Source organism: Notamacropus eugenii, chromosome 1, assembly GCF_028372415.1.
Source record: "Notamacropus eugenii isolate mMacEug1 chromosome 1, mMacEug1.pri_v2, whole genome shotgun sequence".
NCBI lineage: Eukaryota > Metazoa > Chordata > Mammalia > Diprotodontia > Macropodidae > Notamacropus > Notamacropus eugenii.
In genome coordinates, this window is record NC_092872.1 from 655,396,667 (window position 1) to 655,540,845 (window position 144,179).

The window sequence follows — 144,179 nt, forward strand, 5'->3', positions numbered from 1 at the left end:
ATAGACCAATAATTTCCATCTTATATCTAAAAAACAGTCAAAATAGGTACAAGATTTAGACATGAAGGTGATACCACAAGCAAATTGGGAGAACACAGGATAGTTTATCTATCAGATTTAGGGAGAAAGGAAGAATTTCTAACCAAACAGAAGATAAAGAGCATTATGAAATGCAAAATGAACAATTTTGGTTATGTTAAATTTTTTTGTACAAACAAAGTCAATTCAACTAATACTGGAAGAGAAGCAGAAAGATGGGAAACAATTTTTACAGCTAGTGTCTCTGATAAAGATCTCATTTCCAAAATATAAAGAGAAATGAGTCAAATTTGTAAGCATGCACGCCATTTCCCAGTTGATAAAGGGTGAAAGGATAGAAAGAGGCAGTCTTCAGATAAAGAAATTGAAGTTACTTATAGTCATATGAAAATGTTCTAAATCACTATTGATTAGAGAAATGCAAATTAAAACAACTCTGAGGTACCACATCACACCAATCCAATTGACTAACATGACAAAACAGAAAAGTGATAAATTTTGGAGATGATTTGTAAAATTGAAACACTAATGAATGGTTGGTGGAGTTATGAATTGATCCAAATATTTGGGAGAGTACTTTGGAACTATGCCCAAAGGGCTATAAAACTGTGCATACCCTTTGACCCACTCCTAAGTCTGTATCCCAAATATCATAAAAAGGTAAAAGGACCCACATGTCCAAAAATATTTATAGCAGCTCTTTTTGTGACAGCCAAAAATGGGAAATTAAGGGTATGGCCATCAATTGGGGAATGGCTGAACAACAAGAATCTCCTCTCTAAAATTCCTGCCAAGTGATCAACTTCCCTTCTCTTGAAGGCTTCTGGTGAAAGCAATTTTCTAAATCCTGATGCAATCAGTTCCATTTGTGGATAGCTCATATTATGAGGAAGTTTTCCCCTAGAAAAATATTAAATTTACCTTGTATTGACTACTGGCTTTTGTGTCTTAAGGAATCAAAAAGATGAGTCCAATATTTTCATTTAATTACCTTTCAAATAATTGAAGACAACTATCATGTCCCCCAGAACTCCTTTCATTGATAAAGATCCCCACTTTTTATAGCTAGTAAAAGATGTAGATGGATGGTGAATCAATATGAGTTATGGAGATAAAAAGTCAGATTGACAAAGAGAAAGGTTATAGAGAGTTGAAAAGATAATCACCAGTTTGCACTTCTGAACAATTCTAATAATAAGATTTTGTTTTTCCCTCAAACAGACCGAATATTTATCACCTCTAATTCTGCCAAATGCTCCAAGTATGTTCATTCATTTATATATACATTTAAAGGTCCTCTAGGCTGAGGAAAACAAGAATATTTTCTATTTCATGCAGTTGACCTAGTATTTCACATAAACCCTAAACTTTTTTCTCCTTCAACAAAGTATTTTAAGTTGTACAAATAAATTCTATTAAAGCTTATTTCCATAAGTATAAAAGTCAACTGTACACATTGGAAAATGCTAATGTTATCCCTAAAACGATGTTCTTGGACATGATTAAATATACTGGATAATCTCTAAACAGTCCAATGTGAAGAAGTATAGCCCTGCCTCCAGCCCCTTGATTTCTAGTAATTCAAGAAAAGCTTTCAATGGAATTTTTGGGGGTGGAGCCAAGATGGTGGAGTAGAAAGACACACATATGCAGGCTGTCCCCATATAGCCCATAAAATAACTGTAGAGAGGGATTCTCAAAATTTTGGAGCAGCAGAAGTGGAGAACAACAGAGTGGAGGAGATTTCAAGGCCAGGGAGACCTGAAAGGCCCATGGGAAAGGTCTGTTGCACCAGGCTCAGAGCAGAGCTCAGTCCAGTCTTGCCCAAGCAGTCTGCGAACAGCCCTGGGGGCAGAATATCCAGTCGTGGAATCCCGAGTCCCAGTTGCAACAAGTTCGCAGATCCCTCAACCCACAGGTGCCAAAGGTCAGTGATGTGATTTTTCAAGCTGGCCAGGAAGGGAGAAGGGCCTTCACATAGCTCTGGCATCAGGCAGCGGCCACAGAGACCACATCAGGCAGTTGGCAGCAGTTCCCACCTCAGCCTCCACAGCAGCCCGCATCCATTGTTGGATCATACAACCCCTGGGAGCACTGAGGAGCTGAATATTGACTCAGCCCTGTGTAGAGTCCCTGAGGGAGGTTATGTTTATCTCACACTTAATGGCAGGGGAACTGGAGGCCAGGTGGCTGTGGAGAGGAAACTGCTAAGATTCTGGGCACAAAAATCTCCCTCTACTCCCAGACCAGTGTACACTCTTGATTGTGCCACCTTGGAGGAACTGAGATCTTACAGATCTCCAGAGTATACCCTACTCTTGACAAAGGACTCAAAAGTCAAGTAACTGGTTGGGAAAATGTCCAAAAAAGGGGAAAAAATAAGACTATAGAAGGTTACTTTCTTAGTGAGCACATATCTTCTCCCATCCTTTTTGAATGAGGAAGAACAATGCTTACCATCAGGGAAAGACATAATAGTCAAGGCTTCTATATCCCAAACATCAAAATAAATATTCAGTGGGCTCAGGCCATGGAAGATCTCAAAAAGGATTTTGAAAATCAGGTAAGAGAGGTGGAGGAAAAACTGGGAAGAGAAATGAGAGAGATGCAAGAAAAGTATGAAAAGCAGGTCAACACCTTGCTAAAGGAGACCCAAAAAATGCTGAAGAAAATAACACCTTTAAAAATAGGCTAACTCAACTGGCAAAAGAGGTTCAAAAAGCCAATTAGAAGAATACTTTAAAAAGCAGAATTAGCCAAATGGAAAAGGACATTAAAAAGCTCACTGAAGAAAAGAGTTCTTTAAAAATTGGAATGGAACCGATGGAAGCTAATGACTTTATGAAAAACCAAGAAATCAGAAAACAACACCAAATAGATGAAAAAATGGAAGATAACGTGAAATATCTCACTGGAAAAACAACTGACCTGGAAGATAGATCCAGGAGAGACAATTTAAATATTATGGGATTACGTGAAAGCCACGATCAAAAAAAGAGCCTAGATATCATCTTTCATGAAATCATCAAGGAAAACTACCATGATATTCTAGAACCAGGGGGCAAAATAAATATTGAAAGAGTCCACCAATCACCTCCTGAAGAGATCCAAAAAGAGAAACTCCTAGGAACATTGTAGCCAAATTCCAGAGTTCCCAGGTCAAGGAGAAAATATTGCAAGCATCCAGAAAGAAACAATTCAAGTATCGTGGAAATATAATCAGGATAACACAAGATCTATCAGCTTCTACATTAAAGGACTGCAGGGCTTGGAATATGATATTCCAGAAACCAAAGGACCTAGGACTAAAACCAAGAATCACCTACCCACTAAAACTGAGTATAATACTTCAGGGGAAAAATGGTCTTTCAATGAAATAGAGGACTTTCAAACATTCTTGATGAAAAGACCAGAGCTGAAAAGGAAATTTGACTTTCAAACACAAGAATCAAGAGAAGCATGAAAAGGTAAACAGCAAAGAGAAATCATAAGGGCCTTACCAAAGTTGAACTATTTACATTCTTACATGGAAAGACAATTTTTGTAACTCTTGAAAGTTTTTTCAGTATCTGGGTAGTTGGTGGGATTACATACACACACACACACACATTCACATAGAGAGACAGACAGATAACAAAGGGTGAATTGAATAGGATGGGATCATATCTTAAAAAATGAAATTAAGCAGCGAGAGAGAAGAGAGAAATATATTGGGAAGAGAAAGGGATAAATTGAATGAGGTGAATTATCTCTCATAAAAAAGTTAAGTAAAAGACTTTTCAGTGGAGGGAAAAAGGGGGAGGTGAGAGAAAAAACATGTAGCTTACTCTCATCACATTCGACTAAAGAAAGGAATAAAATGCACTCTCATTTTGGTATGAAAACCTATCTTACAATTCGGGAAAGTGAGGCAGAAGGGGATAAGCAAGGTAGAGAGGATGATGGAAGGGAGGGCAGTGGGAGGAGGGAGCAATTAGAAGTCAACACTCTTGGGGAGGGACAGGATCAAAAGAGACAACAGAAGCCATGGGTGGGCAGGATAGAATGGAGGGAAATAGAGTTACACAACATGACTATTATGAAAGTCATTTGCAAAACTGCACAGATACGGCCTATATTGAATTGCTTGCCTTCCCAAAGGGAATGGGTGGGGAGTGAGAGATGAAGAAAAGTTGAACTCAAAGTTTTAGGAACAACTGTTGAATAGTGTTCTTGCAGCTAGGAAATAAGAAATACAGGTAACAGAGTATAGAAAGTTATCTTGCCCTATAGGACAAAAGAGAAAATGGGGATAAGGGACGGGAGGAATGTTAGAAGGGAGGGCAGATTGGTGATAGGGGCAATTAGAATGCTCTGCACTTTGGGGTGGAGGAGGGGAGAAAATTTGGAACCCAAAGTTTTGTGGAAATGAATGTTGAAAACTTAAATAAATAAATTTAAGTAAAAAAAGAATTTTTGGATGATTTATCATAACATTTAGTAATATTGACCTTCCATTCTAACACTATTTCCATTCTTCCTTCCTACATCTTCTTTTCACATAAACCTTTTTTTTCAGAGAGAGTCATCCCATTTGCATGTGTGTTTTTGGTTTTTGAACCTAAGTAAAATATTTTACCTTTTTTAGCATTAGTTTCACAGAGACTAAATTCTAAAGTCAGGATTTGATGAGGTTGAGTCAACAAGGCAGTTAGAAAAAATATACTCTATTTTACTGGACAATAACTTGGCAAAGGTGTACATTGACAGTTTCAGCTCTTTAAGTCTGTCTTTATCACACCTCTTAACATGACCTACCCATAGGAACATATTTAGGTTAGTAGCAGGAACAGACTGAGTGAGATCGAAATTCTATCAGATCTGAAGAGCCATCTGCACTACTCAGTGCTGAGCTATATAGGATTCAACACGTCATCATAAATAATGCTAAATTCATTTACCATTCTCCTAAAAAGATTATTTTATTACATTTATTCCTATATCCTCTCTGTACCTAAGGACTATACATAACTAATACTACTTGGTGTGGTCAACTAATTAGAGCCTAAGATATGAGCATACTATGTGGTGCCCAAAGCATCCCAACTAAATATATTCTTGTTTCATATCTCCCATCAGCCTAATGTGTTAAGATTTTTGAGAATCTTAAATCTGCCAACCAACTTATATTGTACTATACATTCTACTTTTCTTTGGCCTCATGTCCACTGCCATCATTAAAAAAATGTTCTTGAGCATTATGATTTGACTTGATTTTGTTTAGTAAGTTTAAGGATGAGAAAGCATATCAATCCTGGAAATAAAAGAGATGTAAATATCACAACAATATGCTAAATGAGTGAGAGATCGTTTTAAATCTTAGGAATTTTTTCAAATATATTACCTTATGGCCAAATCTTCAGTAATGTTCTCTTGCATGGCATTTGATAGTAATTGATATTGATTGATAATAACTGTGTTGAATGATCCATGACTTATCATAGCCCTGGAAATTTAATTCAGTACCAAAGATACTGCCTTTTCATGTTAGCTTTTATTGTAGTACAAATTGAATAGCTTTTTAGTTTTAGGAGATTTGTTATTGTATTAAAAAAATCCTGGATATTGAATTAGGTTCTGTTACAGTTGTGATCATGAACATTCAAATTTCCTATCCAAAAGTGTTTTCAAATCAATAAATGAGGGACTTAGATGAGATGATTTCTAAGATCCTAACTTTTAATGCGATGATTGATGGTGATGACTATGAACCTGATGATGATAACATTTATATAACATCCTATGTGTTAGGCAATACACTAAATATTTCTAACATATTATATCATTTGGCCCCCACATCATCTCTGAGTGTAGGTGCTATTATTATTGCCATTTTAGAGTTGAAATTAAAGGAAGCAGAGATTGAGTGACTTGCTTAGAAGCATACAAACAGTAAATGTTGGAGACCAGAATTCAACTCAAGACTTCATACCTGGGATCCTATCTATTGTGTGACCTAGTTGGTAAATAATTCAATGATTCTAAACTTGTTATATTCAAGTAATAAATCCAATAAAGTGACAATTTTCTTTATAATAAGATAATAAGGATCTAAGACCAAGAAGAGGCCTAAACCATCATCTCCTGGAAATCATTCATTTTACAGATGATTAACAGAGGTCTCCTGAATCTTGGAAGAATAAATTGTGCATGGGACCACTAGTACACAAAAATATCACAGCAGAGACTTACTCTAATTTCATCTAATCTAAGATTCATCAGTGAAGATGTTTGTTTCGTTTTGTTCTTAATTATTGTTAGTTTTTTTTTTGTTGTTTTTGTTGCTATTGTTGTTGCTGGTTTTGCTGAAGAAAATCACTCCCCAGATGTCTGTGTGTGGAGATGCTAGAGAACCTCTCAGAGGAACAGATGAGGTATTAGCATCTAATTCTGTATTCTGTAATGTATGCCAAAGAAGCCATTGTATTACATAGTTATTATCTGCTACTCTCCTCTGTCACTTTCATCAACAACAGAGAGACCTAACAGAGAAGGAAGGAGATCACTGCCCTTATTTTTTGTTTTTGACACTATGTTCCATAATGTCTATATTCCAGTGAAATTGACCTAATTGTCCTTCCTCAACTTTTCTGTTTTATCTTACCCCTTTATGCTTTCCATTTTTTGGAGGGGAGGGTGTGTATGTGTGTGTGTGTGTGTGTGTGTGTGTGTGTGTGTGTGTGTGTATGTGTCTGTGTCTGTGTGTCTGTGGTGCTGATACTTGGAATTCTTTTCATACTTTCATGACTTATATCCATTAACTTCCTTCAAAGTTCATATTCAGCACTTCATTTCTAACAAGATTTGCAGATTTGGGTTGACTCATATTTAAAGTCCCTTTCCAGTCTAACATTATATGATCTTAGGATAGACTTTGACTCTTCCCTACCTGGATGATGGAAATTGCTTCTCAAAAGACCTTTATCGCTTATGCAAAGAAAGTCCATTCTAAACCCTTGAGCTCTGAGTATTCTATCTTTACTCAAATTATATAGTATTTATGTTCATTTAAGTGATAAACCTTTTTAGCCCTTATGGGTTCTAAGGCAAATTTAATCTATTATTGCTCTCATAGATGAATTGGATGCCCACATTTTACTAGTGAAGCTTACCTCTCGTGGTCATAGCAGTATATCTGGTAGATCAGAAGGAATTTCTAAATGCAATTTTCTCAAATATCCACCATTATTCTTCCTCTTATGACTATCAGATCAGAAGAATTTCAGTCAGCTAGACTAAAGCTCTTTTTAGAAAGAGCTATTTCCTAAAGTGATACAGTAGTAGTAATAGGAGGAGGAAGAAGAGGAAGAAAAAGAATCATCATCAAAATAATAGTTACAGTAAGAGATAGCATTTATATAGTATTTATCATGTACCAGCCACTATGCTAAGCACTTTAGAATTCTTATCTCATTTGATGCAAAATCTTTGGGAAGCACATGCTGTTATCTCCATTTTAGAGAGAAAGAAACTGAGGCATAAAAATCTGATCTTTTCAAAATAACTACTGAAATATTTATTCCATGTATTTTATATAAATTAGTTGAGGGACTTTTTCTGGAAAGTACAATAAAAGAACTGCATTCGGCCATCAAATAGCCAATTTAGCAGGTCTCTCCGTTGTTTGCTTTTCATTTGGTATTATTTAAATGAGTAGTAGAAAAGGAGAGAGGAAACTCTTTGTAACGTTACATATGTATGTATATATACATATATATATATATATATATATATATATATATATATACACACATATATATGCATGCCTGCCTGCCTGTATGTGTGTATCTACACATGCAGTATATACACATATATAGTACATAGTTATCTCTATACACACATACATAGCATTAGGTTTGGCTGTACTTCTTTTTCATAACTGACATGTTAATATATATTATATAAAACAGTATGTTTACTAGTAATAGACCAGCTGATTAGAAATCTAATGCATGTATCACACCTTCCAGCAGTTGCTTGGGTAACTGGAAGCCTGGTAGGTACAGACATTGATATGTGCCTTCTCTGTACCTTGCTACATGGTAATGAGGAATTTCCTACTGAAATGAACTGATAGAAGAGTTACTAGGAAGGTAAAGGGTAAACTCTCTGAGTAAGCTAGGGAATTTCCTTGCCTCAATAAGCATGCTTATCCTTCCAGAGCAGCTGCAGTAGCATAGTGATGATGTGGTTCATACATTCCTGTGATATAATATGTACAAATAGGGTTTGACTTCCATTTGTAGGTTTCTTAAGAAGTTCCAGAAGGAGACTGCTCTTTTTTTCTGGTTACTGAGGGATGGGGAGGGGAAAAGCTCCCAAAGGGACCTGAGTAAAGAAATCCCTCAGAGTCTGAGCACCCTTATGATTATATGGTATTTTATAATAAAAAGAGGGATTGCGGAGAGCACCTGATCTTATTTTTCTCCTCCTTGGTTTCTACATGTTCATATTTGAGCTGACTCTACTGTTTATAGGACTGACAATATACTTTTTAAAATCATATTGATGACTCTTTTAACAATATGCCCTCTCAACTTTTTGACTTTAAGGTCCATTTTCTGCAGCAAAATTTAGCCATGCACTTTAGCCTGTCATTTCTGAACTTCACCATATCTTACATATTTAATAAGATTTATAAACATGCACATATATGGATACACAGATACAGTATTAGGTTTGGTTAGATGGATTGATCTAGATATAGTACTTAATATATATATATATACATATACATTTATATACATGTGTGTGAATCATATATGTATGTGTGTGTCTGTGTATATATATATATACGTTATATATATACATATATATATATATATATATATGCATTTTTTTAGAGAGACAGAGAGAGAAAGAGAGTCTCAAAACCACTTTCTGTCCTTGAAAAAGGATGTGATATGGTAGAAATAATATCGGTCCAAAAGACTGAACTTCTGAGATTTAACTTCCATATCATTGGGTTAGGCACTTAAATGTTCTCAGCCTCAATTTTCTCATCTATTAAACTGAGTGGGACCAAACTCCTCCTTAGATCCCTTCTTTCTCAAAGTTTATAATTCATTTCTTTCACTTTTTCTTTTTTCTTTCTTACCCTTCAGTGCCTGAAAATATCCTGATCTCTCAGTGTCTCTAACCCCTGGGACATTTTTTATTTCTATATGCCACCCTTTCCTCATGGCCTCCCATTTCAATACTATGTCAGCTTCTGCTCCAGGATGCCTTGCCTAGCTGATACTCTTTCATTCCTGAAATGTTATTACTAAGTCCTGGGCAACTTCCACTATCTGACAATTCCAGTTTTGATACAAGGCTGTAGACAGTCATTGGATAAAAGTGAGAATATGTAACGTAATGCAATACAAATGTAGGATACAATAGATCTCCTTAATCAGTTTGCTGTTTAAGCTTCCTGTATGTCTATGATCCTATTTGGTCCTAGTATACAATGCATGCTATTCACCATAGCAACTATGACCTGCTGTTTTTCCCCTTTCTCCTCTTTCTCTTAAACTCAACTGTATGATAGATGGCCTACCCTTCTAGTTTGCTGAGAAGATTCAGTTCTTCTGAAATGAACTATATTATCCTCCTTTCTCCGTATTTCAAAACTATTTAATATTATTCATATTACCCTTTTTTCCTTCTAATCATAGAATTCTCCTTTGTTCTCATAAAGCTAGTCTCTCTACCTATAACTTTGATCCTACTGGCTATGTTAAATGATATAGTATACATACAGCACATTAAAAATATAAAATAGTATTTTAGTTACCCTTTATTGTTATTATTGTTATTATTATTGGCTTCTCCAGTATGTAATCATCTCTAACTCTTCTATTATTTCCAACCCCTTTCCATTGGATCACTTTCAAATGCTAACAAATATACCGGTCTTTTTAAAATTAAAACCAACCAAACAAAAAAAGAAAACAAACCTCAAAATACAAATAATACAGACTTTTTGCATTGCCTCTTCCACCTTATAAAACTGTCACAGAACCTTATTTCTTACTCCTCACTACTAAAATCATGATTTTTTCCCACATCTAATTATTTTGTTTCTTCACTACCTACTCCCTCAGTCTCTTGCAACCGTATTAATGCACCACCACTTCTTCTCTTTCAATGAGCAAACCTAATTTTTTTTTTTCCAGTCCTGGACTTCAACTTGTGCAGCACAGTAGAAAAAGCACCTGTCATGGATCAGTAAGGTTTGTGATCAAATCCAGCCTCAGATACTTACTACTTGCGTGACCCTTGGTAATTCACTCTGTGCCTCAGATTCTTCTACTGTAAAATGGTGATAATTATGACACCTGACAGGGTTGTTGTGAAGATCAAATCGGATACCTCTCCTTTTTTCTCTCTCTTCCTCTCTCTTCATTTCTAAAATGGAGATAATATGAGGTACAACTAATTGCTAGATACAGGACAGACAGCTAGCCAAGAAGACACTCTGAGGGAGAGAAAGATGGCAGCATATACTAGACAAGTCAAACTACTAACAGCACACTCACCAACAATATTGGGGTAGAGTTGTGTGACATCATCAGGCATGCATTTTAGGAAGGCCCTGTTGACAGCTGAATGGAAGATGGACAGCAATGGGGAAAGAATTAGATCAGAGAAACCAACCAGGAGGATATAGTAATAGTCGAGGCATTAGGTGAAACAGAACTGTAGCAACTATTTCAGAAGAGACAAGGGGCTATGTTAAGATTGATGTTAGGGATAACTATGTGGCCCAGTGGATAAAGCACCAGTCTCAGAGTCAGGAAGAGCTGAATTCAAATCTGACCTCAGACATTAACTAACTATGTGATTCTGGACTAGTCATTTAATTGCTCTGCTCCCAGAAAAGATAAAATTTAAAAAAGAGTGATGTTAAGAAGTAGAACTGATAGGATCTGACAATTGGCTGAATATGGGGGTGAGAGTATGGAGTTAAAATGGATATCTAGGTTGTGAGAATGATTAAGCTAAGTATGCCTTCTACTATAATAAGTGACATAGGAAGAGAAGACACTTTGGGGAGAGGTGAAGATGAGTTCTTATTTTTTCCTAAACTTACAATTGCAATAGTTTCTCAACTATCTTCCTTCTTTGCTTCCTTCTTTCCTCTGTTGAATTCCTACATCTTCCATGAAACTTTCCACATATTCCCCCTAAATCTATTAAATACAGTGCTTGTAAAAAGCTTAGGAAATACCTATTTCGATCTTTCCATTTTATAGATAAGGAACATGAGTCCCAGATATTTTTAAGAACATATCTAAGGTCTCAAATATAGCAAGTATTGAAGACAGTATTTGAGCCAAGATATTTTGACCTTGTGCAAATCCCTGGCACATTTGTTTTGTAATAATGTACAAACAAAAGATAAAGGGCTTATCCCATCTATATGGATAAGACAAAGATACCAGATGGAACACTTAAAAGATGCAAAAGCAACATCAAGGTCAGGTTCTTGTGATTAATACACTAGGGCACCAAGGACAAGATGACTTAGGTTTGATGTCTAGTTTTCTCACTTATTCCCGGTGTGACCAAGAGCAAATTAATCTCCCTGAACCTTACTTTCCTCCTTCACAAAATGAGTCAGATGTTTGAAATTATGCCTAAAATTCCTTCTAGTACTCAATCTTATGATTCAAAGAGAGAGCAATCTATTTCCTTTAAGCCCTCAAAAAATTCCTTGCTCAATTTTAAAGGGGGAGAAAGTTATGGTAATATAGCAGTGATGTGGGTGAGTGGTATGGTCCTTCTCTTTTTCCAGTCTGATTAATAATACTCTAGCAGCCCAGTCTTTGGCAAAGGATTCTCTCTTCATACTTTTAAAAAAAATTTTAATAGGAGGCAGTTTCATAGGAGGCAATCGTTGGGTTTGCAGCTATTTACTATAGTTATTTTGTTCTTTTCTCTCTAATATTAATGAGTGCTTTGCTTTAGGAATCTCAGACCAAAATGATCCTAATGAATACTAAGTAGTAATGCCTTGTGGCTTTAAAAATAACCAAGACACTGCTGGAGCATTAAAGTAGAAAGATTAGATATAGATGCACTCTTATTTACCAGCTGCTCCTAAATTTCCTCATTCACGATGAGTTCTAGGAGTCATTTTTAACTTTTAAAAGAGAAGCATTATGGGTGATCTCCCCGAGTTATTTCACAATTACTGTTCTTTCCATTAGGATACCCTTTATTTGTATGCAAGGCAAAAGAACACTGTGATGTTTCTTGCCTCCTACCCCTCTCAAGTGAGAATGCATTTATTTAGAATTCATCCCTTCACTCATATGTTCCTTATGACTTGCTTTTTTCACTAAGTAAAAGAGACCTTTATTTCCATTCTTTGCCTCATTTCTTACCTGGATTTAATCACTGAATGGGCATTGACTCAGTCAAACTGAGACCTAGGACAGACCTTAAATTAAAAACACTAAGATCTCCTACTGCATCAGGGGCCATCTCCAGTCACACTGATTTATATCTTGCCACCAAACCCAGATGTCTCCAGAGGAGAGAGTGAGACTGATGTCTTTACACAGCCCTGACTCACTGAAATCTAATTCACTTTCAAGTCATGACATCACCTTGCTGATATCATGGTCCTTTTAGAGAATGAAGGACAAGTGACAGTAAGAAGACTACCAAGGATTCAAGACAGCAATTTATGGAAAGGAAAGAGAGCAAAGCTTGAAGAACTGTAAAACGAAAAATGATATAATATCTGAAATATATGGGCAGTTTTATAGTTTGAAAAACAATTTATTTGTATATTCTCACTAACAGTAGAAAGAACACCAAACTAGGAGGAAAGAACATGTATTCTAATCTATCTACAAAATGGTGCATGACCTTAGAAAAGCCTTCATTACTTCCCTTGTTCTGTCAATAAAACTGTTCTTCTGGTTATTATAGTTCATTGACTTCCTTCCATCACCATCTTAGAGGGTGTACAAATATTGTGTTGTTCCATAGTAGCTCCCATATCTGTCCCCTTCTTTCTATTGATCTCAAGACCACCTTTACTTTGGATCTCATCACCTTTCACCTGAATTACTGCACTAGCCACTACCTAACTGCCTCATCTGTACCCACTACAATACAACTGATAAAACTGCCAAATTCATATTTCTGAAGCACAGTTTTTACCATGTTAGTCATTGAGCACAGAGTCATCACTTCTGACTTTCAATTTCAAGAAAGAAGATAGAAGAAGGAAACTCCATTTCAGGTTGCTGAAGGAAATTACTCTCAGGAGACATGAGAGGATCACGAAGACCCATTATGTCACTCACTCCAGTTTACTGTTTTAAAAACTGGAGAGTTTCACTTTGGTTGAGATCTAGAACCATCTTTCTTGATTGAACTGAGGTATCTCACTCTTTTTTGTATTATTTGTTTTCAGAGTTTTGTAATCACTTGCATGTAACTTAGATTTTCCCCTCCCTCCCCTTTCTTTGCCCATTTCTCCCCCTCACTCCCCGAGATGGCATACAATTTTATATAGGTTTTACATAAATATTCCTATAAAATACATTTTCACCTTAGCCATGTTCCATAGAAGAATGAAAATGAATGGGAGAAATCATAAAACAAACCAAACCATGATAAAAAAAATAAAATGATCTGCTACATTCTGCAATTCAGTTCCATAGTTCTTTCTCTGGATGTGGAAGACATTTTTCCTTATGAGACCACTGGGAATTTTTTAAGTCCTTGCATTGTGATGAATTATTAAGGCTACTAGAAAAAAATCTTTGAGCACTGTGGTTGTTGCTGTGTACAAAGTTGTCCTGATTCTGCTCCTTTCACTCAACATCAGTTCATATAAGTATTTCCAGATCTCTCTGAAGTTTTCCTGTTCATCATTTATCATACAAAAATAGTATTCCATTACAGTCATATGCCACATTTTTTTCAACCTTTCCCCAATTAATGGACACCCCCTTGATTTCCCATTTTTGATCAACACAGAGACAGCCTCTATAAATATTTCTGTACATGTGAAACCCTTTCCAATTTCTACGATCTCTTGAGGATACAGTCCTAGAAGCAGTATTGCTGGGTCAAAAGGTATGCACATTTTTGTAGCCCTTTGGGCATGGCTCCAAATTACTCTTCAGAATTATTGGACCAACTCACAGCTCCACCAACAATGAATTAGTTTTTCAATTTTCGCACATGTTCTGCAACATTTATCATCTTCTTGTTTTGTCATGTTAGCCAATTTGACAGGTGTGGTGTGGTATCTCAGAGTTGTTTAAATTTGCATCTCTCTAATCAACAATGATTTAGAGCATTTTTTCATGTGACTATAGATAGCTTCAGTTTCTTCCCCTGAAAGCTGCCTGTTCATATCCTTTGACTATTTATCAACTGGAAAATGACTTGCATTCTTGAACATTTGACTCAGTTATCTATATATTTTAGAAATGAGTCTTTTATCACAGACACTACTTGCAAAAATTCTTTCCCAGTTTTCTGCTTCCCTCCTAATCTTGGTTGGATTAGATTTGTTTGTGCAAAAACTTTCCAATTAAATGTAATAAAAATTATCCATTTTGCAGTTCATGATGTTTTCTATCTCAAATTCAGACAAAAAAATCTTCCCTTTTCCATAAATCTGATAAATGCGCTATTCCTTTCTGACTAATTTGTTTATAATATCTATCTTTATACCTAGATCATGTACTCATTTAAACTTTATTATTGTGTATGGTGTCAGGCATTGGTCTATGCCCTGTTTCCACCATCCTGTTATCCAGTTTTCCCAGAAATTTTTGTCAAACAGTCAGTTCTTATCCCAGAAGCAGGGATTCTTGAGTTTATCAAAGAGTAGTTGTTATATTCATTGCCTACTGTTTCTTGAGTACCTAACCTATTTCACTGCTCTACACTTCTTGTTTTTAGCCAGTACCAAGTGGTTTTGATAATTGCTGTTTGATAATACAATTTGAGATCTGATAGAGCTAGGCCACCTTACCTGGCATTTCTTTTCATTAGTTCCTTTGATATTCTGTATCTTTTGTTCTAAAAGATGAGTTTTGATATTATTGTTTTCTAGCTCTACAAAATAAGCATCTAATAGTTTGATTTTAAAAAGTAAATTAATTTGGGTAGAATTGTCACTTTTATTATATTTGCTTGGCTCACTCACGAGCAACTGCTTTTTCCCCCACTTACTTAGATCTGACTTTATTTGTGTGAAAATTGTGTTATAATTGTATTCACATAGTCTCTGAGTTTATTTTGGCAGGTAAACTCCCACATTTTTATAGTGTCTATCATAGTTTTAAATGAGATTTCTCTAATATATAGAAATGCAGAAGATTTGTGTGGGTTTAATTTGTAACTTTCAACTTTGCCAAAGTTGTTTATTATTTCAAGTAATTTTTTACTTGATTCTCTGGGATTCTGTAAGTATATTGTCATATCATCTGCAAAGAGAGATAACTTAGTTTCTTCTTTGCCTATTCTAATTCCTTCAATTTCTTTTTCTTCTCTTATTGCTATAGTTAACATTTCTGGTACCATATTGAACAGTATTGGTAATAATGGGCATCCTTGCTTCACCCCTGATGTTATTGGAAATGCATCTAGCTTATCCCCATTGCATATAATTTTTGCTGAAGGTTTTAAGTAGATACTGCTTGTTATTTTGTGAAAAGTTCCATTTATTCCTATGTTCCCCACTGTTTTCAAGAGGAATTGGAGGTATATTTTGTCAGAGGCTTTTTCTGCATCTATTGAGATAAGACTGTGGTTTCTGTTAGTTTTGTTGCTGATATGATCAGTAATGTTAATAGTTTTCCTAGTATTGTACCAAGTCTGCATTCCCATTATAAGTCCTACATGATCATAATATATTATTCTCATGATACTCTGCTGTATTCTTTTTGCTAAAGTCTTGCTTCTAATTTTTCTATTGATATTCATCAGAGAAATTGGTCTATAGTTTTCTTTCTCTGTTTTGTCTCTTTCTGATATAGGTATCAGAATAATATTTGCCTCATAAAAAGACTTTGGGAGGACTCCTTCTTTCCAAATTTTCCCAAATAATCTTTATAATATTGGAATCAACTGTTTTTTAAATGTTTGATAGAATTCCCTTGTGAATCCATCTGGGCCTGGAGATTTTTTCCTAGGGAGTTCGTTGACGGCTTGTTCAATTTCTTGTTCTGATATGGGGTTATTGAAGTATTCAAATTCCTCTTCTGTTAATCTGGCCAATTTATATCTTTAAAAATAATCATCCATCTCCTTTAGATTGTCAAATTTCTGGGTATACAGTTGGACGAAGTAATTTCTTTCTATTGTTTTAGTTTCCTCTTCATTGGAGGTGAGTTCATCCATTTCAACTTTGAAATTGGTAATTTGATTTCATACTTCCTTTTTTAAAATCAAACTGACCACACGTGTATCAGTTTTATTGTTTTTTTTTTCATAAAATCAACTTTTATTTTCAGTATTTCTAATGGGATATTTACTTGGAGATTTTCAATTTGCTTTTTTCTAGTTTTTTCCAGGTGTATGTCCAATTCGTTGATCTGCCTATTTTATTCATATAGGTATTCAAAGATATAAAACTTTCCCTCAGAACTGCTTTTGCAGTACCCTATAAGAGTTGGTAAGTTTTCTCATTATTGTTGTTTTCTTAAATGAAGCTGTTGATTCTTTCTATAATTTGTTTTTTAACCCACTCATTCTTTAGGATTACATTGTTTAGTTCCCAATTAGCCTTTGGTTTACATTTCCATGGCCTTTGATTGCATATAAATTTCTTTGCATTTTGATCTGAGAAGGATGCATCGACTATCTCTGCCTTTCTGCACCGGATTATAAGGGTTTTTTTGCCTAATACATGGTCAGTGTTTACATATGTGCCATGTACTTCTAAGGAAAAGGTGTAATACTTTCTATCCCCATTAAATTTTCTCCAGAGAACTATCATATCTATCTTATCCAGAATTCTATTCACCTCCTTAACTTCTTTCTTGTTTATTTTGAGGTTAGATTTATCATATTCAGAGAGGTGGAGGTTGAAGTTTTCCACAAGTTTAGTTTTGCTGTCTATTTCTTCCGGTAACTCCTTTACCTTCTCCTCTAAGAATCTGGATGCTATACCACTTGGAGCACATATGTTTAGGAATGAAATTGCTTCCTTCTCTATGGTGCCTTTTAGCAGGATATACTTGCCTTTCTTATCTCTTTTGAATAGATCTATTTCCCCTTTTACATTGTCTTAGATTAAGATTGTTAACTCTGCTTTTTTTACATCAGCTGAGGCAAATATATTCTGTTCCAACCTTTTCCCTTTACCCTGTGTGTATCTCTCCTTTTCAAATATGTTTCCTGCAAACAATATATTGTTGGATTATGGTTCTTAATACATTCTGCTATCCTTCTCTGTTGGGACTGGAAGCTCAATTCCGTGTGGACAGTCTCGGGCGGGTAAAAGTGGGACTTCTAAATCTTAGAGTCTTACGAGGCCCTCCATGAACAGCGGGGGTTCGAGAAGGTCAGACTGAGCTAGCTCGGCTAGCTCGGGTATTTCCGCCTCTCCCCGGGAGATACGTGATGGGTGGAGTCTCCCTGCCCTCGAGGTTGTCCCAGATTGGAGCACACCTAGTTACCTAACAGCACGGTATTGAGATGCAAACTGTGTGGCTAAAGGTTAAGTAGGATTGAGGAAGCCTAAAAGCTCACTTAGCACGTGTGGAGCCGAAGAGAAAAGTAGGGCTCCGCTTCTTTTCTTTCCTCTCTCCCCTCCCCCTCTCTCCCCGCTTGTACTTCTACTTCCAATCCCTTAAGCTTAGCCTCCTTAGGAAATCTCCCCCTCTTCCTCCTAAGGAAGATCTCCCTGCATTTGTAACCCGGACCCTGAAATAAAGCTCAACCCCTGTTTGACTCTGGAACGTCCTTTCTCTCATACGTTTATCCGGTTTGGCCAACCGAAGACCTGGGACAGGTAAGAAAGACTCGGGTAGCCCAATACAGGCCTCTAGGCTTGGCACTTCTCCATTTTATGGAAGATTTCATCCATTCATATTCACAGCTAATATTACTATCTGTGTCTTTCCCTCCATCTCCTTTCCCCTTCTTTATGCTTTTAGTTTTCCTTTCTCCCTTCCCCTCCACAATAGAGTTTTAGTTTTTGACCACCCCCTTCCTCTGTATTCCTTCCCTTCTTTCAGCCCCTCTCCCTTTTAATGCCCTTTTCCTTTACCACTTCTTCCCTCCCTTTCAGACTCCCCTCACTTTTCTTTTCTCTTTCCCCTTCTACTGTCTATGGAGCTCATCGTATTTCTATACTTAACTGAATTTGTTATACCCTCCTTGATTCCAATTGGATGACAGCACCTCTCAAACAATCCTTTTCTCCCTACCCTCTTTCCCTCTACTGTAATATATTTTTGTGCCTCTTCCTATGATGGAATTTATGTTTTTCTGCCTCTTGCTTTTCACTTCTCCCATTACAATCCCTTGGCACCCTTAAATCACCTTTACTGTCATCATATCATTTAATTTATATCCACTTTATCTATCTTTGGATATCCATTTTACATTTCATCATAAATATACATAAATATACAATTCTCAATATTAACAAGTATTATCTTCCCTTATAAGGATGTAACTGACTTGCCCATATGGTGTAAATAGTTTTTTCCCCCTTATTTACCTTTTTATGCCTCTTTTGAGACCTGTGTTTGAAGTTCAAATTTTGTATTAAGTTTTGGCCTTTTAATTAGGAAGGTCTGGAAATTCTTTATTTCATTGAATGCTTATCACATTGCCTGAACTACTATGCTCAACTTTTCTGGGTAAACAATCTTTGGTTTTAGTCCCAGCTCCTTTCCCTTACAGAATATTACATTACAATTCCTTTGATATTTTTATGTAAAAGCTGCAAAGCTACTGTCTGTAGCTACTCAATATTTGAATTGTTTCTTTCTGGCTGACTGTAGTATTTTCTCCTTCATTTGATAGTTCTGGAATTTTGAAATGATATTCCTTGATCATTTTAGTTTGGGGTCCATTTCAGGAGGTAAAAAGTGGCTTCTTTTGATGACTGTTTTGCCCTATGATTCCAGGATTACTGGGAAATTTCACTTGATGAATTCTTTGATGATATTGTCTAGGCTCTTTTATTTAGTCATTGCTTTCTGGAAGAACAGTTATCCTTAGATTTTATTTCCTGTATCTCTTTTCCAAGTCAATTGTTTTTCCAAATTAGATGTTTTACATTTCCTTCTATCTTTTCATTCTTTAGATTCTATTTGACTAATTCTTGAAGTATCATAGATTCACTAGCTTCTACTTGCCTGATTCTATTTTTTATCAAATTGTTTTCTTCAGTTAACTTTTGCATCTCCTATTCCATCTGTGCAGTTCTTCCATTTAAGGAGTTATTTTCACCAGATAGGTTTTGCATTTTCTTTTCCATTTGTCCAATTTTTCTTTTTAAAGAGCTATTCTCTTTAGTGAATTATTTTTTCATATTTTTTAAATTCATTGGTGAGTTTTTCTTCTATTTCTCTAGTTTTGATTTTAAAATCCTTCCAGAGCTCTTCCAAGGTGGCTCTTTGTTCTTCAGTTGAAATAAATAAATAGAAAAGCAGGGGTAGCAATCCTGATATCAGGCAAACCAAAAGCAAAAATAGAATTGATTGAAAGAGATAAGAAAGGAAGCTACATTTGCTAAAAGGTATCATAGACAACAAAGCAATATGCACACTAAACACATACACAAAAGTGGTGTAGCATCTAAATTCTTAGAGGAGAAGTTAAGTGAGTTACAGGAAGAAATAGACAGCAAATCTATTCTAGTGAGAGACATCAAATTCCTACCTTTCATAATTAGATAAATTAATAATAAAAAAAACAAAAACTAAATTAAGGAGGTGAGTATAATTTTAGAAAATTTAGAAATGGTAGACCTCAGGAAAAAGCTGAAGGACAAAGAAAGAATCAGGCCTTTTTCTCAGTAGTAGGCAAAAGTTGATCCTGAATTAATGCACAAATATCTGCTAATCCAATGCAGAAAGCAGAAATATTAAATACATCCTTTTCAGATTATGATGCAATAAAAAAAAAGATGTAATAAAAGGCCATGGAAAGTTAGACTGGAACTTAATAATTAATTAGATTAAATATTCTAATTCTTATGAGTGGGCCAAATAATAAAATGTAGAAATAATCATTAATTTCATCAAAGAGAACTACAATAATGCAAATTCTTATGAGATACAGTCAAAGTTGTTCTTCAGGAAATTTTATATCTCCAAATGTTTATATGAATAAAATAGAGAAAGAAGAAATTAATGAATTGGTCATGTAATTGAAAAAGTTAGAAAAAGAAACAAATTAAATATTCCCATTAAAAGACCAAATTGAAATTCTAAAAATCAAAGGAGAGATTCATAAAAGTGCATGTAGGAAAACTATTTAAATAAAAAATATTAAGAAATATTGAAATTAAAAATATAAAATAGATAAATCTTTTACTAATTTGATTAAAAAAAGGAGAAAGCTGAATTAACAATATCAAAAATATGAAGATGAAATCACCACCAATGTAGCAGAAACTGAAATAATAATAATGTGTCACTTTACACAACTCTATGTCAAAAATTCTGACAATTTTAGTGAAATGGATGAATATTTGCAAACATACAGATTGCCCAGATTAAGGGAAAAGTAAGTAAAATATGTAAATAACTTCATTTCAAAAAAAATAAATAAATTGAATAAGTCATCGAGGAACTCAAAAAGACAAAATCTCCAGGGCCAGATGAACTTACTAGTGAATGCCACAAAAAATTTAAATACCAATTAATTCCAATACTGAAATAAACTATTTGGAAAAATAAGCAATGAATGAATCCTATCAAATTATTTTTGTGATACAAATGTGGTGATGATGTCTAAAGCAAAAAGAATCAAAACAGGGAAAGAAAATTATAGAGCAATTTCCCTAATGAGTGTTGATGCAAAATGCTTAAATAACATATCAACAAAGACATTACACCAACTTATCACAAGAATAATACTGTATAACCATGTAGGATTTATCCCAAGAAGGCAGAGTTTATTCAATATTAGAAAAAATTCAGTATAATTGACAACATCATCAACAAAGCTAATAGAAACCATATTTATCTCAATTAATGCAAAAAAACCATTTTGTTAAACTATAACACCCATTCCTATTAAAACACTAGAGGGTATAAGAATATGGAAAATTTTCTTTAAAATGATAAGAAACTCAATCTAAAACCATCACCAAACATTTTTTATAATGGGAATAAGTCAGAAATTTCCACAATAAGAGCAGGGGTAAACCATGGATGTCCATTATCACTACTGCTATTCAATATTGTCTTAGAAATGTGAGCCCTTACTCAACACACAGTACTCAATGAATATAGTATTCTACTCTTTGATAAACCCAAGGACCCCAACTTCTGGGTTAAGAACTCATTGTTTGAGAAATATTCTTGGAAAAACTGGATAACAGTGTGGTAGAAACAAATCATAGACCAATGCCTGACGCCGTACATAAGAATAAATTCCAAATGGATACACGATGTAGTTATAGAGACTGATAGTGTAAACAAATTAGGGGAGCAAGGAATAGTGCATTTGTCATATTTATGGAAAAACTCTTTTTAACAAACAAAAGATAGAGACCATGATAAAGTGCAAAATGGATCATTCTGATTACATTAAACTGAAAAGTTTTGCACAAGCGAACCCAATGCAACCAAGATTAGGAGGAAGCAGAAAACTGGGGAAGAATATTGCATGTAGTGTGTGTGATAAAGGTTTCATTTCTAAAATATATGGAAAACTGAGTCAAATAGACAAGAATGCCAGTCATTCCCCAATTGATAAATGGTCAAAGAATATGAACAGGCAATTTTCAGAGGAAGAAATTAAAACTATCTATAGACATATGAAAAAATGCTCTAAATCACTATTGATTAGAGAGATGAAAAGCAAAACAACTCTGAAGTACCATGTCACACCTATCATATTGGCTAAAATGACAAAATAGGAAGATGATAAATGTTGGAGAAGTTGTAGGAGAATTGGAACACTAATTCATTGTTGGTGGAGCTGCGAGCTGATCCAACCATTCTGGAGAGCTATTTGGAACTATGCTTAAATGGCTATAAAAATGTGAATACCATTTGACAAAGCAATATCACTTCTGGGACTGTATCCCAAAGAGATATTAAAAATAGGAAAGGTTCCACATGTACAAAAATATTTATAGCAACTCTCTTTGTGGTGGCCAAAAATTGGAAAACAAGAGGACACCCAACAATTGGCGAATGACTGAAGAAATTGTGGCATACGAATGTAATGGAATACTATTTTGGTATAAGAAATGATGAACAGGAAAACTTCAGAGAAGTCTGAAAAGACTTATATGAACTGAAGGTGAGTGAAAGCAGTAGAATCAGGAGAACTCTGTACACAGCAAAAAACACAATGTGCAAGGAATTTTTCTGGTAGACTTAGTAATTCATAGCAATGCAAGGACTTAAAAAATTCCCAGTGGACTCTTGAGGCAAAACGTCTTCCACATCCAGAGAAAGAACTATGGAATTGAGTCTCAAAATGAAAGAGACCATTTTCTTTGTATTATTGTTTTGTTTTATTTTGTTTTATGTTTTCTCTCGCTCATTATAGTTCTATGTAACATGACTAAAGTGAAATTTTATTTAATAGGAATGTATGTGTAGAGCCTATATAAGATTTTATGCTGTCTCAGGGAGGGAGTGGGGAGGAAGGGGGAGGAAGGAGAAAAAATCTAAGATATATGGAAGTGATTGTAGAACATTGAAAACAAATACAGTAATTTAAGAATTAAAAAAGAAAAAAAAAGAGAAAAATAGAAATGTTAGCCCTAGCAGTAAGAGAAGAAAAAGAAATTGAATAAATTAGAATAGGCAATGAGGAAAGAAAACTATTGTTCTTTGAGGATGATATGATGGTATAATTTGAGAATCCTATGGAATTAAACACAAAACTACCTAAAATAATTAATAACTTTAGCAAAGTTGCAGGCTAGGAGAGGATTCTGGAAAGATGGTGGAGTAGGTCAGAATACTCCAAGCTCTCAATAATTTCCCTTAAGAAAGACATAAAATAACTCCTCAGGTGAACAAAGTGCAGGAGTTTGTGTCCCTATAAGAATAGGGGCACAAAAGATGTCCTCCTTGGAAAATCCAAGAAAATCCAAAGGAAAATCCCAAGACAAAGTTTGGTCCCAGTGAAGAGTAAACATCTCCAGGCTATTGCCTGCTTAAACAAGAAGCAGCAAGCACTGGGGCTACTTGGGTTGGGAGACTGCATAGACCCCAGTCACAGAAATTTTATCACTGGGACAGTGAGGAGAATTGGGCATGAGAGACAGGGAAGATAAGGGAACCTTTGCTGACAAGTAACCCCAGAACCAGCTGCGCTGTGGAGAGTGGTGGGGGTGAGAATGAACTAGCACACACTCAGTGAGTGCAAAAGCAGTGATGCAGCTACACTACTGGGCACTTACAGGAGCTGGAGGTCTTGATTTGTGTTCAAGGTGAGAGATGAGAATTGAAGAGTATCTGAGGTTAGAGGCATGATCCCCCTTAACCCAGAACTAGAAGTGATTATGAAACCTAAACTATTTAAAATTGAATAAACAAAGGAAAAAGAATCCAACTATTGAGAAGTACTATGGCAATAGAGCAGACTGAAGTTCATCTTTAGTGGAGGATATTGAAGCCAAGAAAATGTCTTCTACCCCAAAGCCCAGTGTCAGATGGTCACCTGCCCAAAAAGAATTTATAGAAGATCTTTAAGGATACTTTAAAAATGAAATGAGAGAGTTGGAAGAAAAATGATAAAAATAAGAACAATCCAAGAAAAAAACAAGATTATGAAAAGTAAGTAAACTAATTAGAAAAGGAGATCCAGAATTATAAGAAAAAAATGACACCTTGAAAATTGCAATTTGTCAAGAGGAAGCCAGTGAAGTTATAAGGGACCAAGAAATAATTAAGCAAAATGTAAAGAATGAAAAAAATAGAAGAGAAAGTGAAACATCTTGTAGGAAAAAAACTAATATCGAGAACAGTTCAGGAAAAGAAAACATAAGAGTAATCAGACATGAAAGCTATGATTAAAAAAGAATCCTGGTACAATAATACAATAAATAATTAAAGAAAAGTATATTGATGTATTAGAACAAAGGGGAAAAGTAGAAATAGAAAAATTCTTGGATCATTACTTGAAAGGAGTTCCTATGAGGAAAACTTAAAGAAATATTATAGCTGCATTTTGATATCCTCAGCTCAAGGATAAAATATCAAGAGAAACAAGAAAAAAAAATTTAAATTTTGATGGAGCCACAATTAGTATCACACAAGACCTAGCAATGGAGACACAGAAGTACTACAGGTGTTGGAACACTATATATCAAAAAGCAAAAGAACTGGGCTTCTGGCTGAAAATATCATACCTAGCAAAGCTTAGCATAATTTGGAATGAAAAAGGGGTCTTTTAATCAACTCTCACACTTTTATGATTCAGTTAAAAAAAATTGAACTTAATAAAAGATTTGACTTACAAGTATCAAGGAAAACACAAGGTAGATACCAAAGACTAGTTACAAGGGATTCAATAAGGACAGATTGTATACCTTTTATGTATGCAAAATATGAAACATGTCTAATATTGTCATTATCAATGAGGTAGTTTGTAAGAAAAATTGGGATAGACCTGAGTATGATATGACTTTCAAATGTAAAGTCTAAGAACATCTAAGAACAATTAAAAAGAGTGATCATCTTATACAAATGAAGTACTGGAGGAAAAATCAACACAGAAGGATTAGATGGGGTGGGGGCCTGACAGTGAGTTCTTTCAGTGGGAATGGGTTCAATCTATATCCATATCTATATCTACATGTAGATATCTGTATCTATCTATATCTATATCTATCTATCTATCTATCTATCTATCTATCTATCTATCTATCTATCTATCTGTCTGTCTGTCTGTCTGTCTGTCTGTCTGTCTGTCTATCTATCTATCTATCTATGTATATATATACATATATATATATATACATATATATATATATGTAGTTATTGCTGGACTGATAGTAAGTTCTTCAGTTTAGAAGGGCTACAAGCCAACACCAAAGTGCAGGGACTGTTGATGTTTTCCATTTGCAGATGATTGTGAACTCCATGCAGCCTCTGAAGCTGAGATGCAACTAAGTATGGATCAGTTCTCTGCTGCCTGTGCTAATTTGACCAAATAATTAACACAAAGAAAACACAATTGTTCCATCAACCACCACCACCCCATCCATAAGTAGAGCGATCTGTTACAACAAATGGAGGAGGTTTGAATGCTGTGGATAAGTTCACTTACCTTAGTAGTGTACTTTCCAGGGATGTACACATTGTCAATGAGGTGGACACATGCATTGCCAGAGCTTGCTCGGTGTTTGGGAGATTCCAAAAAAAATTTGCTTGACGAGAAGTATTAGATTGACTACCAAATTGAAGGTCTACACAGCCTTTGTGCTGATCTCACTGTTGTATGCCTGTAAAACATGGACAGTCTACCAGTGCCATGCCAGGAAACTGAATTGCTTCCATTTGAATTGCCTAAGGAAGATTCTGAAGATCATTTTGCAGGATAAGGTTCCAGACACTGAAGTCCTTGCTCAAGCTGAACTGCCAAGCATTCAAACTGTGCTTCAGAGAGCACAACTCTGATAGGCTGGCCATGTTGTTTGAATGCAAAATGTATGCTTGCTAAAAAGATTATTTTACAGAGAACTCGCATGGGGCAGGCAATTATATGATGATCAGAAGAAGTGATATAAGGACAGTCTCAAGTTCTCTCTCAAAAATTTAAATTTGACTGTGTGACATGGAAGACACTGGCACAGGACTGCTCAGCATGGTGGGCACATATCTGAACAGGTACTGTGCTCTTTGAACAAAGTAGAATTGAGACAGCAAAAAGGAAAAGTAGAATGCGCAAATTTGGAGTAATCATCCCAAATATTCACATGGATTGTCTGTGCCCAATATGTGGTAGAGCATTCCAAGTTCATATTGGTCCAAGCAGCCACTATTGGACACATTGAAGCTTCATTTTATCATGGCAATGTCATTTTGAGAATGAAGCACAACAAGCAAATATATATATATATATATGCATATATATATATACACATATATACGTATATATGTGTATATATATACATACACACACTTTTATATATGTATATATATGTATGTATATATAAGTATATATACATGTATGTATGTATGTACATATATAGGTATATACATGTATGTATATATGTACACACAGCCATATATATAAAATACATATGTATGTATAAAATTTTTCTAAATTCAGAAGAAATAAAATAGTAAGCAGATAAGGAGGGGGAGAGAATGACTAAGGGATATTTAGGAGGGAGGATAAGGAAATAGATTAAAAGGGGGGCATAGAAGGCTATTGAGATTAATGAAAATGAAAAAAGTAAGGAAAGGATGTTTGGGAACATAAGGGAGCGATCTTTACAGGGGAGGATGAGGGAATAAGTCAAATTGTGTTATAGAAGGACATTTAGATTTTGGTGAATGAGAGGATATAGGAAGGATCCTTGGAGGGAGGGTAGGCTAAATAATAGGAAGGCAAAGTGGTAGGTAGAATATAAATGAGAGGAGTCACAAGGGATAGCTAATAAGAGACATGCACAAATATAAAAACAAAGGTCAGTTGTTGAATTTGTTAGGGAAAGCATATGTGTAGGTATGTATTCATGTGTGTATATGTACATGTGTAAGCACATATCTGCCTATACGTTACTACTGACTTTCTGAAAGGAAGGGAGGAAGGTGGAAAAAAAGAAGAAAGTAAAAAATGCAAAACAGAGAATAAAAGAAAACTTACAAGGTAGCAAAGAAATGAAGGGCATCTCTCAACACCACATGTAATATTTATCATACAAGCTTTCTTGAAATCCTATTTTATTGCTATGTGTTTTGAATCCTCTCTTATTATGTTCTATGATATTTGCATTTACTCTGTTTAAGTTTCAATATTTAAGTTTACAGTATGCTTGCTTTTTTTTTTTCTTTTCTCTATTCAGTATTGGAGTTCTGGTGTTTGAGTCCAAAATTAAAAAAAAAAATAGTTGCAGAATAGAAAATAAACCAACTTAAATTATTGGCATTTCCATATGTTGCTAACAAAGCCCAGTAGCAAAAAATAGAAAGGGAAATTCCATTAAAAAATTGTAGACAATATAAAATATTTGGGAGTCTACCTGGCAAGACAAACTCAGGAACAATATGAATACAATTACAGAACACTTTTCACACATTAAGTCAAATCTAAATAATTAAAAAAATATCAATTGCACTTGGGTAAGCCAAACTAATGTAATAAAAATGAAAATTCTAACTAAATTAATTTACTTATCCTTTATCATGTTAATCAAACTACCAAAAAATTACTTGACAGAGATAGAAAAAATATGAACAAATTTATCTAAAGATCAAAAGGTCAAGCTGTACTAGACCTAAAACTATTTTATAAAGCAGTAATCATCAAAACTGCTTGGTACTGGCTAAGAAAAAGAGCGGTGGATCAGTGGAATAGCTTATATACATGAGACACAGTACTAAATGACGCTAGTAATCCACTATTTGACAAACTCAAAGAATGAAACTTCTGGGATAAGAATTCACTATCTGACAAAAACTCATGAGAAAACTGAAAAAAAATATTATAGCAGAAACTAGGCATAGACGAACATTTCACACACTATACTAAGATATGATTGAAATGGGTGAATGATTTAGACATAACGGATGATGTTATAAGCAAATTAGGAGAGCAAAGAATTGTCTGTCAGATGTGTGGAGAAGGGAAGCATTTATGATGAAATAAGAGACAGAAATCCTTATGAAATTAAAAATGTTTTGCACAAAGCCAATGCAACCAAGATTCAAAGGAAAGCAGAAAGGTGTGAAAAAAGTTTACAGAGTCTCTGATAAAAGCATTTCTAAAATATATAGAGAACTGAGTGAAATTTATAATACAAGTCATTCCTCAATTGATAAAAAGTCAAAGGATATAAACAGGCAGTTTTCAGATGGAAAAATCAAAGCTATCTATAGGCACATGAGAAAGTGCTCTGGACAACCCATAGAAGGGCTACAGGGAAGTAACTCACGGCGAATTCTGCACCCAGAGGCCACGGAGTATTGGAGCGAGGGAGATTTCTGTTCCGGAGAGACCTGCAGACCTCTCGCGGGGGGTCCTTCGCGCAGCAGACTGGGCGCCGGGACTGGGAGCTGAGGGCAGCCCTGCCATGGACACGGCACCGAGAGGAAAAGATCCGAGCAGGCTTCAGGGACGGGATCTCCAGCGGCCACACGGGTCCCTCCACCCACAGAGGGACCTGCAAACCTCTCGCAAAAGGTCCATCACTGCAGACGCGGAGCCCAGCCCAGACCTGCTGCGGCCGCGACACCGAGAGATACAGATCCGAGCAGGCTTCAGGGACAGGATCTCCAGCGGCTGCACAAGTCCCTCCACCCACAGGTGATGGGGGTCAGTGAGAGAGTCTCTTTGGCGGGTCGAGAGGGGAGTGGGGTGCCCCCATAACTCAGCCCCCCAGCCACCGGGAGGTAGAAGCTGAGAGGCGGCTGCAGACCAGGGCTCCCCAAGTGGGCAGGAGCCTGGATCCATTGTGGAAGGTCTGTGCATAAACCCCCTGAGGGAACTGAGACTGAGAGGTGGCCCTGCCCTGACCTGACCACTTGAACTTAATCTCACACTGAATAGCAGCCCTGCCCCCACCCAAAACCCTGAGGCTGGAAGCAGCATTTGAATCTCAGACCCCAAATGCTGGCTGGGAGGACCAGGAGGCGAGGTGGGTGTGAGGAGAATATTCAGAGGTCAAGTCACTGGCTGGGCAAATGACCAGAAAAGGGAAAAGAAATAAGACTATTGAAGGCTACTTTCTTGGAGAACAGACATTTCCTCTCTTCCTTTCTGATGAGGAAAACAATGCTTACCATCAGGCAAAGACACAGAAATCAAGGCTTCTGTGTCCCAGCCCACTCAACAGGCTCAGGCCATGGAAGAGCTCAAAAAGAATTTTGAAAATCAAGTTAGAGAGGTAGAGGAAAAGCTGGGAAGAGAAGTGAGAGACATGAAGTCAAAGCATGAACAGCAGATCAGCTCCCTGCTAAAGGAGACCCAAAAATATGTTGAAGAAATTAACACCTTGAAAACTAGCCTAACTCAATTGGCAAAAGAGGTTCAAAAAGCCAATGAGGAGAAGAATGCTTTCAAAAGCAGAATTAGCCAAATGGAAAAGGAGATTCAAAAGCTCACTGAAGAAAATAGTTCTTTCAAAATTAGAATGGCACAGATGGAGGGTAATGACTTTATGCAACACCAAGAAATCACAGAACAAAGACAGAAGAATGGAAAAATGGAAGATAATGTGAAATATCTCATTGGAAAAACAACAGACCTGGAAAATAGATCCAGGAGAGACAATTTAAAAATCATGGGACTACCTGAAAGCCATGATCAAAAGAAGAGCCTAGATATCATCTTTCATGAAATTATCAAGGAAAACTGCCCTGAGATTCTAGAACCAGAGGGCAAAATAAATATTCAAGGAATCCACAGAACACCACCTGAAAGAGATCCAAAAAGAGAAACTCCTAGGAACATTGTGGCTAAATTCCAGAGCTCCCAGGTCAAGGAGAAAATATTGCAAGCAGCTAGAAAGAAACAATTCAAGTATTGTGGAAATACAATCAGGATAACACAAGATCTAGCAGCTTCGGGGGCGGAGCCAAGATGGCGGAGTGAAAGCAACGACTCACCTAAGCTCCTGGAAAAACTCCTCTGGATATATCTGGGGGGAGAGTCTGACCAGACTTTGGAGGTGTAGAATCCAGTGGGAGACGGACTTTGACAGATTCGGAGCCCAGGCTGAACTGGAAGGTCCATGGGAGGGATCTGTTCCGCGGGGGTAAGACCCCGGCGCACAGCGCAGCGCGGTCAGCGCGGCAGGGCGGAGGCAACCCGAGGGGCCCGAGAGTGGCGGGCGAGACCAGCGGAGCAGGAGATAAGCCAGGCAGAGCCAACGATATCAGCGCAACAGCCTTTGAAATCTTCAGCCTAAAGACGGGACTTCAGTGGGTCACTACTTGAACATCCAGGAGCTGGGATGACGGAGTGATCAGTAAGTGCTCTCCCCTCCCCCCCGATGACCGTGAGGGAACCATAAAATTCTTCCCCAGATTGATCCTGGATCAGTGGGAGCAGCAGAAGGGGGCGGGTGGTCTCATAACACCAGAGGCTGGAGAGGTGGCAAAGGGGGATTCTTCCTACCGTGGTGGAGGCTATCTGGAGGGACAGACGACCCAGGGTAGAGAAAAATTCACACTGAGACCCAAGCAAGCCGCAGCCCGGGAGACGAGCCCCAGGAGGGGCGGGAACACGCATTAGCCTCTAGGCGTGCCCCAGCCCTCCAGGGGAAAAGGGAAGACAATAGGGAAGCTGGGATCACCATCCCCCGGACCTTGCCTTTGCCTCAGGCCAGCTGAGGAGATATCCTGAGACCAGACCACACCTCCCACACACCTATCAAGCTAAACCCAGGGTTGATCTGGGAAACAACAACAACAAAAAAAAGCCTGCTTTTAGCCTAGACAAACATCAACTCAACTTAAAAGATCTGTATCTTCTGACTGAAAGAACCAAAAGCTACAACACTCAGCCAACATCATGAATCGGAAAAAGCAGACGAAAAGTGAAAAAACCATAGAATCTTTCTATGGGGATAAGGACCAAAACACAAACACCAAAGAGGTCAGAGCTGAGACTGTACTTCCATCTGAAACCTCAGATGGGACTATGAATTTCTTGCAAGCACAACTAGATTACCTGGAACGTCTGAAGAAGGTTATAAAAGAAAAACTGGCCAATGATTTTAAAACCATAAAAAAAGAATTCACTGATGAGAACATCAATCTGAAAAAGAAAATTGAAGAAATGGAAAAGGAAGTTCAAAAATTAACTGGAGAGAATAATTCCCTAAAAGGAAGAGTTAATCAAACGGAAAAGGAAACTCAAAACCTAATAGGGAAAATTGGTCGAATGGAAAAATAAGTACAAAAATTAAATGGAGAAAATAGCTCCTTAAAGGGAAAAACTGGCCAGATGGAAAAGGAGATGCGAAAGCTAACTGAAGAAAACAATACGATCAAGATTAGAATTGGGCAAGTAGAAACTAATGACTCAATGAGGCAACAAGAATCAGTCAAACAAAATCTAAAGAATGAAAAGATAGAAGAAAATCTAAAATATTTAATTGGAAAAACAACTGACCAGGAAAATAGATCCAGGAGAGAAAATCTAAGAATTATTGGCCTGCCAGAAACCCATGATGAAGAAAAGAGTCTGGACAATATCTTCCAGGAAATCATCAAGGAAAACTGCCCAGAAGTACTAGACTCAGAGGGCAAAATAGTCATCGAAAGAATCCACCGTTCCCCACCGGAAAGGGATCCCAAACTCAAAACCCCAAGAAATATAGTTGCCAAATTCCAGAGCTATCAAGTGAAGGAGAAAATACTACAAGCAGCCAGAAAGAAACAATTTAAATATCAAGGTCACACAGTCAGGATCACACAGGACCTTGCAGCTTCTACATTAAAAGATCGAAAGAATTGGAACCCAATATTCCGTAAGGCAAAGGAGTTGGGACTCCAACCGAGGATCAACTACCCAGCAAAGTTCAGCATAGCATTTCAGGCAAGGAGAAAGTCATTCAACGAAATAAGGGATTTCCAGAGCTTCCTGACCAAAACACCAGAACACAATAGACAATTTGATCTTCAAATGCAGGTCTCCAGAGAATCATAAAAAGGTAAACAGAGGGGAAAAAACAAAAAAAAAAACTTGCAACTCAATTAGGGCAATCTGTTTACCTCCCTGTAAGGGAAGATGATACCTGTTAATCTTGAGAACTGTGCAGCTATTATGATAAAAGGGATATATGTAGAGGGAACGGGCATAAAGTAAATGATGTCATGGCAAAAATATGATTTAAGTATGAGAAGGGAATGTAATAGGAGGTGTGGAAAGGGGGAAGCAGAAAATGGCAAATTATATCACAGGAAGAAGTACAAAACCATAGTAGAGGGAAGGAGGGGAGGGAGATGAGCATTGTTTGAGAGGTACTCTCATCTGATTTGTTCAAAGGAGGGAACAATAACCTTAAGCAGATAATCTTAACTAGCTCTATAGGTAGTAGGAGGGGAAGGGGGAAGAAAGGGGAGGGTGGCTAAAAGGGAGGAAAGAAGCAATAAGAGTAAAGGGGACTAAAAGGGAGGGGGGCTAAAAGAAGGAGGGGAAGGCTGCAGGAGGAGGGGGAGAAAAGTGAATACTATTGAGGAGGGGAAGGGAGACGGGAGAGTTAAAAGCACAAATGGTGGGAAAGAGGGTGGAGGGAAATACACAGATTGTAATCATAACTGTGAATGTGAATGGGATGAACTCTCCCATAAAACGGAGACGGACAGCAGAATGGATTAAAAGCCATAATCCAACAATATGCTACTTACAAGAAACACATTTGAAACGGGAGGATACACATAGGATAAAGGTCAAAGGATGGAGCAGAATATATTGTGCTTCAGCTCATGTAAGAAAGGCAGGAGTAGCAATCCTAATCTCAGACAAAGCAAAAGCAGAAATAGATCTAATCAAAAGGGATAAGGATGGAAACTATATCCTACTAAAAGGCACCATAGACAATGAAGCAATATCATTACTAAACATGTATGCTCCAAGTGGTATAGCATCCAGATTCTTAGAGGAGAGGTTGGGGGACTTGAAGGAAGAAATTGATAGCAAAACTATACTAGTGGGGGACCTCAACCTCCCCCTCTCTGAACTCGATAAATCCAACCTTAAAATAAACAAGAAAGAGGTTAAGGAGGTAAATAAAACTCTGGATAAGGTAGATATGATAGATCTTTGGAGAAAATTAAATGGGAATAGAAAGGAATATACCTTTTTCTCAGCGGTACATGGAACATTTACAAAAATTGACCATGTACTAGGACATAAAAATCTCACAATCCAGTGCAGAAAGGTAGAGATAATCAATGCATCCTTTTCAGATCATAATGCATTAAAAATTACATGTAATAAAAGGCCATGGAAAGAGAAACCAAAAATCAATTGGAAACTAAATAATCTAATTCTAAAGAAGGATTGGGTTAAAGAAGAAATCATAGAAACAATCAACAACTTCATTCAAGAGAATGACAATAGTGAGACAACGTACCAAAACTTATGGGACACTGCAAAAGCAGTTATTAGGGGAAGTTTTATATCTCTGAATGCTTACATAAATAAAATAGAGAAAGAGGAGATCAATGACTTAGGCTTGCAGTTGAAAAAGCTAGAAAAAGAACAAATTGAAAATCCCCAAGTAAATACCAAATTAGAAATACTGAAAACCAAAGGAGAGATTAATAAAATAGAAATAAAGAAAACTATTGAATTAATAAATAAAACCAATAGTTGGTTTTATGAAAAAACTAATAAAATTGATAAACCTTTGGTCAATCTGATTAAAAAAAAGAAAGAAGAAAATCAAATTACTAACATTAAAAATGAAAGGGGTGAACTCACCTCCAATGAGGAGGAAATTAAAACAATAATTAGAAACTACTTTGCCCAACTTTATGCCCACAAATTCGACAATCTAAACGAGATGGATGAATATTTTAAAAAATACAAATTGCCCAGATTAACAGAAGAGGAAGTTGAATACTTAAACAACCCCATCTGAGAAAAAGAAATTGAACAAACCATCAATGAACTCCCTAGGAAAAAATCTCCAGGGCCAGATGGATTCACAAGTGAATTCTATCAAACATTTAAAGAACAGTTAATTCCAATACTACATACACTATTCTTGAAAATTGGGGAAGAAGGAGTCCTCCCAAATTCTTTCTATGATACAAATATGGTTTTGATACCCAAACCAGGAAGAGACAAAACAGAGAAAGAAAATTATAGACCAATTTCCCTAATGAATATAGATGCAAAAATTTTAAATAAGATTTTAGCAAAACGAATACAGCATCTTATCACGAGATTAATACATTATGATCAGGTAGGATTCATACCAGGACTACAGGGCTGGTTCAATATTAGGAAAACTATTAGCATTATCGACCACATCAACAACAAAGCTAACAAAAACCACATGATTATCTCAATAGATGCAGAAAAAGCTTTTGACAAAATACAACATCCATTCCTAATAAAAACATTGGAGAACGTAGGAATAAAGGGAACTTTCCATAAAATAATAAGCAGTATCTATCTAAAACCTTCAGCAAGCATTATATGCAATGGGGATAAGCTAGATGCATTCCCAATAAGATCAGGGGTGAAACAAGGTTGTCCATTATCACCACTATTATTCAATATGGTACTAGAAATGTTAGCTGTAGCAATAAGACAAGATAAAGATATTCAAGGAATTAGAATAGCCAAAGAAGAAACTAAGTTATCACTCTTTGCAGATGATATGATGATTTACCTAGAAAATCCCAGAGATTCAAGTAAAAAATTACTTGAATTAATAAACAACTTTGGCAAAGTTGCAGGGTACAAAATAAACCCACACAAATCCTCTGCATTCCTATATATTAGCAACAAAGTTCAACAGCAAGAGATAGAAAGAGAAATCCCATTTAAAGTTAGGGTAGACAGTATAAAATACTTAGGAGTCTACCTGCCAAAACAAACCCAGGGACTATATGAACACAATTACAAGACACTTTTTGCACAAATAAACTCAGATTTAAGTAAGTGGAAAAACATTAGTTGCTCATGGGTAGGCCGTGCTAATATAATAAAAATGACAATTCTACCCAAAGTAATATACTTATTTAGTGCCATACCAATTAAACTATCAGACAATTACTTTCTAGAGCTGGATAAAATAATATCAAAATTCATTTGGAAAAACAAAAGGTCCAGAATATCAAAGGGACTAATGAAAAGAAATGCTTGGGAAGGTGGCCTAGCGCTACCAGACCTTAAACTGTACTATAAAGCAGCAATTATCAAAACCACTTGGTATTGGCTAAGAAACAGAGAGGTAGACAAGTGGAATAGACTTGGCACTCAAGATGCAGTAGGCAAGGAATATAGCAACCTTCTGTTTGATAAACCCAAGGACCCCAGCTTCTGGGATAAGAACCCATTGTTTGATAAAAATTGCTGGGAAAACTGGATAACAGTGTGGTGGAAATTAGGCATAGACCCATACCTGACCCCGTACACAAGAATAAAGTCCAAATGGGTACATGATTTAGGTATAAAGATTGATACCATGAATAAACTGGAGAAGCAAGGAATAGTGTATTAATCAGATCTATGGAGAAGGGAAGAATTCTTTACTAAAGGAGAGATAGAATGCATTATGAAATGCAAAATGGATAACTTTGAGTACATTAAACTGAGAAGTTTTTGCACAACCAAACCCAATGCAACCAAAATCCGGAGGGATGTAGTAAATTGGGAAAAATTTTTACAGCTAAGCTCGGGGATAAAGGCCTCATTTCTAGAATATATAGAGAACTGACCCAAATGTATAATCATACAAGTCATTCCCCAATTGATAAATGGTCAAAGGATATGAACAGGCAATTTTCAGAGGAAGAAATTAAAGCTATCTATAATCATATGAAAAAATGCTCTAAATCACTATTGGTTAGAGAGATGCAAATCAAAACAACTCTGAGGTACCACATCACACCTATAAGATTGGCAAACATGACAGAACAAGAAAATGATAAATGCTGGAGAGGATGTGGGAGAGTTGGAACACTAATTCATTGTTGGTGGAGCTGTGAGCGCATCCAACCATTCTGGAGAGCAATTTGGAACTATGCCCAAAGGGCTACAAAAATGTGCATACCCTTTGACCCAGCAATATCCCTACTAGGACTATATCCCCAAGAGATCATAAAAATGGGAAAGGGTCCCACATGTACAAAAATATTTATAGCAGCACTCTATGTAGTTGCCAAAAACTGGAAGTCAAGGGGATGTCCATCAATTGGGGAATGGCTGAATAAATTATGGTATATGAATGTAATGGAGTACTATTGTGCCATAAGAAATGAGGAACAAGAAGACTTCAGAGAGACCTGGAAGGACTTATATGACCTGATGCTGAGTGAAAGGAGCAGAACCAGGAGAACTTTATGCACAGCAACAACCACAGTGTGTGAGTGTTTTTTCTGGTAGTCTTAGATTTTTGTAATAACACAAGAACTTCTGAAAAAAAAAAAATCCCAATGGTGGACCTCAAGGCAAAATGCCTTCCACACTCAGAGAGAGAAATATGGAAGTCACTCACATAATGTAGCAGATCATGTTTGTTTATGTGTATCTGTTTGTGTATCATGTTCTGATTTGTTATACGGATTCTTTCATTTATCTTAGTCTGACTACATAGCATGACTATAGTGAAAATATACTCAATAGGAAAGTATATGTAGAATCTATACAGAATTGTATGCAGTCGTGGGGAGGGAGGGAGGTAGTGGGGGGTGGGTGGGGAGGGATAAAATCGCAATTGTATGGCAGTGATTGTTAAACATTAAAAAAAAAAAATAAAAAAAAAAAATAAGATCTAGCAGCTTCTACATTAATGGATCGAAGTGCATGGAATAAGATATTCCAGAAGTCAAAGGAACTAGGACTAAAACCAAGAATCACCTACCCAGCAAAACTGAGTATAATACTTCAGGGGAAAAATTGGTCTTTCAATGAAATAGAGGATTTTCAAATATTCTTGATAAAAAGACCAGAGCTGAAAAGAAAATTTGACTTTCTAACACAAGAATGAAGAGAACCATGAAAAGGTGAACAGCAAAGAGAAGTCATAAGGGACTTACTAAAGCTGAACTGTTTACATTCCTACCTGGAAAGACAATATTTGTAACTCTTGAAATATTTCAGTATCTGGGTACTGGGTGGGATTACACACACACACATGCACACACGCACACATACATAGAGACAGAGTGCACAGAGTGAATTGAAGAGGATGGGATCATATCTTAAAAAAAAATGAAATCAAGCAGTGAGAGAGAAATATATTGGGGGGAGAAAGGGAGAAATGGAATGGGGCAAATTATCTCTCATAAAAGGGGCAAGCAAAAGACTCATTAGTGGGGGGATAATGAGGGGAGGTGAGAGAAAAACATGAAGTCTACTCTCATCACATTCCACTAAAGGAAAGAATAAAATGCACACTAAAGGAAAGAATAAAATGCACACTCACTTTGGTAGGAAAACCTATCTCACAATACAGGAAAGTGGGGGATAAGGGAACAAGCAGGGTGGGGGGGATGATAGAAGAGAGGGCATGGGGAGGAGAGTGCAATTCAAGGTCTACACTCATGGGGAGGGATAGGATCAAAAGAGAATAGAAGTAATGGGGGACAGGATAGGATGGAGGGAAATATAGTTAGTCTTATACAACACAACTATTATGGAAGTCATTTGCAAAACTACACAGATTTGGCCTATATTGAATTGCTTGCCTTCCAAAGGGAAGGGGTGGAGAGGGAGGGAGGTAAAGAAGTTGGAACTCAAAGTGATAGGATCAACTGTCGAGTATTGTTCTTGCCACTAGGAAATAAGAAATACAGGTAAAGGGGTATAGAAAGCTATGTGGCCCTACAGGACAAAAGAGAAGATGGAGACAAGGGCAGAGAGGGATGATAGAACAGAGAGCAGATTGGTCATAGGGGCAATTAGAATGCTTGGTGTTTGGGGGAGGAGGGGATAAAAGGGGAGAAAATTTGTAACCCAAAATTTTGTGAAAATGAATGTTAAAAGTTAAATAAATAAATTTAATTATAAAAAAACGTGCCCTGAATCCCTTTTGATTAGAGCAATGCAAAGTAAATCCTCTTTGAGGTACCACCTCAACCCTGTCTAAGTGACTAGTATAATAAAAAGGATAATGCTAAATGTTGGAGAAGATGGGGGGAAGTTGAAACATTAATGCATTGTTGGTGGAGTTGTGACCTGATTCAATCATCCTGGAGAGGATCTTGGAACTAACTATACCCAAAGGACTATCAAACAATACATAAACTTTGATCTAGCAATGCCCGCTACTAGGTCAGTATCCCAAAGAAATCATAAGAAGGACCTTCATGTACAAAAATATTTATAACAGCTCTTTTCCTGGTGGTGAAGAATTGGAAATTGAGAGAATGCCCATCAATTGTGGAATGGTTGAACATGTTGTGGCTTATGAATATAATGAAATACTGTTGTACTATGAAATGATGAGCAAATAGATTTCAGATGGAAAGACTTGTATGAAAAGATGCTGAATGAAGTGAACAGATCTAAAAGAATATCGTACACAGTAATAACAACATGTGCAATGACCAAAACTATCTTACATATAATTGGAAAAATAAAATACTGTTAAGGAGAAAAATGCAAAAAAAAACGTTCTATACTCTAACCAGTTTAGCTCTCTAGCCTCTGATAATTATTTAGTCTTTTGATATCAACTGTAATTAAGCTTTAGTTAATCTTAATTTTCACATCTTTAAAGTCTCTTGGACATTGTGTTATAGATCAAGCATTTGTTTTTCTTTTTGGTAGGTGTTCTTATTCTGTAAAATATTCTGTTAGGAAACTTCAGATTATCTCATATTTATCTGTGAGGTAATTTTTCCTACTTTTTTATCTCTGAAACTTCCTGTACAGGGATTCTCCATTGAGATATTATTAAATAATCCTGACTTCTGCATCATATAATTTCTGACAATTACCTTCAGTTCCTCAAAAGTGAAATGAACAATTCTTGGAAATCCTTTATTTTTCAAAGTAAAATTCTTGAATATTTGCATAGCATACTGATGGAAAAACATGTCAACTTGCCTGAGAAGTAGCAGAAAGCTATTAAAAGAAAGGTCACTTAGATTTCTGTTAATTCCCAAATTAGGAATATTGTCTTGCACTGTGGCCACTATGTGTTCTTCTGAGAATATAGTCATGTAAAAATGACAGAAAAGTCAACATCTACAAAATAAAGTTAAATTTAAAAAATTTAAATTATTAGTGCCTTTAAAATTATTTTTAGTTATTATTTTTTAATATTTAGTTATTATTTTTAAAATTAAGTCAAAATGAATTGTAAAAAAGAATTTAAAATTCATTTTCCTTTCAACGAGATTCCTCACGAGTGTTTTTAACATCTTACAGTAGCATTTGTTTCTTTTGGTGTGATTATAAATGCTTATGGATCATCTGTTGAAGTAATGTTTATTAGTACCAATAATAGCTGTTACTTATGTTTTAAAATTTATATAACACTTTGCATAAAACTTCCCAATTTATAGTTCCATTAGACCATTGGAGTAGATGATATTATCATCTCCAGTTTTTTATGTCAGAAAACAAAAGTTACAATAGCTTAAGTTACCAATTCACAGTCACACTACTAGTAAGTGGCAGAAGTAGATAGATATTAATTTCAGGGCTTCCTTTGTTGGGGATGGAAGCTCAATTCCATGTGGACAGTCTCGGGCGGGTAAAGGTGGGAACTTCTAAATCTTAGAGTTCTCATGAGGCCCCCCAGAAAACAGCAGGGAATCGAGGAGTGAGACCGAGCTATCTCGTGTATTTCCGCCTCTTCCCGTGAGAAACGTGATGGGAGGAGCATCCCCGCCCTTGAGACTGTCCCGGATCTGGGCACACCTATTGTTATCTAACAGGCACGGTATTCAGGTGCAAACTACACGGCCGGAGAGCTTAATTAGGGTCAGGAAAGCCTGAAGGCGCTCTTAGCACGGAGGGGCCCTGACAGGACAGAAGGCTCCGTTTTTCCTCTCTTCACTCTCCCCTCCCCCTCTCTCCCCACTTACACTTCTGCTTCCAATCTCTTACCATAAGATCTTGCCTCCTTGGGAGATTTCTCTCTCCCTCCTAAGGAAGAGCTCCCCCTGCACATGTAACCAGGACCCTGAATAAAGCCTAACCCTTGCTCGACTCCAGAAAGTCTCTTCTCTCATACGTTTATCTGGTTTGGCCAACCGAAGACCTGGGACAGGTAAGGTAAGACTCGGGTAGCCCTCAGGCCTCTAGGCCTGGCATTCCTTAATCCAAGTTCCATTTTATATCTCCTGGGCCACATGACAATATTTACTTTTATAACTTAACATGCATGACAATATTACCTTATCTGTTGATATTTGTACATTTTATCCATCAATAATATCATCTACCTTTCTGTTTTTGAGCTCTGAGGCTATTTGGACGCAGAACCAAGATAAATTAGTACGTGACTGCATTATGATGTATAAGAGATTTTTAAGAATCGACAATAATAGACCAGAATCTGATTAACTGAAATTAAATATTTAATTAGCTTCATCATGATTGTGAATCATTTTCCTCCTCTTGCTAGAAATGTTGAGTAAATCGGTTGTAGACTGCTGTATACTTTCTCAATGCACTTCCTTTGTTGCTATGTTTCCTTTGAAAGCTTTTCATTTTTATATGGGAGGGTACAGTCTGGAATTTTAGAAACAATCCATGGTACAGAAGACAAACAAAAGATAACAACAAAACTGAAAAAAAGAGGAAAAATGTGTCCATGTAATTCAAAGAAACAAAAAATCAATATTTCTGAAAAACACTTTTTGGAATGATCTGACTGTTGACTGACTTCAGGAAAGGTTAATGAAAGAGTGTGCAAGTATACTTTTTATAGTCAATCAAAGAAATTTCTACAATTATCTAGTTCAAAAAAATAGAATTGTTTCATTCTGTATTGTAATCTGTATTCTGAATGTTTTACCTTTCTTTCTATCAGGAGTTGAGTAGAGAGTTTTATTATTAGTTCTCTGGAATCATGATTGATCATTATGTTGATAAATGTCCCTAATTCTTCCAAAGATATTTATATTTATCACATTGTCATCATTGTATAAATTGTTCAACTGGTTTATAGACTTAACTCTGTATTAGTTCATGCAAGTTTTCATTGGTTTCTCTGAAACTGTTCCCTTTATCATTTCTTATAACCTAATATGAACCTTTCACATTTATATACCATAACTTATTCAGAAATATCCCAGTTTATAGGCACTCCCTCAAATTCCCTTTTTTTGCCACTTCAAATAGAGCTATACATATTTATGTGTATCCTTGTATTTGTTTTGCTTAGGACTATTCCCTCCCTTAATCTTATCTCAGTCTAATTCTCCCTCCCACCCCCTTTTTTCTTTTCCCTCCCTTTTCTTTGTTGAGTGAAATATATTTCTTTTACCAGCTTCAGTGAGTGTGTATGTGGGGGTGGGGTGGGGGAGTGGAGGGAGGTGTAGTGTGAGTATGTGTATTCTTCCTTCTTTTGACCAGTTCAGATGAGAGCGAGATTTTTGACAGCTTCTGCCTCTGTGTTTCTTCTTATTTGTATAGATTTCTTTTTGTACACTCCAATTTTATGAGATAAATTTCCCTAATCTTTCTTTCCCTCATCACCAACCCCTGTGCATTACTCTTCCCTTCTCTTTCTGCTCTTCTACTAAAATAGCCACAATATAACAGAACCACTCTCCAGGTGTTGTTTAATGAAATTCCTTCTATGACCCCTGATGATGATAGGGACCAGAGGACACACATATGTTATCTCTCTGTATTTGAACAGAAGGAGTTTATTTCTGTTTGATATTTAATTATTTTTCATACATGTGTACCTTTCTGTGTTTCTCTCTCTAATTAGTTCTGTTCTTTTCAAACAATATTTGAAAGTTTTCTATTCCATTAAAATTCCATTTTTCCCTTTGCAAAATTACACTGGTTTACTGGGTAAATTATTTTTGACTGCAAGCCTATATTTAGTACCTTCTGGAATACTGTTTTGTGTCATGTCTCCTTAGTACTTAAATTCTCTCTCTCTCTCTCTCTCTTTCTCTCTCTCTCTCTCTCTCTCTCTCTCTCTCTCTCTCTCTCTGTCTCTCTCTCTCTCTCACTCACACACACACACATAGATGCGCACATACACACACACACATACACACACACACACTTCACTTCACTTGGAAGCTCTATATTTTGGTTATGATGTTCTCCAAAATTTTAATTTGAGGGTTTCTTTGAGTAGTGGACCAATACATTATTTCTATCCCTACTTTGTCCCCTCATTAAAGAAAAAAAGCACTGAGTTTTATTTTAGGATTTTTTAATATAGGTTGTTTATCCTAGTTGTTTTAGTCATTGCATTCAGATAGTTGAATGATTATTCATTTTTCCTGAGTGCACACTCCCCATGTTGACCTTGAAAAACTCACAGAATATTGCCCCACTAAAAATCCTTGAATAGACAGGCCAACAGAAGGGATATATTAATCTGTTAGCTCAGGAGGCTAAGGAGATCAGCAGGAAGGGTCCTTGATGCTGTGGCAAAAGGGAACCAGTGCAAACTCAACAGACTAGCAGGAAATTCTGAGAACTGGGGAGTGGAGCCAGTAAGCACCAATACCAGGACCCTAGCACAGCCAGGGAAATTGGGCAGACACCAGCACAGCAGGGGATCCACCAGCTGCCAAGCCTTCAAGTGCTCTAGGGCAGCCCTGGGGAGGAGGAGATCTCCTGTAGTCAGACTACCCCTCACCTACACCTCATGCCATGAGCTTAAGTGTAACCACAGGGAAACTCAGACTTCACCTGGTCTTGCCCTTAGCACATGTCAGCTAGCTTAGCACCAGATAAGCTCCAGCATTATATACCTTCAAGTTGAAAGAACCAGAGGCCACAGAACACAAAGCCAGCAAGCAGGACTATAGCTCCCAGGAAAAGAATCTTGGGACAGAGCCCCCTATGCCCCAGATGCAGAGTTCCACCTGAAAATTCCGGAAGAAGGCAATCACCATGAACAAGAAGTAAATTAGAAAATCAAAAATCATAGAATCTTATTATGGGGATAGGGAAGAATAAAATATGAATTCAGAAGCAGATAGCAGTGACAGTGTACTCAGATCTGAAATCTCAAAAGGGAAGATGAATTGATCTGAAGCCCAAAGAGCATTCTTGGAAAAGCTCAAGGATTTTAAAAGCCAAATTAGAGAGGTAGAAGAAAAATTGACCAATGATTTTAAAAATGCAACTGAAAAAATTTAAAAAAAAGTATTCTCTAAAGTGTATTCATTTTTCTCTCTTAGATCTGTTTTCTATGGAAATTTATTTTTGTTTGTTGTTTGACATATGTGTGTGTGTGTGTGTGTGTGTGTCTATATATATATATAATTACATTACCTTATCTACTTGTTTGTATTTTCATCCCTTTGACTATTTTAAAAGTTTCTTTTTGCTTTCTCGAGCCCTTGTCTTCTATTTTGATCATTCTAATTGTCAAGGAGTGACAAGGATTTGCACCTCACCTGCAAAACAATTCCTTTTCAAATTCCATGGCTTTCATTTGTTTTCTATTTTGTTCCTATAGCACCTTCACTTTATTTATAAACACACTTTAACTGAAAAAAAAAATCAAAACTCTGTTAAAAAAAGGATTGATACTCATAATGGAAAGAGGTGATTTAATGGATATAGCAATCAACTTGGATTCAGGAATTCCTAAATTTAAATCCTGGCTCAGGCACTTTGTTATTATTTGTCCTTCCTTGCGAAGGAGGATCAGTAACATCACTGGTGATATATTGACTACCACTTAACTGGAATTAAGTGAGGCAGATTTGTACAAAGTCATCAACCTCAATCTCTCTTCCAGAGTCATTGAAATCCAGGGCTAGACAAAAGTCAAGATCACTGATAATGGTTCAAGATGCAATGGATGACTTTGGTGTCTTTAATATTTGACCAAGCTCTGAGTTTTCCTCAGCAAATGCTTCACCTGCTTTCCTGGCTGTTGCAATAAATTGTTTTTATTTACCCATTCCACCAAAGGAAGCATTTACATGATTTTGATAGACATCCTCCTAATACACATTTGGGTTTGAGGCCTGTTGGTTACCCTAAACCTGGTTTAGCTCTAAGGCTGAGATGGTATTACCAAGATGTGGCCACTACACATGCTACAGCTTCTTGGATCCACAGGTGAGAATTGGGTGAAAGGTGGACAACAAAGAGGGATGAACAACTCTGAAAACGCTTGACAAGCCCTCACACTAGAAGTGCTGGTCCCCCATAAACACCCCATACACATCTTCAGGCACCTTACTGAATGTGTGACAAAAACAAGGCACTTAGCTTCTGCCTGCAAAAGTTAATTACCTTATCTCTAAATTGCAACTAATAATAGTACCTGCCTAAGAGGTTTTTATGAAAGCCAAATGAGAATACACACCATTTCAAAATTTGAAGACATACAAATGCAAGCTACTATTATTATTTTTAGGTGGCAAAGTTGATGAGTGAAAAACTGGAATCAAGAAGACCTGAATTCAAATTCCACTTCATATACTTAGCAGCTATTTGATCTTACACAAATCACTTAACATTTGTTTTCATCAGTTTCTTCTTCTGCAAAATAACAATAATAATATCACTTGTAGCTCAGGTTTGTTGCAAGGATTAAATTAAATGATATTTGTCATCTACTTTACAAGTTGTGAAATGCTTTATAAATGATAGATTACTATTATTACAGCTGCAGCTGTTACTACACTATTGCTATGACTACTACTACTCTTACTCCTACCACTACAATACACACTGGGACTTACCCCGTACTAATGTAATCATAATTCTACAAAATATAATGCAGGTTGCCACAAAAGATCTTGCTGATACTCTGGAAATCTGATTAACTTCAGGGCTTCATTTTAAGTTGGTAATAATTATTGCTTTATTTATGATATTCAGGAAATTAAAAACAAAGTGTTTCCCCTACCCAGTTAGTAAAAAAGTGGCCACTGATAACTATAAGCAGAGTAAGTCCAGTATTATTTTGAACTTTTCTCAAAATTTGACCATGGCTGACTTCATTTTAGGCCCAGATTACTTTTATTTAGGCTTTTAGGAGTTATGATAATTTTCATTCCAATGTTAGTCAATTGTAACCACTCCCTGCTGGTGAGCAAATTAAGCAGGAGTAAGGCAAATGATTGTCCCAGGAAGCCAGGAGAGACCACAGATTTTTGAAAATAAATAAAACATTCACATTCTTTCTTGCCAAAGAGTGTCACGGAAGTTTGTGAACGTTATAATTTATATCATGTTCAATGTTTTGTCGTCTTTATATATGCACTTTCCATTAATTTTAAAAGATGTGTTTCAAAAGAAAAATTGTATTCTATTTCCAGTCATTTAATTCACAATCACAGAATTATATTTTGAGAGTTATTTTGCATCCCAGAAGACACATCAGAAAATTAATTTGACACACTGCTTCAGAATTTACTCTGTAAAAATAAAAATTTGTGCTGGCCAAGGGAATATTTCCTCAGAAATCAAAATTTTCCACTTTGAAAAGAGTTCAAGCTGGAGAGTTTGAGGTTTTCTTGCATAGAATTGTTCAATATTTAAATAAATTAAGAATATGCCATCAAAGAAAGTGTACACATTGGCTTCAGAAAGTACCTTATGCGAATAAATACGCTTGAAAAGAAAGGAGGATAGGAGAGGGGAGGAGAGGGGACTAGAGGAGAGGAGAGGTAGGAGAGGAAGAGGAGAGGGAGACTGAGGAAAGAGGAAGAGGGAGGGTAGATAGACAGACAACAGACAGAGAGAGACATTCAGGCAGGTAGGCAGAGGCAGAGGCAGACAAACAGAAAGATGAAATGCACAAACAGAAATGCAAAAAAGACAGAGAGAAGAGAGGGAGAAATAGGGAAAAAGAACATATAAGCCAAAATTTCTAGCCCAGGGATACATTTCTAGTTAACTTCTACTTAACACAAAGACATTATGGCAAAGTGAAAATAATTCTATACTTGGAATCAAATTGAATTCAATTTGAACACACATACACACACACACACATATGTTTCCTGTGTTTGGTACTCAGATTAGCAATACAAAATCTAAACAGCCCTGGTCCTCTAAGAGCTTTCATTTTACTTGGAAATATATCATGTAATTAAAATGCATAGCAGGCAAGATGAAATGAGAAAGAGAAATAACTGGAGAGGATCAGGGAAGACTTACCAGAGGAGGTAATACCTAAGTATACCTTGAAGAAATTCAATGATTCTGAGAATCATTGATCTGAATGAACTAAAATTAGTCGTGAGGATCATTTTGTGTATATGTATGGAGACAGGGAATTGACTATTGACTTAAAGGAATGACTAATAATCTAGTTAGTGTGGGACACGGAGTGATTAAAGAATAGTAATATGAAATAAAGGTGGAAAGATAGGCTAGAGTCAGGCTAAGGAGTTTTTTATTTAACCTATTGGCAATGGAGATTCACTGAGCTGGGAAGTAATATGGTAAATTCATCATCAGATTAATTTGGCAGCTAAACGGAGAATGATTAAGAAAGAAAAAAGACCAACAATCAGAGGACTCATTAGGAAGCCACCACAATATTTCCAGGAAGAAGTGAGCATAATTTGTTGTGGGAGTAGAGAAAAATCTTGATGCAAGAAATATTGTACGATAAGAATTGATAATCAGCTAATAAAAATTCATTTATTAAGTGATTGCCAAGTGCCAAGAACTGTGATAAAGGCTAGTATACAAAGAAAGATAAAGCCAGTTACAGCCCTCAAGGAACTCACACTCTAAAAGAGGAGTCTGCATATAAATAACTATCCATATACAAAATTTGCATATAATAGATCAAAGGTAATCTCAGAGGGGAAAGTTATAGCAGTGAGAAGAGGTGGGAAAGGGCTCATTTAGAAGGTTAAAATTGAGATAAGTCTGCAAGAAAATCTGATAAACTAAGGGACAGTGAACAGGGAGACCATTACAGGTACTGGGGATAGCCAGTGGGAAAAGCAAAACCAATGCAAAAACAAAGGAAGAAAAGATAGATGTCCTATGCAAGTTACTACAGGTGGGCAGGCCAGTACAGCTGGATTGCAGCTTGTGCAGAAGAGTTTAAGTCTAAGAATATTAGAAAAGGAAAGGACAGGTTAGGAACAGATTTAAATGTCAAACAGAACAATTTACCTTTTACCCTGAAAGTAATAATGAGACATTGGATTTTAATGAAGAGTGATAAGTAGGGAGGAATGATCAAATTTCTACCTATAGAAATATTACTTTGGGTACAGAGCAGAGAATAGATTGATTAGGGGAGGAAAAGCATTAAGACAGGGAAACTATATTCAAATAGTTCCTGTGAGGGGTGAGAAGTGACCTCTCAGATTTTGTGGGAGCCTGATACAGTGCCCTATCTCTTGATGACTGACTGAACAGATGCATTTCCAGATGGTGATAAGATTGGCTACTGCATCCTAATGGTATTTCCTTGTTTATATGTTTGCTATAAGTGGACAACTTAAACTGCATCCTTTGTTCATGTTTATTGCCTTGTGAGTGCCTCATTTGGTCCCCACATTGAACCTGAATTAAGAGAGGTCTCTCTGACTTTAGAGCCATGCCTACAATATTTAGAATATTCCCAAGTGGGTATGGAATGTTATCATGGCTTACAGGGTGATTATGTCGGAGGAAGAGGCCCCAAAATTCAGAAGAGGAGTGTGGTGTGAGTACTTGAAGGGATATTCTATCTGGCTTCCAATCCCTCCTTGTCAAACCAGCAGGAGGCTATGGATCAGGCAAAGGGATGAGTTTGATGGGTGCTGAAGAAGGCTTGCACAGAAGACAAAGAAAGCATCAAAACCCAAGAACCTGAATGTCCTTGAGTGTTTTTTCATAAACTGGACTGCCAGAACAATAGATTGAGAGTAAACTGGGCTTGTGTATTCAACAGCTAGAATCAGAACTCCAGGCTTCTAGGGACCCTGCAAATAGAACTGAGGAGCAACAGTTCAAGCTGATGATAGCTAATGTGAGAAGGGATATTGTTTTTGCTCTAGTTTTGCTTCCATAAATGTTCTTGACAAACAGTAAAACTCCTAGGATTCAGGGAACTTGTGATAAGATAAGCATGCATAACCTGTTTTGCAAGGATGATGGTCAAGCTCATCTTGGCCTAGGGGGAAACTATAAGACTGGGGGTATGAGAAACAAGTCAGATCCCAGCCTCACTATCAAACCTCTGTAATCTTCTATATAAGGAGGGAATGTAAGGAAATAAAGTGAGGAATTTGAATTAACCTTACTCTTACAGGAAGGCCAAAATTATATAACCTTCCTCCCACTTCTGTATCAATGAGGATGTTCCTAGTGAGCACCACACCCACTTCCTCCAGAGAAGTTTAAAAATAAACATCTTTCTCTGCCCATTCTGCCTCTGAATTATTTAAGTGAGAATGGATCTATCACATGGATCTTCTAAAGGCTGCTTTGGGAAGGGAAGCAATGGGCAGCAGCTGATCATCCCAGGCAAATTCCCTGACCTTAACTGGAAAGTCTTGTGATCCCCACAGTCATGTTAAGGGGCATATCATGTTGATCTTCCTAAGGGTATGCTACCAGGGGAGCAGCAAACAGTGGAAGCTAGTCCAGGATAACTCTCTATGATCCCCACAACCTTTTTTTTCACACTAACATGAAGAGATCACTCCTAAAAGTAGTAGGGAGTGAAGGACAGAGGTAAAGGAGTGAGGGGGCCCAACTAGGAACCCATGTAATGGTCTCTGACCCTGAAGCTCTTGTTCCCATCTAGAGAGGAGAGAAATTGCGGTGACAATATCGGTGTAGAGGATAGTATAACAGTTACTGGGGAAGGAACGTTATAGAAGATATTCTTACCCAGTTGTAGAGCACAGATTATTCATTTTGCCTCAATTTATAATATACCTACCATATGTCTTTCCATTCCCCTTTTGGTCAATTAGAATCCTTATTTTTTCCTAATACTGAAGAGAGATCCTCCATGATTTTCACCTATTTATCATCACCAAGAGAATGCTTGGGTTAAAAATTGTTTGTTGTGAAAGTAAGCAGATTAGAAGCATTACTGGTGATTCATTCCACGTGAATTTAATTTAATTTTAAATGTAATTAAAAAATAAATGAGATAGGTCATGCACTTAGGTAGAGAATGTTCTAGAAGTGTATTCATATCAATAAAATTCCAAATATGAGTTTTAACTTGATTTTTAGAAACTACAAAAAAAAAAAAAAATAGTTGTCTGCATGTCAAGCTTGAGCCTGTTCTGATGACTTTCGTGATTTGGCCTTTAATTGTAAGAAAATAAGCTATTTTTAAAAGGAATTTAACAGTGCAATCAATTATGTACACAAAACATGAAAAAAATGATGAATAAAACAGTTTTCCTATTTGTATTTTTCTTGGTTTCTCCATTGATCAGTATATAGTTATAGCTTAATAAGTATACAGGGTCTAAAGGCTAGAAATAATTAAATATGTTAAGGGAGTAAAAATAGGCCAACATTTGATCTTAATAGCATAAATATTGTTTATTTTTAGTGAGAACTAAATATTGCCAGGATTCATTGCTCCTTTGAAGATACGTAAAAACCTCCCTGATTTTATCAGTGTAATGAGTTTCTAGTGAGGGAACACAGTTTAAAAATATAGTTGCAACCCACCTATAACTTAATAGTTTAAATTTTTCACCTGTGGGTCATAATTTAAAAGGTTATGTGACATGTTCAAAGTCCTGCAACTAGGGTGTATATGTTAGTAGGGAGGGGACCAAATCTGAGTCTTACTGAGAATATCTTTTATTTTTCACCAGACAGTGACATTTTAAATGAACAATTCAACAGACCCCTAATGCTTACCAACCTGGAAACCTGAACTATTACAATGCTTCTACATAGTCTTATAGCTTACTTGCAGATTTCACGAAATTACAATCTTATGAGTATCTTTTTGGATAATAAGTCTTATGTGAGAGAAGCCTCAGAATTACAATAGAAAATGTGATTTAGTCTGGAGCAGTTTGGTTCAAAATTTCTTTCAATGGAGCTTATTAGCAAAATACTTGGTGTCATAGGAGAAACCAGATAATTCTATCTTAAATGTGGTCTCACCAACTTCAAACTTGAGCATTGTGGGGAATATAGTCTTTATTGTGGATTCACATTAACTTTGTGATGCAAGATTATTTCATTTTAAAAGCTCTTTCATCATGAAGTACTACCAACAAAGAAAGAGAAGACTGAACTGCCCTGTATCTGGGAGTGGAGTGAGTAATAAATAAGGCATTCAAGTAGTGTAGGAAATGAAAAATTGAGTCTAAAATTGTTCATCTTTGACACATAAATAAATGTAGTTCCCTGAATTCTCCATGTTAATTTTCCCCTAAAACATAATTAAATAGGATTGATGTGGAGACAAACAGTGCCCTAAAAGTTAAAAATATGTAGGACTTACTTTGTGAAGGCCCTAGTTAATTTTCTAACCTGGGGGGCGGAGTGGAACCAAGATGGAGGAGTGAGAGCACATACTCACCTATGCTCTAAGACAAACTCCAAATACCTCTAAAAAGAGAATCTGAACAAATTTTAGAATGGCAGAATTCACTAGGAGACAGAGTGTGGCATATTTCTAGCCCAGGACAGCCTGGAAGGTCAAAAGGAATGATCTGTTGCATGGGACTAGAGGGGTGCAGAATGTGCAGGTTCTAAAAGCACAGAGGACTCCACCAAAGCAAAGCCAAGCATGAAGCACTGAGCAGTCTGAAACAGAAGCAGCAGTATGGATTCTCAAACATATGAGCCCAGGAAAGGAGTCCAGTAGAACTGAGTGAGAGAGAAGTGCACAACTCCAGGTACTGCTCCTGAGACTAGCAACTCCCAGATTAAGGATCTGTAAATAACCTCCTTAAACTTCCAGGAGCCAAGATGACAGAGTGATTTGTAAGTTCTCTCCCCCTCTCCTTGTTTACCTTGAAAAATTCAGAATATATTTTCCTAGGAAAAAATATGCTGTAGTGGGATCAAGCAAAAGTGTAAACAGTCTCTTAGCTCAAGAGGTCAAGAAAATTGCAAAGGGGGGGCCCTCTTTCCATGGCTGAAGGGGGCCAGTGTAGGACAAGAGCTGTCCCAGACAGTCACACCTCAACAAACCAGGAGGAGAACTTTAGCCCCAGGGGGGTGGATCACATAAGCTTGTATCAGGACCCCAGGTGTGCCTTATCACAGTCAGAGGAATTGGAAAGACACTAGGGCAGATGGGAGTTCACCAACCACTGAGCCTGCCTGTGCTCTACCTCAGGAGAGAAGACCTCCTGCAACCGGACTACTCTTCCATCACACCTTGTGCAGCAAGCTCCAGAGTTACTACAGGGCAACTCAGAAAGATTTCACCTGACGTCTGTGTTGGCCCACCAGCCAGGTCAGCACCAGTTAAACTGCAGCATCTTAGTGTCTAGCTGAAAGAACCAGAGGACACAATATACAAAGCCTCAAGTTCCAAGCACAAGAATTGTGGGACATAGCTCCCTGTGCTACAGAAGCAGAGAGCCACTTAATGTAAAATATCTCATTAGAAAAGCAACTGACCTAGAAAATAGATACAGGAGATGAAATCCAAGAATCATTAGTCTACCAGAAAGCCATGGTGAAAGAAAGAGCCTGGACAATCTGCCAAGAAATCATCAAGGGAAACTACCTGGAGGTCCTAGACCCAGAGAGCAAAATGGTCATCGAAAGAATTTACTAATCACCTCCTGAAGGAAACCTCAAACTTATAACACCAAGTAATATTGTTGCCAAATTCCAGAACTATCAAGTTAAAGAGAAAATACTGCAAGCAACCAGAAAGGAACAATTCAAATATCAAGGAACTACAATCAGGATCACATAAGACCTTGCAATTTTTACATTAAAAGATCAGAGGAATTAGAATATGATATTCCATAAGGCAAAGGATCTTAGACAACAACCAAGGATCAATTACCCAGCAAAATGGAGTGTAATATTTCAGGCAAGAAGGTGGATTTTCAATAAAATGAGGGATTTCCAGATCTTCCTGATGGAAAGAACAGAGGTCAACAGCAAATTTGATCTGCAAATACAATTCTCAAGGAGGAGTATGAGGGTAAAAAGATCTCTAAAGGGAGTTTCTCTTGCTGTGGCTTACAAAAGAAACCCAAATAAATCACCTTTATTTCTATATATTACTAACAAAGCCCAAGAGCAAAAGATAGAAAGAGAAATCCCAATTAAAGCTGTGGTAGACACTATAAAATATCTGGGAGTCTACCTGCCAAAACAAACCCAGGTACTATATGAACACAATTAAAAACCACTTTTCACACAAATAAAGTCAGATCTAAGTAAGTAGAAAAAAAATCAGTTGCCCATGGGTAGGCTGAGCTAATATAATGAAAATGACAGTTCAACCTAAATTAATTTGCATATTCAGTGCCATACCAATCAAACTACCAGATAATTATTTCCTAGAGTTAGAAAAAGTAATATCAGAATTCATCTGGAAGAACAAAAGGTCTGCAACATCTTTTTTTTTAAGTTGTTTTTTATTATTATTGATTTATTTTTAGATTTTAACATTTACACAAAATTTTGAGTTCCAATTTTTCTTGCCATCTCTCCCCTTCCCCAGCTCTTAATATCTTGCATTCTGATTAACTCTTCCCTCAATGTATCTTCCCTCCTTTCACACCCCACCCTTCCCTTATCCCCATCTTCCCTCTTTTCTTGCAGGGCAAGATAAATTTCTATACCCCATTGCCTGTATTTCTTATTTCCCAGTTATATGCAATAATAATTCTCAACATCCATTTCTAATACTTTGAATTCCAACTTCTCTCCCTCCCTCCCCCCCTACTCATTTCCACTGAGAAGGCAAGCAATCAAATGCATGCTATATATGGGTCATTTTGCAAAAGACTTCCATACTAGTCGTGTTGTGTAAGACTAACTATTTTGCCCTCCATCTTACTTTGTCCCCACCTTTTTTTTTTTTTTTTTGTATTCTCTCATTTGGCCTTGTCCCTTCTCAAAAATGTTTACTTCTAGTTACTCCCTTCTCCCATTTTCCCTCCCTTCTATCATCCCCCTCACCCCACTTGTCCCCTTTTCCCCTACTTTCCTGTAGTGTAAAGTATATTTTCATACCAAATTTAGAGGGCATGTTATTTCCTCCTTAAGTCATGTGTGAAGAGAGTAAGCTTCTCTTTTCCCCTTTTACTTCCTCCCTTTGCTCTTCCCTTGAACAATATTTTTCTCATCTCTTTTACAAGTGATAGCTTTCCCCATTCCATTTCTCCCTTTCTTCTCCCAATATTTTCCTCTCTCACCCCTTAATTTATTTTTATATTTTTATGTATATCATCTCATTTGATTCAACTCAAAATGTACTCACTGTCTATATATGTGTGTGAGTGTGTGTGTGTGTGTGTGTATGTGTGTGTGTGCGTGTGTGTGTGTGTGTGTGTGTGTGTGTGTGTGTGTGTGTGTGTGTGTGTAATCCCTCCACCTACCCAAATACTGAGAAAAGTCTCAAGAGTTTCAAATGCTCTCTTTCTATGTAGGAATGTAAACAGTTCAGCTTTAGAAAGCCTTTATAATTTCTTTTTCCTGTTTACCTTTTCATGCTTCTCTTGATTCTTATATTTGAACTTCAAATTTTCTTGTCATCATGAATGCTTGAAAGTGCTCTATATCATTCAATGGCCATTTATTCCCTTGATACTCAGTTTTGCTGGGCAGGTGATTCTTGGTTTTAATCTGAGTTCCTTTGACTTCTGGAAAATCCTATTCTAAATCCTTTGATTCCTTAATGTAGAAGCTACTAGATCCTGTGTTATCCTTTTTGCATTTCCACAATACTTGAATTGTTTTTTTTTTTTCTATCTGCTTACAATATTTTCTCCTTGATCAGGGAACTCTGAAATTTGTCCACAATATTCCTAGGAGTTTCTCATTTCAGGTCTCTTCCAGGAGGTGATCTGTAGATTCTTTCAATATATATTTTGCCCTCTGGTTCTAGAATGTCAGGGCAGTTTTCCTTGATAATTTCATGAAAGATGATGTCTAGGGTTTTTTTTGGTTATGGCTTTCAGGTAGTCCCATAATTTTTAAATTGTCTCTCCTGGATCTATTTTCCAGGTCAGTTGTTTTTTCCAATGAGATGTTTCACATTATCTTCTATTTTTTCATTCTTTTGCTTTTGTTTTTTAACTTGTTGGTTTATTTCATATTCATTAGCTTCCCTGAACTCCACTCTCTCTTTTAAAGAACTGTTTTATTCAGTGAGTTTTTGAACCTTCTTTTCCATTTGACTAATTCTGCTCTTTAAAGCCTCCTTCTCCTCTTTGGCTTTTTGAGCTTCTTTTTCTGAATGAGTTAGCCTATTTTAAAGGTGTTATTTTCCTCAGCATTTTTTTGGTTCTGCTTTAGCAAACTGATAACTCACTTTTGAAGCTCTTCTATGACTTCAACCCATTTCATATTCATTTTGGAAGTGCTGGAGGCAGAAACCTTGACTTCCTCTGAAAGTATGCCTTGTTCTTCCTTATCTGAAAGTATGGAAGGAGGTATCTGTTCACCAAGAAATTAACCTTCTATGGTCTCATTTTTTTCCCCAGTTTTGGTCATTTTCCCAGCCAGTTACTTGACTTCTGAATCCTTTGTCAAGAGGAGGGTCCTAGTGCTCCTCCTCTCTTCAGTACCATGCTCAAGGCTGAGATGCAGATCAGCTGCTCAATTCCCCCAGAGGCTTTAAGCTGAGCTGCCTGGAAAATGGACCCAGGCTGCTTTTGTGTCCACCACACCTGCCTGCTGCTGCTGCTGCTGCTGCCACCATCTCTCACACCACCTGGGTTCATTTCTGGGAGGACCCTTTCCCACATTGTCCAGCTGGGAAAGCCCTCCCACACTGACCTTTGAAGCTTTCTTTGTGGCTTGTGGTTTGAAGGACCTGGGATGCTTACTGTTGGGAATTCTGCCCCAGAGTTCTGTTCAGGTCCTGTTCCTCCCAGTGCTGTGCAACCAGGGCTGGGCTCTGCTCTACTCAGCATCCCATGAGATAGACTTTTCTTGTTGACCTTCCAAGTTACCTTTGGCTGGAAACATCTTTCACTCTGTTTTTCTTTGGTTTCAGCTGCTCTAGAATTTGTTGAGAGTCATTCTTTACAGGTATTTTTGTGGACTGTGGGGGAAGTGCTGGAGTATATGCATCTTTATACTCTGTCATCTTGACTCTTCCCCAAAAGGTCCAGAATATCAAGGGAACTAATGAAAAGAAATGCTAGGAAGGTAACCTAGCCCTACCAGATCTCAAACTGTATTATAAAGAAGCAATCGTTAAAACCACTTGGTACTGGCTAAGAAAGAGAGAGGTAGACAAATGGAATAGGTTAGGTACCCAAGCCACAGTTGTTAATGAATATAGCAGTCTATTGTTTGATAAACCCAAGGGCCCTAGCTTTTGGGATAAGAACTCACTGACAAAAAATGGCTGTGAAAACTGGATAACAGTGTGGTGGAAACTGGGCATAGATCAGGCCTGAAATCATACACAAGCATAAAGTCCAAATGGATACATGATCCAGGTATAGGTATAAAGCTTGATGTTGTAAACAAATTAGGGTATGAGGAATAGCATATTTGTCAGATTTATGAAGACTAGAGAAATTTATGAACCAAGAAGAGATAGACAACATTATGAAGTGCAAAACAGACAATTCTGATTACATTAAACTGAAAAGTTTTTTACACAAACAAAGCCAAAGCAACCTAGATTTGGAGGGAAGCAGAAAACTGGGAAAGAATTTTTTCAACTAGTGTCTGTGATAAAGGCCTCATTTCTAAAATACGTAGAGAACTGAGTCAAATGTACAAGAATACAAATCATTCCCCAGTTAATAAATAGTCAAAGGATATGAACAGGGAATTTTTAGAGAAAGAAAGTAAAGCTATCTATAATCATATGAAAAATGCTCTAAATAACTATTGATTGGAGATATGCAAATCAAAACAACTCTGAGGTACCAAATTACACCTATCAGATTGGCTAACATGACAAAACAGGAAGATGATAAATGTTGGAGAAGATGTGGGTGAGTTGGAGCACTAATTCTTTGTTGGTGGAACTGTGAGCTGATGCAATCATTCTGGAGAGCAATTTGGAACTATGTCCAAAGGAGTACGAAAATGTGGCTATCCTTTGACCCAGCAATATCACTTCTGGGATTCTATCCCAAAGAGATCATAGCAATGGGAAATGGCCCCTCATGTACAGTTATATTTATAGCATCTCTCTTTGTGGTGTCAAAAACTGGAAATCAAAGACATACCCATCAAATGGGAATTGGTTGAACCAATTGTGATATGTGAATGTAATGGAATATTATTGTGCTATGAGAAACGATGAACAGGAAGATTACAGAGAAGCTTAGAAAGACTTACATGGACTTATGCTGAGTGAAAGGAGCAGAACTAGGAGAACTTTGTACACAGCAAAAACCACAGGGTGTGAGGAATTTTTCTTGTAGACTTAGTACTTCATTGAAATGCATGAACTTAAGAAAGTTCCAATGGAACTTGCTGAGGCAAAATGCCTTCTACATCAAGAGAAAGAACTATGAAATTGTATTGTAGTCAGAAACAGACAATTTTCCTTGTTTTGTTTTGTTTTGTTTTATGGTTTCCTCCATTCATTTTAATTTTTATATGCAAAATTCAATTAATTAGAAAAGAAAGAAAGCTATAAAAACATTAACAGGGAAAAAAAGACTTGTTATTCAATATGGACAAACTGTCTGCAGTCCTATAAGGGAGGATAATACTTGTTAAACTTGAGAATTGTATATTTATTGTGATATTTAAAAAGGATATACAAAGATAGAGGGAGTGGGTATAAATTAAATGATGCCATGATAAAAAAATGTGATTTAAAGGTGCAAAGACATTGTAATGAATGATGTGAAAAGGAGGAGGCAGAAAAAGGTAAATTACACCGCAGAAAGAGGCACAAAAATATACTGTACTAGAGGGAAAGAAGGGAGAGAGATGAGTATTGTTTGAGATTTACTCTCATATGATTTGATTCAAGGAGGGAACAACAAGTTCAGCTAAGTATAGAAATTGAACTTGCCCTATAGGCAGTAGGAGGGGAAAAGGAAAAGAATAAAGAGGTGGGGCTAACAGGTCAGGAATATGTAGTCAGGGGGGAAAAGGAGTAAAAGGGAAGGAGGATCATAGAAGGGAGGGAAGACTAAGGGAGGCAGTGGTCAAAAGTTACAGTCTATTGTGGACGGGAAGGAAGAAGGAAGAACGAAATGTATATATATGGACTGAAACAGGATAGAAGGAAAGACACAGATAATAATCATAACCGTGAATATGAATAGAATGAACTCTGCCATAAAATGAGGTAAAAAGCAGAATGGATGAAAAACCATAATCCAAAAATATGTTGTTTACAAGAAACACATTTGAAACAGGGGGATACTCACAGGGTAAATGTAAAAGGTTGCAATAGAATATATTATGCTTCATCTAATGTGAAATAAAAGCAGAGTTAACAAGCCTAATCTCAAACAAAGCAAAAGTAAAAGTAGATCTAATCAAAATAGATAAAGAAGGAAACTATATCCTGCTAAAAGGCACCATAAGCAATGAAGCAATATCATTACTAAACATATATGTACCACGTGGTACAGTATCTAGATTCTTAGAGGAGAAATGAAGGGGGTTACAGGAAGAAATAGAGTGCAAAACTATAGTCGTTAGGGGTTCTCATTGTCTCCCTCTCTGAACTTGATAAATCTTACCTCAAAATAAACAAGAAAGAAGTTAAGTAGGGGATAGATGTCTGGACAAGGTAGACATGATGGGTTTCAGGAACAATTTGAATGGGGATAGAAAGGAACATACAAGGAGGAGCCAAGATAGTGGAGTGAGAACAATTACTTAAGAGCCCTCAGACAAACTCCTTGAGATACCTCTAAAAGGTTAATCGGACCAAATTTTGGAGGTGCAAAACCCAATAGGAGAGAGACTGTGGCAGATTCCTTGATCAAGACAGACGGGAAGGTAGACAGGTAGGATCTGTTCCACTGTGGGGAAGAGCCCACAGAATACAACATAGCACACCCTGCCACAGCAGCATGGCTGAACAGGAAAGCCCCAGTACAGCCTGAGCCAGCAACAGCATGGCAGAATGGCGTAGTGGCATCCCATAGTTGGAGACCAACTGAGCCACGTAAGTGACAGCTGATAAATCCCAGGTACCAGCTGCAGCCACTCCTGAGACTTTCAGCCTGCAGATTCAACATCTGTAATTCACATACTTGAACCTCTGGGAGTCAAAATACCAGTGATCAGTAAATGCTCTCCCCCCTCCACTTGTTGACCTTGAAAGAACCATCAAATATTTCCCCAGAAAAATCCTGTATCAGTGGGATCAGCAGAAGGATCAAATGGTCTCATAGCATCTGAGGCTAGGAAAATCACTAAAGAATATTCCTCTTACTGTGGAGGAGGCAAAGTGGAAGAACAGGAGCCCCTGGTGGGGTAGAGACTCGCACTAGGACCCAGGCATGCCTCAGTGCTCCAGGGGAAACGGGAAGACAATAGAGCAGCCTGGATCACCAAGCACTGAGCTTGCCTTTGCTGTAGCTCACCTGAGGAGATCTTGCCTGACCAGATCATCCCTCCTACACACTTAACAAGCTAGCCCCAGGGCTGATCCAGGGAAACGCGCGCACACACACACACACAAAAAGAAAAGAAAAGAAAAAAGGGCACCTGCCCTTAGCTTTTTCACACTAGTTAGCTCAACACTACGTTCTCCAGCTTCTAACTGAAATAACCAGAGGCCACAACACACAAAGCTTCACCATCATGAACAACAAGAAGCAAAGTAAATATGAAAAGATCATAGACTCTTTCTATGGGGACAAAGATCAAAACACAAATACCAAAGAGGTCAGTATTGACCATACTCCCATTTGAAACTTCAGAAGGGACTGTGAACTACTTGCATGCACAGACAGCTCTCCTGGAACAACTGAAGAAGGAAATAGAAGAAAGACTGGCGAATGATTTTAAGAGTATGAAAAAAGAATTCACTGAAGAGAACAGCTCTTTAAAAAGAAAAACTGAACAAATGAAAAAGGAAGCACAAACCTAACTGGAAAAATTGGACAAATGGAAAAGGAAGTACAAAAACTAACTGGAGAAGATAATTCCTTTAAAGGAATAATTGGACAGATGGAAAAGGAGATGCAAAAGTTAACTGAAGAAAATGATTTGATAAAAATTAGAATTGGACAAGTAGAAACTAATGACTATATGAGACATCAAGAATCAGTCAAACAAAATCTAAAGAATTAAAGACAGAAGAAAATGCAAAATATCTAATTGGAAAAACAACTGACCTGGAAAATAGATCCAGTAGAGAAAATTTAAGAATTATTGGCTTACCAGGAAGCCATGATGAAGAAAAAGAGTCTGGACAATATCTTTCAAGAGATTCTCAAGGAAAACTGCTCCTACCTACTATATCCAGAGGGCAAAATAGTCATGGAAAGAATCTACTGTTCACCTCCTGAAAGGGATCCCAAACCAAAAACACCAAGAAATATTGTTGCCAAATTCCAGAACTATCAAATGAAGGAGAAAATACTACAGGCAGCCAGGAAGAAACCATTCAAATATCAAGAAGCTACAGTCAGGATCACACAGAACCTTATAGCTTATACATGAAAAGATCAAAGGAATTAGAATAAGATATTCTGTAAGGCAAAGGAGCTGGGACCACACCCAAGGATCAATTACCCAACAAAATTCAGCATAACATTTCAGGCAAGGAGATGGACATTCAGCAAAATAAGGGATTTCCACATCTTCCTGACAAAAAGGCCAGAACTCGATAGAAAATTCAAGCTTCAAATTCAGGTCTCAAGAAAGGCATAAAAAGGTAAACAGGGGAAAAGTAAAACTTGTTACTCAATATGAGCAAACTGTTTACTTCCCTATAAGGGAAAATGATACTTGTTAATCTTGAGAATTGTACACCTATTATGAAATATAGAAGTGATATACAGATAGAGGAAACAGGTATAAAGTAAATGATGTGGTAATGAAAATGTGATTAAAGTATGCAAAGGGATTGTTATAAGAGATGTGAAAAGGAGGAAGCAGAAAATGCTAAATTACATCACAGGAAGAAGTACAAAATTATATTATAGTAGAGGGAAAGAGGGGAGGGAGATGAGCATTGTTTGAGAGGTACTCTCATTTGATTTGGTTGAAGGAGGGAACGATAAAATTAATGCAGTATATAAATCTACCTAGCTCTATAGGCAGTAGGAGGGGAAGGGTGAAGAAAGGGAAAGGGAAGCTAAAAGGGAGGGACAAAGCAGGAAGGGTAAAGGAGAGTAAAAGGGAGGGAGAGTGAAAGAAGGAAGGGAATACTGGGGGAGGTGATTATTGTTGTTGTTCTGTTTGTCTTTCATTACTTTTGCATCAATAAAGTTCCCAATGGTTACAGAGAAGTTCTAAGTGAATTGCTTCACATTTTGGACCAGCTCTCCTATCTCTCTTCAACATTATGTTCACAAAACCCAGGAGTACAAATATAAATCGAACTCTGATTATTTTCTCCTAGCCACTAAGATGAGGTAAGTTACGTATTCTTTCTTTTCCTCAGAGCTTTCTGTTCTGGCTGTCTCCCTAGAAGTGAGATACCTGAAGTGCCCAGACACTGTCAGTGGAATCTATAGTTCCACTGACTTCTGAGTGGTCAGTTGGACTACGGACTCTCTTATAAGGTAATGCCCTTGCTTGGGTCAGTCACATTTTTTTCTCCTCTCTTCCTGGCGCATTGGAAAAAGTGATGAGATGCTGCTAGGAGACTGTTGTGAGAGGAATTCGGGGCTGAGATCTTGAGGAAAAGAAGCTAGTGTTCCATTTTAACACAGCCTGTCCTCAGTACAATACAGAAAAATAATTTGTGAACAGGGTTTCTAAGCAAAACAAGCTTCATAAGATCAGCCTTCTCTCCTGACCTGTTGGCTATCAGATTTTTGCAGCTGGACTCAGCAGAACTTCCCTGGGAGTGGCCTGCAAGTTAGAAAAAACATGAATTTATGATTAGTAATCTTTTCTTTTAAAGTGACAAGAGTAATGGGCCTTAGAAATTGAAATGTTACCACTAGTTATTATGAATCCAGATTTGATTTGTTCATTCAACTAAATTACCATCACCTGGTTGGTAATTAATTGGTTCTAATTTGTGCTTTAAATACATGCTTGTGGTATGAGGTTGCTACCTAAAACAAGGATTTGGGAAAAATCTTGTCATAAATTCTTATCAAGCCTGTGTAAAGTCTTCTGTGTAGCAGAATTGCTACTGAGTAAATTTTTTTATTTATTTTTTTTTATTTTTTTTTTTATTAAACTTTTAACATTTATTTTCACACAATTTTGGGTTACAAATTTTCTCCCCTTTTTTCCCCCTCCCCCCCCCAGACCCAAGTTTTCTAATTGCCCCTGTGACCTATCTGCTCTCTCCTCTATCCTCCCTCCCTGCCCTTGTCTCCGTCTTCTCTTTTGTCCTGTAGGGCTGGATAGCTTTCTTGACCCCTTAACCTGTGTTTCTTGTTACCCAGTGGTAAGAACTTTGCATTTGGTCCTAACACTTTGAGTTCCAACTTCTTTAGCTCCCTCCCTCTCTACCCCTTCCCCTTGGAAGACAGGCAGTTCAATATAGGCCATATCTGTTTAGTTTTGCAAATGATTTCCATACTAGTTGTGTTGTATAAGACTAACTATATTTCCCTCCATCCTGTCCTGTTCCCCATTACTTCTATTTTCTTATGGTCCTTTCCCTCCCCATGAGTGTCGACCTCGTATTGCATTCTCCTCCCCATGCCCTCCCCTCTCTCCTCCCCCCCTTCCTGCTTGTGCCCCTGTCCCCCACTCTCCTGTATTATGAGATAGGTTTTCCTATCAGAATGAGTGTGCATTATATTCTTTCCTTTAGTGGAATGTGATGAGAGTAAATCTCATGTTTTTCTCTTGCCTCCCCTCTTTATCCCACCACTAATAAGTCTTTTGCTTGCCTCTTTTATGAGAGATAATTTGCCCCATATAACTTCTCCCTTTCTCCTCCCAATATTTCTCTCTCACTGCTTGATTATTTTTTTTTTTTTAGTATATGATCCCATCCTCTTCAATTCACTCTGTGCATTCTGTCTCTATGTATGCGTCCGTGTGTGCATGTGTGTGTGTGTGTACTCCCACCCAGGGCAGAGATACTGAAATGTTTCAAGAGTTATAAATATTGTCGTTCCATGTAGGAATGTAAACAGTTCAACTTTAGTAAGTCCCTTACGATTTCTCTTTGCTGTTCGCCTTTTTATGCTTCTCTTCATTCTTGTGTTAAAAAGTCAAATTTTCTTTCCAGCTCTGGTCTTTTCATCAGGAAAATTTGAAAGTCTTCTATTTCATTGAAACACCATTTTTTCTCCTGAAGTATTATACTCAGTTTTGCTGGGTAGGTGATTCTTGGCTTCAGTCCTAGTTCCTTTGACTTCTGGAATATCCTATTCCATGCCCTTCTATCCCTCAATGTAGAAGGTGCCAGATCTTGTACTATCCTGATTGTATTTCCACAGTACTTGAATTGTTTCTTTCTAGTTGCTTGCAATATTTTCTCCTTCACCTGGGAATTCTGGAATTTGGCCACAATGCTCCTAGGAGTTTTTCTTTTTGGATCTCTTTCATGCGGTGTTCTGCGGATTCCTTGAATATTTATTTTGCCTTCTGGTTCTAGAATCTCAGGGCAGTTTTCCTTGATAATTTCATGGAAGATGATGTCTAGGCTCTTCTTTTGATCATGGTTTTCAGGTAGTCCCAGAATTTTTACATTGTCTCTCCTGATTCTATTTTCCAGGTCAGTTGTTTTTCCAATAAGATATTTCACATTATCTTCCATTTTTCGAATCTGCGCGGTATGTTCTGAGATATGTCTTTCTCGAAAAGTCCAAAGCTTCCATCTGTACCATTCCAGATTTGAGAGATCTATTTTCTTCAGTAAGCTTTTGAATCTCCTTTTCCATTTGGTTAATTCTGCTTTTGAAAGCATTCTTCTCCTCATTGGCCCCTTGCACCTCCCTTGCCAGCTGAGTTAGGCTAGTTCTCAAGGTGCCAATTTCTTCAAGATTTTTTTGGTTCTCCTTTAGCAGGGAGCTGATCTGTTTTTCATGCTTCTCCCTTATCCCTCTCATTTCCCTTCCCAGTCTTTCCTCCATCTCTCTAACTTGATTTTCAAAATTCCTCTTGAGCTCTTCCATGGCCCGAGCCCATTGGGTGGGCTGGGAAACAGGATCCTCGATTTCTGTGTCTTTGCCTGATGGCAAGCATTGTTCCTAGCCATCAGAAAGGAAGGGAGGAAGGTTTTTTTCTCCGATAAAGTGCCCTTCAATAGTTTTATTTCTTTTCCCTTTTCTTGGCATTGTCTCCACCTAGTGGCCTGACCTCTGAATGTTATCCTCACACCCACTTCGCCTCCTGGTCCTCCCAGCCAGCGTTTGGGGAGTGAGATTCAAATGCTGCTTCCCGCCTTAGGATTTTTGGCGGGGGCAGGGCTGTTATTCAGTGTTAAATTTAGTTCAGGTGCTGAGGTCACTGGCAGGGCCGCCTCTCTGGCTCAGTTCCCTCAGGGGGTTTATGCACAGACCTTCCACAATGGATCCAGGCTCCCGTCCATTTGGGGAGCCCCTGTCTGCAGCCACCTCTCAGCTTCTATCTCCCGGGGGGGGCCCGAGCTATGGGGGCACCTCACTCCCCTCTCAACCTGCCAAAGAGACTCTCTCACCTACCCCCGTCAGTCACCTGTTGGTGGGGGGCCTGTGCAGCTGCTGAAGATCCCGCCTCCGGATCCCTCTCAGAACTTTGTCTCTCGGAGCCGTGGCCATCGCTGCCGCAGCTCCGGGCTGGGCACCGTGTCTGCAGCGCGACGGACCTTTTGCGAGAGGTTTGCTGGTCCCTCTGTGGGTGTGGGGATCCTCGTGGCCGCTGGAGACTCCGTTCCGCAGCCCTCTCATATGTCTTTCCCATGGTGTCGCTGCCGCGGCAGGGCTGCTCTCCTCTTCCCGCCCCGGGGCCCAGTCCGTGGCGCGAAGGTCCCCCGCGAGAGGTTTGCACGTCTCTCTGGAACAGAAATCTCCCTCGCTCCAATATTCCATGGTCTCTGGGTGCAGAATTCGCCCTGGGTTAGTCCTCTCTGCCGTTCTGTGGTTTGTGGGTTCAGAACTATGTGTATGTGCGTCTTTCTACTTCGCCATCTTGGCTCCGCCCCCTGCGTAAGTTTTTTTAAAGGACTGGTAAACTGTTATTGTGATAAGGCTAATTTGATTGGGCACATTCTTGCCTTAGGGAAAAAAAAAAGCACTGAACTTCCTCCCCAAGATAAGAACCTTTTTGGTACTTAGGAATTTGTGTTTATTGAGATTTTTGGTTTTATGGCACTTTGGGGATTTGGGATACTTAAAAACATTTTGCACCAGCTTGGCATCCATAAATCCCAATCTTTAAGACTTCTAGCTGATTTAATTAATGAAAGTTTAGTCGTTATTCCTTTTAGAACAGAGATGAATTATGAGTTTTTTGGAAAGGGAAATACTTTTTGCAAAGAAATGCTTTGCAAAATATTTTTTGTGTGATTCTAAAGGCCTACTAAATTTCCATTTGTAATCTTCTTTGTTGTTATATCCAAACCTACTGTGTGTTTCCTAAGTTTCACTCCTAGGTTTGCTGTGTCCTTGGATCAGCCTTAAATAAATGCTTTCAGATAAAAAGAGCCATTGATTCATGCTTCAGGTATTCTAAGAAAGTGCATTAATCTCATGAGTGTTCATCTGAAAGGTACAGTGCTCCACTCTAAATTTTTAAGGAGTAGACATAGAAGTGAACAATTAGAATCTTAATATATTCTGGAGATTTTGTCATTGATCATTAGGAAGTTTTGAAACACCTCCTTACAACCCTGGTTACTCATTTCCCTTGAGTCAAGAGGGTATCTCATTATGATTGAAACCCCTCATCCCAGATCAGATTAAGAAAAGAGAGTTTCACCCTTTCCTCCACCTGTAAATTCACCTTTCCCCAACTGGGAAAAGAAAGATGTGGGAAAGGACAGCAGCTATTGCCTGGAAATATCCAGGTTCAGCACATAACCACAGCCTTGGGGAGAGGGTGAAGGGGAATGGGTCAAGAAAAAGAAGTCACCAAAAGACCTAAACCATGAGTCACCATCTTCACTTGGTAAGACAGTCCATCCTTCTGTTCATAATTTATATGTGAATTGGAAATGCAATTGATGTCATTTGAAATTTGTGTTTACAGCTAAAACAATTTGGTTTTCACTTATGAAAATTGTAAGTTTACTGGTAATAGTTTTAATGATAAAATCTAAAGCTGATAATTGATTCCTGTGTGTATGTGTGGAAAGCAGCAGTCCTCAGGGCTAGTCAAAAGTACAGACCCAGCAGCTCTAAGGAACTTCTTTGAGTCATGGAGTTCGTTAAGAAGGAACTTATTTTGGTGACAATTTGAAAATATATAAAAATGATGTCTATTAATTGGCTTTTGTGCCAGGACAAATTTAAAATTTGAGATGTGCGTACTGGTAAGTTTTTGAAAATTGAAACTTGTCATCTGGAGTAAAAGTTGTCAGGACTATTACACACTATGTTTTGTTATCTGATAGATCATAAAAAATTCATCAATAATCCACTATCTGAGAGAAATGTCACAAGCTACTCAGAGAAAATGTGGCTATTACAGGTGGAGAGCTCCCTCTAGAAAAACTGAGGAGACAATCTTAACTTCTGCCTAGGATGGGATCTTCCTGACTCAGTTTCCCCATTGTGTTCCTTTGAAAAGGAATGTTTCCCACCTGAATACCAGAGGCTGGCTGAGAGGTGGAATTGATATTACATTGCAATTACAAAACAGTAATGTTTCATCTAATCATTTCCTTGCTTTTTTCTTTTCATGGCAAATTTCTGTAATCAAGGCAATTGGTCAATCTGAATGGGTAGTTATTTTATACCCAACTTAGGTAAATTAGTACTCCTACATAGCCATGTGAAAGATTAAATATTGGAATAGAACATTATTTCTGAATGATATGGAAATAATTGGACAAAGGGAAAAGAAGTTTGTGAAACAAAGGTACAAATGCAATGTTGAATTGCTATCCCATAGACTAAGATTGAGCTACATCTGAGCTACTACATTAAAGTGTGTTTTTAAGATCTGGGCTACTCAGCTTAAGATTCCATTTCTTTTTATACCATAAACAGCTTAATAAATGGATATTTGGCCTAGACATCTTCCTGTTACTAGATATATGTCTGTATGGATAAGGTCCTTAAATGTTTTAAAATGATGTTAGAATCATTGGGCATTGATTGAAGGAACTACCTGCTATTCTATTAATTACTGAAACTAGATCAACCACATCTTCAGTTTGAGGAAAAGAATTTCAGTGCAAATTTTCTTAGAAGGGGGCAACATGGAATATTTTTGTATTAATGGAAAAGTCAACTTCATTCAAAGTTTGTTACTATTGTGAAAATAATATGTGTTTGTGCTGTGTGTTCTGTGATCTGTGGTACAAATATGTTTTATTATAAACAGCTTATTTATATGCAGTTTTGGATTTAATTTTTTGTGGATCCTCCCAAGTCTTTTATGATAACTAGAGTTAAAGTCAGTCTCTTATAAGTAAATTCATCTGTGTAACTACTGACCTCAAGGGTAGAAAACTTCCACTTGCAAAGTGTTGTTAGTTATATTTACATATCTAGAATTGGATTCTCAGTCGCATCTCATCCTCCTAAAGGAATCTGAATCAGAGTGGAAACTTTTAAGAAAATAACAAGATCAGAAAATACTGCCAAAAGTAAGTAATAATCTTGGGGCTCTTGATTTCTTTCTTTGTTTTTCCTCTTTTCTGTCATCACTTTTAATGCTCCTTCTATTTGTGTCCTGCATATTGAACTTATGTTTGTCAGATTTGTGTCTCTTAGACTATGTTGTCCACCTGCAGATCGTCAAGCCACAAGGATATTTGTTCTACACTCTCCTCATCCCCCTGATGCTGCTTCAATCTCATTTTGTCTCCTCCCCATGCTCACTCAGGCAGACACAGTCCTTTGTCCCTCTTCCAAAAGCATTTGTGTGGATGGTGAGTCAGACAGGAGCCCTGAGGCAGAGAAGCAAGCAGGAGGCAAGATGTGAGGTAAGATACAGGGTGTGACTAGCCAGAAAACTGATCAAAGAAGACTGTGCATTGAAGCTCCTCACCTCAGCAATTCCCAACCTTCCATTGTCAGTTACCTCCAGTTTATCCTGCTATTGCCCACCCTTTATCCTATGTAAATCTCATTCTTCCTTGGCTACATGGAGGATCAAGGTCCCTGGTGTTCCCAGCCCTGTCTCTGTTGTCTGGACTTATTTAACCTCCTGGTTCACTTTGTGTCTTCTTATCAGCAGCAGCTTTTAGGATATCAATCACTTCCCCTGATGACCCTGAGTAGTTTGCGTCTCTCCACCCTGGACTCAGTTGACACTGCATTCTGAGCTCCCAAGATGACTCTCCTCAATCTATTCTCAGTTCCTGAAATGGGCTCCTCACCCCTGTTCAGCAGGAAACCCCTACTGAATATGATCTTCTGCCCTTTTCCCTGAAGGAATTCTCCTACCTAGTGGTTGAGTGGGGAAATGATATGGATACAATCAGTGCCCTAAGAGTTAAAAATATTAAAGACTTTCTTTGTGAAGTCCCTGGTTTATTTTCTAACCTAAACATGCCCTAAAATCTCCTCTTACCTCAAAACTTCACCTTATCATGGACCATAAAATTCCTTGTCCCCTCCCCTCATCCTAGGGAACTGAACTTCCTGTCTCCCTTATCTTGTGTCATTCATAGTCCTCATCCTGAGTCTTTATCTTGCAATACTTGTTTATCTTGCAATCCTCTAGATCTCCACTTCCAATTAGGAAACCCTAAACTCATCCTGTATAAGTCTGGCCCTTTCACAGCCTTCCTTTAGCTCATTGATAAATCTTAGGTCCTCTGCTTTTTCATCAATAAAGCTCCCACTGGCTCCAGAGAAGGTCTAAGTGAATTCATTCACATTTTGAACCAGCTCTCCCATCTCTCTCTTCAACAGGATTATAGTCAGAGTTGGAAAGGGCCTCCAACAACTATTCCAATCCCTCTAATTTAATAAATGAAACAATGGGTGCTCTGGGAGGTCAAATGACTTGTCCAAAGTCATACAGGTTGTATCACAAGCAGGAATTTGGCTTGAGTTCCTCTGATTCCAAAGTAAGTGTTCTTTCAACTGTGCCATGCAGTTTTCCTATATCTGTATAGTGAGCTCAATGGGGTATATGTCCTGGAAACCCTCTCCCCTGTATGCTCCAACTTTCCCCTGGATTCTCCTTGAATTTTCTCACTTGGTCAAGTCTCTTGCATTAACCTGAAGTATTTACCCATTCTAAGTAATTTTTTCAACTGACTTTTCAATTTGGCCTATACCCAGTCACCCAATTCTCAACCCTCCATTGTCTATTACCTCCAGATAATCCTGCTATTTCTCACCTTTTATTCTATCTAAATCCCATTCACCCTTGGCTACATGGTCAAGGTCCAGCCATTTTCTGTTACTTCTCAGTCACCCCAGCATACTGGCCACTCCCGTCCAAATCTTCAGTAGATCCCTTCTCCCAGTCACCCCAGGCTTCTTGACTGCTTCTACATCCCTCCCACAGTCTTTCTGTATGTAAGATACATCTTGCCTCCATTATGGTGCTCAGATTCCTTAAGAGTTTAGACAATGTTCAGATTCTTTAAGAATCTGGCCAATATGACAGATTTTTAGAATCACACTCCCATTTTATTGGTGTTCTAATAAACTTTTTTTTTAGATGACAGAAAGCTTGGGGCAAATTCATTCAGGCAGCTCCTTTGTATCACTATTTTGAGGTACCAGCACTCACTAAACTTGAACAAGCTCATCTAAGAATTTCCAAAATTTTAGGGGTCCTAAGTTTATTGTGTTGAGTTTAGGGACACAGTCAAATGTTGCAATACAAGATAGTCGGAAAGGAATTTGCTCAAGTTGTCTCTAAATTAAATAAAGGCATTTATTGTGGATAATGCAACACGTGAAGCAGGTTCCTCAGCCCTTCAGTAGGGACTCCAAATTAAGGGGGGTGGCAGCTCTCTAAAGGAGGTAACATCTCAAGGGATTTTTTTTTTCTGGGCAATGAATTCTTAGTGGAGATGACTGAGTAAAAGTGATGCCCCACACTTAAGGGGGACACACTCTGATTAAGGAAGATGTGCACTAACCAGGAGAGGCTAGGGATTTTTGTAGAGGAAAACCTGCCATGGGCAGGGAGATGAGGTAACCAGGGATTCAGAGTTTCAGGCATTCTCTATTATCATCATCACCATCATCATCATCATCATTATCATCATCATCATCATCATTATTATTCCATTGTTCAGCCTGGGGCCCAGGGTCTAAGCATGGGGGGCCCTGTTAATTTTGGTATTTCTTTGACCAGGCTACTTGAATCTCATTTTCTCCTAAAGTGGGTTTAAGTGAATTATGGCATAATTGGGCTTCTCATTGAGATAATGGGCTTCTCATTGACCATTCCATTTGAATCTCATCAATTGAGGATATCATGAAGGAGAATTCTCTAAGCAAAAGATGTTCACTGTAGGTGCCTTGGACAAGTCTTCACTCCTGCTATCAGGAGTAAGGACCTTCATTTTGACCCTTAAAATCTATTGTGAGAGATGAGAGGAAGGGACTAAATGTAATTAGATTCATTCACAATAAGTTACTTTTGACCTCCTCCCTTAATCCTGGCTAACTCAACAGTTGTTTCAGACTTCCAGATTCCCTAATACTATGGAGAGATGAAAGCAACACAACATTTCATTTTTGTCTTGAGCCTGATGCTATTTTGGAACATGTTCCATTGTTCTCCCAGAGTAAATTTTCTCCTGGCATTCTTGGTCCAACCTAGTATTTCTTCATTCTCTTTTATATGCCCTTGACTAAGACCTTAAGGAGAATTAGGCCTTGTTTCACTCCACTGGTAGCAGAATGTACAAGAGCATTGTCCACCATCCAGAACCTGGGCAAGAATGCTGTCATGAAATTGACATACAATATTGATGAACTTCCCTAAGCAACTACATTCTGACATAATTTTCCTGTAAGCCCTCATGACTAACAGTATCAAAGGCCTTGCTCAGATCTACAAATGTTGTGTACAGACCTCTGTTCTGTTCCTGGCATTTCTCCTAGAGTTGCCAGGCAGTAAAGACCACATTGACTGTTCCTTGGCCCTTTCTGAAGCCACAATGGCTCTCAGGTAGATGATCATCTTCCAGATGAAGTATCAACTTATTAAAGAGGGCTCTGGCAAGAATCTTCCCAGCAATGACTAAGAGAGAGACCACCCCTGTGATGATCATAGGACAATCTATTTCCTTTACCTTTATAGAAATGGACAATGGAGGCATCTTGTTATTCCTGGGGGATAACCTCCTTTCAGTTAGTATTTTTTTATAAGTAATGGACATCCTACCCTGTAAATCTCAGCTGTAATACAACTAGTGTTGGACACTTTGCCACATGAAAGGAGTCTAACGGCATTCAAAACCTCTTTTTCAGTTGGAGGTTCAGCTTACTGAGGGATTGAATTCAACCTGAGGTAAAGTTGTCAAATGCTATCAATGAGGATGAACACTGCATCAAGGTCAGCTTTCTACTGATAGTAAATTCTTCAGTTTGAAAAAGCTACAAGCCAGGAACAAAATGGGGAGAGTATTGGTGCATGATTTTCTGATTGCAGATGATTGTGCATCTATGTAGCCTCTGAAGCTGAAATGCAACAACGTATGGATCAATTCTCGGCTGTTTGTGCCAATTTTGGTCTAACAATGAAAACCAGCACACCATCCTTACATGGATACAGTGGTTACAGCACATGGACAAGTTTTGAATGCTGTGGATAAGTTCACTTACCTTGGTAATGTACTTTTCAGGAATGTACACATTAGTAATGAAGCTGATACATGCATTGCCAGAGTTAGCTCAGTATTTAGAGGTTCTGAAGAAAAGCATGGGAGAGAAGTGATATTTGACTGCCTATCAAAATGAAAGTCTATCAGCTGTTGTGCTGATCTCATCATTGAATGCCTGTCAAATCTGGACAGTCTACCAGTGCCATGCCAGGAAACTGAATCACTTTTATTTGAATTGCTTTAGGAAGATTCTGAAGATCACCTGAGAGGATAAGGTATCAGACACTGAGGCCTTACATGAGCTAAATTGCCAAGCATTCAAACTATGCTTCAAAGATCACAACTCCAATGGGCTGGGAACATTATTTGAATAAAAATATATGCTTGCCAAAAAGACTATTTTATGAAGAACTCACACAGGGCAAGGATTCACATGGTGGTCAGAAGAAGCAATATAAAGATACTCCCAAGGTCTCTCTCAGCAATTTTGGAATTGATTGTGTGACATGGGAGACACTGGCACAGGATTGCTCAGCATGGTATGCCCCCATCAGAGAAGGTATTGTGCTCTAAATGCAAAGTAGAATTGAAATAACTCAAAGGAAATACAGGATGTATAAATTCTGAGTAGCCACCCTAAATGTTCTCATGGACTATTTGTGCCTGACCTGTGGCAGAGCATTCTGAGTTCGTATTGGTGTGATCAATGATAGTCAGACACATTGAAACTTGATTTTACCATAGAATTTACCATAAATTTTCCCTTTATATAGTCTTTTAATTAATGATAAACTGCTCTCTTCATTAAATGGTTTACTACTGGGAAAGAACAGACATGTTCATTTGCAGATTGGTTAGAAGAAAAAGTGGAACATTGCTATATAATTGAAGTTTCTAGACAAGGGGATGCCCATCAATCGGGGAATGGCTGAATAAATTGTGATATAAGAATGGAATGGAATACTACTGTGCTATAAGAAAAGATGAACAGGCAGACTTCAAAGAGACCTGGAAAGATTTATATAAACTGATGATGAATAAAAGGAGCAGAACCAGGAGAACTTTGCACACAGCAACAACTACATGTGCGAGAAATTTTTGTGGCAGACTTAGTACTTCATTGCAATGCAAGGACTTAAAAATGGTCTCTTAAGGCAAAATACATTCCATATGCAGGGAAAGAACTATGGAATTCTATCGCAGAATGAAGGAGATCATTTTCTTTTGGATTATGTTTTGGTTTGTTTTATGATTTCTCCCATTCATTTTAATTCTTCTATACAACATGACTAAGGTGAAAACGTGTTTAATGGGAATGTATGTGTAGAACCTATATAAAACTGTATGCCATCTCAGGGAGGGAGTGGGGAGAAAGGGGGAAAAGGCAGGTAGGGAGGAGACAAAATCTAAGATCTATGCAAGTGATTGTAGAACATTGAAAACAAATAATATAATAATAATAAAACAATTGGGAAACCAATGGACCTGAGATTGTCACCCTGTTTATTCTTCTGCACACTGGACTAGACATTAGAAAAGAGATCCTGCTTTGTAAATGAGGTCTCAGCCCTTACTACTGCTGTTAATGCTACTACTACTTCCACTACTACCACTGATGCTGCTACTGCTGTTGTCTACTTCTGAACAATCATCTTTCTCCATATACCTATGAGGGAATATAGCTTCCATGAACAAGTTCCCTACTCACTCTGCCTTGTGTCTGAACCCCAGGATTGTGTAGTGAAGGACAAAGCTATCATTTGTCCCCTTTCCCCTCTGCAATGCTTCAGTGTGTTTCTGGAGTTACTTGGATATGGTTCTAAGATTTCTTATGCCTTGTTATGTATTCTCCCTTGATTCTGGAATTTTTTTTTTAATTTTTATTTTTTAATGTTTAACAATCATTGCCATACAATTGCGATTTTATCCCCCCCCACTACCCCCCACTAACCCCCTCCCTCCCCACGACTGCATACAATTCTGTATAGATTCTACATATACTTTCCTATTGAGGAGTCATGCTATGTAGTCAGACTAAGATAAATGAAAGAAATCGTTTAACAAATCAGAACATGATACACAAACACATACACATACACAAACATGATCTGCTACATTATGTGAGTGACTTCCATATTTCTCTCTCTGAGTTTGGAAGGCATTTTGCCTTGAGATACACCACTGGGATTTTTTTTTTTTTTGTAAGAAGTTCTTGTGTTATTACAAAAATCTAAGTCTACCAGAAAAAACTCTCACACACTGTGGTCGTTGCTGTGCATAAAGTTCTCCTGGTTCTGCTCCTTTCACTCAGCATCAGGTCATATAAGTCTTTCCAGGCCTCTCTGAAGTCTTCTTGTTCCTCATTTCTTATGGCACAATAGTACTCCATTACATTCATATACCATAATTTATTCAGCCATTCCCCAATTGATGGACATCCCCTTGACTTCCAGTTTTTGGCAACTACATAGAGTGCTGCTATAAATATTTTTGTACATGTGGGACCCTTTCCCATTTTTATGATCTCTTGGGGATATAGTCCTAGTAGCGATATTGCTGGGTCAAAGGGTATGCACATTTTTGTAGCCCTTTGGGCATAGTTCCAAATTGCTCTCCAGAATGGTTGGATGTGCTCGCAGCTCCACCAACAATGAATTAGTGTTCCAACTCTCCCACATCCTCTCCAGCATTTATCATTTTTTTGTTCTGTCATGTTTGCCAATCTTATAGGTATGATGTGGTACCTCAGAGTTGTTTTGATTTGCATCTCTCTAACCAATAGTGATTTAGAGCATTTTTTCATATGATTATAGATAGCTTTAATTTCTTCCTCTGAAAATTGCCTGTTCATATCCTTTGACCATTTATCAATTGGGGAATGACTTGTATGATTATACATTTGGGTCAGTTCTCTATATATTCTAGAAATGAGGCCTTTATCCCCGAACTTAGCTGTAAAAATTCTTTCCCAATTTACTACATCCCTCCGAATTTTGGTTGCATTGGGTTTGGTTGTGCAAAAACTTCTCAGTTTAATGTAATCAAAGTTATCCATTTTGCATTTCATAATGCTTTCTATCTCTCCTTTAGTAAAGAATTCTTCCCTTCTCCATAGATCTGATAAATACACTATTCCTTGCTTCTCCAGTATATTCATTGTATCAATCTTTGTACCTAAATCATGTACCCATTTGGACTTTATTCTTGTGTACGGGGTCAGGTATGGGTCTATGCCTAATTTCCACCACACTGTTATCCAGTTTTCCCAGCAATTTTTGTCAAAGAGTGAGTTCTTATCCCAGAAGCTGGGGTCCTTGGGTTTATCAAACAGAAGGTTGCTATATTCCTTGCCCACTGCATCTTGAGTGCCAAGTCTATTCCACTTGTCTACCTCTCTGTTTCTTAGCCAATACCAAGTGGTTTTGATAATTGCTGCTTTATAGTACAGTTTGAGGTCTGGTAGCGCTAGGCCACCTTCCCAAGCATTTCTTTTCATTAGTCCCTTTGATATTCTGGACCTTTTGTTTTTCCAAATGAATTTTGATATTATTTTATCCAGCTCTAGAAAGTAATTGTCTGATAGTTTAATTGGTATGGCACTAAATAAGTATATTAATTTGGGCAGAATTGTCATTTTTATTATATTAGCACGGCCTACCCATGAGCAACTAATGTTTTTCCACTTACTTAAATCTGACTTTATTTGTGCAAAAAGTGTCTTGTAATTGTGTTCATATAATCCCTGGGTTTGTTTTGGCAGGTAGACTCCTAAGTATTTTATACTGTCTACCCTAGCTTTAAATGGGATTTCTCTTTCTATCTCTTGCTGTTGTACTTTGTTGCTAATATATAGGAATGCAGAAGATTTGTGTGGGTTTATTTTGTACCCTGCAACTTTGCCAAAGTTGTTTATTAATTCAAGTAATTTTTTACTTGAATCTCTCAGATTCTCTAGGTAAATCATCATATCATCTGCAAAGAGTGATAACTTAGTTTCTTCTTTGGCTATTCTTATTCCTTGAATATCTTTATCTTGTCCAATTGCTACAGCTAACATTTCTAGTACCATATTGAATAATAGTGGTGATAATGGACAACCTTGTTTCACCCCTGATCTTATTGGGAATGCATCTAGCTTATCCCCATTGCATATAATGCTTGCTGAAGGTTTTAGATAGATACTGCTTATTATTTTATGGAAAGTTCCCTTTATTCCTACGTTCTCCAATGTTTTTATTAGGAATGGATGTTGTATTTTGTCAAAAGCTTTTTCTGCATCTATTGAGATAATCATGTGGTTTTTGTTAGCTTTGTTGTTGATGTGATCGATAATGCTAATAGTTTTCCTAATATTGAACCAGCCCTGTAGTCCTGGTATGAATCCTACCTGATCATAATGTATTAATCTCATGATAAGATGCTGTATTCATTTTGCTAAAATCTTATTTAAATTTTTTGCATCTATATTCATTAGGGAAATTGGTCTATAATTTTCTTTCTCTGTTTTGTCTCTTCCTGGTTTGGGTATCAAAACCATATTTGTATCATAGAAAGAATTTGGGAGGACTCCTTCTTCCCCAATTTTCAAAAATAGTGTGTGTAGTATTGGAATTAACTGTTCTTTAAATGTTTGATAGAATTCACTTGTGAATCCATCTGGCCCTGGAGATTTTTTCCTAGGGAGTTCATTGATGGCTTGTTCAATTTCTTTTTCTCAGATGGGGTTGTTTAAGTATTCAACTTCCTCTTCTGTTAATCTGGGCAATTTGTATTTTTTAAAATATTCATCCATCTCGTTTAGATTATCGAATTTGTGGGCATAAAGTTGGGCAAAGTAGTTTCTAATTATTGTTTTAATTTCCTCCTCATTGGAGATGAGTTCACCCCTTTCATTTTTAATATTAGTAATTTGGTTTTCTTCTTTCTTTTTTTTAATCAGATTGACCAAAGGTTTATCAATTTTATTAGTTTTTTCATAAAACCAACTATTGGTTTTATTTATTAATTCAATAGTTTTCTTAATTTCAATTTTATTAATCTCTCCTTTGGTTTTCAGTATTTCTAATTTGGTATTTACTTGGGGATTTTCAATTTGTTCTTTTTCTAGCTTTTTCAACTGCAAGCCTAAGTCATTGATCTCCTCTTTCTCTATTTTATTTATGTAAGCATTCACAGATATAAAACTTCCCCTAATAATTGCTTTTGCAGTATCCTATAAGTTTTGGTATGTTGTCTCACTATTGTCATTCTCTCGAATGAAATTGTTGATTGTTTCTATGATTTCTTCTTTAACCCAACCCTTCTTTAGAATTAGATTATTTAGTTTCCAATTGATTTTTGGTTTCTCTTTCCATGGCCTTTTATTACATGTAATTTTTAATGCATTGTGATCTGAAAAGGATGCATTGATTATCTCTACCTTTCTACACTGGATTGTGAGATTTTTATGTCCTAGTACATGGTCAATTTTTGTAAATGTTCCATGTACCGCTGAGAAAAAGGTATATTCCTTTCTATTCCCATTTAATTTTCTCCAAAGATCTATCATATCTACCTTATCCAGAGTTTTATTTACCTCCTTAACCTCTTTCTTGTTTATTTTGATGTTAGATTTATCGAGTTCAGAGAAGGGGAGGTTGAGGTCCCCCACTAGTATAGTTTTGCTATCAATTTCCTCCTTCAACTTCCCCAACCTCTCCTCTAAGAATCTGGATGCTATACCACTTGGAGCATACATGTTTAGTAATGATATTGCTTCATTGTCTATGGTGCCTTTTAGCAGGATATAGTTTCCATGCTTATCTCTTTTGATTAGATCTATTTCTGCTTTTGCTTTGTCTGAGATTAGGATTGCTACTCCTGCCTTTCTTACATGAGCTGAAGCACAATATATTCTGCTCCATCCTTTGACCTTTATCCTATGTGTATCCCCCCGTTTCAAATGTGTTTCTTGTAAGCAGCATATTGTTGGATTATGGCTTTTAATCCATTCTGCTATCCGTCTCCGTTTTATGGGAGAGTTCATTCCATTCACATTCACAGTTATTATTACAATCTGTGTATTTCCCTCCAACCTCTTTCCCACCATTTGTGCTTTTAGCTCTCCCGTCTCCCTTCCCCTCCTCAATAGTATTCACTTTTCTCCCCCTCCTCCTGCAGCCTTCCCCTCCTTCTTTTAGCCCCCCTCCCTTAATTCTGGAATATTCTTTGCATAGTCCCTGTGTATTGTGTCCCAACACCTCCCGATCTATCTCCCTATACTTACCTGCACTGCAAAAATTACATATTTTGAAATACTTTGAATTCAATCATCAGGACTCTTACTAGTGAATTTTCTATATAAAATAAGGGGTTTATGGAAACGAAGTTGGCTGCCTTGCTTCCAATTACTCTGCCATCTTAGCTCTACCTCCCATGTGTCTATTGAGGGTTTTTTTTTTAATTTTTAATTCTGTACTGCTAAAAAAAATAAATAAAATAAAATAATAGCTAATTTTGGATGAGAGATGGGCTCTTATATATGCTTCTCCATGAGATATGTTAAGGTAAAATGAAGAAAGAAGATAAACTCAGAGTAGATCCTATTACAATCCTGGTTTTAGATCAGTTTATACTAGAGAGAATCTAAAATTCAAACCTTGATCTATTTTATTTGAAAAAGCATTTTATTACAAATGGTACCACAGGATTAATAAAAGGCAGATACTAATTCCCAGTTTTCAAAGAAAGAATACGTAGAGATTGGAAAGTATGGGTCAATGAAATTGACTTTCATCCCTAGGAAAATCCTAGAATGGATCATTAAAGATAATTGACTAATCTGGAACAGGTAACACCAGAATAGTCTCATTTCCTTTTTAGATAGGATTACTAAAAATGTGTTTAAGCAGAATGCTGAGGATATGTTGTCAAATTGCTACATAGGTATTATGTAATATTTTGTGGTAAAACTGGAGATACAAGCACGATATTGGAATCTAAATGGATGGATTAAGAAGTAGGTTGTAAGGTGAGATTCAAAAACTAATTTCTAATGGCTCACTGTCTGTGTGAAAGTAAGTCCTCAAGAAAATACTGGACCTGTGCTGCTTAATATTTGTCAGTGACTTAGTTAAAGACCTACATGACATTCTTGCTAATTTGTATTTTACATAAAGCTGATTAGAATAACTAACCCAATGAAGAACAGAATAAAGATCTAAAAGGACATTGCACTGCATCTGATCAAATATAACTCAACAAGGGTCTTTGTAAAGGCTTACACTTTCTTACATAATAACAGTAAAAATAATAATGATAATGATAATAATAATAATAATAATAGACTGTCTAAAGAGAAGATGAGTTGGGTGTGAATTAGGCAGCCGTAGTTCTGAGGAGGAAAAAATAGATCCGATTTTTTTGTGGACTACCAGCTCAGTAATATCAGCACTGTGAAGTGTAACTAAAAAGTTAATGTGTCTTAGGCTATATTAAGTGAGGTACAGGTTACAGGAATAGAGAGTTGACAGTCTCTCTTGGTTTCATGTCTTCTGGAGTACCATACCACATTCTGGGATCCATTGTTTAAGAAAAATACATGCCTAACATGGTGAATGCTCAGAGGAGAGCAGTTAGGATGAGGAAAAATTTTGAGTCCATATATTATGAGGACTGATTGAAGGAATTTTATATATTTAGCCTAGAGAAGAGTAAGCTTAGAGAGACCAGAAGAGATACAATAAAGTATTTGAAGAATTGTCATATACAATGAGATGAGACTTGTTCTCTTTCTCAAGAAGTAGAATCAGGTACAACGAGTGGAAGTGGTAAAGGTCCCAACTTGTACTTAATGTCAAGAAATATTTCCTAACAATGAGAGCTCTTCAAAATAAAATGGACTATTTCAGAAACAGGTGGGTTTCACCTTCTTGGAGGTATTTAAGAAGAAAATGGATGATGATTTGTTAGATTTATTGCAGTGGGAATCTCTTTCATGCATGAACTATCCTAGATATATTCTGATCTTTTCACAAGATATAGTATCTTCTTGCCCAGAAACAGCTTAGACCCCTCTGGAAAACCAATTATTACCAGGTAAGACATTTCAATGCTATCCTAGTCAAGTGTATCTTTAGACTGTGAAGGGTAGATAATTTGACAGCACACATGAGAGTGTAACAATGGGGTTACATATTTTTATTTTTAATATAGCCTTTCCTGAAGCTTTCAGGTTCACATTTTTTGTGAATTACTATGTATCTGTAAGCAACATACTTTTGTCTTCAGTTACTCTAACCAGGTCTTTGATGAAGTCAACCATGAATATAAAGAATGACATTTTACTAACAAAGCATTCTGTATCACAGTTGTACATCTCTGAGATTCTTTTTCTGTGGAATGACCCTGAAATGGGTACAGCTGAGAGTGATGAGGCTCTATCAGTGTGACTGAATACCATTTTATTAGGTGAAGGAAACCATTTGCTATGTCAAACTTTTTTTCTGCTTCAGTGGTGATGGGATCTTTCAGAGTCACAAATAGTTTTTCACATTCCTTAACTGAAAAATTTTCATTTTTTACACCCATAATCAGAAGCAGCACATTTTCTTCTGGTTGCTTTTCTTCATATGTACAATTTCAAAAAAACGTTTTTGGATTATCTTGAACATTTAGCCCTATTTCTCTGTCTGCCTAATAAAAATTGCTAACCTCCATGTCTGCAGTTGATGTGACTGATAGTGTTCCTCTTCATAAACACAAATGACCTGGTAACATCATCACCTTCAACACTTTCATGATATGAACTAATGAAAACTGTGCTAAGTTTTGTTACCACAACTACTATTCACAACTCTCTAGTTCCAACTATAACTTTACCTATGAGAAATGTAAGACAGTTCTTGTGTTCATTGTATTTTAATGAGACTTGTGATTGCAGTGGTTTAGAATACTTTCAGTAAGGGAATTCCCACTTCCAATTAAATTTAAAACTAGTACTTTCCCATTTGTATATATGTGTATGTATATATGTGTATGTATATGCATGAGAATGCCACTATATATTTTTTGTTCATTAATTCATTTATTTTACTTTTTTTTGACAATAGCCACATTGTTTATCAACAATTGAATACAATTGTAATTAATTAAAGGACTTTGTAGAAAGTATTGTAACTTTGTTGTCTTCTTTAATTAGATTAACTTAACTATTTTAAACAACTAATTTTTTAAATCAATTCATTGATTAAACATAGATTGTTTTCCCCTGTAATATTTTATTCAGTTCTTTGAGGTAAGTTATTCTTGGTCATAAACCTTTATATTTTGTATTTGGAATATTGCATTCCAACCTTTCTCTTTTTTTATTAGTGGTATCTATCAGGGGCAAGTCACTTAACCCTATTTACTTCAGTCCCACATCCAAAAAGTGAGTTGTAGAAGGAAATGACAAACCACTTATTTATCTTTGCCAACAAAACCTCATGTGGGCTCATGAAGACATGGACATGACTGAAATGACAGAATAACAATAAACCAGGTATGACTGTGATTTCTTGAATTTCAACTCTTTTTTTTTAAGCTGTTTGCAGTATTTTTGGACTGGAAGATTTACCTTTTTCCAATGATGTTCTTGGAAGTTTTCATTTAAGATTTCTTTAATAATATAACTTGTGAATTCATTCTATTTTTGCTTTGTCCTCTAGTTCTAATAGATATAGGCAGTATTCATTCCCACTTTCTTGAAGTGTAGTAGTCAAATTTGTTCTTCTTGACCTGTTTGAAAATGGTCAGTTTGAAAATGAGATACCTTACATTGTTTTTCAGTTTTTATTTTTTCAGTCTTTGATTTTGTTTTCATTTTTCTTCACAGAGTCATTGATTTCTCTCCAATCCACTCTAATTTTCAGGGAGTCTGCTACTTGGGTAAAAACTTGCACCTGCTTTACTAAACCATTTATTCTCTTTCTAATTATTTCCTAAAGAGCTGTTATTTGATTTCTAATTTTTTTCCTGTAGAGCTCTCATTTTTTTTTCCAATTATACTCAGATGCCACAGAATACTCCTGGTCTGTTTACCTATACTCATGATTTCTCTGGCAGGACTCCTCATTTCTTCAGTTGTTAATTATCACTACATGTAGGCTTGGCCAGATCAAAAAGCTTACTGAAGCTTCTTTGGATTTCATGGACATCATTCCATCTGATGCTCTTTCTACATAATTTCTCATGGCATTTGTGGATCCACATTATCATTTCTTGTAGCAAAAAAGCTGCTTCCTTAAGAGATCTTCCAGCTCTCTCCAGTATAAGCAGACCTTCATACCTGTTTTATATCTATATATCTATATATATATATAATATCCATGTTAAATTTGAACCTTTCTGTGTGTATGTATGTATATGTATATATGCACATATACATATATGTAAGCATACATATGCATATGTATATATGTAAGAGTGTTTATGTATATGTACATATAGCTCCAAATGATCAGTTCTCCTCTTCCTATGATCTGTGTCATTTTCTTTTATCTTCCAATTTCCCTAGAAAGTGCCTCTTTCTATGTGACTTTTTCACTCTGGAAAATACCTCTATCTCTTTGGCCCAGTCTTCTGAATAGTGGATTCTCCCTGGAGCCTACATGTTTGGGGAAGCACCCAGGCAAGCTCTTTGCTTACTGGAAATCTGACTCAATTCATGATTTCCTGAACTACTTCTGTATATTGATTCTGTCTGTGCTAACTGTGTGTTTTGCTTTAACTAAGTTTGTGATTTTATTGGCACAAGGAAATTCCAATGAGGAAACAACTACTTTATCAAAGTTTTACAATTAAATTGTTATGTTGTTTTTTGTCTATGTAGCACTCAGCATACCATAAGACACAGAGTTTTCTGAAGAAAAATAAGAAAAAACTTAGTAAACCTGATCAATATATTGAAAAATTATGATAAACTGTGTAATTTTCCCAGTCCATGGATTCCCCCTCCCTAACACACACACACACACACACACACACACACACACACACACACACACACACACGAAGAATGGGCTCAACTTTTTTTATATATCTTCTTTGGTGCTCAGCTTAACCTTTCTTATTTGGCATGTTTCATTTCAAATATTTTGTGATTGTTGTCTTTTTTCATAATATTTTTGGAATAAGTGTATATAATGGAAGCAATCTATTTCAAAGAGTAATTCAAATTCATATGTAACTTATTATCTTAAAGAGTTACTTGGGATAGGGAGAAGCAAAACTGTTGTCAAAGTCTCTCATATTCAGTCTTTCAGAATACCACAGCACATTCTTCTATTCTTTAAAAAAACTAACAAAAATATAACAAAAAACTGTGAAACTTTTTTTCAGACTTTCTAGTTAATTTTATTGAATACTTGTGGTAGGGATCATGTTAATTTCTTGGCGTTTTCCTTAGCATATTTTTAGTAGCTATAATGGTGAGTTTGTGAAGAATTCAGTATAATTGAAGGATATATGTCTACTTTGTTATTGTTTAGTTATTTTTTCAGTCATATCGAACATTTTGACCCCCATTTCTGGTTTTCTTGACAAAAATAGTGGAATGGTTTGTCATTTCCTTCTCCAGTTCCTTTCACAGATGAGGAAACTGAGGCAAACAGAGCTAAATGACTTGCCCAGGGTCATACAGCTAGTAAGTGTCTCAGGCCAGATTTGAATTCAGGAATTCAAACTGCTCTTGTTGCAAGAGAACTCAACAGCTGTGAGTGAAACAAGGTTGGCAAATGAAGGTCAGATTACTGAAATTGGAGCTGGATACACATTTTTCTGGAGTTGAAAGGGAAACACTGTGAATCTGGTGTAGGTTCTGCAATCAAAACTAATCTAGTGAACAAGCTGGTATGTTGGTCAAAAGGAGTAAATGAGAAGTTAATGACAATGCAATTGCCACTTTCAGGAAAATGCATGCCACCATCACCAATGACTATGGTCCTGCCAAGACAAACCCTGATGAGGTCAAAGAAAAAACTTTGAATACTTGGACTTAAAAAATTCCTCATGGACTCTTGAGGCAAAACATCTTTCACTTCCAGAGAAAGAACCATGGAATTTAATTGCACATAGAAACAGATCATTTTCTTTTGTATTAGGTTTTATTTTGCTTTATTATTTCTCGCATTCATTTCAATTCCTCTATGAAGCATGTATTTCATAGGAAAGTACATGTAAAAACTATATAAGATTGTACGCTGTCTCAGGGAGGGAGTAGGAAGGGAGGAGGAATGTGGGGGAGGGAGCAGAAAAATCTAAGTTATACAGAAGTGATTGTTGAACACTGAAAACAAATAAAACTCACAAACACCAAGGCTGATTGGATGAAAATGATGTGGAAATTCAGAAGCTGCTAAATGAAAAATGAGAATTCCACAGGATTAACCAGCAGGATATTTCATCCACCTCCAAGGAGGAAAAGCAAAGTATAAACAAAGCTTAGAGAGATGCTGAATTCCTGGCTCAGTAATAAGGCAGCTGAAATTCAGCTTTATGCTGATAGCAACATTCCAAAGCACTTTTATGATTCTCTGAAAGCTATTTATGAACCAAAAACCTATGGTGCATCACAACTCCAAGGTGTTGATGGAGTCACATTGATTAGTGATAAGGACGTGATCCTAGAGAGAGATGATCTGAATATTTCCATAGTGTTCTTTACAGAGAATCAATTAATGCTGAGATCATTGACTGTTTACCTCAGGTTGAAGTCAATCCCTCCTTAGTGAACTTCCAACAGAAGAGCTTTTGAGGGTCATTAAGCTCCTTATATGTGGCAAAGCAATTGGTGCTGATTCTATTTCAGCTGAGATTTACAGGTAGGGGGACCATTGCTCATACAAAAACTGACTGAAATTTTCCACCTTCTATGGCAACAGGAGGTTATTGTCCACTAGTTCAAGGATGCATCCATTTTCCATCTCTGTAAAACTAAAAGGAATAGATTGTCCTGCAGCAATCTCAGGGAGGTCTCTCTCTCTCTCTTAGTCGTTGTTGGCATGATTCTTGCTAGACTCCTTTTTGATAGGCTGATCCTTTACCTGGAATATATTCATCTACCTGAGAGCCAGTGTAGCTTAAGAAAGTTTCAAGGAACAGTTGATATGCTGTTTGCTGCCCTGAGAAGAACACAGGTATGAACACAACATTTGTAGATCTGACCAAGGCCTTTGACACTGTTAGTTGTGAGGGCTTATGGAAAATTATGCCAAAATTTGATTACCTAGAAAATTTCATCAGTGTTGTACATCAGTTTCCTGATAGAATGTTTTCCCAGATTCTGGATAGTGGAAAATGCTCCCTTGCCTTCCCAGTCACCAGTGAAGTGAAACAGGGCTGTGTGCTTGCTCCCATATTTTTAGCATGATTTTTTCAGCCATGTTGTCAAAAGCTTTCAATGAGGATGAACATGGTATCAAGGTCAGATACTGTAGTGATCGTAAGTTCTTCAATTTGAAAAGGCTAGAAGGCAAGACCAAAGTGGAAAGAATGTTGGTGCATGTTTTTCTGCTTTCAGATGATTATGCACTCAATTCAGGCTCTGAAGTTGAGATGTAACAAAGTATGAATCAATTTCCCGCTGCCTGTGCTAATTTTGGCCTAATAATTCATACCATAAAAAAGATAGGTGCTTCATCAGCCACCACCTCACCATCCATATGTAGAACCATCTGTTACAACAAATGGAGAAGTTTTGAGTACTGTGGATGAGTACATTTACCTTGTTTGTACATTTTCCAGGTATGTACACATTGACAATGAGGTTGGTACATGCATTGCCAGAGATTTCTCAGTGTTTGAGGGGCTCTGAAGAAAAGTTTGGGAAATAAGAGGTATTAGACTGACTACTAAACTGAAGGTCTACAGAGCCATTGTGCTGACCTCAGTTTTGGATGCCTGTGAAACATGGACAGTGTACCAGTGTCATCCCAGGAAATTGAATCGCTTCTACTTGAATTGCCTAAGGAAGATTCTGAGGATCAACCCTCAGGTTAAGATAGCAGACACTGAAGTCCTTGCTCAAGCTGAACTGCCAAGAATTCAAACTGTGGTTCAGAGAGCACAAGTCCAGTGGGTTGGTAACGTTGTTTGAATACAAAATGTATGCTTGCCAGCAAGACTATTTTATGGACAGTTCACATGGGGCAGGTGATCACATGGCTGTCAGAAGAAGGGATACAAGAACACTCATAAGGTCTTCCTCACCAACTTTGTGTTTGATTGTGAGACTTGGGAGACACTAGCATGGCTTGTCCACATCAGAATGTGTGCGCGGCTCTGTGAGCAAAGTAGAACTGAGACAGCACAAAGTAAGCATAAGATGTGCAAATTTAGTGTATTCACCCCAATGTTCATACAGACTCTCTTTGTCCAGTCTGTGGTAGATGGAGCATTCTAAGCTTATATTCATCTGATTAGCAGCAGTTGGACACACTGAAACTTGAGATTATCATGGTGATGTCATTTTGGTCCTCTTTGAGAATGAAGGACAACAACCAATCAATCAACTATTTAGTTTCTTACGTTTCCTTTTCCCTTTTTCACTGGTTATACTTCTCTTGGGTTTTGATACTGAAAATCAAATATTTTGTTCAATACTGATCTTCTCCTTATGAAAAGTAGAAACCGTATTTCATTGACTGACCATTTCCCCCCTTTACGTGTTATGATTTATTTCACCAGATAAGTGATTCTTGGTTGTATTTCTAACTCCTTTGACTTCCAGAATATCATGTTTCATGACTTATGATATTTTATGTTGCAACTCATAAGACCTGTTTAATATTTTTTTGAGGCTCCCCTATATTTGAATGGTTTCTTTCAGGTCTCTTGCAGTATTTTTTTTCTTTGACCTGATAGTTCTGTAATTTGCCTACAATTTTCCTTGGAGTTTTTTTTTGAGATGATTTTCCTGAGGTGATTGGTGGATTCATTCAATGACTTTTTGGCCTATGGTTCCAGAAAATCAAGGCAATTACCTTTGACAATTTCTTGAAAGTTGCTGTGCAGGTCCTCCCATTGATTTTGCCTTTCAGATAATCTATTGATTCTTAAGTAATCTCTCCTGGATCTATTTTCTAGGTCAGTTATTTTTCCCATGAGATAATTTACATTTTCTTCCATTTTCTTCATTCGTTTGGATTTATTTGACTGATTCAAGTGTCTCATAGAGGAATTAACTTCTAGTTGCTCAAATCCAAGTTTTATGGAGTTTTTTTTCCTCAATTTGATATTGTGCTTTCTTTTCCATTTAGCCAATTTTACTTTGTAAGGAGTTGCTTTCTTCAGTGAGTTTTTATATCTCCTTTTTGAATTAGTCACTTCTATTTTTTAAGTAATGCTTTTCTTTTTTCCAAGATTTTAACTCTTTTTTTATACTTACTTGAGCCATTCTCAGTATCTTTTCTGAGTCTATGTCTTGATCTTCTTTGTCACAATAATAACTTTCTATGACCAGACTATTTTTTGTTATTGCTTTTTGCTTATTTTTCTTTTTTCTTTTATTTTGGCTTTTCTCTTTCTTTAAAAATTGAACTTTACACACTGGGTGATAAGAACACTGTCTCAGGTTTCTTTTTTTAGGGGTTGGAAGCCCTGGAAATTTATTGGTACTGCACTGATGTTGCCCTGAGTCCCATGGGAGACTCTTGTGTCTGGTGCTGCACTGAGTGAATGGTGTGGGGGATAATTGGTGCTTCTGGAGGCCATAAAGATGTGACAGCTTGCCTAGTGTTGAGCTAGATTCCTCATGCTGATTTCTGGAATGCACTGAGGCAGGGGGGGAATTTGGAGTTTCCCAGGGGATACACTAAAGTATGTGATGATCTAGCCCCTGGAGTTTTTCTGTTTGCTTAGTGTTATACTGAAAAATAGCAGAATAGTGTTATACTGAAAAATAGCAGAAAATACTGAAAAATGGCAATAATGATCTCATGCAAAGTCAAATAAAAATAGACCTAACTAAAATGGATAAGTATGGAAATTAAATCTCCCTAAAAAATACCTTGGACAATAATGCAATGTCGATATATAACATATATGTAGCAAGTGTCATAGCACTGAATTCTTAAAGGAAGAGTTGAATGAATTATAAGAGAATATAGAAAGCAAAATTATACTAAAGAAAGTCTTCAACTTCCCCTATCAGAATCAGATGTAACCATAAAAGAAATAAGAAAGAAGTCAAGAAGATAGACTCTTAGAAAAGTTAGATATGATGGGCCTCTGGAGAAAACTGAATGGGAATAGAAGGGAGTATTTTCTCATCTCTACATAGCAAATTCACAGAAATTCATCATATATTATAGTATTAAAACTTCATGACTACATGCATGAAAGCAGAATTATTGAATGCATCCATTTAAAATCATAATAAAACAAAATAAATTTAATTAAAGGCCACAGAAACATATAGTAAAAGATAATTGGAAAATAAATGACCTAATCCTAAACAATGTGTGGGTCAAAGAACAAACCATAGAATTAATCAATTATTTCCTTAAAGAGAATGAAAACAATAAAACAACATTCCAAAATTTATGGTATACAGCCAAGTAATACTTAGGGGAAGTCTCTTGGGGTATATAGCAATAAAAGAGAAAGAGAGTAGATTAAGGAACTGGTAACACAATTTTAATAAATAGAAAAATAACAAATTAAAAAAATATCTAATTCAAAAATGGAGATCCTAAAATTATAAAAGAAATTAGTGAAACTGAAGGTAAGGATGCCATTGAACTCCTAAGTAAAAGAAAAGAGTAATTTTTATGGAGGTGGGGAACCAAATAAGATAGACAAACCAGTGGTTAATTTGATTTTTAAAAAAAAAGAAAGAAGAAAACCAAATTACTAGTATTAAAAAATGAAAAGTGTTAATGCACCATCAATCATCAAATGTTTGGAGTTTTATCAGACAATTACCTGGCAAGAAAACTGACAATCTAAGTGAAATGAATGAACATTTACAAAAATATAAATGGTTCAAATTAAAATGAAGTAGAAATAGAATATTTATACATCCCTATTTACAAACAATAAATTAACAAGCCATCAATGAGCTTCATAAGAATAAAAAATTCCCAGAACAAGATCGTTTTCACTAGCAAATTTTATAAAACTTTTAAAGAATAATTAATCACAATACTATTATCAATTGTTTGTTTAAATTAAATAAATAGCTAGTAAAGTTATCCTACCAAATTCCTTTTATGGCACAGCTATAGAGGTGATAACTAAACCAGAAAGAACAAGATCAAGGAAAGAAACCTATAGTTCAATTTCCTTAATGAGTATCAGTGTAAAAGTTTTAAACAAAATGCTAGCAAGGGGATTATGCCTATATATCACAAATATCATACACTATGATGAGGTAGGAATTATACCATGAATTCAGCACTGATTCAATATGAAGAAACTATGACCACAATTGATCATATCAATAACAAAATCAACAGAAATTTTATGTTTATCTCAATAAATGCTGAAAAAGCTTTAGTTAAAGACACTAGAAAGCACAAGTATTGATGGAGTTATTCTTAAAATGGAGAATAGTATCTATTTAAAATCAAGAGAAAGCATTATCTGTAATGGGGATAAACTTGAAGCCTTCTTAGTAAGACCAGGTATAAAATAAGGCTCTGCATTTTCACCACTATTATTGGGTATTTTAATAGAATTTCTTGCTATAGCATTAAGAAAAGAAAAAAATGTGAAGGAATAAAAACAGGTAAAGGGAAAACAAAACTATCACTCTTTGCAGATTATATACTGGCATACTTAGAAACAAAAACCTAGAAAATCAACTAAAACAAAACTAGTTGAAATAATTAAAAACTTTAGCAAAGTTGCAGTATATAAAACAAACCCACATAAATATTCTGTATTTGTGTATATTGCAAATAAAACCCAGAAAGGAAAGATAGAGAGAAATTCCATTAAAATGACTGCTACCAGTATAAAATAATTTGGAGTTTATTTGCCAAGGTAAGTCCAAACTATATGAAAACAATTGCAAAACACTTTGCACAGAAATTCAGACCTAAACAGTTGAAGACATATTAATTGCTCATAGGTAGGCAAAGAAATATAATAAAAATGATAATTCTATCAAAATTAATTTACATATTAAGTGTAAAATTAGAATTAAATCAAATTACCAAAAGTACTTTATAAAGGTGGAAAATATAATAATGAAATTCATCTGGAAGACAAATAATCAACATTATCAAGGGAATATTTTTTTTCAGTAAAAGAAGGTGGCCTAGTAGTACTAGATTGCAAACTGTATCACACAATGACAGTCATGAAAGCAATTTGATACTGGCTGAGAAACAGAGTGCTGGATCCATGAAATAGAATAGACAATAAAAACTACTAAATAACCATAGTAATAATGTGTTCGATTAACCCAAAGATCCAAACATTTTCACACACTATTTGACAAAAAATGTTGAGAAAACTGGAAAGTAGATTACAGGCATAATGTGTAGACCAATGTATCACACTGAATACCAAGATATTGTCAAAATGTATATATGAAGTGGTCTCAGTCCGTGGAAGAGCTCAAAAAGAATTTGAAAATCAAATAAGAAAAGTAGAGGAAAAATTGGAAAGAGAAATTAGTGATGAGAAAAACCCATGAAAAATGGAGCCAATACCTCATTAACAGAGATACTGAAGAAAGTGCCACCTAAAAAACAGACTAACCCAAATGGCAAAAAGGGCACAAAAACCAACGAGGAAAAGTATCCCTTAAAAAGTGGAATCTGTCAAATGAAAAAGGTGGTCCAAAAGCTCATTGAAGAAATTTAATCCTTGAAAATTAGAATGTAACAGATGGAAGCTAATGAATTTATAAAAAATTGAGAAATTATAAAACAAAACCAAAAGAACAAAAAATAGAAGACTGTGAAGTATCTCAGTGGAAAAATAACTGACCTAGAAAACCGATCCAGGAAAGATAATTCATAAATTTTTGCTCTACCTGAAAAGAAGGGAGGCCAGATTGAGTAAAGTGGTGGATGGATTGCCCCCTATCCTGGGGGTGGGAGAGATGGGGAGAAAATTTGAAATTCAAAATCTTGTGGAAGTGAATGTTGAAACTAAATAAATTATACTTTTAAAAAAGAATAAAAACATTAAAGACTCAAAAAATAGAGCAGCCCAAATGGCAAAAGAGGTCCAAAAAGTCAATGAGGAGAAGAATGCATTAAAAAGCATAACTAGCCAAATGACAAAGGAGATACAAAGGCTCACTGAAGCACTATGGAGCAAATTAGAATGGAGTAAATGAAAGTAAAGCACTATGAGAAATCAAGAAATTGTAAAACAAAGCCAAAAAGAATGAAAAAATAGAATGTGTTATCTCACTCAAAGTGAGAACCTGAAAAGGCCTTAGCCTAATAGGGCCAGGGTCTCCAGGGTCTCCCATTGCATTTTGGGCCATCTCTAGTCAACCTTACGAATATCTGGTCCATGAACCCATATGGCTCTGGAGGAAAAAGCAATGTTGGTCCCCTTGCACAGCCCTCCCTCCCTCAAATCAAAGTCAACTGTAAGTCATATCATCATTTGCCCTAGGTCATGGTCCACTTCAAAAACAAAGGACAAACCCCACCTATGAGTAGTCTGAGATGCTTGAATGGGGATGCAGCCAGTTGGATTATTTAGCTCATTCTCTTCTTCTCTCTCTCCTCTACAGATGAAATTTAGTTTGGCTGGCCAGAAGCTGCCCAATTATCTTGGAGTTTACTGGCTAGATTCATTTCTTGACATCTTCCTTCCTTCCTTCCTTCCTTCCTTCCTTCCTTCCTTCCTTCCTTCCTTCCTTCCTTCCTTCCTTCCTTCCTTTCTTTCTTTCTTTCTTTCTTTCTTTCTTTCTTTCTTTCTTTCTTTCTTTCTTTCTTTCTTTCTTTCTTTCTTTCTTTCTTTCTTTCTTTCTTTCTTTCTTTCTTTCTTTCTTTCTTTCTTCTTACTCTCTCTTCTCTGAAAGAACAAACTTTAAACCCATTTCACTCTAGAGCTCACATATTGGACCAGAATATGTCCCTGACCAAGCACCATTTACTTGGAAAAACAACTGACCTGGAAAGTAGATCCAGGAGAGATATTTTAAAAATTATTGGACTTACTGAAAACCATGAACAAAAAAGATCATATTTCAACATGACATCATGTTTCAATAAATTATCATTTAGAACTGCCGTGATATTCTAGAACCAGAGGGGAAAATAAAAGTTGAAAGAATCTACCAATCACCTCCTGGAAGATATCCCAAAAGAAAAACTCCTATGAATAACGTAACCACATTCCAGAATTTCCAGGTCAAGGACAAAATATTGCAACCAGCTAGAAAGCAACAATTCAAGTATTATAAACAAATCAGGATAAAACATGTTTTAGCAACTTCTATATTAAGGTATCAGAGGGTTTGGAATATGATATTTTGGAGGTCAAAGAGCTAATATTAAAACCAAGAATCATCTACCTAACAAAACTGAATATAATACTTCAGGGGGAAAAATTCACATTCATTGAAATTAAGGACTTTCAAGCATTTTTGAGGAAAAGACTAGAGCTGAATAGAAAATTTGACTTTAAAATACAAGACTCAAGAGAAGCATGAAAATGTAAACAGGAAAGAGAAATCAAAAAGGACTTATAAAAGTTGAACTGTTACATTCCTAAATGGAAAGATGTTATTTGTAACTCATAAGACTTTTCTTAGTTTTAGGGTAGTTGAAGGAAATATTTATGTAGACAGAAGACAGAGGGTGAGTTGAATGGGAAGAAATGATACCTAAAAATAAAATTAAGGGGAGAGAGAGAGGAATACACTGGGAGAAGGAGAAAAGGAGAAGTAGAATGAGGCAAATTATCTCACAAAAAGGAGGTAAGAAAAAGATTTTATAATGGAGAAGAGGTGAAGAGGAATGGATGAACCTTACTGTCATTGGGTTTGGCTTAAGGAGGGAGCAATATGCACATTAAATTGTGTATGAAAATCTATCTTGCTTACAGAAAAGTAGGGGTGAAGAGTATAAGAAAGGAGGGGATAATAGAAGGGAGTGTAAATTGGAGGAGGGAGTAATCAGAAGCAAACCCTTTTGAGGAAGGACAGAGTCAAAGGAAAGAATAGAATAAATAGAATGCAGAGTAGGATGGCATGAAATATAATCTTTCACAACATGACTGTTCTGGAAGTATTTTGCATGACTACACATGCATAACCTATATGAAATTGCTTGCGTTTTCGTTGAGGGAGGTTGGGGAGAGAGGAAGGCAGAGAATGTGGAACTCAAAGTTTTATACATGAATATTAAACATTACTTTCACATGCAACTGGGAAATAATATATACTGGCAATGGAACATAGAAATCTATGTTGTCCTGCAGGAAAACAGAAGTAAAAAGAATAAGACAAGGGGAGAGGTTGATACAGGTAACTGTAAGACCTCAACATACAAAGAGGGGTCCTACTATCACAGGTTTTTAGATCTGCATTCATAAAAGGAAAGCAACTTTCAAGGGATTAACAAGCACTTTAATCAAGCATATGTATCATTCCTTTAAACAAGTACATATATCTTTCATCTAGTTCAGAATAGACATGGCTTCCTCTGCCTGAATTCAAGTCAGGTCAAACTGTCTAACCATAATTACCAGAGAGGGAAACACTGACATCTGGATTTCAAAACCAGGGGGGGCTCCCTAAAGTGGCTTCCTTGATTCCTTATCTGGCACTCAAACTTTCATACAAAAACTAAGCCCCAAAATAAAACCTCACCCTCAGAAAACTATACCATTTTTAGAGTCAGAGAGCATAACCCTCTGAATGAGTGCATCAATAGAAAAAAGAAAAGATACTTGGGACCCTCCTATAAAACCACTCACCTAATCAAGTTTCCCCCAATGGGCAGGCCCATCAATGTGTGGGAAAAATCCCCCTTAATCATATTATTCAGTCAGAGGCACTTTTAGTAAAACAAAAACAACAAAATATCCTAATTTGATTGACATCACACTCCACCCTTCCAGAATTCTTGGTTTTGTAATCTGAATGGCCATGGATCCTGGAACAAATAGAGATTAACACTTCTTAAGTAACTACAACGTGATTCACATTTGCAGAATACACAATATAGCCACTTATTAACAGGATGACCCTATGATCTTAAACAAACACAAAAGTATATGCGTAACATAAGATCATTCTTTGGGGAGAGAGCAACCAGCTCTTTCTTCCTCAATCCCAAGCAGAAATGTCCTACCAAAGTCCTCTTAGTTGTGTGTCCTCCCCTTCTTGTCATCTCAAGCACTCTCACCTATAGGTTCTAATGAGTCAAGATCAAGTCTTAATGCTTCAGCCCCCACTTCCAAATTCTGAGGGGCAGTTGGTCAACAAAGTCATCAGGATAGAATCCTTGGGAAGTACAGGGCACTTCCCTTCACCCATCATAAGCAAGTCCACCCCCTTGGTCCCAAACTGTCCAAGGAGAATGCTGCAAAAAAGCACACTCAGTGCTTTGCTATGCAGTCCCCATCTTGTCCCAGGGCCCAACTCTTACCTCCTGGGTTCCTGCTCCCCCAGCAGGAGCCCACTGCTACCAGCTCCTGTCTGGGTCTGTGCACAGGCAGCTCTCCATTCCTGTTCCTCTCACCTCTCCAAAGTTAGCACACTAGTAGTTCTTCAAGTTTGCTCTCACCTCACTGAGGCTGCACACTAGCAGTTTTCCACTTCTCCTGGCTCAATATGAAGGCAGTTTTCCCCTGGGATTCCAGGGCTCCATTCCAAGCTCTGGTTTTCTGAATACAGTATACTTTCAGGGCTTTAACTCCTCTAGCACAGTCAAGAGGCACGTTTAGTAAAAAGAAATACAGCCAAAGATTCTAATTTGATTGACATTACAATACAAGGGAGGACAGATTGGAGGGAGGTGTAATAAGAATGCATGCCATCTTGAGGTGGTGGAAGGGAGAGATAGGGGAGAAGATTTGAAATCAAAAATCTTCTGGAAGTTAATGTTGAAAACCAAAAAATAAATTAATTAATAAAAATGAAAAAAAGAAACATTTAAAAGAAAATGAAAATGAACTATATGTACAAAAATCATTATAGCAACTTTTTTTGTGTTGATAGAAAAGAATTAGAAATTGAGGAAGTGCCCATCAATTTGGGAATGACAGGACAAGTTGTGGTATATGATTAGGATAGTGTACTGTTTTGCTATAAGTAAAAATAGTGATGAGCAGTATGGCTTCTAAAAAATCTGGAAAACCTTGAAACTACTCTTGAAAATTGCATTGAGTAGAATCAAGAGAATATTTTATATGGTAACCACAATATTGTATTATAATCAGTTGTGGAATACATATCTGTTTTCATCAATGCAATGAAACAAGACAATTCCAAAGGACTATATGAAACTTCTGTCTTGCTCTGCGGAATGAAGTGATGAATTCTGACTTCAGATTGAATTTTTTTACTTTCCTTTTTTCTTGCTTTTTCATAACGATGCTATTATGGAAATAATTTTGTGCAATTTCACATGTAGTATCAACATCATATTCATCTTCTCAATGAGTTTTGGAGTTATCACATGAAAGGAGAGAATTCTGAATCAAAATTTAAAAAACAAAATTTAAAAAAATTAAAAAAACACAAAATTATAATAAATAATAAAATTCTTAAAATACTTAAAAATAAAAAATCAGAAAATTTGTCAGAATTATAGAGAAAACAATGAAAAATTAGAAAAAAGTGGGAAGCAAAAAAATCAGTTTTCTATAAAATGATAATTTGACAAATTTGGGGAGGAATTTATTATTAAATTAAATTGGAGCAATTGGAAATACATTTGAAAGAAATTAGTGTTAGAAGCCATATACCATATAAGGCTGAAAAATGAATACATGGCCTCAAAGTTAAAGGAAATATATCTATATCTATCTATCGATCTATCTCTCCATATATATGTACTTATACTTATATACGTACATATATATATGTATATATATACATATATATGGAGAGAGAGAGAGAGAGAGAGAGACAGAGAGACAGAGAGAGACAGAGAGAGAGAGACAGAGAGAGAATGTCAGAAAGAAAAATGAAAGTCTACAAAGTAACTATTGGTAAGAGAATAATTCTTAACCACAAAATTACAGTGTCACATACAAAAGACTTTTAAAAAGTTTTTTTTTTTTGTTACAAAAGGAACATAATGCAATAAAAATAACTCAGTCAAACTGGAGGGTGGAGGATTCCTTCATTAAACCTCTGCTGGCCAATATTTGTATGATACTAATACCATTATAGATCAAAAGTCACTTCACAATGGATGAGTGGAAAAGGGATAATAACAATGACTTCACCCATAATTTAGAAACTGACACCATGTGAACAAAAGACAAACACAAATAAATCTTAGGGATTTCATAAAATGTACAAAATATGAGAAAGACTATATTTAGATATTGTGAATAATTTTATCAGATTATTATTAAATTATTAGATATAAATTGTTTTTTGGAAAGAGAGCATTGTTAATATACTTGGATGGAAGTGTGTGTTGATCCAATGAGAAAGTATATTGAAATAATGATTTAAACAATACATATTCCCTAAGAAGATGAGTGGTGAAAAGTTCCATATGTTCCAAAATATTTATAGCAATATTTTTCTTGGTTTTTTTTTACATAGTAGCAAAGAAAAGGAAATCAAGTAGATGACCCATTGAATAAGGAATAGACAAATAATAGTATATTAATGAAATGGAATATAGCTGCATTGTAAGTAATTATGAATATACAGAATATACAGTGAGGCACAGGGAGACTTTAAGGAACTGGTGTAAAGTGAAGTAAGTAGAATGGGGAAAATCATACACACATAATCAAGAAAAATTTAAGTAATGAGAACAACATTAAAACATAAAATTTCTTTCTATGTAATGAAAAAGCCTGATCATTAAGAGTTTAATCACAAGGTGCATATTACATTCCTAATATGTGCTGGTTAGCATAGATAGTTTGCACAGTGAATAGGACACTGGGCCTAAAGTCAAGAAGACCTATATTCAAATTCAGCCTCAGATACTTACTATCTATGTGATTCTGGGCAAATCATTTAACCCTGTTTGCCTCAGTTTCAGCAACTATAAAATGTACTGAAGAAGGCAACATCAAACAACTGTCTAGTATCTTTAACAAAAAATACCCAAATGGGGTCATTAAGAGTCAGATAAGACTGAAACAAATATGACTGAAACAATTGAGCAACATGTGCAGGACACTTTGCTAGGAGACAGAGACAGAAATACAAAGAATTAAGAAATCTCCCCTGTCAAGTAATTTATTTCCTAAGAGACAGAATAATAAAGCTTACTCTCCTTACTGAGATAGAGGTCTGTATAAATGCAGACTACCACACACAGTTAGATTTAATGCATATCTTATCTTACTCCAATTTCATGTTAAAAAAATTTTAAATATCTTTTTTTTTAAAGTTTTGAGTTTGAAATTATATCTTTCCCTTCTCCCCTCTCTGAGATGGTAAGCAGTTAGATATAAGTAATACACGTGCAATCATTTAAAACATTTCCATATGTCATTTTGTACAAGAAGACTTGAATAAAGAAAGTGAAAAAAATATCATGCGTTATTCTGAATTCAGACAATATAAGCTTTTTTCTCTGGAGGCAGATAATATATTTTGTTATTAGCCTTTTGTGATTATTTTGAGTCATTCTATTGCTAGAATAGTAAAGTCATTCACAATTCATCTGCAATATAGCTGTTAATGTGTATAATGTTCTTCTAGTTATGTACACTTCACTTTGCATCAGTTCATGTAAGTCTTTCTAGGTTTTTCTGAAATCACCCTGCTTGTCATTTCTGACAGCACAATAATATTCCATCACAATTACATACCACATTTCGTTTAGCCATTTCCCAATTGATGATTATCCCTTTAATTTCCAATTTTTAGCTAACACAAAAAGAGCTGCCATAAATATTTTTGTACAAACAAGTCCCTTTCCTTTTTTTTTTCTCTTTCATTACCTGCTTTTTGGATATAGAACTAGAGATGGTATTACTGGATTAAAGGGTATGCACAATTTTATAGCTCTTTGGTCATAGTTCTAAATTGCTCTCCTGAATGGTTAAACCAGTTCACAACTCTACCAACACTGAAATTTTCCCAAATTTCCTCCAACATTTATCATTTTGCTTTATTGTCATATTAGCTAATATGATAGGTGTGAGGTAGTACTTCAGGGTGTTTTAATTTGCATTTCTCTAATCAATAGTCATTTAGAGGTTTTTTTTTTTTTATCAACATAGATAGCTTTGATTTTTTTGTCTGAAAACTGCCTGTTCATATCCTTTGACCCTTTATCAATTGAGAAATGACTTGTATTTTAATAAACTTGACTCAGTTCTCTATATATTTTAGAAATGAGGCCTTTATTAGAGATACTTGTTGAAATTTTTCCCTGTGTTATTCCTTTCCTTTTAATTTTGTTTGCTGTAGAAGCAAAAACCCTGATACATCCAGGATGGCCTGCTAGCACAGGTTCTTAGATCTACTTTTGTAAAAGGAAAGCATATTTAAAGAGAAGTGAACAATGTTCTTTAATCACATATGCCAACAGAGAAAATACAAGCAGAGAAATAAAGATCAACAGACAGGGCTTCTAGCTGTCTGACTTAAAGCAATACATACAACACAGATCAACAGACAGATTTAACTATCTTACCATTATATAGATACATACTGAGTTACCAGAGAGAGAATCACTAACACCTGGATTTTCAATGTCAAGAGGGCTCTTTAATGGCTACCCAGAGTCTCATCTGGCACATGGACCTTCTTCCAAGACCACAAAGGAAAATCTCACTTCAGAGTATATATATACTTTCTAGAGAAGGAGCGCATGGCTCTCCTGATACAGTGCCTTATTAGCAATTAACAAAAAGTGTTGACCTTCCTACAAAACAAACCTCCCCTAATCTGTGGTCTATTTATGGGCAGGGGAGATCTTTCATTAACATAAATTTCATTGACATTACAATTGCCTCAGTTTTGTTTACGCAAATACCTTTTTAAATTTTATATAATCAAAATTAGCTATTTTACATTTTGCAATGCCCTCTGTATTTTCTTTGTTTCTAAATACTTCCCTCATCCACAGTTCTGACAATTAAACTATATGTACTCACTTAATATTTTTAAAGCCAACTTAAAAAAAAAAACAAACAAACCTTAAGCAGTGTATTCTTATAAATCTGAACAAGTCCTATTGTCCCACTTTCAAGTACACAGCATATGTTTGAATACACATCTCTGTTGTTCCCGAACCAAATATGATAGCTTTTGTTTTTGAAAAGACTTTTTTAACCTTGGATTGAATATCAGTGCCTATCTAGTCTAACTTCCTATTTCGCTGACTATACATTTTTCCATGAACACTGCAATTGATCATCTGACCTCTGTTAGAACATTTCTAATGTTGTTGAAGTCAATAAGTCATCAGCATCCAATTACAATTTTCCTCCTTATTTTCATCCTAAAGTCACAACCTTGTCATCTTTGCTCCACACTCTGCCACACAAAGCCAGATTTTAACAATCCCTCTTCCAAAGGATCATCCTTTATATATTTGGTGACTCTCATTTCTTCTTATCTTCTTTTCTCCAAATTAAAAATGCATTGTTCCTTCTACTCATCCTCCTATGACATGCTATAACAGTCTACAGTTTTTTTTGAAGGTAGCCTACTTTTCCATGTTCTTTCTGAAAAGTGATGCCTATAACTGAATTTTGTATTCCTGATGTGATCTGACTAACACATTACATTTTGTTATTACCTCCTTCCAAGTGCTTCATCATCAGTTCAAAATTAAGTGAAAACACTTCTGGGACATGTCTTCCCATATAAATTTCCAGGACAGCCCTAAATACATGTTATTACTAAGGAATTTCATTGCCCCTGATGCTCAGTATGAGATATGCATCTTTCATTTTAAAATGCATTTGACCTTTGCTATGATTCCCAACATTATACAAAATTATTTCAATATATAGGAAATCCTGCTTGTCAAAAGAGATAAATAAATATGTATTTGCACACACATGTGCATATATATACACACATCCATGTATGTATGAGTGTATGCATACATATATGTATGTAATATACCATCAGCATTATTATATACCTGTTTGTATTTATAAAATGTTTTCAGAAAAATAACTAAAAATATCTGATAAATACATAGTTTTAACATCACAGTTAAGGTTTCCAGGGACCTGAGAATCACATGCCATGAGATGATATTAACTTCACTCTAGAAAAGCAAGAAACAGGAGCTATTAGTTAAAGGATAATGAGAAATTTTGGCCCGATTCCTGCTCCAGAGTTTTTGATAAGCAATACTACAGAATCAATACAATGGAAATATCTCAGCTTCTCGGGACATATAACCAAACTATTTCAGAAAAAAGAAAATTCATGCTTTTACTTTTCAATGAAAAAAGAAGTGAGATAATATGTGCTGACTGACTTCAACAAGCATCTAGCAGTGACCACAGGTGGTTTTATTAAAATATTTGCTCCTGAAGATATGGAGTTTTGAAAAAGTTACATTTTTTTTTGCTTTTACACTAGAATCATTTCACAATATATCTCCTGCCTCCTCTTTACTTCCCTTGTACCAAAGAAAACATTTAAGCAAAATGAGTGGGCATGACCACCTGATTTGACAAGATATGAAATATTCCTTATCCCTAGAATCCCATTTTACACCTGGGAAAGGTCCTTTTCATAAGAATTTAGCCAATTATTATCCATTACATAACTTCAAAGCAATGGGAAAGGTTATCATTGGGGAAAATAAACATTTCCTCAATTTCCTGCTTATTTCTTCAGTATTTGTTTTGGAAGTTTGTGAATTAGCTGTTTGTACAACTTGAATTTTAGAAAATACAAGGCAATTCACAGAAAAACAAACTATGCATATTTAAACAACTCAAACCTGAGCAAGAACAAAGAGATAAGATAATGAAAATGTCTCTCCAGATGAAGATCAATAGAGAACCACAAGCAAGTACTTTACAAGACCAAACTTATTTTAATTCTTTGATATTTTAGCTGCCATTCCCTGTCAAAATTTGCATCTACTTAAGAGACATGGTGCATACAGCCCTTTGAGTATTCAGTATGTGTGGAAGTCTATGTATTCCCATGCAGAACATTCGTGAGAGTCAAAGATACACTACTTATAAATAAATGTCTGTAATCTATTCATCTGGAATACTTGCCTGAGTCCTTCACTGTAAAATTTCCACCAAGTTTATGATAACACAATTTTGCATTGCTGAAATTTCAATCGTCCGTTCTGTAGACTCCAAAATTTTTAGAAGATGTAAATATTAGATGTCATTAAGTGATAAGCTATGGAATAATCCAAACTTAAAATGAGTTGAAATCAGACTTCAGAAAGAATCATCTTGGTCATTAATGAATAGAGGTCCTAGAAGTATGTACCAAGAGGAAAGTCAGGAAGTCAGCAGCTGTGCTTCAAGTATAGACATCAAATTCATGTAGGGACTCATAAGGCAACTCTCAAAATAGTAATAAATATTGAATTTACTATTTATTCCAGGAGCTACTCAACAGCAAAGGAATTGGCATGCTGGTTGTAAAAGATAGAGAGAGAGTAAGACATGGGTTTGGGAGTGAGGGGACCAAGACCAAGGTGAAATTAAATGAATCAGTGTATGTGAACAATATAAGTCATGTAACAATATTGAATATCTGTATTATTGGTCTATGACTGATTAAATTCCTTTTACCAAGTACAGAATTTTTTCTAAAGCCTAAAGGAAGGTAAAATTTCACATATTTACTGCTTCCATATGGCAAGGAAAATGGAATCAAAATAGCTGACTTTATGTGATGTTTTAATGTTTAATAAATTCTTACTCCATAAATATCTCTAAATCTATTTCAACCCATGATTCTGGAATATTTTGGGGCGTAAACCCCAGAATCCACTGCTTGCATCTCTACAATCTCCTCCTGTGATTAATGAGATCATCACTGACACTCATATTTGAAGAACCACTTGTTCCCTCCAAAGCTGTTTCAAACATCACTGCCTATATTCATTCTGGTTCATGTCGTGTTTTGAGTATTCTACCCCCAAATCCTACCTGCAATATTTTTGGTTCTCTTTTTTTGTTATGTGTGTTTTTTCTCCATTAGTATGTAAGTTTTGAGGAGAGAGACTGTCTGTCTTTCATTTGTATTTATATATCCAGTGTACAGCATTAATGTCTGGCATGTTAGAAGAACGTGATAAATTTTTTGTCTATCACCTCTCTATGCCAAGGGGCATGTATTATATGTCAGGAACTCTGTAAGGAATTAAAGATGAAAAAAATGAAAAACAGTCCTGCCCTCAAGAAATGAATATTCTTGGGGATACATGTAAACAGATAAATACATGATCATTTGAAGAAGTATTCATTTCTAGTCAGAAGTTTAGTTTACCATTTTGCATCTTGAAAAGATTTTAATTATGGATAGGAAATTGTCAATCCTTCCAATCATTATTCAATATATAAGCATTGTTTATGTGAAAATCTTTGAATTCATTAAATAAACTTTCAAGTCATTGTCTATCTACTGAACATTCGCTCTTTACCTAAAACAGAATTAGTTGCTCTGTGGTGGATAAGAAGGGCATAGAGGTACGGTTTTTATTTCAGCTATGATTCAGAAGGGAAAAGTGATCAAAGTACTTTTATTTCTGGGTTGAATAGAACTCTGATAATATAGGCAAAAGAGAAAGTACAACTCTTTAAAGCTTATTTTTGCTTCTGTTTTCTCTGGCAAGGCTGACATAATCAGAAACCAAAAGGATGATGATAAAGCTAAAATATTTGTCTTAAACTAACAACATGAAATGCTATAGAGGAAAATGTCTTAAACTTGGATATTAAAAAAGAGTGCAAGATGGGCAAGTCATGCTTAGACTATATTGTGTATGAAAAAGATTTAGGGGAATTTTTAAGCTATTGTATACAGTGTTTGAAAAATATTAGTGCATTTTGAAGCTGTAATTACCAAATCTAATGATCTTTCCTCAGTTTTCATCCTTTTTAGCCTCTCTTTAACCTTTGACATTCTTGATATTTTGACATTCTCTTCTCTTTGATAATCTTTTGACTCTAACTTTTTGAGTTATTATTCTTTCTTGGTTCTCCTCCTACTGATCTGACCATTGCTTCTTACTTTGCTTTGCTGGATCATTATCTAGGCAGCTCTGTGGGACAGTGGATATAGCATTGGTCCTGAAACCAGAAAGATTTGAGTTTCAATCTAGTCTCAGACACTTACTAACTGTGTCACCCCTGACAAGTCACTTAATCCCTATTTGCTTCAGTTCCTTATCTGTAAAATGAGGACACACTGAAGAAGGAAATGACATTCCACTCCAGTATCTTTTCCAAGAAAATCCCACGGACAACATCCATGGGGTCAAGTAGAGTCAGACATGACTGAACAACAATATATCCAGGTCAAACCTGCTAACTGTGAGTGTCCTGAGAGGCTTTGTTCTGGACTCTATTCCCTCTGCATCATTTGTTTGATTTTCTCACAGCTCTCATGGGTTCAATTATCCCCTCTAAGCTGATAATTCTCAAATATAATTGTCCAGCCCTAACCTGTCTGCTGATATCCCTTCTCATAGCTTTCATTGCCTGAGTATCTCAAATTGGATTTCATACAGACATCTTCAGTTCAACATATTTAAAACTAAACTCATTGTTTTTGTTTTCTTCAAACATCTCCCAGAATTTCAATCTAGAGGTCACCCTTGATCCCTCACTACCTTCCACCTTCTCCTTACCTCATATATAATTTGTTGCAGAGATTAGTTGATTTTACCTCTGTACTCTCTCAATATGCATTTTCCACTTCTCTAATAACGACATTAGACTGGTCTAAGACCTTATCTTCTGGATTATTGTCATAACCTGTTGGTGGGTCTACTCACCATAAGTCTCTGTTTATTCCAGACCATTCTTCACTCAGAGCGATTTTACTAATGAGCAAACAAGGCTATGTCACCTCATTCCTCAGTAAATTCCAGTGTTTCCCTATCACCTCCAGAATCAAATGTGAAATACTATGCTAGGCATTTAAAACCCTGGTTAATCTAACCTCCTCTATTCTTGTTTCCAGTCTCCTTACACCTTACCCCCTTCATCTTAATAGACTGTTTTAGCCAGTAACTCTAGAATCCTTCATGCTGGTTAAGTACTACACTGCTTTTCCCACTTCCAGGTATTTTCACTGGCTATCCCCTATGCACATAATATTCTCCCTTCCTCATCTCTGCCTCCTATCTTCCCTGGATATTTTGTTGCTGTTCAGTCATTCTAGTTGTGGGCAACTCTTCATGAATTTCTTTGAAGTTTTCTTGACAAAGAAACTGGAGTGGTTTGCCATTTCCTTTTCCAGCTCTAGTTCATTATACATATATGGAAAATGAGGCAAAGAGGGTTAAGTGACTTGCCTAGAGTGACAACAATAGTTAAATGTCTGAGGCCAGATTTGAACTCAGGAAGAGGAAACTTCCTGACTCCAAGCCCAGTGCTCTAGCCACTGCGTCCCCTAAATCCACATAAAATCCCATCTTCTATAGGGAGTTTTAAATAATCCCTATCAATTGTAGCAGTTTCTTTCTGTTAATTAGTTTCTATTTATTATGTAAATAGTTAGTCTGTATGTATCTACTTGCATGTTGTCCTCCCTCTCCATTAGATTGTGAGCTCCTCAAGGGCAGGGGCTATATTTTGCTTTCTGTTTTTTTTTTTTTTTTTGCATCCCAAGGACTTAGCAGAGTGCAGGGTACATAGTAGGAGCTTATTACATGTTCATTGATGCAGTGTCACACACATGAGCACACATACTATATATACACATACATACATGTATATAACACATGACTCTTCTTCTGGAAGTCATATTATCTAATGTGAGAAATGAGACATGTAGATAAAAGAAATATATAATGCAAGGTGTGCAGGCTAAATGCTAAAGGATTGAAACTGAATAATGATCTGAGAAGGGAATGAATATTGAGGACAATTAGCTAGTTAGATAATGTTACATGGAAGTATTGAGATGAGTCTTTGCAAAATCCATCCTAAGCCAACCTAACATTTATTTCAAGTTTGCTATCTTCAAGGCACTATATTAATTCTTAGATTTAAAAATATGAAAGGAAAAATACTTCTGGCAAATATCTAGATTAGATCACTTAAAAAAAATGATTACTGAATGCCTAAATAAGGAAATTGTGTTTTGTGAAAAGCTTCCATGGCTTCATCCAGAAGAGACCCTGCTATATTAATGATATTTCCCTTAAAAAATAGACTTAGTAAATTAATTGAAGGGGATATGGTAGACTACATTTGCTCAGATTTTAGCAAATTATTTGAAAATGTGCCTCATACTGTTCTTTTGTTAAAGATTGAGAAACATGGGCTAGATAATATTATAATTAGATATATTTGGAGCTGGGTGAAAGGCCAGACAGACAGTGTGATCTGTGTCTTGGCTAAAGGCCTCTTGTGAAATGTCTTGGGGATATGTGCTTGGTACTAACCTGTTTAATAGTTTTATGAATATCTTGGGAAAAAAAGGCATAGATGACATGCTTATCAAAAAGATTAGGTAAAAGCTTTTCCACGGATTGAATAAAATGAAATTCAGTAGTAACACATGTAAAGTCTTACACTTAGAAGGGAAATATCAGTAGAAAATGGAGGAATGGGGCAAGACAAACACAACTATAATTTCTTTACTTCTTTCCATAATGTCTGAGATCTTTCATTTCTTTTATTCTTTTAAAAATAACATGTGAATAAAAAGAATTTTTGTTTTGCTTTTTAGAATTTTGTAAATGAAAGTGCTCTCCTTTCTTCCTTTAAAGAGTATAAATTATTGATATTTTGTCCTATAGAATGTGTGTGGATATACATATTCATACATATCAATATTAATAAGTAAGAACTATATCACCTTGTTAAGATCTTTGGGTTTAGGAAGCTTTCTCCTCCTTTCCCTTTGGAAAGTGAGTTAACATTTCACAATTCAATTCCTAAGATGGGGAAGGTGTCAAGTGGAGACAAGTACCTCTGCAAGACTAATGATACCTAATTTGAGAAAATAATCCAGGATTCTTCTTCTGGCACTCTGTAAATAATTGATAAGTAACCTTAATATGTTAATTGCCCCTTTCTTTTTTGATTTTATACATTAAGTCAACCAAGAAAGTATTTTCTTTTCACAGTAATATTTTAGTTAAGTGCACAGGTGAGCTTAAAAGGAGTCATAGAACCTGGATACAAAACCTAAGACTTTCCTTTTCCCATGTGTAAACCAGCTCTAAGTAAATTTTAAAAAAAAAAGGAAAAGTTTGCATTCCCTTACTTTTATCCTCTTAACAAATGACAGTACTCACATGTTCTACATGCATATTAAGAAGCGGTGTTAGAAAATAACTTACAATCTATTGTAAGGCCTAGAATTATGAAGACCTAAACTTAAATCCATCCTCAGACACTTATGAGATGTGTGACCCTGAATCGGTCACTTAACTTCTGTTAGCCTCCATTTCTTCATCTGTAAGATAGGAGCAATAATAGCACTTACTTTGCAGAGTTTTATGAAGATAAAATAAGATATTAATCGGAATGTTCTAAGCACAGTGTCTGGCACCTATTAAGTTTCAACTAAATGTTAGCTAATACTATCATTATCATCATTCAGGGCCCTGAAAAACTCTCTTCCCCTTCCCCAACTCAAAAGTTAGAAGCATCAATGACACACATCAAAGATAGAATAACAGAAATTTTCCTATTCAAAAATCAAAAGTTGGAGACTACTACCTATTAACTTTGTACTGGAGGGAGACTAGGAGAGCTCCAGTCCTTTTCTCCTATCCCCGCCAACTGTTAAGAATACCATTTAGGAAATCTTCTTTGAAAGCGTAAGTGTTCTGTGTGGTATTTTTTTTTTCACTTCTCTAGTGGGAACATAAAGTAACCCAAAAGTTATTCATATGTAGAGTCATTTATTACCAAAGGAAAGAATTTAAATAGATAAGGAAAAATTGATCAAGACTCCTCATTTTCAACTCAAATTTGAGTCTTTATTCTGGTTGCTGGATGGATCAGAGATGTGGCAACATACTAGTTTGCCTGAAAAAAGATAATACATCTGACAGTTTTAGTAGATTGAAAACTCAATATTAGCTGGCATGGTGATGCAGTAGCAAAAAAGATTGTGTAATCTTGACTACATTCAGAGAGGAAGAGCTTCCAGGAGCAGAGAAGTGATGGTCTTTCCACTTTACACCTGATCAGATCATACCTGTCAGATTGCGTTCAGTTCTAGTTGCTATAATTAAAGAAAGACCAATTTATAAGTTGGGGAGAGTTCCAAAAGAAGGAAAACCAACATAGTAAACATTTTCATGTGTGTATATTATATTATAATCCTTTTTTAAAAATCTAAGGATGATATCCTGGAGAAGATTCATGAATAAATGGTAGATATGTTCAAATATTTTAAAAGGTTATCATAGCAAAGATAGATCAGGCTTGTTCTGTTTTGCCCCAGAGTGCAGAATAAGAGGAAATTAATGATCAGCAGTTTTTCAAAGAAATTAATTTTGTTTTTACATCAAATAGGAAGAAAAAGGATCCAAATAACTGATTGTTGTCCAAAAGCTGAACAGCCACTTAGAGAAAAAATAACCACTTTTATCCATCCATCCATCTATCTATCTATCTAGATCTGCATACATATAGATACATAAAGATATATGCACATGTATACAAAAATACTTGTATATATGCATACATATGTATATATACATATTATACACATGTGCATATTATGTGTGTATATAATAATGGGAGTTATTTTTAGATATGAGTTGATATAGCTGGATATAGGGGTTCACTTAAAGTAAAAAAGTCCTATGACTGTCTCCCACAAATAGTTTTTATTCTACTGAAGGAATACAATATGTGAACACATTATTATAAACAGGATAATTTAACTGTAGAAAGAACATTCATAATATAATGGCCAGGAATGACTTCCCTTAGGTACTGTCAAGTTAGATAATCTTTGAGGACATTAAAGATTTAAAGAAGCAGAGAAGAGCCAGCACATTAGTAGGGCAGGCTCACAAATGTACAAAGGTGGGAGTTGGAACAGCAAGTTTGGAGACCACTACATCTGTAAGTTTTTCTGTAATATAAAGTTGAAACCAGTCCAGAATGAATTCCTAAGGTTTTTCATGACACGTTGCACAGTTTGTTAATATCTTGTCCTAAACGTTTTAGGAAGTCATTCAAAGTACTTGAGTAGGGAAATTTCATGGTGATATGTGTGTTTTAGAAAGATTATTTTGGCATTCTATGGAACATGGATTGTATAGAGGATAACCTAGAAGAAAGGGATACTAAATAAGAGGTTGCCATGTTACAGGAAAAAGGTGATGGGGGTCTGTACTAGAATCTTGGTCTTATGTATTGTTATTTCATTCTTCATTCTCTAAAAGGATTGTAACTACAACCTGTGTCTTTTGTCAAGAAAATTCTCTCAGGGACTATTTCTCATCTGTAAAATGTGGGGGTTGAAAAAAGATCCCTAAGGTTTCTTGCAACTCTAAATCTATGATGCTATGAAGAAAAACAAGAAGATGGAAAATCAGAAGGAGACAGGATGCAACACCCAGATATCCATTTCAACAGGTAGAGTAGTGACAGAAGATAGGATTTGTGGCAGAGAAAGAGGTTATAGGTCCTCTATCAGGAGAGAGAGAGAGAGAGAGAGAGAGAGAGAGAGAGAGAGAGAGAGAGAGAGAGAGAGAGAGATATTATATACAGAAATACATTAAATATATATACATATATATGTATACGTATGAGTCTATATCTATCTATCTAGATAGGTATGGATATACATTTATTTATATCTAATGTAGTGAAGAGTTTCATGGTATAAGAGTTGTAAGGACACTTAACCAAAAAGTATAAGGAAAATGGTTGCAGTACAGAGGATTGATGTACACTTGATTTGGAATCCTAGGATTTTCAACTGGTGGCTCCATGGCCATTGAAAATTTACTTTACTTCTTCTGAGCTTCAGTTCCCTCATCTACAAAATTATTTTCCTGCCACTACCTGTGTAACCTACCAAACAAGATGATTAGGAAGTAAGAAATTTCAAAATTTTATTTTTTAAATTTAATTTAATGTTTCTTCCTCTCTCTCTCTCTCTCTCTCTCTCTCTCTCTCTCTCTCTCTCTCTCTCTCTCTCTCTCTCTCTCTTTCTCTCTCTCTCTCCATACATTCCTGCCTCTTCTCTCTCTCTCTCTCTCTGCACTCTCTCTCTGTCTCTCCACACACACATAGATATACCATATGTGTATGTGCACATGTGCATATTGTACACATCCATACATGCATTTTTATTGTTGATTCATTTCAGGTATGTCCAACTCTTTGTAACTTCAATTGGGGTTTTCTTGAAGGCAAATGGGATTTTCAAAGAGAAGAAGTGTCTTTGTACTTTAAAGAAAACTATAAATGAGGAGAGGGACTGAAGAGAGTCTTAAAATTATAATGGAGCCTATGAGATGGGGAGAGATAGTTGGTTTTGTTTTTTTAATTTCTAGACAAGGAGTGTTTTATAAGAAAAATTCAAAAGGAGAGATTCCCATTTTTAGGAGTTTCAAATTCTTACCAGTTTTAGTTTTATTTCAAAATTGTCCATTTTAAAATGTTGCGCAAGTCCTTACCATGAATATATTTCCTAATAATGACCACTAATCCAGAGGCCATTTTTCTAGCAATCTAAGTTCTGAAATAAAGCCCTGGGTTAGAAGGTAAGCCAAAAAGTCCTCTGAACGTCAGTAAAAATTGTCCTAAAAACCAATACACTAAAATGATTCACTTTTTCTTATGTTCTAGAGACTCCTGTTACCCTCAAACCTTAGAATTATCCAAGACGTCGCTCATGAATTCCAGGAGATGAGATAGTCAGTCATTGGCATCCTGTGAGAGCAGAGGATGACTGACCAAGAGGCAATGACATCATCACATTGTACCATATCACTTGAAATGCTGGCAAATTGTATGGAGCTGGCAGTCCATTCACCCTCAAGGCTCACTGGCATTTAGAGTATCAAGACAATAAGTACCACAGAAGACATGTATTACTAGAAGAATAGATTATCCATCAAAATCAGATATAATGAAACCACACATTCACTTTGCATAAGTGGACCTGAAGAAATGTATACACATGAAGAAGGGGCAGCAAGACTCTTGGAAAATTATAGTGCTGTGGTCAGGTTCAGATATCAAGGATTTATATTAACCCTCAGTTCACTGAAAATCACCAAGAAAACAAATGGTAGTAGCTTGAACAATCTTTCAAAAGATTTGAATGTTGGCAAAATACTAACTTATTCTGAAAATAGCCTAAGGTGCCTCTCTACATCAGTCACAAAAAGCTAATGAAAATCTTTAAAAAATACCTTTTCTACTATGAACACAACATTCAATTGCTACACCTTGAGAGATGTCACTTTGCAAAACCTTTAGATTGACATAATTTGGGAACCTATCAGTCCAATTCATTGTTATTGTCATTGCGGTTTCTGAGATGTTACAACTCCTGAGTTATTATAACATATAATCATGCAAATCTGAGCATTATTTGGACTAAAATTTGCAACAATGGCTAGGATTTATATGGTGATTTAAAGTTTTCACTGTGCTTTACAAATATTCTGACATTTTATTTCACAAAAATCTTGGAGATTGGTACTACAATTGTAATTATTTTACAGATGAAGAGACTGAGGAAAACAAAGGCTAAATTACTTGCTTGGGATCACACAGCTAGTACGTGCCAAAAAAAAGATTTAAATGCCACATTTCAACCCTATGATTTAATATACTAGGTAACTGAGGTCAAGACAGGTATGTAGTAGAAGACCAACTATTAAAATGCAGATCCCAAATGTCTTGTCTGATACTCTTTCATGAGCAGATTTGCAAGCTAGACAATGCTATTTCTTGAGCAGATTGATCATACGGAAGGAACAATTGTGTAAGTTGGTCTGCATGGCATTATTACACAAATATACAGTCTTAAATCTGCCCCCCAAAACTAGATATGATCTCATGCATAACTTGTAGATATTACTGGCCCAGCTAATCTTTGGACAATTTACTCATTCAATTTAAGCTCCATTTTAACAAATTCAAAGCCACGTATTTAATCTGTGCTTCATAAATCAAATTTATATTGTAGGAAAACTCTGTTCCATAGCTACAACATACATGGCTGTTCATGTCCAGAAACATCATTTAAAAATGATATAAATTGCAGGGATGAGATTAGATGAGAGTGTGGATTAAAAAGCTCCATCTGTCACCTATATACACCTATTTAGTGACAGTCATTCCCCCCCATTTGTAATAAATTAATTAGTTGTCCAGGTAAAATGTATCTTAAATATAATGGAATTGACTCCCATGTTCTTGTAGAAAAACAAGCAGATTCATAGAAAAATGTTCATTAGCCAATGTGACATTCAGGTAATCATTCCATTCTCTTCTGGATTGGACAGAGGTAGGAATGAGTTATTTTTCTTCCCTTTGTGACAGTTACTAGACTCTAGTTCTATAAGACTTGTTCTAATCTAAGCATATGCTTTGAGGATTCGTATTCCAGCTACAACTCACACATAACCAAATCCCCGTAGTTTACCCGCATTTCCCATTAGAATTTGATGATTCCCTCTAAATAGTTGGACTTGACAGTCTAATATGGTTTTTGCAAGCCAACACTAGAATGTTTTCACCCAAGACTATCAGTTGAGAATAGTTTTGTCACCCAATCTAAAGTCACTTAGAAAGGAATATTTACTAAACTAGTACAGTAAGAAGAGTTGGTATAAAACATCCCCCATAAAAGGCTGTGATACATGCTTCTATGAGTCAAAACAAAGTCCAAGGGAAAGTGGAATCTTATGAAGAGCACATATACCAAAGGGGTAAGTTACAGCTCCTTTCAACAAGTCCTTCCATTTGAGGAATAACCAAGTTTCCTTCATGCATGGTCAATCTTTATTCAAGTTTTATTTGTATCCCTGTGCTAACACTGACAATATGTAGTGCTGTCCTGGAGGAATGATCTTAGATACTGATGAGATAATTAGTGCCAAGAGTCATAAGTTCAAAAGTTTTCCTACAGATAAAGGGAGTGGAACAAAATAGAAACAGAATGCTGAGACCTTTCTAGACCTCTCAGGTATTTTTCTTTCAAATTTCAAAATCTTACTTCTGTTATTTATACTGGGATTTCCTTCCACCTTGGGCCATATTAACTAAATTTCCTCCACAAAGAATATCCCAGTGTTAAACCCATTCCACCTTTTATTTTAGTGTGTTCCCATCTTGGACTCACTAAAAAAAAAAAAAAAAAAAAAAGATTCGGTGTCTATTTCTATGGTCTTTTTTCCACATACAAACATAGATTTCTCTGGACTTGTAATTTCAAACGTACAAGGAATTCCTGGTATTGAAATTTTCTCCAATCTTGGAGACTAAAATGTAATTTATAGTCAATTGCCTGAGGCAAAGAGAGGCCAAGCAAGTATCACTTATCACAAGCTGGTTTATGTCAGAAGGATTTGAACCAATATTCTTGATTCTTATAGGATCACAGATTTAAAAGTATAAGATACCTTAGAGGAAATGATGTCCAGAACAACCCTGAAGATGGTGGAGTAGAAGGATGACCTGCTCTAGCTTTCCCCCCATAGCCCATAAAATACCTGTAAAAATGACTCTAAACAAATTCTAGAGCAGCAGAAACCACAAATTGACAGAGTGAAACAGATTTCCAACCCAAGACAGCCTGAAAGGCCTACAGGAAAGGTCTATACCACCAGGATCAGAGCAGAGCACAGGCTAGCCTGGGCCACTCTGCATGGAGAAAATTGGAGCAGGATTCAGGGCACGAAATCAGAGGTAGCATCTGTGGTACCCAGATTTCTAAACCCACAAATGCAAAGAAAGCTTCAAAGATCAGTAAGAAATCTCTTTCACATGAGTCCAAATAGATACATAATCTAGGTATAAAGACTGGTACTATAAACAAATTAGTAGAGCAAATAATAGTGTACTTATCAGATTTGTAGAGAAGGGAAGAATTTTTGAGGAAAGAAGAGATAGAAAACATTATGAAGTACAAAAGGAATAATTTTGATTACTATAAATTGCAAAGATTTTGCACAGCCCAACCCAATGCAAGCAAGATTAGGAGGGAAGCTGAAAACTAGGAAAAAGGTTTTGAAAATACTGTCTTTGGTGAAGGACTCATATCTGAAATATACAGAGAACTGAGTCAAATGTTCAAGAATATAAGTCATTTCCCAATTGATAGTCAATGGATGTGAACAAGCCATTTTCAGAGGAAGATATTAAAGCTATCTATAGTCATGTGAAATAATGCTCTAAATCCCTGTTGTTTAGAGAGGGACAAATCAAAACAACTCTGATATACCACACCTGTCAGACCGGCTAACATGACAAAACAGGATGATGATAAATGTTGGAGAAGATATGGGAGAGTTAGAACATTAATGTGTATTGATCCAATCATTCTGGAGAGCAATTTGGAACTATACCCAAAGGGCTACAAAAATGTGCATATCCTTTCACGGAGCAATACCACTTCTAGAACTATATTTCCAAGAGATCATAAAAATGGGAATGGATCCCACATGTACAAAAATATTTATAGCAGCTGCCTTTGTGGTGTCCAAAAACTGGAAATTAAGGGGATGCCCATCAATTGGAGAACGGCTGAACAAGTTGTCGTATATAAATGTAATGGAATACTATTGTGTTATAAGACATGATGAACAGGAAGACTTCAGAGAGGCCTGGAAAGACTTATATGAACCGATGCTGAGTGAAAGGGGCAAAAGCAGGAGAACTTTGTACACAGCAACAACCACAGTGTGCGAGGATATTTTCTGGGAGACTTAGTACTTCCTTGCAATGCAAGGACTTAAAAAACTCTCAATGGTCTCAAGTCAAAATGCCTTCCACATCCAGAGAAAGAACTATGAAATTCCATCACAGAATGTAGCAGATCAGTTTCTTTTGTATTATATTTTGGTTTGTTTTATGATTTCTCCCCCTCATTTTAATTCTTCTTTGCAACATGATTAAGATGGAAGTGATTTAATAGGAATCTACGTGTAGAACCTGTATAAAATTGTATGCCCTCTCAGGGAGGGAGAGGGGAAGTAGAAGTGAAGAGGGGGAGGGAGAGGAAAAATCTGAGTTATACAGAAGTGATTGTAGAACATTGAAAACAAATAAAAGATAAGAAAAGAAAAAAAAAACAGGTTTGAAAAAAAATAAAAGACAAAACTCACTACTTTTCTTGCATAAGCATACAAAAAGAGGTGGACTGAATTTTGCTCATGACCTGTAATGTGATAACTCAGGTCTATGGGTATACACTCCCATAGCTCCAGGTTCTGCTGCCTTTGGCTTATGATTTCTACCACTACCCATTCTCCTTCAGCAGTGTCTTCAAGGTCTGATTGGTCAAGAAATTCTTATCTCTTTCCCAGCAGCCACTGTTCTGTCTGTGGTTAGCAGAATATATTCCTTATTTATACCCACATCCCAAAGCTCCATCTGACCTCATTGTGATTTTCTCTATCCCTCTTAGATTGACCTATATCACACTTTCCATGGGAACATATAAAACTTTTCATATCAAGTCAACAAACATTTATTTAAATTTGCTCTATGCCAAGTACTATGGTAAGTGTTGTGGATACAAAGAAAGGTTAAAAAATATTGTTACTTTCCTCAAGGATCTTATAATCTAAGTAGGAAGGTAGAAGCAAAACAACTAGAAACAAACAGAAAAGATAAATTGGAGATAAGCATAAATGGCAGTAGGCTTATGGGACTTAGGGAAAGACTTTTTTCAGTAGGTGGAATTTTAGCTGAAATTTGAAGTAAGTCAAGGAAGATAGAAGACGGAGATGAGAAAGGAGAGAAATCTTAAGAGGCCAAATGTCAAATTTTCTCAGAACTATATGAATTCTTCAGATATGTATGTGTCTTGGGGAAAGTGGTACAATGGCTGTGGTAAATTTCAGACTCTGGGAGCCTGATGTTAAATCTAGGCTCTCTTAATTACAGAATTGTGACCTTGTATTGAGGCCCTCATACATTATGTGCCTTAGTTTCCTCAGTTGGCACAATGTGAAGTGTTTAATTACAGAAGCCTCTAAAAACTTTTACACATCTAAATCTGTGATCCTATGACAAGTTGGTCTGGGTTTTATTCAGTTCTACATCTTTAAATACATTCTTTGCAGATGTGCCACCCTTGAGAAGATTTCTCAATCAGGAGAACATAGTCATTTTTTCTCTGGCTTGTACAGGGTCACGTGCAGCATGTGGGCCATTGTTTTACACTGAGGTTTTGGCAACTCCCCTAAAGATATCCCTGTGACTGGAACAAAGGTCTGACTATATCCCTGTGATCCAATCATTGTTTGTTATGGCATAGAGTAGATTCACACTTTTCACTTTTCCAACAAAATCCTATTGTAGTGTATAAGCCTTTTAAAACTTGCTTTTAAAATTGTAAAAAATAGCTGGACTTTTGCTGCCTTCTTCCTTTAGGCTTGCAATGAACAATGAGCCTGAAATGGCACTGTAAATCAGACTGCTGAATTGCCATAAGAATGCCAACCACTCCAAGCACGGGCATCAAGGGAACTATTACTGTGCTCCTAAGCTCTGAGTTTCACATTCTGAACAAAATGGTGCTGTCACAAATGCGTTTGGAAAGTGATTTCTCTTGATTGTTTTCCATTTGGATGTGTGAAAGTACGAGGGAGGCTGGAACAGTTGGAGAGGGAGAGCACATCTTCAGTGATAGCACATTTAAAATTATCAGCCAGAGAAGCCCAGATCTCTCCAGCTTTAGATTCTAAAAATAGGTCAACTGAGGAGATATACATACATTTGAGTTTGGGAGGGTTCAGAAAGTACCTCAGTCTTCAAGTATAGATAGTTGCCCAGGGAGAGTTTAGCTACAGTGTGCAAATTCAGCAGATTTTTTCTTATGTCCTTCAAATGAATTATCTCCTCTGAAATCTATAATTTCCCCATTGTACAACCTGACCAACTGAAAAGGTTTTGACTTGCCAATATTAACTTCTTAGAACTTATGAATATCACCTCAAGCATCCTGAAACATTTGAGACTAAGGACAAGGAGAATTTTTATTAGCTGCTGCTGCTTTTTTTTTTAAATTGTAGCTATAGCAGAGTTTCTTAATCCGGGTTCTTAACGTGCCATCCACAGACCCCCATTATGGATAGATTTCAGGAAATCTGTGAACTTAGATGAGGGATAAATACTAAGTCTTCATGAATAAAGGCAACAAGTCATTGTTTGGAGAAAGTAGTCCATAAGCTTCATTAGACTGCAAAGTTTTCCACAGAAAGAAGGGTAAGAGCCTATGATGGATGCTAATTAGTTCTAATAAAAGCATAACTTTTACAACACTTTTGCCTTGTCAGTAAAATTTCAGAAGAAACATAAAATGATGAAAAGAAGTAAATTTTGGGAGTAGAGTTCCCAAAATGAGGTTACAAGAAAAAAAACATTTGAGTGTTTAGAGTAAACACTAGTACAATAAATAATCTGAAATGAGAACTGCAAAAAGGAAAGGAGAGAAATAAAGGTGAGATAGTTACCTAGGGATATATATGGGGTTAATACATCTACCCAGTGCTCAAATATTTTCCCGGATCTTTGGAATGCTTAGCCTGTGCAGATCTCCTTTGCACACAGTACATCTTTACTAAAGGCTTATTGGTTGATTATAAACAGGTCACTATTTATAAATGATTATAAAACTGTCACTAATAATTTCATTATTTTCAAGGCAATCAAATTTGAGCTTTGTATCAGTAAGCATCCCAACACACTTGGGGGGCCTGCTATCATAGGTTCTTTAATATATTTTTCTAAAAGGAAAGGCAATTTTTGAGGGTTTAATAATCTCCTTTAATCAAGCACATATATCATTCACCTAGTTCAAGAAATCAAGAGATAGTGCTTCCAAAGAGTCTGACATAAGCAATCCATATATCACAAATCAACAGACAGGTCTATCTATCTGACCATGGTTACCAGAGAGGGAAGTACCAATATCTGGGTTTTCAAAGCCAGGGGGTCTCCTTAGCAGCTTCCAAGAATCTCATCTGACGCACAAAGCTTCTTCCTAAAACTAAGCCCCAAAGTAAAACCACACCTCAGAATCTTTATACACATTTTAGAGCCAGAGGCCATCACATCCCTTGAGAATCATTGCCTCCTTAACAAAAGGTATAGGCCCACCTACAAATCTTCCTAGGCCCAATACTTGGTGGGAAAGATCCTCCTTAATCACATTTTTCAGAGGCATTACACTTCTTAGTATAAACAAAAACAACAAAAGATTCTACTTTGCTTGCCCTTACAGGCTTATACTCCTCTTATTTGGGGATCTTTATGAATGTGACAAGGGAGCTAGGGGAACAATGGATAGAGTGCCAGACCTGGAGGGAGGAAGACTCATGAGTTCAAATTTGGCTTCAGACACTTACTAGCTGTGTGACACTGGGTCATTTGTTTGCCTCTGTTTGCCTCAATTTCCTCATCTATAAAATGAACTGGGAAGGGAAAGAGGAAGCCACTATAATATCTTTGTCAAGAAAATCTTGAATGGTGTCCTGACTAGTTGGACACTTCAGAAAAATATCTGAGTGAATATGACACTAGATGTCAATTTTCTAGCCAGAGAAAGTTATATTTTTATCTTAATTTCTCCAAATCTCCATACATCAACAAACATCATGATTAAACACATAGGAATGCACAATAAATTTGGTGAATTTTAGGTACTGTCACTTGTCATCAATTAAGCAACTACTCTTAAATTTCTCAAATCCACATTCAGGATTATTGATTTATTTAAAAATTGCATTGGCTGGACACTTATCTTAACAGTGGCTTAAAGTTTTTCTTTAGTCTGAAAATAAATGAAACAAGTGAATAAATAAGCAGGTAAAAGAATAAATGAACAAATTATTTAGGAAGTCGTATGCATTTTCAGGGCAGGTAGGTGGTACAGGAGATAGAGTGCTGGGCCTGCATTCAGGAAGACTCATCCTCCTGAGTTCAAATCTGGCTTCAAACACTTACTAGCTGTTTGAACCTGGGCAAGTCATTTAAACCCATTTGCCTCAGTTTCCTTATCTGTAAAATGAGCCAGAGAAGGAAATGGCAAGCCACCCTACTATTTTTGTGAAGAAAACCTCAACTGGGATCATGAAGAGTAAGGCATGCTTCAAATGTATGAACAAAGCACTATCTAGGTTAGAATTCTGTACCTTATTTTCTTCATCTGTAAAAGAGTTGAACTTCATGACTTCTAAGTCTCTTCTAGTTTTAAGTCTATGCTTCTATTCTTAATACAAAGTTGAAAGTATGAATGGAAAGGTGGAAAAGGGATTAACACCTGCATGTTACGTTCCTTATGATAAATGCAAGAATGACATAGAGACTTGAGTAAAACAAATACCTACAATTCCTCTTCTCTAAAATATAGAAGATATATTTACCAAATTTTCTTATAATGAATTATTTTGATAATATTTGAAAGAGAAAACAAAGCCAGAAAAATTTTGAAACATGCACACACACACACTCATTTTTCTGTTGTTTTCTCATCCTTCCCAATGCCTTGAAGTTCAACATAATAAAAATGTTTTAGTCACCCATGCCCTTCCCTACATGCCAATAAAGTATAAAAGTAAAACAAAAGACATTTGGCAGCAGAACTTTCCAACTGAATATTCACCTGAGAAGAAGGGCTGAGATTACAAAGTGGCAACAGGGGAGGGGTTGTGAATGAAAGGAATCTAAAAGAACTGTCCCCTTCAGAGAGAGAAGTACTGTTTTCCCTCCCTGAAGCTGAGATGTCTTTTATTGGTAGCAGTCCCAGTATTCCACACAGTGAGAACTTTTGGCTAGTGCTGCCCATGTCATCAGTGCCTGTCTTGAATCTGCCTTTTCTCACCCTGTAATACTTTTGGAATGCTTTTTTGTGTTTTTTTTTTCTTTTTTTATTTTTGGGTTTTTGTTTGTTTGTTTTTTGCCTTTTCTTGAGTCTGTCTCTGCTGATTTCCTCAAGCTACAAGTCTTTAGGGATAGTTAGCAAGAACATTTTTAGCTATTCACAGAATCATAGTATTTTAGTATTATCCAGCCCATCCAATAACCTGAAAAATAATACTCACAATGACCTTTTTAGTGGAAAATTGTGATCACTGTGTTTCTGGTCTCTCCTTGAAGACTTCCAGAAAGGAAGAATCTATGAGCTTCTCAAAGCATCCTATTCCACTTTTAGAAAAATCTAAAAAAGAAAATTTTTTGTGGTTGTATTTTTGCCCTCATATGAAACTTGAAGTTGTGTCTTTCTAAATTCCACTGTCTTGTTTCTGAAATCAGGGACTAACTAGACCAAATCTAATCTTTCTTCTTCATGCCAGCTGTGTATATACTTGAAGACAACATTATTTCTCTCCTGAATCTTGTTTTTTTTTTTTTTTTCTTCCAGGCTAAACACCATCAATTCCTATGCCTGGCCCTCATATGGCATGAGCTTAAGGCCTTTTACTTTTTTGAATGAACTTTATTGCCCTCCTCCAGCTGAAATTTTGGTAAAGCAAACTGAACGCAATATTCAAGAAATGATGTCAGGAGCAAAATACTCCAAGATGGTCATGTTTTTCATGCAAGGAAACTATTTTCCTGCAAATGTGGTCCCAGACTATATTACATTTAGGAATATTCTATGGTTCTAGACATACTGTGCTTGCAGTGCATTCAATACAAGATCTTTTTGAAATAAGCCAATGTCTACCAATAACACCTTTGTAGTTTCCTTTTAAAGTTTATATTTTGTACCCACATGCAAAACTTTACAATTAATTCTACTAAGTATTATGATCTTAGATTCAGAGCAATATTTCAACCCAAGGTTTTTTAATCTCTCAGTCAGAATTTCAGCTCCAGATTTTATGTTGTTTGTAAATTAGGTAACGACATTCTTTTTTTTTTAATTGTTTTTTTAAATTAATTAATTTATTTAACTTTTAACATTCATTTTCACAAAATTTTGTGTTCCAAATTTTCTCCCCTTTTGTCCCCTCTCCCCCAAACACCAAGCATTCTAATTGCCCCTATGACCAATCTGCTCTCTTCTATTATCCCTCTCTGCCCTTGTCTCCATCTTCTCTTTTGTCCTGTAGGGCCAGATAACTTTCTATACCCCTTTACCTGTATTTCTTATTTCCTAGTGGCAAGAACATTACTCGACAGTTGTTCCTAACACTTTGAGGTCCAACTTCTTTACCTCCCTCCCTCCCCACCCCATCCCTTTGGAGGGCAAGCAATTCAATAAAGGCCAAATCTGTGTAGTTTTGCAAATGACTTCCGTAATAGTTGTGTTGTATAAGACTAGCTATATTTCCCTCCATCTTATCCTGTCCCGCATTACTTCTATTCTCTTTTGATCCTGTCCCTCCCCATGAGTGTTGACCTCAAATTGCTTCCTCCTCCCCATGTCCTCCCTTCCATCATCCCCCCCACCCTGCTTATCCCCTTATCCCCCACTTTCCTGTATTGTAAGATAGGTATTCATACCAAAATGAGTGTGCATTTTATTCCTTTCTTTTGTGGAATGTGATGAGAGTAAGCTTCATGTTTTTCTCTCACCTCCCCTCTTTATCCCTCCACTTATAAGTCTTTTGCTTGCCTCTTTTATGAGAGATAATTTGCCCCATTACATTTCTCCCTTTCTCCTCCTAATGTATTTCTCTCTCACTGCTTGATTTCATTTTTTTTAAGATATGAGCCCATCCTCTTCAATTCACTCTGTGCACTCTGTCTCTATATGTGTGTGCATGTGTGCATGTGTGTGGGTGTAATCCCACCCAGTACCCAGATACTGAAAAGTTTCAAGAGTTACAAATATTGTCTTTCCATGTAGGAATGTAAACTGTTCAACTTTAGTAAGTCCCTTATGACTTCTCTTTGCTGTTCACCTTTTCATGCTTCTCTTCATTCTTGTGTTTGAAAGTCAAATTTTCTTTTCAGCTCTGGTCTTTTCATCAAGAATGCTTGAAAGTCCTCTATTTCATTGAAAAACCAATTTTTCCCCTGAAGTATTATACTCAGTTTTGCTGGGTAGGTGATTCTTGGTTTTAGTCCTAGTTCCTTTGACTTCTGGAATATCCTATTCCATGCCCTTCGATCCCTTAATGTAGAAGCTGCTAGATCTTGTGTTATCCTGATTGTATTTCCACAATACTTGAATTGTTTCTTTCTAGCTGCTTGCAATATTTTCTCCTTGACCTGGGAACTCTGGAATTTGGCCACAATGTTCCTAGGAGTTTCTCTTTTTGGATCTCTTTCAGGCCGTGTTCTGTGGATTCCTTGAATATTTATTTTGCCCTCTGGTTCTAGAATCTCAGGGCAGTTTTCCTTGATAATTTCATGAAAGATGATGTCTAGGCTCTTTTTTTGATCATGGCTTTCAGGTAGTCCCATATTTTTTAAATTGTCTCTCCTGGACCTATTTTCCAGATCAGTTGTTTTTCCAATGAGATATTTCACATGATCTTCAATTTTTTCATTCTTTTGGTTTTGTTTTGTGATTTCTTGATTTCTCATAAAGTCATTAGCCTCCATCTGTTCCATTCTACTTTTGAAAGAACTATTTTCTTCAGTGAGCTTTTGAATCTCCTTTTCCATTTGGCTAATTCTGCTTTTTAAAGCATTCTTCTCCTCATTGGCTTTTTGAACCTCTTTTGCCAATTGAGTTAGCCTGTTTTTCAAGGTGTTATTTTCTTCAGCATTTTTTTGGGTCTCCTTTAGCAGGGTGCTGACCTGCTGTTCATGCTTTGACTACATGTCTCTCATTTCTCTTCCCAGCTTTTCCTCCACCTCTCTAACTTGATTTTCAAAATCCTTTTTGAGCTCTTCCATGGCCTGAGCATGTTGAGTGGGCTGGGATACAGAAGCCTTGACTTCTGTTTCTTTGCCTGATGGTAAGCATTGTTCTTCCTCATCAGAAAGGAAGGAAGGAAATGCCTATTCACCAAGAAAGTAACCTTCTATAGTCTTATTTCTTTTCCCTTTTCTGGGCATTTTCCCAGCCAGTGACTTGACTTCTGAATATTCTCTTCACACCCACTTTGCCTCCAGATCCTCCCAGCCAGTGCTTGGGGTCTGAGATTCAAATGCTGCTTCCCAGCCTCAGGGCTTTTAGTGGGGGCAGGGCTGCTATTCAGTGTGAGATTAAGTTCAGGTGCTCAGGTGGGGGCAAGGCAGCCTCCTTTGCTCAGTTCCCTCAGGGGGTTTATGCAGAGACCTTCAACAATGGATCCAGGCTCCTGCCTGCTTGGGTAGCGCCTGTCTGCTCCTGCCTCCAATGCTGCCTCCTGAAGGGGCCTGAATTATGGGGGCACCCCACTCCCCTCTCGACCCACCAAAGAGACCATCTCACCGACCCCCATCACCTGTGGGTGGAGGGACCCGCACGGCCACTGGAAATCCCGTCCCCAAAGCCCGCTCGGATCTGTTCCTCTTGGTGCCACAGCCGTGGTAGGGCTGTGCTTGGCTCCCAGTCCATGGCGCCCAGTCCATGGCGCCCAGTCCATGGCAGAAAGGACCTTTTGCGAGAGTTTTGCAGGTCCCTCTGGAACAGAAACCTCCTTTGCTCCAATGTTCTGGGGCCTCTGGTGCTGCAGAATTCCCAGTGAGTTGCTATTTACAGATGCTCTATGGGTTGTGGGTTTGGAGCTATGTGTATGTGCGTCTTTCTACTCCACCGTCTTGGCTCTGCCCCCGGTAATGACATTCTTAATTGTGGAACATCTTATATTGATGGTAATAGTATGAGTATGTAACAGTAACATAAAATATTTTCTGATCTTATCACAGAATGATATAATTTCAGAACACATAGTGTCAACTGCATGGAAACTGGCTCCTAACCTCTGGGTGACTAGAACCAGAGCAGGCAAGAGACAGGAGAGTAATAAATCAAATAGTAGTTTAATAATATAGTGAAAAATGTGACTTTCAAGCAAGGACACATTTTCTGGAGCCCTGTTGCTAACTAGAGGGACTCACTTTAATATAGGCAGATCTCAGTACTTAATACCTGCAGTTACTCAGTGATCTGTAGCCCTGACAATGCTGAGTAACAGTAACAACATCATTGTTTTGATGTATAGCTGGTCTTCATGATCAGAACAAGGATATAGCAGGCACTTGTCCAACATCAGAGAATACCTGGTATTGCTCAAAGAAATACAATAATTATATGGAAGAATGCTTGGATCTTACTGTGGCTGAGATCATCTAGAAGAAGAGAGCAAAGGATTCTTGTTATGCCAAGTTCAGGATACAGCTTGCTTGCTGGGTCTTAGCTCTGGAAAACAGGCTATCTCTGAATATTGTAATATTAGGGACTTCAGAGAAAATTTGTTATCATCCCATTTGTTTTTCTCCATATTTAAGATTTTGGTAGTACAATATGGATTTGCATTTCATCTATAAATAAAAGTCTTAGAAAATTGCCAGGAACACTGATAGTTGTAAATTGCCAATGATTATACAGTGAATGTGTGCCAGAGACAGGACTTGAATGGAGACCTTCCTTACTCCAAGGCTAACATTCTATCCATTATTGCTCTCTGCCTCTCTATAAGTGTGTGCTTGTTGTGCTATAGCCAAAAGACAATGTTCTAAAGATCTCTTCTCTTTAGATCTAAGCTGCCTCAAGAGTCCACCTTAAGCTCTCTTTTCTTCTCTTTACTACTTACTTCTTTACTACTGATTTTGACATTCATTCTTACACAATGATTCCTCAATCTACATCTCATGTGTCTGTTGAATAAAAATTCTCAGTTTTAGATTGCCCTGTTGCTTCTTTCTTGACAGTATGAAATGTAGTGTAATGAAAGAGCAAATAATCTGAAGCAGGAATATGTAGGTTTGAATAGCAGCATTCTATTCACTACAGTTGCCCATGAGTAAAACAGTTTATGATGCTAATGATGGTGATGATGGTCATAACAGCATGAATTTATATATCCTTTAAGGTATGTAAAAATGTTTTATAAATATCCTATTTTAGACACAATAACCTTTGAGAGTAGTCGCTGTCATTACTCCCATTTTACAGATGAGGAACCCAAGGTTAGATAGAGGTCAAATGATTCACTAACGTTCTTACAACTAGCAAGTTTCTGAGGCTGGATTTGAGCTCAGATCTTCTTGACCATCCTTCCTCATGCTCTGTTCACTGTGTTATCTTGCTTGAGTGATGAATATCCATGATGAAGCTACCTGTATAGGTGTAGGACTTAGATTATTGAGGAGGCATACGGTAAGAAGCATAGGATGCATTGCCAATGGTAAATTGAATGATCTCAAATTACTCCATGAAATGAAGCCTCATATATCCTAGTAATTCTCCTTTCTGACCTCAGACTCCTGTTTTATAATATGAAATACTTGACCAAGAGTGACTCTAAGGTTCAATCTTCCAATCACATCTGTCAATTCAGAGATATTTCACAGTCATCCTCATATCTCTTCTGTCACTAACCTAGTTCAAAGTCCCATTATCACTCCTTAGTTCTTGCAGTTATCTGCTACCTGGCTTCCTGCCTCCACTCTTTGACCACAATAACCTATCCTATATATCGTTACTAACAATCTTTTTGAAGTATAGATCGGAAATTTCATCAGCATAGGAAGAGATGAAGATTATAACCTTCTGAGGTTTTTGGAGAGTCAGTCATCACCATTCATCATCATCCAATAAACAACACCTTGAGGAGTCTCTATGAACTGTAGCAAGGATGACAATGAGAAGTTCCTTCCTGAGTCCATAAACAAAGTGTTCCCATACTGGTAGAACCTTCCAAGATCCTTTTATCTTTTTTAATATAAAATTTTATTGATTTTTTTGTTTATATATCATCTTTTTTTTTTTCTCTAAGCTGCACTTCTGACTATCTTGACTCTATCTATCAAGCTTCTGAAACCTTTTATACTATTGGGAGAGTCTGTTACCCCTGCGACCTCTCCCAGAACCTCCCTGAAAGGAAGGATACATAGACCAGATATGTCCTCATTAGTTTCCAGGATGTACTCCTGACTCTGGATTTTGTTTAACATGCAAATCTCTTCACCCCGGGAACTTCACTGCATTTCTGGATTTCTCATTTTGGAAGTACTCTCCACCCCTGTGGCCTCTTTTTATCTGACTGGCTTGTTCCTCTAAGAACCTTCATTTTAAGAAGAATGCACAGACCAGCCATAGTTGTCTGGACTTTCTCTCCCATGCCCCCAAGCCCAATATTTTCATTCCCATCCTCAACCCTCTTTCTTTTAGCTTTCTTTATATGCTATGTTCTTCCAATTGTATATAAGTATCTTGAAGTCAGGGTACATCTTTCTTTCTGACTGTATTTGTGTTTCTAGAATTTAGCAGTGTCTGGTACATTACGTGTGCCTAATAAATTTTTCTTGACATGACTTCTGCTGATATACTCCCTTTCTTCCTTCCTGTGTAACAACTATTACATAAAACAAATAATATTTTCTAAGAAAGAGAAAAAAGAAGACAAAAATATCTGTAAAACCAAATAATACGCTAAAAAGTATGAAAATGTTTGTAATGTTCCACAATCATGGATTTTTCAACTCTGCCAAGAGAAAGAGATGCATTCTCAGTATCATTTCTCATTTTTTGAAATATTTTTGGATTCTGTGTGTGTTGTATTTTTCGAATTCTTAAAGATATTTATTCATTTTTAATTTTCAGCAATCATTTTCACAAGATTTTGAGTTCCAAATTTTCCCCATCTCTCCCCTCCTCCACTTCAGAACACCATGCATTCTGATTACCCCTTTCCCCAATATGCCCTCCCTTCTGTCACGCTCTTTCCTTCCCTTATCTTCATCTTTTCTCTCTTTTTGTAGGGTAGGACAGAATTCTATATCCTGTTATCTGTATTTCTTATTTCCAAGTTGCATGCAAAAACAATTCTCAACATTCATTCCGTAAACTTTGAGTTCCAACTTCTCTCCCTTCCTCCTTCCTCACCCATCCCCACTGAGAAGGCAAGCAACACAAGATAGGCTATATATGTGTAGTTTTGCTAAAGACTTCCATAATAGTCTTGTGAAAGACTACCAATATTTTCCTACATCCGCTCCTATTTATTCTATTCTCTCCTTTGACCTTGTTCCCCCCCTAAATTGTTTACTTCTACTTACTCCCTCCTCCTGTTTGCTCTGTGTTGTACATCCCCCCACTCCACTTATAATCCTTCTCCCCCTACTTTTCTGTAGTGTAAGATGGATTTTCATACCAAATTGATTGCACATGTTATTCCCTCGTTAAATAACATGTGATGAGAGTAAGTTTCACTTTTTCCTTCTCACCTCCCCACTTTTCCTCTCCATTGAAAAAGCATTTTATTGCATCTTTCAGGAGAGATAATTTGCCCCATTTCATTTCTCCCTTTCTCCTCCCAATATATTCTACTCTTGCCTCCTAATTTTATTTTTTAGATATCATCTCTTTCTATTCAACTCGCTCTGTGCCTTCTCTCTTTCTCTCTCTCCATATGTGTGTATAATCCCTCCAACTACCCAAATACTGAGAAAAGTTTCAAAAGTTTCAAATATTATCTTTCCTCATAGAAATGTAAACAGATCAACTTTAGTAAGTCCCTTATGATTTCTCTTTTCTGTTTACCTTTGCATGCTTCTCTTGATTCTTGCATTTGAAAGTCAAAGTTTCTATTCAGCTCTGGTCATTTCATCAAGAAGGCTTGAAAGTCCTCTACTTCATTAAATGACTATTTTTCCCCCTGAAGTATAATACTCAGTTATGCTGAGTAGATGATTTTGGGTTTTAATTTTAGTTCCTTTGAATTCTGGAATATCATATTCCAAGGCCTTTGATTCCTTAATGTAAAATCTGCTAGATCTTGTGTTATTCTGATTGTATTTCCACAGTACTCGAATTGTTTCTTTCTGGCTCGTTACAATATTTTCTCCTTGATCTGAGAACTCTGGAATGTGACTAAAATATTGGTAGAAGTTTTTCTTTTCAGATCTCTTTCAAGAGGTGATCACTGGATTCTTTCAATATTCATTTTACCCTCTGATTCTAGAATATCAGATCAGTTTTCCTTGATAATTTGATGACAGATGATTTCTATGCTCTTTTTTAAATGAGCACTTTCAGGTAGTCCAATAATTTTTAAATTGTCCCTCCTGGATCTATTTTCCAAGTCAGTTGCTTTTCCAATGGGATATTTCACATTATCTTCTATTTTCTCATTCTTTTGGTTTTATTTTGTAATTTCTTGGTTTTTTTTATAAAGTCATTAACTTCTATCTGCTCCATTCTAATTTTTAAAGAACTATTTTCTTCTGTGAACTTTTGAACTTCCTTTTCCATTTGGCTAATTCTGCTTTATAAAGCATTTTTCTCATTGGCTTTTTGGACCTCCTTTGACATTTGAGTTAAACTATTTTTAAAGGTAGTATTTTCTTCAGCAGTTTTTAAGTCTCCTTTAGTAAGCTGTTGACTTGCTTTTCATTATTTTCTTGCGTTATTCTCATTTCTCTTCCCAATTTTTCCTCCACCCATCTTACTTGATTTTTAAAATTCTTTTTGAGCTGTTCCACAGCCTAAGGCTTCTGCATATTTATTTTGGAGGTTTCGCATGCAAAACCCTTGACTTTTAGATCTTCCTCTGATGGTATGCATTGTTCTTTCTCATCTGAAGGAATGGAAGAAAATACTTGCTCACTAAGAAAGTAATCTTCTATTATCTTATCTTTTTTCCCTTTTTGGGGCATCTTACCAGCCAGTTACTTGACTTCTGAGAGAAGTATAAGAAAAGAGTATACTCTGGGGACCTGTAAGTTCTCAGTTCCTCCAAGGTCACACAATCAAGGGAGAGGTGTTTACTCCTCTCCTGGCCTGTGCTCTGGTCTGAGAGCAACCACAAGCTTTTCTGCCCAGGACCTGCAAGTAGAATTCCCTGTCCAAAGCCTCTACTAGCTCCAGTACATCAGCACTCTTTCTCAGCCCAGGACTGCCACTCAGGGCTGGGATTCAGATCAGCAACTCAATTCACCCAGTGTCTTTAGGCCAAGGGCTTCAAAAATGGATGCAGTCGCCACAACCTGGGTCTGGGACTAGAGCAGAAGGAACCTGCTCTCTTCTCACCCAGGGGAAAGAGCTTTCTCAGTCACCTTTGAAACTGTCTCTTGGGATTGTTGCTTGAGGGAACCACACCTGCTGCTGATGGCATCCTAAAGCCTGCTTTGGTCCTGTACCTGCCATGCCTGGTGACCAAGGCAAGGCTGTGGTCTGCCCTGTACCTGGTACTGTAGACCTTTCCTGTTGCCCTTGCAGGTTACCTTGAGCTAGTAACCCCTTTCACTTTATCGTTTTGTGGCTTCTGCTGCTCCAGAATCTGTTTAGAGCCATTTTTACAGGTACCTTATGGACTGTGGTGGGAGAGCTTGTACAAGTTGTCCTTCTATTCTGCCATCTTGGCTCTGCCCACTCCTCAGTATCATTTCTTTAGGGATAATGTTTGCTCTTGTACATCTTGAAGCATTCACTTTCTAGAGTCATAGATCAGAGGCTCAGACCACATTTCTTGCTATCCCTACCTGGAGTTAGACTCAGAGGAACAGTCAGTTAATAGTCTCATAGCATCTTAAAATAGCAAATTCCAACAGCCAGGTTTAAGATATGATTACAATTTCACATTGACTAAGGAACATCTTTTGAGGCAAATCTTAAGGGGCTTACATGACTTTCTTTACCTGTTCTAGCTCCTGCTTTAATAACAATCATAAAATCAAATTTACCATTAAAACCTTAACTTTTTCATCAGTGTCAAATTTTACCCGAAGTTACCTGTCTCTAGGAAACTTAGACTAAAATTCATTTTCCCAAATTAAAAATGTCTCTGATTTAGTCTCAGTAGTTAATTCAGTCAATTGGTTTAATACTAATTGCTTTTACATCACTTTGTAACATGTCCAATTTTTCTACCCATCTCTCCCCTCCCCCTATCCCCTAATATCTTGCATTCTGATTACCTTTCCCTCAGCGAACCCTCCCTTCTATCACACCCCATCCTTCCCTTGTACCCATCTTCCCTCTTTTCTGGTAGGGCAAGGTAAGTTTTTATACCCCATTACCTGTGCTTCTTATTGCTCGATTGAGAATGCGAATTCTCAAAATTCATTTCTAATACGTTGAACTTCACCTGCCTTCCCTCCTTCCCTCCCTACCCATCCCCACTGAGAAGGCAAGCAATTCAATACAAGCTATATATGTGTCGTTTTGCAAAAGACTTCCATAATAATCATGCTGTGTAATACTAACTATATTGCCCTTTATCCTACTCTATTCCCTTACTTTTGTATTCCCTCATTTGTCCTTGTTCCTTCCCAAAGGTGATTATTTCTAGATGCTCCGTTCTCCCTTTCACCCTCTTTTCTATCATTCCCCTCACCCCACTTGTTGCCTCCTCCTCCACTTTCCTGTAGTATAAGATAGATTTTTATGCCAAATTTAGTGAGCATGTTATTCCCTCTTTAAGTCATATGAGGAGAGAGTAGCTTCACTTTCCTCCTCTCCCGTTGTCACTTTCCTTCTCCATTGAATAAGATTTTTCTTCAGCTCTTTCATGAGTTATAACCTTCCCCATTCCATTTCTCCCTTTCTCCTCCCAGTATTTTCCTCCCTCACCCCTTAATTTTTAATTTATATCTTTTTTTTGTGGATATAATCTCTTCTATTTCAACATGGCCTGTGCTCTCTGTCTATATGTGTGTGTATGAGTGTGTGCACAATCCCTCCACCTACCAAAATACTGAGAGAAGTCTCAAGAGTTATAAATAATTTCTTTCCATATAGGAATGTAAACACTTCACCTTTAGAAAGTCTTTTATGATTTCACTTTCCTGTTTACCTTTTCAAGCTTCTCTTAATTCTTGTGTTTGAAAATCAAATTTTCTATATAGTTCTGGTCCTTTCAACATGAATGCTTGAAAGTCCTCTATATCATTGAATGACCATTTATTCCCTTGAAGTACTATACTCAATTTTGCTGGGTAGGTGATTCTTGGTTTTAATCTCAGTTCCTTGGACTTCTGGAATATCCTATTCCAGGCCCTTTGTTCCCTTAATGCTGAAGCTGCCAGATCCTGTGTTATCCTGATTGTATTTCCACAATACTAGAATTGTTTCATTCTAGCTGCTTGCAGTATTTTCTCCTTTACGTTGTAACTCTGAAAACTGGTCACAAGATTCCTAGGAATTTCTCTTTTTGGGTCTCTTTCAGGAGGTGATAGGTAGGTTCTTTCAATATTTATTTTTCCCTCTGGTTCTAGAATGTCAGAACAGTTTTCCTCAGTAATTTCATGGAAGATAATATCTAGGCTCTTTTTTTGATCTTGGCTTTCAGATAGTCCCATAATTTTTAAATTTTCTCTCCTGGATCTATTTTCCAGGTCAGTTGTTTTTCCAATGAGATGTTTCACATTGTCTTCTATTTTTTCAAACTTTTGGTTTTGTTTTCTAACTGCTTAGTTTATCTCATAGTCATTCATTTCCCTGAACTCAATTCTCTCTTTCAGAGAACTATTCTTTTCAGTGAACTTTTGAACCTTCTTCTCCATTTGGCTAATTCTGCTTGTAAACGATTCCTTCTCCTCATTGGATTTTTGGACTTCTTTTTCCAATTGAGTTAGCTTCTTGTTAAAAGTATTATTTTCCTCAGCATTTTTTGGTTCTCCTTTAGCAAGCTGCTAAATCATTTTTTAAACTCTTCTATTGCCTGAGCCCATTTTAAGTTCACTTTGGAGGCCCTGGAGGTAGAGGTCTTAAGTTCCTGTGACAGTAAGCCTTGTTCTTCCTCATCCAAAAGGATGGGTGCAGACACTTTCCCCCGCAAGAATAGATCTTTCCTGTTTGCCTTCCGGGTTCCTTTGGCTGGAAATCTCTTTCACTCTACTGTTCTGTGGCTTCTTCTGCTCTAGACTTTGTTGAGAGTCCTTTTTACAGGTAGTTTGTTGTCTGTGGGGGAAGCGTTAGAGTACATGCTTCTTTCTACTCCATTGTCTTGGCTCTGTGTCCCTAACTCTTTCAGTTTTGTTAAGAGTACATCCAATATAAAACCAGGACATTTAATATGAACAACATATATCCTTTTTGTATGATAGCAAAAAACATACAGAGAGAGATAGAGAGAAAGAGCTAGATAGAAAGAGTGAGACCAGAGTGATACACACAGAGTCCTTGCTGACACCCTATTCAACTTTCTTCATGAAACTCTCATCACTCTTATCAAAAAAATTGCAATTGTATGCTTTCTTATCTAAGCACTGAATTTTGTATCCTCCTTCTCTTCTCTATTGATATGAATTAACAGGAGTTTCCATACTACAGGCTCTGTACTTTGATGAAACTATAATTTTCTTAAGTACTGCTGCTGCTCCTCCAACCCCACCCCACCACCACCACTACCACTACTACTATTACTACTACTGCTGCTGCAGCTATAACTATTACTGACAACAATGATAGTGGTAATAATTATTGAAGGTACTTGACTAAAAATACTTCACCTTTTAAGTAATTTTCACCTTGGGAATAGCTCTACAAACCCTGAGAAAGAGGAGACAATGATAGGTTTGTGGAGATGACGTCATATACCTCTAGAAATTCAGGACTCTGAGAAATCAATTAAATACCTACATTACCTTCCCTACTTATGGAAAGATTAGTCACTCTTGTTAAGTGACTGTCTGCCTTTTGTTTATGTAATACCCAGATTCCACAGCCAGGAGCTTTCACAAGCTGTAAATAACAAAGAAAATTCCATGGACTCTCTGAAGGGAAAGCAATGTAACCTGTATTCACCCATTTAAAAAAAATTAAACCAGGAAAACCTTGAATGATGGGTAGGGTATATTATTAAAATACAAAAAAGAGAAACACCTTCAATCCATCAACTGTATTTGAAGCTATCCGTAGTTGACAAACACAAAATAACCATGGTACCAAATTAATATTTGGTTAGTGTTTTTATCCTCTAGTCAAGAGAAGTGCTCATAGGCTTCTATGTTTAAATTTGTAAATGATATCAAAAACCATTTAGCTACCCCAACCCTCAATCATTTTGTAGATGACTGAACTAAAATTAAGAACAGTAAAATGGCTTACACAAGGATATATTTCCAGAAAGAGAGCTAAGTTTTGAGCCTACCACCTTTGATTCAAGATCAGAAAAGAAAAAATCAATGCCACATTGTCAGAAAGGTGATGTGTTGATGATCAATAGTCTTGGGTATTCTTGTTCCTATTGTCACCACTAGGGCTATTTAATTATAATGTGAAGTCCTTTCACATCATTCTCAACTGATATAAGATGTTGCATAGATGTTTTTAGCTGTATTGAGATATACATTTACTAATGTCAATTAATCTGGGGGTAGTAAGAATGGACCCAAAGAACCATTATACCATTTTTAAGAAAAATAAAATGTAATGGAAAAAAATAACATGAAATCATATTCTGAGGAGAAGGATGCCTCCACAGACCGGCAAAGCTATTCCTAGGCTGGGTATATGCCAAGCCCGAATGGTAACATTCATTGGAAGGTGATGTTTGAGTATTTTGCATGGAACTGTGTTTGCATGTGATTGTGTGAACTCCTGATTTCCTTTGCTTTTCAGATATAAATTGTAACTTTGCTGTCTGAACCTAAATGAATTTTAATTAATTTGTATGACTCAATTCTTGTCAGGCTTCATGAAAAAGATATTTTTCTCCTTGTAATTGAACAATTAGAAATTCAGCTTAGGGGGCAGAGCCAGGATGGCAGAGTAGAAAGATGTACATACACTAGCTCTTACCCCACAGCTCATAAAATACCTGTAAAGAATTCTCAGCAAATTCTAGAGCATCAGAAGCCATAGAACAACAGAGTGGAAGAAAATTTCTAGTCTAGAGTAACCTGAAAGACCAACGGGAAAGGTCTGTCACACCAGATGTGGAGCAGAGCCCAGCCCAGCCTTAGCCACACAGCATCTGGAGGAGCAGAACCAAGCAAGCTAAAGGAACACAATCTCCAGCAGCAGGGCAGATCCCTCAACCTACAGGAGCTAAAGGTCAGTGAGAGGTTTTTTCCGACTGGCTGAGAAGGGAGCACTGTGTCTCCATAACTCAGGCCTCCTCATGTGGCAGCAGTGGAAGCAGCAGCAGACAGGGGCTCCCATGGCAGTAGCCTGTATCCATTGTTGAAGGTCTCAATGTAAAGCCCCTGAGGGAACTGAGCCCTGTGTGGCAGCCCTGTCCCCACATGAGCAGCTGATCTTAATCTCACACTGAATAGTAGCCTTGCCCCCACCTAAAGCCCCTGAAGGATTGGAGCAGCTCATTTGAATCTCAGCCCCCAGTGCTGGTTTGTCTGAACTGGAAGCAAGGTGATCGTGGAGAGGAAACTTAGAAGTCGAGGAACAGACTGGGAAAATGCCTAAAAAAGGGGGGAAAAAATAAGACCATAGAACATTACTTTCTTGGGGAATAAATGTCTCTCCCTATCCTTTCAGATGAGGGAGAACAAGGCATACTGTCAGAGGAAGTCAAAGCCCCTGCCTCTAGGGTCCTGAAAGGGAACTTATACTGGACTCAGGCAGTAGAAGAGCTTGAAAAACGAGTTAGCAGCTTGCTAAAGGAGAACAAAAAAAAATGCCGAGGAAAATAACACCTTTAAAAAGAGGCTAACTCAATTGGAAATTCAGCTTAGCTGAAATCATTAAATGATTTTATGAGCATCAATAAGTCATCTACGCAAAACTCATCCATTTTTAAAGACCAATTATTATGCACGATACTGGCATTAATCAGTAAGAAATTCTCAACAAGAGTCTATGTGTTTAAGCATACTATTGGTTACTGACTGATGGCAGGATAGTTCATATGTAGTTGCCTCATTTAATTGCATGAAATAGTCTCTAAATTATTCCCTGATTTAAAAAAAGACCCAGACTCTATTGTATGGAAATCAAAGAAAATAAATTTCTTCACAAGTAAAATACATAGTTTTGTAAAAATATGCACTTTTTTCTTTAAGTAGAGTAATAAAAAGAATGGAACTATATGCCCCACATGTGTGCTGAGTCTTCATGTGTAGCTAGGACATTGTCATTATATAGCTCAAAGAGAGGTAGAATAGACATCACTACCATCTTTTCCCATTACCCAAGAAAAACAGGAGGTGGAAGATATAGAAATCACTTCAGTTATCCTTAAACAGAGTGTACAAGACAAAAATTTAGATCTTCTCCCTTAAATATTGGTCATCTAGTGGGTATGACTGGGTTCTTTCTATCTTTTAATTGCTATCCTATTTGAGGAGGGAGAGAGAACCTAAGCCCTATATCCAAGAGTTGGCCCTGTTCCTACAAAACACTAGTTCCCCAATGAACTTACATACTGATTAGCTATAAAAGTATTCTAAATTGTTGCAAAACAGAAATCAGAGAACTTAGAACTTATACATAGGAGTATATATGCCAGACCTCAGTATCTGGTATCTTATCCTAACAGATACCAGACAATACGAAATGTAAGAAGGAGCTCTCCTATTGAGTAAAGTAGCTCTGGTCAACCAAGAGATAGGGTCCTAGATATTACCCAAGGAGAAACTCCCTGAAGTCTCTAAAAGCCAGGAAAGGAGATAAAATGGAAACTGCTTTGTACTCTCATGTCTTCCCAGAGTCTTTTCCTTCATCAATGTGAAGTGAGGTTTAACACTTCTATATTGTCTCTCAAATTTGGAGACCAACTCAATGCCAGAAGAAAACTTGAATATGGACCAAATCCAAATGAGAGATTGTCCTGAAGAGTCCTGAAGAGTCTCAAAGAGGGACTCAAAAGTGTCCTTGAAGATACCAAAAGAAGGACTCCCATTGAAAAGTCCCCAAAAGGTGACTGTCCAAGAATTGAAGTTCTTAACCAACTCTACATTGTCATTCAGACAGGACTACTCCTTCATTTCCATGAATAAAGGGAAAATTCCATACCAATGAGTTTGGGGAGAGGGACTACATAAGAATCCTGAATTTTGAAACTTGATAAGATATTTACATCTAATTATGTGACATTTTACAAGAATCTCTTAAAGAGTGTGGGGGGTGTAGCCAAAATGGTAGGACAGAAAGAGGCACCCATTCTAGCTCTCTCTCCATAGCCCATGAAATACCTGTTAAAAATGAACCTACACAAATTCTACAGCATCAGAAGTCACAAAACAACAAAGTGAAAGAGATTTTCAGCCCAAGACAGCCTAGAAAGTGAACAGGAATCACACGAGACTCAGAGTGGAGTGCAACCTTCAGAGTGTAGTCCAGCTTTGGCCACATGGCATTGTCAGGAACAGAACTGGAGCAGGCCTTGCAGGCAGAATCCCCAGTAGCAGCTGCAGTTCCCAGACTGCTCAATTCACAAATGTCAACAACAGCTTCAAAAATCCAGGGTAGAAAACCTTTCTGTAGCTCCCATATCAGAACACAGGGCAGGACACTAGCAAACTCCTTTTCCTTGTTTGTGCCACCTCGGAGGAAATGAGAACTTACAAGTCCCTAGAGTATACCCTCCTCTTGACAAAGGTCTCAAAAGTCAAGTAATTAGCTGGGAAAATGCCCCTAAATGGGAAAAATAAGACTATAGGAGGCTACTTTTGTGGTGAACAAGTATTTTCTTCCATCCTTTCAGATGATAAAGAACAATACTTACTATCAGAGGAAGACCTAATAGTCAAGGCTTCTGCATCCAAAATCTCCAAAATAAATATGCAATGGTCTCAGACCATGGAAAAACTCAAAAGGATTTTGAAAATCAGGTAAGAGAGGTGAAGGAAATATTGAGGAGAAAAATGAGAGCAATGCAAGAAAATCATGAAAACTGAGTCAACAGCTTGCTAAGGGAGACACAAAAAATACTGAAGAAAATAAAACTTTTAAAAATAGGCTAACTCAATTGGCAGAACAAGTCCATAAAGCCAATGATGAGAAAATTGCTTTGATAAACAGAATTTGCCAAATGGAAAAGGAGGTTCAAAAGCTCACTGAAGAAAATAGTTCTTTAAAATATAATGGAGCAGATGGAAGCTAATGACTTGATGAGAAACCAAGAAATTACAAAACAAAACCAAAGGAATAAAAAACATGAAGGATAATGTGAAACATCTCATTAGAAAAACAATTGACCTGCAAAATATATCCAGGAGAAACAATTAAAAAATTATGGAACTACCAGAAAGTCATTATGCAAAAAAGAGCCTAGACATCAACTTTCATGAAATTATCAAGGAAAATCCTCTGGTATTCTAGAACAAGATGGTAAAATAAATATTGAAAGAATACACTGATCACCTCCTGAAAATATCAGAAAAGAGAAACTCTTAGGAATATTGTAGCCAATTTCCAGAGTTCCCAAGTCAAGGAGAAAATATTACAAGCAGCTAGAAAGAAATGATTTGAGTATTGTGGAAATACAGTCAGGATAATACAAGATCTGGCAGTTTCTACATTAAGGGATTAAAAGACTTGGAATAGGATATTCCAGAAGTCAAAGGAATTAGGATTAAAACCAAGAATCATGTGTACTCAGCAAAACTGATTAGAATACTTCAAGGGAAAACACAGTCATTCAATGAAATAGACAGCTTTCAAGCATTGTTGATGACATGACCAGAGCTGATTAGAAAGAGCAACATGAAAAGATAAGCAGGAAAGAAAAATCATAAAGGACTTACTAAAGTTGAACTGTTTACATTCCTGTATGGAAATGTAATATTTGTAATCCTTGAAACTTTTCTCAGTATTTGGATAGTTGGAGGGATTACACTACACACACACACACACACACACACACACACACACACACACACACACACACACACACACACACACATATATATATATATATATATATGCAGGGAGGGAGGAGAGAGAGAGTACAGGGTGAAGTGAATAAGAAGGGATGATATTTAAAAAATAACATGAGGGGTGAGAGAGGAATATATTGGGAGGAGGAAGGGAGAAATGGAATGGGGCTGGTTATCTCTTATGAAAGAGACAAGAAAAACCTTTTTTCATTGGAAGGGAAAAGGGGGGAGGTGAGAGGGAAAATTGAAGCTTACTGTCATCACATTTGTCTAAAGGAGGGAATAACACGTACACTCAATTTGGTATGAAAATCTATCTTGCAGTACAGGAAATTAGGGGAGAAAGGGATAAGTGGGTTGGGCGCATGATAGAAGGGAGGGCAAATGGGAGAAGGGAGTAATTAGAATTAAACATTTATGAGGAGGGACAAGGACAAAAAGAGAGAATAGAATAAATGGAGGGCAGGATAGAATGGAGTGAAACATAGTTAGTCGTACACAACATGACTATTATACAAGTCTTTCACAATAATATGCAAATATAACCTAGATTGAATTATTTGTCTTCTCAGTGGAGATAGGTGGGGAGGGATGAAGAGAGTGAAGTTGGAACTCCAGGAATGAATGTTGAGAATTGTTTTTGTATGCAACTGGGAAATAAGAAATACAAGTAATGGGAAATATAAATCCATCTTGCCTTACAAGAAAAGAGTGAAGAAGGAAAGGGAGGGGTGTGATAAAAGGGAGGGCACATTGGGGGAAAGGGTAATCAGAATGTACAGTTTTTGGGGTGGGGAACGTGAGAGAGGAGAATAAAATCTGGAACTCAAAATGTTGTGGAAATGAATGTTGAAAACTAAAAATAAACAAATAAACATTAAAAAAGAGAAAAAAGAAAAAAAAAGAATCTCTTAAAGGAATCTTATAACTTTGTATTCATCTGCCAGATCATTCCATCACACATCTTACAGGCAAATCTTGGCTAAATGAACTGAATTCTCCCACAAATGAAGGTAGTAAAATTCTAAAACTGCTGCACAACTCTTCAAGTTAATTCAATTTATTTCATTTCAATTCATCCAAAATTTATCAATCAACTTTTATTTATGAAGTAATATGATAACTTATATGAATACAAATGCTAGCAGAAGGAGTAGATGAAAAACATCCAGGCCATCAAAGTATTTATATTCTCTCAGTAGGGGCATGAATTTTATTTGAAAACATTGAGCTCTCTATAACATGAACTCTCAACCTTTCTTGTTTTATAGATGCTTTGAGCACTCTGGTGTAGTCTATGGACTCTTTGTGAAGATAATAATTTTAAAATACAATTAGTAGCTTTAAAAATGAAAATGATTATCTTGAAATATAGTTATCAAATAATTTAAATGCAAACACAAGTTCATGGAACAGAGATTAAGAATCTCTGCTCTACAGGAAAAGAGTATTTTTAAAAGAATATAAATACCTTATATTTGCTAGTAATTGTATATTCGTAGTCAAAGCTTCCTTAAATGTATAAGCACAAGTGCAACAGAAAATAATGAGTTAACATCTTAAGTTAACAATAACTCCTAGAAAGTACTTTAATAGGCCAAATATAGTGGGTGACCTATATACCAATATTCTGATATGGTTTTTATTATATTTCTATTTGCCAATAGTTACATCTATTTTGATACAGTGGGGTTTTTTTTAATACCCCCTTCCCCCCCCCCAAAAAAAAAACAAACTCATAATCTGTGGCCTTGGGCTAGGAAAGGAAGTTGCAAGTGACCTTCATAGGTTTGCCTTCATGGATATCTACCTTTAGGCACCTTTTACAACATTATAAAAGATCTATCATTATACACACCCTAAATGCTGTCAAGATATTAAGTGGCAAATGCTCAGTATATTTTGTATCTGGAGAAACTAATGCTTATCACAGGTGGAATGACTCATAGAGGACCTCACTGAGCTTCTGAATAGACATAGCAATCAATGCTTATCTACATTAACTCTTGCTGCTGCTGACTTGGGGAAATTTGAATACTTACTTCTATATTATAGTGTAGGAGAATAGATGCTGGATTTGAAACAGGAAAACTAAAATCAATCTATCATTACTTCTCTTCCTTCCTTCCTTCCTTCTTTCCTTGCTTCTGTCCTTTCTTCCTACCTCTTCCTTCTCTGTTTCTCTATCTCTCTCTGTCTGTCTCTCACTCCATCTCTCTTCTTGTCTCTCTCTCCATTTATTTTCTTTTCCTACCTTTCTTTCCTTTCCTACTATTAGTTACCAAAGTCAAAACCTGGACTAGGTATTGGAGGGATACTAATACAGTAATTTTTCCCCCTTTCAACAGCATGAAAAGACTTACTCCTTTTATCTTTTCAGGGTAAAATAGAAAGGGTAAAAACAGTGGGTTCAGTGCAATGTTCTCTAGCTAGCTAAAAATTAAAATGATAATTAACAAGTTTCTACCTTTTATATTTTTTACCTTTTTGTTTTTAAAAAAATTATTTGTTTTGTAATAAAAAATATGGTAGACAACAAAAATGTGAAATACTGTCAAGGAGAGATTATATCTCCCTTCCCCATGCAAAATCTTGGTTCAAATAATTTCTACTGTGTGTGTGAACAATTAATAATAATCATACTGGCATGTTTTACAGCAATTAGCCTGCTTTGCTTGTGTTAATGATTATTGAAGTGATTTTGCTTCCTACCTATAAATTGTTGGTAATGCAGAGTATAATGCATGCTTCACTACTTGAGATTTTTCTACAGCATAAGTTTTTATTCTAATGTATTTTGTAAATGGATGTTTTTACAATAAATCCATGAAACAAGTGCATGCAGAAACACAGTTCTGAATTTATTACTTCATTAAATTAAACTTCAATAGAGCTACTGAGGTGAAGCTAATATCAGACCATACCACATTGTTGTTGTTTTTTTTCTTTCCTGGGTTTTTCTGACCATAATACATAAACCTTAGATACAACTGAGGTTGCTTTCTGAATGCATTCAGGAAATTAAAACATAATAATATTCTTCAATTTTGGGGTTCTGTGTAAGTATTTATTTAGTATTTATTTTCCCCCAATGATATATAAAAACAACTTTTAACATTTGTCTCCAAAACTTTGAGTTACAAATTCTTTCTCTTCCTCCCTCCCTTCCCCCGCACTGAGAAGGCAAGCAGTTCCATATAGGTTCTATATTTGTAGTCATACAAAACATATCCATAATAGTCACATTGTGAAAGAAAACATAGACAAAAAACTCAAGAAAACTAAAGAAAGTAAAAAAAAATCTGCTTCAATCTGTATTCAGACACCATCAGTTCATTTTCTGGGACTGGATAGCATTTTTCATCCTAAATCCTTCAGAGTCATCTGGCATCATTGCATGACAGAGAATACCTAAGTCATTTACAGCTGATCATCTAACAATACTGCTGTTATTTTGTACCCAGTACATTTCATTTTGCATCACCCTATGTAGTCTTTTCTAGATTTATCTTAGAGCATCCTGATTATCATTTCTCATAGTACAATAGAATTCCACTATAGTTACATATCACAACTTATTCTACCATTCCCCAATTGATGTGCATCATCTCAATGTCCATTTCCCTATTCCCCAGAAAGGAGTTACTATAAATATTTTTGAACATATAGGTCCATTTTTTTTTTGCTTTTTTAATCTCTTTTTGGATACAGACCTAGTGGTGGTGTTGTTATGTCAAAGGGTATTCATGATTTCATAGCCCTCTGGGGGTAATTCCAAACTGCTCTATAGAATGGGTTAATTGATTCACAACTGGAACAACAGCACATTAATGTTAATTTTTCCCACATCTCCTCCAAAATTTATCATTTTCTGTTCTATTATCTACCCAAATAGGTATGAGGTAGTATCTCAGAATTGTTTTAACTTGCATTTCTCCAAGCAATAGCAAGTTAAAGTGTTTTCTCATATAACTATAAATGGCTTTAATTACTTCTTCAGAAAACTGATTATATCTTTTGATCCTTTATCAGTTGGGGAATGGCTCTTATTTTTATGAATTTGAAGAAATTGTCTATATGTTAGAGAAATGAGGCCTTTATCAGATAAACTTGTATAATTTTTTTCACAGTTACTATTGCTAACTGTATTTCCCTCCATCCTATTTCCCCTACCCCCATTTTTTCTATTTTCTCATGATAAACATCTTGATCAGGGTGTAGTGTTGCTTCTAGTCTCTCAAGTATCGATGATTTTTAATCCTATAGATTCTCCCTCTACACATGTGGACCACAACTTATCAGAAAGTTTAATACAAAGTCTTGTGAGTTGTTATAAGGGGAGAAGAAAACTAGCCTACTGCCTAACTATCTAATGAGTTTTAAACTGGTCTTCACATGACAGAGTTATAAATCCTACTATCCCATGCGAGACATAACTTCTCCTTAATAGGACCTGCCAGGACTTGTGTTTGAATGGCGATCATTTTCAATAAATAAGAGTGGTAAATTAGATAATAAGTGACACTAAAAACCTCACTGTTGTGAAACCTCTAAAATCATACAGTTTCATTAATGATACCTTGTGAGACCCATATCCATTGACTAACAAGTGGACATATCAAGTGGATCGTAATAAGTGGAAGATCAGAATGAAAAAACTGAGCTCTTCTTACTGTAAAAGAAAGCAGACAACAGAAACAGAATCAAGGTGAAATGTTGAAGAATACAGAAGCAAAGAAGTTAGTAGAATATATTTTATCATGTTTCCAATATCAAGAAGAGACATCTCATGGGATATTTGACCATTTCATCTTGCAATTCTCTTGATAATATTAAAAATTAAAAAATTTAAAAAGTATTATCTCTTTAATAAATATTAAAAAAAAGCATTATCATGAAGATAATTTTAGCTTTTATCCCAAGATTTCTTGTAGAAGATAGGGAGATAAAGAAAATCTATGTGGAACATATGCCATATGTTATCTAAAATTATAAGCTATGTATAATATGTGGAGAACACTGAAGTTGAAACAAAATACAAAGATAGAAACAAGATTGTCTTCACCCTCAAGGAGATCATATTTGGATGATGAGATGAAGTGAAATGTATACATGTAAATAAATAGAAAACACATATGTGGAAATTACAAAGTAATTTCATGATGTAGATATCACAAAAACAGAAGAGCATTCTCTATGAGGTACAACAAGCTCTGTTTTGAAGTGAGTTAAGTGTTCCATGAGGCAGGCATGACAGATGAGAGCCATCCAGACATGAGTGACAGACTAAGGAAACTCAGAGACAGGATAGATTGTTATAACAGAGGAAAGAGGAATAGGGTAGTTGAATGAGAATGGAGTGAATGACAAAGGAACTAAAATGAAATAAGAAGAAACAGAGCTGAGAAACATATAGAAGACATTACAGATTTAATAAAATGTTCCTCCACTAGTCTTCCTTCAAAAAGATATTTAAGATTAGATTGTTTAGTTTTCAATTATTTTTCGGTTTATATCTCTATGACCTTTGATTGCATATAAGTTTTATTGCATTACTGTCTGAGAAGGATGCATTGACTATCTCTGCCTTCCTGCATTGGATTGTGAGGTTTTTATGTCCTATTACATGGTCAGTTTTCATATAGATGCCATGTCGTGCTGTGAAAAAGGTATATTCCTTTCTATCTCCATTCAGTTTTCTCCAGAGATCTATCATATCTACCTTATCCAGAGATCTATTCACCTCTTCAATTTCTTTCTTGTTTATTCTGAGGTTAGATTTATCAAGTTCAGAGAGAGGGAGGTTGAGGCCCCCCACTAGTATAGTTTTGTTGTCTGTTTCTTCCTGTAACTTCCTTTACTTCTTCTGTAAGAATCTGGATGCTATACCACTTGGAGCATATATGTTTAGTAATGAAAATGTTTCATTGTCTATGGTGCCTTTTAGTAGGATATAATTTCCTTCCTTATCTCTTTTTATTACATCTATTTCTGCTTTTGCTTTGTCTGAGATGATGATTGCTACCCCTGCTTTTGTACATCAGCTGAAGCACAAAATATTTTGCTCAAACCTTTAACCTTTACCCTGTGTGTATGTCCCCTTTTCAGATGTGTTTCTTGTAAACAACATATTGTTGGATTATTGTTTTTGATCCATTTTGCTATCTATCTCCATATTACGGGAGAGTTCATCCCATTCACATTCACAGTTATGATTACTGTCTCTGTCTTTCCCTCCATCCTCTTTCCCTTTGTATATGCTTTTAGTTCTTCCTTCTCCCTGCCCCTTCACAAGAGTTTTAATTTTTGACCACAGCCTCTCTCAGTCTTCCCTCCCTTCTTGCAGCCCCCTCCCTTTTAATCATCTTTTCCCTTATTATTTCCTCCCTTTTAGCCTCACCTCCCTTTTCTTTCTCCCTACCCTCTCTATAGAGCTAATTGTATTTCTATACTAAACTGAGTTTATTGTATCCTCTTTGAATCCAATCAGATGAGAGTACCTCTCAAACAATGCTCATCTCCCGCCCCCTTTTCCCTCTACTGTAATATATTTTTGTGCCTCTTCCTGTGATGGAGTTTATTTTTTTTTCTGCCTCCTCCTTTTCCCATCTCCCATTACAATCCCTTCACAGCCTTCAATCACATTTGTTGTCATCACATCATTTAATCCTAAAGGATGAGTGGGTTAAACAACAAATTATAGAAAAAATCAACAACTTCATTCAATAGAATGACAATAATGAGAGAACCTACCCAATTTTATGGGATACTGCAAAAGCAGTTATTAGGGGAAGTTTTATGACTTTGAATGCCTACATGAATAAAATAGAGAAAGAATAGATCAATGAATGGGAGTATAGCTGAAAAAGCTTGAAACAGAACAAAGTGAAAGTGCAAAAAGTAAATACCAGATTAGAAATACTGAAATCTGAATTTAGTTTTATGAAAAAAAACAATAAAACTGATAAACCCTTGGTCAAATTAATTTTTTAAAAAGCAAGAAGAAAACCAAATTACCAATATAAAAATTAAAAGTGTGAACTCACCTCCAATGAAGAGGAAATTAAAACACTGATAGGATATTACTTTGCCCAACTGTATGCCCATACATTCGACAACCTAAATGAGATGAATGATTATTTCAAAAGAAATATATTGTCCAGATAAACAGAAGAAGAATTTGAATACTTAAATAACCCCTTCTCAGAAAAAGACATTGAACAAGCCATCCATGAACTCCCTAGGAAAACTTCTCCAGGGCCAGATGGATTCATAAGTGAATTCTATCATGCATTTAAAGAGTGGCTAATTCCAATACTATATAAATTATTTGAGAAAATTGGGGAAGAAGGAGTTCTCTTAAATTCTTTTTATATGCACATATGGTTTTGATAACTAAACCAGGAAGAGACAAAAACCAAGAAAGAAAATTATAGACCAATTTCTCTAATGAATATAGATGCAAAAATTTTAAATAAGATTTCAGCAAAAAGAATACTACACTTTATTACGATAATAATACATTATGATCAGG